The following is a 126,321-nucleotide window of genomic DNA, read 5'->3' on the forward strand; positions in this document are numbered from 1 at the left end:
TCACAGAGCATCCCCAGCGCCATTGTTCTCCCAGGAACTACTCACCTTGAATAGGTCACTTTCACACACACACACACACACACACACACACACACACACACAGAGGGGTGGGTCCATGTCCCTTTGAGTGGACTACCACTTCTTTCCTCTAGTCTCACTTACCTGTGGTTGTCGACATTTCCTCCCAGTGCACCAAGAAATCCCAAAGACAGGCCTGACAGTCTCCCATGGAGACCTTCTTGAAGAAGTTGCTCACAGCCCTGTCCTTCTCCCACTTCTCTCTCATCCGTCTCCCTCCAGAATGAACCACTGTCCAGTGTCCATTCTCCAAATCAAAGAGGAGGCACATTTGTCCACTGAAGCCAAACTGCCAGGATCCACTGATGTGTCCATCCTCTTCACATCGACATGTCATCCTGCCCTGCAAGGTGAGAGGGTCTGCCCCCCGCCGTGGCAAAGAGCTCAGCCTCTGGGCTTGACAGCTTCTTTTTCCCACCTGGGTCCACCTCCCCTGAGCCCAGCTAATCTGGCCCTGTTCTCTCTTCTAAGGCCTGCTCCTTCCACTGGACTACTAGGGAAGGACCAATATCCTCCATTTTATTTTTCCCCGAAAACAATGAATGAGTTTAAGCCCCCAGCCTGCTCCTTCTGCACCTGGACTTGCTAACTCACCTGTGACTGTGTGATTCTCCGACGTAACATCAGGCAGCTGCTCCCTGAGCAAGTCCGCATTGTCTCTGAGTGTTTCAGTCTGTGTTTCCCAGGCCTTTGTCGTTTTCACTTCCTCCCCCAATGGACTTGTGAATTGGATCTTAGCATGACCACAGTCACAGGAGAGAAAAACATTTCCGTCCACCTGCCTTTGAACCACACACCACGGTTGTTCAGGTCTGGGCTGAGAATCAATGGTAAAGTTATAGCAAAGAGAGTGAGCATCTGTGAAGGCAAAAGGCAGGTGAGGGCAGGGTTGGCAGAAAAAGGCCCATAGGCCTCCTCCCCTCAGTTATGTGAGAGCAGAGTGAAGGTGCAGGGCTGGCCTGGCAGAGCAAGCATGGTCCCTCCTGCTCCATCCCCAACACTCCATAGAGCCAGTGCCCCTCCCTTCCTTGTGAAGGAGAAGTCCCCTGCTGGACAGAAATTGCACACCCTGGATGTGTGCCCTTGCCCACCAGGTCAGTACCCAGGATCGGCCAACACACAGCCTTTCTGGATACATGCCAGATGGCTCTGCAGGAAAAGCCTAGATGGAAGAGGACTTTCAGAACCGAACCCAGTGTCCTGCCAGAGATGGAGAGCATGTGGGGGCTGCTTCTGAGGAGCATTTCATTTATAGAATGGAGCCCCTTTTCAGAATGCATCCCCAGAGAAGGAAGCCACGTTCCAGTGAGGAGTGCCCTTTCATCACCACAGTAAGCAGAGGTCCTTTCCTTCTTTCCCAATGAGCCGCATGACCGTGGACTCAGGTAAGTGAACCTGAAGGAGCAGAAATGACTCCCACATTCATGTTGGACCTAGCATGTTACTAGCATTATGCACAGGGACTGCAGTATCGTCATGGCCTCCCTGTTTCTGAAGTGAGGCTCGGGGCTCCAGGCAGTCAGTGGACAGCTGTGCCAGGCCCTGCTAACAGTGCTTATCCCTGGGCCCACAGATCCACACCACACTCATTTCACATGGCCTGGATTTCTGACATGAATGGACAATCTTTGTAGTTAGTAAAACACCATTGGATGAGGGCTACCATAGTAGGGATTTCCACATTCATACTTCTGACCTGACTCTGTATCTCACAGTAGTATCCGTTCATTTCAGTCACTTAGTCATGTCTGACTCTTTGCAACCCCATGGACCGCAGCACGCCAAGCCTCCCTGTCTATCACCAACTCCTAGAGTTTACACAAACTCATCTCCATTGAGTCGGTGATGCCATCCAACCATCTCATCCTCTGTTGCCCCCTTCTCCTCCTGCCTTCAACCTTTCCCAGCATCAGGGTCTTTTCCAAGCTGAACCAGTCCCAAAGAAATAGAAACCACTGTTTACTGTTATGCAAGCCATTTAGTTTGGGGCATAATTTGTTTTATAACAATATATAACTATTATAATTTCTCAACAAGACCTGGAACTGGGCCTCTTCTCCAGATTGAAGGCCCAGCACAACCCATCACAGCAAATGTTCATCAGGACAGCTGATGGGCTGGGCTATTTGGTAACCCCTTTCAGGTACGTGCCCATCTCAAACGGGTAGATGTCCATTTAGAGGGTTTGGCACAAAGTCATGATCATGTGGGATCTCTTAGTTGCAGGATGCTGCCTTCTTAGATGTTCAAGTAGGATCTGGTTCCCCAACCAGGGATTGAACCTGGGCCCCTGCATTGGGAATGCTGGACCTTTAGCAACTGGATCGCCAGGGAAGTCCAGAGAACTCTTCATTAACTAGACTTTCAGGGGCTATCCATTGATCCATTGTTTTCGTTGTTCCCCACACAATGAGATCCCATGGGGAACAAGACTCTGGAGAGGGGTTGTCTGTACTCTTAACTTGAAGCTGTCATCAATGACACAGCTCCTAGTAGCCTGGTGTTTGTGGATGACATCCCTTCTGACCAGGTAGCTAATCCCACAGGCAATGTCAACAGACCTGTGGACCAGGTCTTGTTGAGAAATTCCCTGTGGCCTCTACTAACTTGTGCTGCCATAAAAACAATTTAAGATTCTCCCAATTCATGAAAGGCAATCCACCATGGCCTTTCTCCTTCTATATACACATGGGTATCAGGAAGATTTCTGTAATGAAGCCTTCATAGCTTACAACTTTCAGTGAGCATCACTGCCACCTGAATTTCAGAAGCTTGATTTTTTTTTTTAACACAGAACAAGAAATTTTTATTATCTTGAATGCTGGTGCATAACCAAAAACAGGATTAATTAGAGGAGGAGACAGAGGGAAACTTCAAATACTGAGGTGGATTTCTGGGAAGATTTAAAACTTTTAAGGGTTGTTCATAATGTCTTTTTTCAGATGCAGGGCTTTCCTTTTACTGGACAATTTTCACTTAACATTTCTTACATTATGAAATTCAACCAGTCTTTTGCCTGTAAAGTTAAATGAAAAAAGAGAGCAAGAGATACAGAAAATTCCCTAGTATATACTGATGTTTGAAAGAGTTTGTATTCTTTGTACCTTCATGTACATTTTACAGTCTAAATTTGAAACTTTATTAAGGACGTCTTAACTTTTGCCTTTTAAAAATGTTCAAGGCAACTAATTTTGTTGAATTAAAGATTACAGTAGCTTTAAAAATGGTCAAGATAAACATACAAACAAAATCTCAGTTGTTCTTGGAAACACGTTTTAAGATATAGCACATGACACATACCTCTTTGGGGACTAGATTATCCTTTGAGATCCTGAGGAATACTGGGTGGAAGATTTATTTTACACCAAAATTTAGCCTTTGATAACCACAGCTTGGATAGATCACAAAGTTGAATCTTTAAAGTTTTCTTAATATGCTTTCAGTCCAAATAACTCAAAACTTATGTCCTAAGGTGGATAAATTGGTCATTTTTTCCTCATATAATTATCACCAGTGGGCTCTTGACTGGCAGTCTATCTTGGTCGTAACTTGCAAAGCCATTCTTTACAGTGAAACATGAAAGATTATCTTCCCCAATAAGAGGAAATTAATCTGAATAAACAACAAAGTCAAAGCCATAAGTGTCTCTGGACATTCTTGAAAACAGGTTTCGACAGTACTAAGATACTTTGCTTTAACAATTTTTCTCCTTTTTCACAACTGTGCAGTCACTACCTTTTTCTACTCTGTTTTTTTTTTTTTTTTTTTGAAGTTGAGTGGGGAGTGGAGTTGGAGGGAGGATCAAGCTTTTCATTGGCACAGAACTATTTGGAATGAACCCCAAAGACAGTGGAATGCTGGGTCTCTCCTCAAGCAGCTTCCTCCTCTCTTAACAGCATTCAACTACTCTCTATCAATGATCTCATCACAGCCGAGTTCTTCAGTCAGACGACTGACAACCATAAGTGAAAACTCTCTGATAAAAGCCAACTGATCAAGCAGGGCCTTCTCAGAATGCATCTGAAACCAGAGCTGCTTCTCTGGCTCTGGAGGTTCTCAGGAACATCCTGGTGGCTTCATCAAGGGCCGCTGATACTCTGTAGCCCTCAGCGCTGAGCGGCTCCTCTTGCAGAGAGTCATAGTCATCCTCCCAGTCATCGAATTCCTAGCCCTCGCCCTTGCTCTCTCTCTCGAATTCAGGGCCTGCGATATGGCCTGGCTGCTCCTCAGGGCTGGGGCGGGGCCATTGGCTGGGCCGCCTCCTCCTCCATGGGGCCTTCCTCCTCCAGCTGTGGCTGGGCACCGGCCGCGCGGGAGGGGTTCTGGGATAGCTCCGGGCTCCCGCCACCTACCTTGATATGCGGAAGGTGACTCTCACTAGGCATCACATCCATCTGCAGGTCATTGCTCTCTTCATAGAGCTCCGACACCTCGTTCATTTCAGACATAGTGTAAGCAGCTCAAGTTGTTCATTTTCCACCCAGAAGCTTGCTCTTTAACTGTTTCTCTTTATTTGGATATTTTTCATCTACTAAAACCTCATGAAAAATACACCCCAAAGTACATCTTTTAGAGTTATCCTCTCCCTGGATACGTGAACCGTGAACTTCCAGATGTTCAAGCTGGTTTTAGAAAAGGCAGAGGAGCCAGAGATCAAATTCCCAACATCAGCTGGATCATCAAAAAAGCAAGGGAGTTCCAGAAAAACATGTATTTCTGCTTTATTGACTATGCCAAAGCCTTTGACTGTGTGGATCACAATAAACTGTGGAAAATTCTGAAAGAGATGGGAATACCAGACCACCTGACCTGCCTCTTAAGAAACCTGTATGCAGGGCAGGAAACAACAGTTAGAACTGGACATGAAACAACAATCTTGTTCCAAATAGGAAAAGTCCGTCAAGGCTGTATATTGTCACCCTGCTTATTTAACTTGTATGCAGAGTACATCATGAGAAACGCTGGGCTGGAAGAAGCATAAGTTGGAATCAAGATTGCCAGGAGAAATATCAATCACCTCAGATATGCAGATGACACCACCCTTATGGCAGAAGTAAAGAGGAGCTAAAAAGCCTCTTGATGAAAGTGAAAAAGGAGAGCAAAAAAGTTGGCTTAAAGTTCAACATTCAGAAAATGAAGATCATGGCATCTGGTCTCATCACTTCATGGCAAATAGATGGGGAAACAGTGGAAACAGTGGCTGACTTTATTTTTCTGGGCTCCAAAATCACTGCAGATGGTGACTGCAGCCATGAAATTCAAAGACACTTACTCCTAAGGAAAGTTATGACCAACCTAGACAGCAAAAGCAGAGACATTACTTTGTCAGTAAAGGTCCATCTAGTCTAAGGCTATGGTTTTTCCAGTAGTCATGTATGGATGTGAGAGTTGGACTATAAAGAAAGCTGAGCGCTGAAGAATTGCTGCTTTTGAACTGTGGTGAAGACTCTTGAGAATCCTTTGGACTGCAAGGAGATCCAACCAGTCCATCCTAAAGGAGACGAGTCTTGGGTGTTCACTGGAAGGACTGATGTTGAAGCTGAAACTCCAATCCTTTGGCCACCTGATGCAAAGAGCTGACTCATTGGAAAAGACCCTGATGCTGGGAAAGAATGAAGGTGGGAGGAGTAGGGGATGACAGAGGATGAGATGGTTGGATGGTATCACTGACTCAATGGACATGGGTTTGTATGGACTCTAGGAATTGGTGATGGACAGGGAGGCCTGGCATGCTTGGGTTCATGGGGTCACAAAGAGTCGGACATGACTGAGCGACTGAACTGATAAAAACTGATCTCTCTGGATATCTCAATATCCTTCACCGTAGCTTTTGTCTCCAAAAAGTGACACTTTTCGACTCCCACTCCTCTATCCCAAGGGTAAAATAACTGGAGATGGGAGTTGCACTGTTGGGTGTGCTACCTCTCAGATACTGAGTCATCTGCATATGTCTGAGACAGCCCTTGGGAACTACTGGGCACCGATGCTGCCATCCAGTTCCATCATTTTCATACTATCAAGGTGAAAACAGCTAATATTTCAAAATATTACTGCAGAGTAAACACTTGCACTGATATAAAACAAACATGTAGAAGGGGTTGGAGCTGCGAACAGGATCATAAATAGTTCTGCTAGCGATTCTGTACAAAACTGAAGTCTTCTTCAAATTTTTTGTGGCACATTTTTTGTCATTTCAACATTAAGACTGTAAAGCATTTTGAAGACTACTGTCAAGTGGATCTGCATTGGAAGATTAGAAGATTCTTATAACCTCAGAATCTACTTTGCCAGAACAGGAAAACTCAGTCTGAAACACAGATACAATGCGTGGCCACTTCCCCCAAGTAGAAACGTTGAAGAGGGAATTCCCACAAAATTGTTTACTTGGAAACCTGCTTTATGTTCAAACTCTGCAAGCCAAGTGAAGGGCAGGGAATTTGTCTCGCTGAGTATTAACAGATTAAAGGATTAGTGTTAATCGCTCAGTCCTGTCTGACTCTGACCACATGGACTGTAGCCGGCCAGGCTCCTCTGTCTATGGGATTCTCAGGCAAGAAGACTGGGGTAGGTTGCCATTCCCTTCTCCAGGGGATCCTCCCAACTCAGGAATCGAACCTGGGCCTCCTGCATCGCAGGCAGATTCTTTACCAGGAATAAGGTCATTTCTCACATAATGACGTTATGCATCAAAACCCAAGAGGCAACACACCCGGTTTTCGCTCACGCAGAGGCTCGCGCTGACCTCCCTCCCCCTGCCCCTTCCCCCAACCACCTCCCCAGACCCCGGCTGCTGGTGGCAGGGCGTGGGGAGTTGGAGGGGCGGACGCGGTGCGGGGCGTCGCGGGGCTGGCGCGAGCGCAGCAGAGCCAGCAACAGCAGCACTGGCAGCAGAGGCAGCCCGCAGGATGAGCGGCCCCAGGAGAAGGCCGCGCAGATCCGTCCAGCTCGGGACCGCGCCTCCGCCGCCCAGGAGAATCTGGGCCGCGGGCAGTCGCCACCGCTGCCCTGAGCCTTTCAAAGACCCGTACATTGGCCGCGGCCCAGCTCCTCTTGTCCTAGCACGTGGCAGCCAGCCCCAGCCCTTCACAGACCTGAGCGCGGCTGCCACTTCCGCGCTCTCAAGCTCGGCCCTGCCTTCTCTGCAGCCCCGAGCATTCTGCAGGTGAAATTTATCACACAGCGCTGGTCTTTCAAGGACAGATCTGAAGGGTTTGTGTGAGCAGATGGGGTGGGGGGAGGGCGTGCTTTTCGAGGAGATATCTAGGTCTCTTTTCCTGGGGACGGCCACCTGTCCCAAACCCCCTGGCTCCAGGGCTCCCACTTGGCAAGGGCAGGCCGAGGTCTTGAGGGCAGCATTTCCTGCTGCTTTCTTGCCACCTTTTCTACCAACTTCTCCTCGGAAACTCCCGGCACCACTATTTCACCAAAGTCACCTCTTTTCTGGCCCAGAGGGTGGGTAACCAGCCCAGGGAAGCCCCCCACCTCAGGAGCAAAGGGGCCAGGGGAAGGGACAGAGGAGGGCGAGGGTCACACAGCACAAAGTTTCCCTAACCCCCTAGTATACTCCCATCCCCTTCCCGGGTTAAGTCATTCCCTCCACCCCCTCCACCCACAACCAAGAAGGTTCATCCCTGAACTCACTGACTGGCATCACGCTGAACAGGTAAAACAGAAGTAGAAACAAAAAGCAAAGATGGGGCTTGGAACCCCCCCATCTAGGCCATTGTCACCCCATCCCAATTCCACAGGAATGCGAGGTTGCCTGGTTGCCTGTCTGAAGTGGGGATTATCTGAGACCTAGCTGGCTCTGGTTGCTTTCTTTTCTGCCTGCTCCTTTCCAGCTGCATCCCTCTGGGGCCCACCCCTTGTGCTGGGTCAAACCAGCTTGGCCAGGCTCTTCCTAAAAGACCCGCTGGCTCCTGATTGCCAGTTGCTGTGCCCCAGCCCTTCCCTCCAGAATCATGGGCTCATAGCTAGAATCTTTGCAGTCAGATAGCATTCACTCAAGATACCTCCACAGTGCAACAGAACCAGAATTTCTAATTTCAGAAGGCAGAACGGCCACCACATATCATAACACAGAACACAAGCTATACACTTAGGCCCAGCCACCCTAATTGGTTGCCCCTTTAAATGAAAGGCTTCAGTCTTTCCGAAAACCTCCTACAGAGACCCAGAACTTCAGCTCCAAGTACTGAGTAAACTGAAATAGCTCAGGTCTTGAAATGTTGCAAAGGGAGGAAAGGAGGCCAGGTTGAAAGAAGAGGGGAAGGAGGGGGCACTAACGGGGGTCTTGTGGACATCACCTGCCACCAGGCATTGCAGGACTTTTCCCTTGGCTTCCAGGCAGGGAGGACTGGAACTCAGCCCTCCAGAAACCAGACAGCAGACCAGAATTCGAGTTCTCTGCTCATTGGAGATGATCAGGCTCCGACCCTCAGTTCAGGCTGAGGCCCTTCAACTAGACTCCTGTATTCGGGACCTGGACAGAAGAAAAAGTACACAAAAGGAGGGATTGAAAAGAAGAAAGGGGAAAAAGGTCAGTAAATTCTCTTGTTTCTTACCCAGTCGGGGCACTAGCCAGTTGTCTTTGTCAGGAGGAAAACAGGGACAAAAGAGTCCCTGTTTCTACCACTGGGACTGATTGGTCAGCAGACGAGCTGGTCCCTGAGTACCTGAGAGGTCAGCTGTATTGAAGAAATCCCACCAGAGTTGCCCTTTGTTGCAGGAAGGGGGAGCCCTTCCCAGGAACGAGAGTGGCCTCTTGTCTAACATTTGGAAATGAATTTTCCGAGCAGGTACAGGCACTGACAAAGCAACAGACTTCATTGGGAAAGGGCGCCCAGGTGGAGAGAAACAGCATAAGGGAACCCAGGAGAACTGCTCTGCCACGTGGCTCATGGTCTTGGATTTTATGGTGATGGGGTTATTTTCCAGGCCTCTGGAAATTGTCTCTGACCAGTCATCTTGCTTGATCCATCTTTGGTCTTAGGATCCTTTCTGGAGGTGCAGGCATCTCTCAGCCAAGATGGATTCCAGGGAGGATTCTGGCAAGCTGATAGGACATATGGACTGTCGTATCCTCTCCCCTTTGGACCTTCCCCCAATTCTTCTGGTTGATGGTATCTTGTAAGTGCTGCATTCCTCACCAGGACTTCTGGTTGTAAGCCAATTCATGCAAATGGTCTGTATCAGGCCAGGCTAGGGCCCGTGGTTTTGGTCAGTGGTTCCCATAACAGAGCCTTTGTGGAGGATTTTCCCCCCTCACGTTTGTCTCATTCAGTCAGTCTTTTGCGCTGCCTCTAGCCAAGATTTCAGCATCTCTGAATTCACTTCTTTGGGCTATCTATCCGGTGATGAAGAGTGAGCTCATCACCTGTTGGGACTGACAAGCCCTCTTGATTCTTTGAAAGTGGGTCCTTGTCTTTGGACATTATTTTTCACTCCAGGAGACTGCCAGTGACATCAACGTCTGTGACAGAGGGCTCCATCTCTGTTATCATGGGGGCCCTGGCCTTTGCTGGCTTCAGGGGTGACTGAGCCCTGAACTAGGAGGGGCATGTGGAGTCTTCAGCACGGGCAGTGCCCCATTCATGTCTTGTCACTGAGTGAGGCTGGGTTTCCTATTTATAGATGCAAGAAGGATTTTAAGGAAGTAGGCAGAACAATCAGGTTCTTGGAAGTATGCCCTGTTGCAGACACCCATTAAAATCACCTCCCAGTTGATTTCACTCCCATATGGGGTCTGCAATTTGTCCGGGTGCCAGGAGCATGCACGAGGTAGGGTTGGCCAGGGCTGTCCAGGTGTCAGGAGAGGCTTGTCTTCCCCCACCTGGCTGTCCTTACCAGGACTCTAACACTGTCCTTCTGTCTTTCTCCTGCTCTCCCAGTCACTTGCCTCTTCACCATCCTCCTCCACTGAGGCTACCAGGTCCCCCATGTTGCCTCTTTCCAAGGATTAAACCCAGGCCCTTGTTCCCCAGACCTATGCATGAGGCCCTGACACATCGATCACCTGAACCCACCAAGCTGTTGACCCACCCAAGCCTGCATGCTGTCCTTCTCCCAGCGCCCCTGTGTCCCCAAACCATACAGGCCCCCTCCTGAATAGAGATTCAAGTGAATCAGTGACGAGAAAGTGAAAGTTGCTCAGTCATGTCCGACTCTTTGTGACCCCATGGATTATACAGTCCATGGAATTCTCCAGGCCAGAATACTGGAGTGGGTAGCCTTTCCCTTCTCCAGGTGATGTTCCCAATCCAGGGATCAAACCTAGTTCACCTACATTGCAGGTGGATTCTTTACTAGCTGAGCCACAGGGGAAGCCCAAGAATACTGGAAGAGTAGTGCCTTTTCTTTATAATTGGTAATTTATAAAACCTGCTGTCCCATGGCCCTGCACCAGGGCAGAGACAGATCCTGTGTCCTGGTACAGGTTCTTCTGCCTCCCCACAGCAGCAGCACAGTAGAATTTATTGGCAATAGATGCCTTGCCCATCAGTTGATGAATGTGTAGAGTAGGAGGGCTGTGACTCCTATTGTTTGGTGAGAAAATGGCTCAGGTGTTAGGATTGGGCCCACACAGCTCAAACACCTAATGAGGGAAGCATAGGTCATATATCCAGTCACTCCTGCTGTGATGGAAAATGAGTGTCTCATAAGGAAGGCAGTAGAGTGTTTCCAGAAGCTGGCATGTCAGATGGTATGAAGGTATTCTGGAAATAGAACAAGTGAGATGAGAAACAAAAGATTCTGGAAAGAGGGAACAATAAGAAGTAAATCTCTAGAATCAAAATGATTCCATAGTTGAGTCATTTTGATTAGTGAATATTCCAAAGGCCTGTGATGTGAGGAAGAGATGTCAGAAGGTGGGAAGAGAAAAGGAGTATGACAGAGCATCCCCAGGTGCCAGGGTCCAGCCCCAGTGGATCCAGGGAATTCTAAGGGGAGACGGAGTCGACAATTGATTTAGAGAGAGATAGATAAAGAAAGAATGTTGTAGATATGAAAACAGAGGAGAGAAGAAAAGAGGCTGATGTTCCTTGGTTTATACAGAAAATCAATAAAGTCTCAAGACAAGAGACTTGCACTGTCTACGTAAGGCCACAAGTGCCCTCCCGGTCTCCCGAGGGAGTGAAGACGCAGGGCACCTTCCTGTTCAGGTCTTAGAAACCCAGGCAAATAAACAGACATGGCAGACCTCTGTCCAGATGGGAACTAGCCTGAAAGAGAGAGTAAGAGGGGGAGAGAGAAAATGATTGACACGGGGAGACCAAGCTGCTTTGGTGAGCGAGGCCCAATAACTTTATTTTCAAAAGGACTATTATACCTTTCCCACAAATTATGTTGTGTACATTATCTTCTGGCCTTGGAGGCCTGTGAAACATTTTAAGACCCTCTTTTGACAAAGCCTGCTTAACCAGAAAACTTATTTTCTCTTGAAGTGTTTTTTCTTTATATTTTTAATCTATGTCAGCCTCAGAAAGTATCAAACAAAGTTACATTTTCATGAAGCAAAGGTGCAGTAAGTTACAATCAAGAAAGAACCAATTAGCTCAAAAGTCTGATGCAGTTAGTTTCAAGGCTACTATTTTGTTTTTCTTACATTCTAACTATGTTAACAAATGTACTCCCAGGTGCACAGTGAATAAGAGATATGGGAACTTAGCAACAAGTATTGGCTCAACAGTGAAATCTTACAGCAGCACTACTCTTAATAACTTTTTAACTCTTTGAAAGGCTCTATGTTTTAGGCTTCCCATGCCTCTCACAGTTGGGGGCTGTAAACAATCACATGCATAGTTGTAAAAGTCCGGGTAAGGCAAGTTAGAGAGCCATCAGAGGGGTTTGAGCTGAAACACTCCTTTTATATGCAGGAGACTGTTAACTGGAGCTCTAAGTTAACTTTTTCCAGAGAAAGGTGGTCGGGGTTAGCCCCCCTGTAATGTCAGAAGAATAGGTGGAATGCATAATGCAGTAAGGCAGGCAGACTCTGGTTTTGGGGGTAGATGCTCAAGAAAATATAGCGAGGCTCCCTTAAGGCCCAGACTTGGCCTTTGCCTGTCAGGACCCCTTAACCTCTTGACCTTTGCCATGGGCGGGACTCCTCGTGCTGGCTCCCGGCACCCAGGGCAATTGTCCACCCAGGACCAAGTCATGGCACATGGACCACTTTCCCAAACACACAGACACACAGACACACACAGACACACACACACACACACACACACACACACACACACACACACAGAGTGGGATAGGTCTATCTCATTTCAAGAGAATTACCACTCCATCTTGAGCATCTCAATTACCTATTGTCTTTGGCATTTTATCCCAATGAACGAAAACTTGCTCAAGCCAGCCCTTACAGTCTCCATTTGGGATTCTCATGAGGAACTCAGTCACAGCTCTCTGATTGTCCAGTGTCTGCCTCCAAGATGAACCACTGTTCAATTTCTGTTCTCTGAGTCAAAAGAAGAGGATTTATCCTTGGAAGCCAAACTGCCAGAATCTGCTGGAGGATTCATTGCTTTGCCCTGACACATCACCCTCCCTGCAGGGTGGGAAGTCCTACCCCCAGCAGGTGAGGTCAGTGTCTGGTCTAGACAACCTGTCCCAATGCCCCATCACTCCTCTGCTTCTCTTCCAATCTCCTGGTCCTGCTCTATCCTCTCTGTTTCTGTGGGACCAACTTCCAGTCTGTATGCTGCTGCTGCTGCTGCTAAGTTGCTCCAGTCATGTCCAACTCTGTGTGACCCCATAGATGGCAGCCCACCAGGCTCTGCTGTCCCTGGGATTCTCCAGGCAAGAACACTGGAGTGGGTTGCCATTTCCTTCTCCAATGCATGAAAGTGAAAAGTGAAAGTGAAATCATTGAGTTCAGCGACCCCATGGACTATAGCCTACCAGGCTCCTCCGTCCATGGGATTTTCCAGGCAAGAGTACTGGAGTGAGGTGCCATTGCCTTTCCATCCAGTCTGTATGCAAACACATAATTCTGTAACCCTACTATGATTCTTCTGCCTCTGCCCTGGGCCTTCCCGCCAGTTGTGACAGTCTCCAGCTTCATGTCAAGCTGGTGTTTTTGTTTTTGTTTTGTTTTGTTTTTTTGAGTTCTCCTCCAGATTTTTCAGAGTCTCTGTCTGTCTTCCCAGGCCTTTCACCTTGATGTCCTGGAGGACCAAAGAATTTAACCTTCTCATTAAACAAAGATAGTAAACAAAAGTCTTATTGACCTGGCCTGGACCACACCCTATGGTTGTCCTAGTTTGGGCTCAAGATTGGTGGGGAAGTCATCGCAAAGAGAGCAAGAGTCTGTGACAGAGAAATGCAGGTGATGGTTGGGGTTGGGAGTGTTAGGTAGTTAGAATAGGAAACAGGAGTCCAGAATGGCGGTGGCTAAAAGACAAGGAAGGGAAAAGCCCGTGAAAAGAGAACAAAGGAAGGTCCGAGGACCAGAGTGAGGACCTCAGGTAGAACAAACAGCAGTCCTGGCTAGCCCAACTTACAAAGGGCTGGCCCAGGGGGGAGGAAAAAACATATAAAAAGAGGAGCCAAAGGATGGGGAGTCTCTCCAACACACCTGCCCACACTCCACACATGCGTGCTCCTTCTGTCTCTCTTCTCTTCGCGTCTTTGGGTCGGCATGCCCTCACTCCTTGAGCATGTATTTTCCTATTATTTTTTAAATAAAATTGAGCTGTAACACAGAGCTGTAACACTGATCTATCTAAGAGCTATAACATGGTCAGTTCGAGACCTGAGAGCTATAACACGGTCTGTCCAAGAGCTATGACATGCCGAGGGCTCTAACGTCTGTCGCTTCAAATTTTTGTTGAGACGAGACAGAACGGAGGAGAATACACTCGCCTGACATCTATGGCGTCGTGACTCGGGTTTAACCTGGCTGAAACAACCTCTGTGTGGTCCCACAAGGAGGAGACCAAGCACAGCAGGAACCGACTCAGCGAAAGCTCCCATGGTAGAAGCCAAACATGAAGAAAACCCAGTGCAGGGGAAGTGACAAGAAGCCCATCATGCTGGAAACTGGGACAGTAAGAAAGGAACTCAGCAGAAAGCTCATGCAGCTCAGTCTCAGATTCCAGAAGACCTCCGGTTAAGGTAGGAGGTCCTCGCTTCTACTGCTGGAGGGACATATGCCTAATGAAATCTTAATTCCTTTACAATCTCTCGTTTCTTGTTTCCTTGAACCCCCCAGGAACAGGCGGGTGGCAGTGGGTGCAATTGAGGGGGACTCTGGAGAGGTTGCTCCTCAGTATGCCCCAAAGGCACTATCTGCTGAGCCCCAGTAGCTGTTACCCAAGCCGGTGGGGGTTCTTCTGTCCTTAATCTTCTTTGTGCCAAGGAGCAGGCCATTGAAAACTGTGAGCACAGGTCAGGTATTTAGCAGATTTCCTGGCAGGCTATGAAGGGGATTTTCCCACGTTTTCCCCACTGCTTTTTCCTCCTGTCCTTCAGCTCTCTCTCCTGAGACTGGAGCCCAGCCAAAACCTATGAAGCTCAGGCTCTGATGTCTCATTGCAAAAATTCAGTGAGAGAAAAAGGGATAGGTAAGAGGTGGATTTGTTAGGATTCAGAGAGAAGCACACTCTACAGGGTGTGGGCTATTGCAGAGGGCTCTGGCCTTGGAATGTGGCCTGGCTAGGTTTTGTGAGCCAGATGAATGCTAATGAGTGGAAGGACCATCCCAACCTTGGGGAACCATCTTTTGACAGTGCCTCCAGTTCAGAGCTTCCCTGGTGGCTCAGATGGTAAAGCGTCTGCCTGCAATGCAGGAGACCCAGGTTCGATCCCTGGATAGGAAAGATCTCCTGGAGAAGGAAATGGCAACCCACTCCAGTACTCCTGCCTGGAGAATGCCATGGACGGAGGAGCCTGGTAGACTACAGTCCATGGGGTCACAAAGAGTCGGGCACGACTGAGTGGCTTCACTTGTCCAGTTCAGCTCACTGTAACTGAACTGAACTGGAGCTGTCCTGCCACCACTGGGTGTGTCATTTAACTTACAGATTGGGGATTAAGGTTTACTTGAATTTGACTTTTCATATTGGACCCGATTGATTTTAATTGGTTTACGTTATGCCCTTGGGCTATGTCACGCTTTCAAAAGTCGTGCCCTGCCCCCTTCCCTCCTGTTTCATGCTCTTTTCCTGAACCCTGTCCAGGCCCACAATGTTGCCTCTACAATCTTCTGGAGGGACAACCAGAAAATAGCTGGCCCTTGGGAGGGAAATACTGTATAATATCCAACCCCTCTAGATACTCAGGCCTTCATCTTCCATGTTTCCTACATGTGCAACACCAGCATCTCTCAGTGAACCCGCTAGGGCGGGCGACAGGCACACAATGCCTGCTAGAAGTCCATCTGTTGGCATCCCTTCAAAGATGACTGGGCTTCCAGGGATAATGTTTGACACTTTGGGAGTTAGCCCTGCAGGCTGTTTGGGCCCAAACCCTTACCAACCTTCTCCTAAAGTTACAAACATATCCCTGGATCAAATCTCCATTCCACTTTTATGGAACATCTGGTTTGTTGCCTCTTAACAAATTTGTTCTTATGCCAATTACTAACTCCTACAGTCAGGACCCTGCCCCTTGTAGGCAATGTTGCTCCACCCAGACTATTATTAACATACCTTAATGCCCCTAACAGGGCCAGATAACCCATTCCTTTGTCATTGCTTCTGTTATTACCTAAAGTGGGTCTATGACAACAAAATGTTTACCTGTGGATACACTCTAACCTACTCTTATGGAGGACTAGGGGAGGACATCAGTGACTTACAATCATTTAGAGCAGTAAGAGGATAAGGCTTATGACCATTTCACCAGGTTCCCAGTCTCAGGGCACAGGCTTGGATTGCTTTACATTACAGTTTCTATGGAGAAGGCAGTGGCAACCCACTCCAGTACTCTTGCCTGGAAAATTCCATGGATGGAGGAGCCTGGTAGGTTGCAGTCCATGGGGTCGCTAAGAGTCGGGCACAACTGAGCGATTTCACATTCACTTTTCATTTTCATGCATTGGAGAAGGAAATGGCAACCCATTCCAATATTCTTGCCTGGAGAATCCCAGGGATGGGGGAGCCTGGTGGGCTGCCGTCTATGGAGTCACACAGAGTCGGACATGACTGAAGCGACTTACCAGCAGCAGGGTTTCTATTCCCATCTGCAGTCAACAAACTGGCAATGAGGTAAAATTATAACCCCTTAATCCTACCCAGCACTGGTCATGCTGGAGATCTTAGGGATGCCCAACGCCAGCCCGGGGGTCCCAGGAGGTCAACCTGCCTTGACTTGCCTAGGAATCTGGTCGTCGAAAAGTTGTCATGCCTCAACCTGCTTGGGGATCTGCCAGTCCAGGGGTCCCAGGAGGTCGTCCCGCCTTGACCTGCTCAAGGACCCAATCCCCAGGAGACCATCACACCTCGACCTGCCCCTGGATTCAATCTCTAGGAGGCTGTCACTCCTCAGCCTGCCTAGGGATCTGCACCCTGACCCAGGGATACCTGGCTCTCGGGTTCCAACAGTACTAGGTAGGGTAAGCTTCAGAAAGACTCACCCCTAAGGAAGTCCACCCATGGAAACAGAAGGAAGCCTATTAACTTGTGGGGCTGTGCCCAGTCTCAACAATAACTCAGGAACCCAACGAGACCCCATTGCCTTTCTGGAAAGGTTAAAAAAGGCCCTCCAAAAGTTTACCAATATGGACTTAGACTCTTATGAAGGACAGGTGATTTTAAAGGACAAATTCCTGTCCCAATGGGCATCAGATATCAGAATAAAGTTGCAACAGCTACAGCAGCAGGACCCTGCTTCCTCTTTAGATGAGATGGTCCAGACGGCCACCAATATGTTTTATGACAGAGAACAGGAGAAGGAGGCCAAGGCCCAGGAGAGAGATAGAAGGAAAGAGACAAAGCATGCCCAGATGCTGGCCGCCCTCCAGGGAAGCCCTATGGCAAACCCCGAGTCCTGAAAGGACAAGGCAAATTCCTAATCTGTAGACAGGCAGGGCATTGGGCCAAAAAGTGTTCAAACCGTGACAAGTCCCTTAAAACGGCTTCCTTACAAATGCCATCAACTGGGACAGTGGGTAGCACTCTGCCCTTGCGACCCCAAAGCCTCAAGGTCAAGCCTTCCCTCAAGATGGTTCAACAGGACTGAAGCAGCCTGCTCCAGCCAGTCTGCTTGTCACAGATAACCATCAAGGGGCTGGAGCCAAGGGTGCAACTGGATGTGGCAGGTAGGTCCGAGAATTTCTTGGTTGACACGGGGGCTACCTACTCTGTCTTGATCTCCTACTCTGGAGCCTTCTCCCAAACCTGTACCATTTTGGGTGCTACAGGAAAAACAACTACTAAAAGATTCACCCGAGCACTTCTTTGTTGCTGGGATGAACAAATATATTCCCACCAGCTTCTGGTGTTCCCTGAGTGTCCTACTCCCTTATTGGGAAGAGATTTACTCACTAAACTGGGGACCACCCTGGTGATGGGAAGCTTTTCAGCCCCCAGAGCCCTACAGCTCCTGGTTACTACTGAAGAACCCACTACACCTTCAATAGAGAGGGACCAAAGACTATGGGAGGACAAAATTAACCCCCAGGTGTGGGACCAGGGGATTCCTGGACGAGCCCACCAAGCTGAACCAGTCATCATTGTCCTCCGAGATCCCACTCGGTTTCCCAACTGGAAACAATATCCCCTCAAAAGAGAGGCTCGGGAGGGACTACAGACTTTAATAAATAAATTCCTTGCTTGTTGGCTATTGGTCCCCACCAATTCACCATGTAACACCCCAATCCTCTCCATAAAGAAAAAGGACGGAACCAGGCAAATGGTTCCAGATCTCCGGATCATAAATGAAGCTGTAGCCCCCTCCATCCCACAGTACCCAATCCCTATGTAATCTTGGGAGAAATCCCACCCAGTGCCAAGTGGTGTACAGTCTTGGATCTCAAAGATGCATTTTTTTGCATACCACTGGCTAAAGAATCACAGTATGTTTTTGCCTTGGAGTGGGCGGCCCCAGGAGAAAAACACCAACAGATGACTTGGACAGTATTACCTCAGGGGTTCAGAGATAGCACCCACCTGTTTGGTCAGGCCCTTAGCCAGGATCTCCTAGATCTGGACCTGGGACCTAATGGGAAAATATTACAATATGTAGATGACCTACTAATCTGCTCTCCAGATGAAAAAAAAATGTCCAACAACATGCAATTCAGGTCCTAAACTTTTTGGCAGAGAGGGGATATAAAGTCTTGCGTGCTAAGGCACAGATGGTCGAGACAAAGGTCACTTACCTGGGAGTTCAGATTACACACGGGTCTAGGAGGCTGTCATCTGATCGGGTACAAGGAATCCTCCAGTTGCCCTTCCCCACAACTCTAAAACAATTGCAAGTTTTCCTGGGGCTAACTGGGTATTGTAGAATCTGGATACCCAAGTATGGTGTAATTGCCCAGCTTATATGAAAGCTTAAAGGGACAGGATGATTCAATCCCACTGATGTGGGGAACTCCTCAAAAGAAGGCAGACGCTACACTAAAACAGGCCTTAACTCAGGCACCAGCCTTGAGGTTGTCAGACCCAGGAAAAGCGTTCCAACTTTATGTCCATGAAAGAGAGGGACTAGCCTCTCTTTGAGTGTTCACTCAAAGGTTGGGATCTGAGCCCTGGCCTGGAGCTTATTTATCCAAGAGGATCTACCCCCTGCCTTTGAAATCTTGCAGCTATTACAATCCTGATCGAAGATGCTTTAAAACTCTCCTTTGGGGGCAAACTAACTATTTTTACCAGCCACCAAGTAAAACAACTCCTAAATGGGAGAGGCTGTTTATGGATGTCTGATCAAAGAATCCTCAGATATCAAGTAGTGCTGATGGAAAATCCAGGCCTCACTATATCCCCTTGTGAGGTTCTTAACCCAGCCACCCTCCTGCCTATCCCTGAGGGCTCTCTCCCCTTTCACTCTTGTCTAGAAACCTTGGCTCACTGAACAAAACCCCGAGAGGGATTGTCAGAAGATCCTCTGACCAATCCTGAGGAAATCTGGTACACTGATGGAAGCAGCTTTGTCTTGGATGGAAAAGAAGAGGCGGGTATGCAGTAGTCTCCAATTTTGAGACCATAGAGGCTAAGCCTCTGCCACCAGGTATGAGCTCAATTAGCTGAGCTCATAGCCCTGACTCAAGCTTTAGGGCTGGGAAAAGGAAAAAGAGTAGCCACTTATAATGACTCCAAGTATGCCTTTCTGGTGCTACATGCGCATGCTGCTATTTGGAAAGAAAGGGGCCACTTGACCACCCGAGGGTCCCCAATTAAATATGGTGATCAAATTCTTAGACTCTTGCAGGCAATCCATCTGCCCACTGAGGTTTCAGTCTCCCACTGTAAAGGACACCAAAAAGGGAGCACGGAAGTGGCACGAGGGAACCAAGCAGCTGATCAGGCAGCTAAGAGAGCAGCATTACAGAACAATGACCTAATAGGGGTTGCCACCCTAGTTCCACAGGCTAATTTGCCAGAAACTCCTTCACATACTGAAGGTGAAACTCTTAAAGCTAAGAGCGAGGGCTTTCAAGAAGATCCTATGGGGTGGTTCCAAAAGGAGGGACTCATTTTTCTGCCTGGGAACCTCCAATGGAAGTTGGTTAACTCCTTACATGCCACCACTCATTTAGGGGCAAAGGCCCTCCATAGATTACTAGAAAGGTCCTTCAGAGGAACAGGCCTCCAAACAACCATAAGGCAAGTTGCCAATTAAACAACCCCCAAGGAGCTCAAAGACCCCAGCTGGCCCAGCCCATCCAACAATGTGGGGCCTACCCAGGAGAGGGCTGGCAGATGGACTTCACCCAGATGCCACTTTCTCAAGGGTATAAATACCTATTAGTCATGTTAGATAGATTCACAGGATGGATCGAAGGCTTTCCCACCTGGACTGAGAAGGCTGAGGAGGTGATAAAAAAAAACTGCTCCATGAAATCATTCCAGGATTTGGTCTGCCCTGATCATTACAAAGTGACAATGGGACATCATTTACTTCTAAGGTCACCCAAGGGGTCTCTAAAGCATTGGGCATTACTTATCTCCATTGTGCCTGGAGGCCTCAGTCTTCAGGAAAAGTAGAAAGAGCCAACCAATTCTTAAAATCAGCGACAAAAAAGATAACCCAGGAGACCTCCCTGGGATGGAAGGAGGCTTTACCAATCGCTCTCCTTTGCACCCATATCACCCCTGAGGAACAGGTTGGTCTTAGTCCTTATGAGATGCTATATGGGAGACCTTTTGTTTATGTCAATGACCTCTTCCTAGATCCAGAGGCTCAGACCCCTCAGTCTTATACCATGGCTATTGGGCAATTCCAACAGGATACACACTTGTGAGGTGTGAACCAGGACCCAAAAGATTCTAAGGAGTCACCACTATCTGCTCCAGGGACTCAAGTCCTAATTAAAGTCTGGAAACATGGGTCCCCAAAGGCTCAACTCCAGCCCACATGGAAGGGCCCCTACCCTGTAATGCTTTCTACCCCCACAGCAGTCAAGGTACCAGGACATGACTCCTGGGTTCACTACTCACGAGTCAAGCTGTGAATGAAAACAGAAGAATACACTCAACACACCTGTGAGCCCCTGGGACGATCTCAGACACCTATTCAGGACTACAGAGGAGTGCCATTCTAATGAGCACCCCCAAAATCTGGTTTCTGGGGATAAGATTTCTCAGCTCAGCTTTTAAGAGCCAACACATCTTGGCAGGGGTTGTACTCCAAAACAGACAGGAGATAGGTCTTCTGATCCCTGAACAGGGAGGGACTTGAGCCATCCTGGCGACGGAATTTGGAATTGGCTAATGCCCCTACTAGTCCTTGTTATGCCATATTGATGCTGCTTATGATTGTTCCATGTATTATCAATTGTCTAACCTGTGTTGTCTCTGCCACCAGGTCAATAAGCTACAACATGCAGTGCCCAGTTCAACAAAGATATATAAAACTACAGCCGACCATGAAAAATCTCACTCACCCTTACATGGACACCACCATAAGGACTCTGAGGCCTGAGACTAACAAGAGGGGGAGGCCCAATACCCCTCGCCGTCCCAGTTCAGCAGGAAGAAGCCAGAAAGACCTTGACACCCCTATTCCCAAAGAATTGGGCCTCCCATCTCTTGAGGGAGGAGTGTTAGGTAGTTAGAATAGGAAACAGGAGTCCAAAATGGCGGTGGCTAAAAGACAAGGAAGGGAAAAGCCCGTGAAAAGAGAACAAAGGAAGGTCCAAGGACCAGAGTGAGGACCTCAGGCAGAACAGCACTCCTGGCTAGTCCAACTTACACAGGGCAGGCCCAGGGGGGAGGAAAAAACATATAAAAAAGGGAGCCAAAGGGCCGGGGTGCTCTCTCTTCCCCACACGTGTTCGCTCATTCCCTCTCTCTCTCTTCTCTTCGCTTCTTTGGGTCAGCATGCCCTCACGCCTCCAGGATGTATTTTCCTGCTATTTTTTAAATATAATGGAGCTGTAACACGGAGCTGTAACACTGATCTAAGAGCTATTACACGGTCTGTTCAAACCTGAGAGCTATAACACGGTCTGTTCGAGAGCTATGACAAGCTGAGGGCTCTAATGTCCATCACTTCTAATTTTTGTTGAGAGGAGACAGAACTGAGGAGAATACACTCGCCTGTCAGGAGGAAGGACCCACAGGCATCCCTTCCTGATCCCTGTGACAGCAAGTGCATCCCTCTGCAGGGCTGCGCTTGGCAGAGCAAGGACTGTCCCTGCCCAGCCCTGTCATCACCAGTCAAAAGAGTGTCCTTTGCTGGCTTGAGGAGGGAGAGGAAGATGCGGGGAGATGGAAAGCATGTGGAGGCCACTCCTGAGGAAGTGGGATCACAGAGGGGGTGAGGAGGACAGAATCCAAAGCTGGATACCATAGGAAATCAAGAAACCTGGCAACCCAGGCGTGCCCATCGTGATCTGCGCTCCTCAACCCAGTACTCATTAGGTCAGGTGGGCTCAGTGATCATCAGATACACCCTCTCCTCACACCTTCGGCTTCACAAATCATCTCTCGTGGCCCCTTAGACCAGGAAGGCACTGCATAGCACACCCACGCTCCTAGCACATCCACTGTGCCCTGAAACCATAGCCAGGGCTCTTCAAAGGCAGGCTGAGGAACCCCTCAGCAGGTTCACTAGAGGTGAGGCACCCATTTCTGGGGCCCCATATACCCTAAATCTGAGGATGGTAAGCTAGGACAGAGACACTCCTGTCCCCCGCATTGATTTGCCTGTTGTCTTCAGCTGCTTTTGCTCTACAAAGGTGGGGCTGGGCCCCTGAGACAGAGACTGGATACCAAAGGGCCTGCCTGGAAAAGTTTGCAGAGTCCCGCTTCAATCAAGTACCACCGTGATGTTTGTGTCCCCAGCAGGTAACTATACGCATCTGGGACCAGAGGGTAGAAGTGGGGTGCCCATCCTCACCCTCACGGCCCAAGCCCCACTTTGGGAAACTGTACTTCCATTCCTCCTACTTCAGGAACTGAGGGCTTCGCTGGGGTTTGTCCTCAGGCAAAAGGGTAACGTGCCAGTGTTTGGGGGAAGTGAGCGTTAACTCGCTTTGGTTAGTGGTTTTCCTCTGGCAAGTTCAAGGGTAAAAGCAGAAGTGTCATGAATGTATCAAATGAGGGGGAGGGGTGTGTTTGTGTGTGTGTCTGTGCGAGTACATGCATTCACTTGCTCACTGGCTTTTTAAAGCATTTCAGGTCTTCTCACAGTTCTGCAGGGAACCACAGGGAGGAACTGCCTTGTCCTGCCCTGTCCAACTCAGGGGCTCCCGCTTTCTGAGGGGGTGGGGTGGCCTGCGGGCAGCAGCATTTCCTGCCACGCCCTTTTCTCTGTAGGCTACCTCTGCTCCATACTGTACTTTTAGGGGGCCAGTTTTTTAAATTTTATCTGGCCTTGCCTTGACTGGAGGATGTCAACAAGCCCCAGGAGAATTTACAAGGAGGAAGAGCCTACAGAGAGAAATGAGGCAGGGGTGAGGAAACCACCAGCAAGAAACTTCTGGGGCACCGCCTCCTAGTCCTGGGTCTTAATGGCTTCCCAGTCCAGAAACTCTAAGGAAATGGCTTCTATTAGTGATCTAGTGAGGTGTGAAGCTGATTCCTCTCAGGGCCCAGGCCAAGGGCCCAGCTGGTCCACACTTTGATTTCAGGCTGGGGAGAATCAGAGCAGCGAAACTCAGGGAGTCACCTCGGACTTCTGTCCTGCAGACAAGAAGTGTGTGAAAATAGTGGGTTTGATTTGAGCAGTTGAGTCTGTGTTATGGCAGAAATAGAAAACTAATACACACACCCTTCCCACTTAAAGGAAACTTTGTCTGGATATAAAACTGTAGGCCTAAAACACTTTTCAAGACTTTGGTGATAGAGCTCCTAGGGGCTTCCCAGGTGGCTCAGTGGTAAAAACAATCCGCCTGCCAATGCAGGAGACCTGGGTCCCATTCCTGCCTTGGGAAGATCCTCTGGAGAAGGAAACAGCACCCCACTCCAGTATTCTTGCCTTGAGAATTCCATGGACAGAGGAGCCTGGCAGACTGCAGTCTGTGGGGTCACAAAGAGTTGGACACAACTGAAGCAACTTAGCATGCATGCACACACAGGCAGTCATTTAGTCCTAGTGGAGGTGGGGGAATGTTTCAAAAAAGTTTTTAAACAACAGATCAATAGACGTGCTCATAGGTGGGACAAGTTCATTGTTTTTCTTTTCTTCCACGATTATTAGTCTTCTCTCTTTCCATCTTTAATGTAAACCAGTTACTGAGACATAATTTACAGACAGTTATAATTGAGATATAATTTATAGAAAGTTATTGAGATATAGTTTATAGAGTACCTTCCTTTTGAATAAAGCAGCTTAAAGTCCTTTATCTTTGGGAGTATATTAGAAACATGTAGGCATTTGGCAACATTATAAGACATGTTCCCAGGCTATGGAAGTAAGAGCAGATGAATGATATTACTTCAACCATGAATCATCATCAGTTCAGTTCACTTTAGTCACTCAGTCATGTCTGACTCTTTGCAACCCCATGGACTGCAGCAACCCAGGCTTCCTTGTCCTTCACCATCTCCTGGAGCTTGCTCACATGCATGTCCATTGAGTCAGTGATGTCATCCAACCATCTTGTCCCCTGTCATCCCCTTCTCCTGCCTTCAATCTTTCCCAGCATCTTTCCCAGGTCTTCTCCAATGAGTCATCTCTTCACATCATGTGGCCAAAGTATTGGAGCTTCAACTTCAGCATTAGTCCTTTCAATGAATATTCAGGACTGATTTCCTTTAGGACTGACTGGTTTGATTTCCTTACTGTCCAAGGGACTCTCGAGTCTTGCCCAACACCACCACTCAAAAACATCAATTCTTCAGTGCTCAGCCTTCTTATGGTCCAACTCTCACATCCATACATGACTACTGAAAAAACCATAGCTTTGACTATAGGGACTTTTGTTGGGAAAGTGATGTCTCTGCTTTTTAATATGCTGTCTAGGTTTATCATAGCTTTTCTTCCAAGGAGCAAGCATCTTTTAATTTCATGGCTGCAGTCACTGTTCACAATCATTTTGGAAGGCTTTAAAAACAAAACAAACAAAAAAGGGAGCTTCCATTTCTCCCTTCCAAAATGTAAGTCTTTCGCCTGGGTTCTCAGGAACCATCTGATCCATCTGTGGTCCCCCAGAGTGAGGGGAAAAAGCAGCATTTTTAAAACCGAAGCAGTAAAACAAGGAGATTTCTGGTTCTGTCTTTACATAGAAATGAATTTGTAACTGAGCTGGATTTAATTGGGTTAAGGGAAAGTAAGCACTATATAAATAAACTCTCAGAAATATCAATAAAGCTCACCAGAACACATTTCTGACACCAGGGACGACCCTGAGTCAGAATGATTGGCCAGAGATGACCCAGAAACTAACTCCATCACCAGAGACCCTGAGACTACAAGCCATATGGCAGAGCAGTTCTCCTGGGTTCCCTTACCCTGCTGCTCTCCGCCCTGTAGCCCCTTCCCAAAAAAGCCTCTTGCCTTGTCAGCATGTGTGTCTCCTGGAACCATTAATTTCCCAATGGTTACACAAAAGCCCACTCTCAGACCCTGCAAGGAGTCCCCCTTTCTGTAACAGATGGCGACTCTGGTGGGATTTCCTCACTGCGACTGATGCCCTGACCATTCAGGTACTTAGGGACAAGCTTGTCCACTGACTGACCCGACCCAGTGGCCCGAACAAGAATTTTCTTTTGTTCCTTGTCTCCTCCCAACTCAGATGACTGGCTTGAGTGCCCCAGATCTGATAAGGAACAAGAGACTTAAGACTGATAAGGGACAAAGTGAGAAACAAGAGCCTTAAGTTCAGTGGCTCGGTCGTGTCCGACTCTTTGCGACCCCATGGACTGCAAGCCCATGACCAACTCCCGGATTTTACTCAAACTCATGTCCATCGAGTCGGTGATGCCTTCCAATCATCTCATCCTCTGTCGTCCCCTTCTCCTACCGACTTCAATCCTTGCCAGCATCAGGGTCTTTTCCAATGAGTCAGTTCTTCGCATCAGGTGGCCAAAGTATTGGCATTTCAGCTTCAGCAACAAGAACTAGGCGGTCTCCTATCACCATTGAGAGTTAGCACACCGCGTAAGCAAGTGGGCGGGCGAGTACACAGGGAAGCCTGGATAGAGAGGGAGTGAGCTGTTAGGATGCCCCGCCCAGCCCCCGGAGCGGGGGTTCCTAGTGGTTACTGCTAGGAAACCGGGGCGGGGAGGGGGGGGTGCAGCTGTGGGCTAGCGGGAGAGGATCGCCGGTTCTGGCTTGGCAGCCTCGCACTCCTAAAAAATTGGGATCCAGGTGGCAAAGGGAGAGATGGGTGGCTCCAAGACCAGTGTCGTTTTGCTTTCGATGGTCTTGTTCAGCGGAACGTCCAGCGGTGAGTTCGGGCATGACCCTGCGCAGGCCGTGGCGGTGGAACGCGAGGAGGTTGCCTGGGTTATGAGCCGGGAAGGAGATGGGGGCGGTCTCCTGGGGTTTCGCGAAACTTTTTACAGGGTGGCGCCGCCGCCCCTACCTCTTTCCCCTCCCTGGCCCATTTAGTCCTCAGAGGCTCCTCCCGGCTTCTTGCCTGCTCTCCGGGCCAGAACAAGGGTGACCTGGATGAAGTAGTAATGCTGGGAATTTGGGAAGTGACGCTGGGAGAAGAGGGGGCCGGGACACGGCCGGAAATAGGGTTGAAACCCTCCAAGGGTCCAGACCGCCCCTTAGAAGTGGGAGCCGTGGAGCCGGGCCGTTTGGGACCAGTCGGCCATCCCGTGGAGAAGAGACCCAGACCCGCCCCGAAAAGCACACCCTCCCGCCCCGACCTGCGCAACAGAGACCCTTCTGGTCCCTCCATCTCCCGGCCCTTGAAGGACTAGTGCTCTTTCCCGGCTGTAAGTTATAAATGCAGAGCGGACCCGAGTGCCCAGGAGGCGGCGGCGGCTCACTCCAGGCCTAACGGTTCTTGAGTGCTCCTGTGGGAGCGGTAGCTGCTGACTACATCCGCGGTGGGGATGCGTCACGGCTCCACCCCCAGCCCCAGGGCTCCACCCTCGGCCACCGGGCTCCGCGGCAGGGCTCCACCCCTGACCCCGGGCTCCACCCCCAGCCCCCGGGCCTCACCCACGACCCGGGGCGGTGGGAGCCTCTTCCTGACAGGGACCAGGTGCCTGGGCCTATTGGTCTAGATGCAGAACTTTTTTAGTAGAGAAGTGGCCTTGTTGGGCACAATTCTATCCTTTAACCCAGCGAAACAGATGTCCTGCCTTTCACTTCGCCTGCAGAGTCCAAGTTGAATATAAGCAGGTTTCCAAGTAGACAATTTCTTGGACCTGCCCCGGGTCAGCATTTCTGCTTGGTGGGGGTGGGGCGTGCGAGGGGCACGGGGTAGGGGGACTTCCACGCACTATATTGGCTCTAGCTTTCCTTTTCTGCAAAGTAGATGATGAGGTTATGAGACTAGATGCAGCTCAACTTGACAGTAAATTCTTCAAAAACTTACCTTCTTCAGAAATTTGAAAGGAAGGAAAATGTGCTACAAAAAACTTTGGTCTTAGACAAAGCCACTAGCAGAACTATCTACGATCCTGTTCATGCAGCTCCAGCTACTTCTACCCGTGTGTTTTATATCAGCGCAGGGGTTTGCTGTGCAGTTATATTTCTTGTAGTAATAATATTAGCTGCTTTGCACCTTCAAAACATGACAAGAATTGAACTCGAAGAGAGCATCAGTGTCCAGTAGTTCCCAAAGGCGGTCTCAGCCATGTCCCAGATGACTCAGTATCTGAGAGGAGACACACCCAACAGTGGTACTTCCATCCCGTTATCCTACCTTGTGGCTGGGTAGAGGAGTGTTTTGAGAAGTGCCACTCTTTTGGAGGCCAGAGCAAAGGTGAAGGATATCGAAATGTCCAAGGAGAGGATAACTCTATCCACGGAGAGGATGTACTTCAAGAAGGTAGTTTAGGGCGTATTTTCCATGGGATTTATGTAGATGAAAAAGATCCAAATAAAGAACAGCAATCGATTGTAAAAACAGAGATTAAGCTTCTGAAATTCAGGTGACAATGATTCTCACTGAACATTGTAAGCTATGAGATCTTCGTCACAGAAATCTTCCTCCTATTTCCCTTGTGTGTATAGAAGATAGAGAAAACCCCTGGTGATATTGCCTTACATGAATTGGGAGAATCGAAAATAGTTTTCACAGCATTGCAAATTGTGTGTCCGTGTGTGTATTAGCCAGTCAGTCCTGTCCAACTCTTGCCACCCCATGGCCTGTAGTCCGCCAAGCTCTTCTGTCTGAGGAATTCTTCAGGCAAGAATAATGGAATGGGTGGCCATTCCCTTCTCCAGGTGATCTTTCCGACCCAGGGATCAAACTCTGGTCTCCTGAATTGCAGGCAGATTCTTTACTGTCTGAGCCACCAGGGGAGCCTGCAGCACAAATTAGTAGAAGCCAATAATCCGCAGGCAATTTCTCAACAGGACCTGGTCCACAAGGTCAGATTGCCCGTGGAATGGATTACCTGGTCAGAAGAGAAGTCCTCCACAAAGACCCGGCTGCTAGGAGCTCTGCCATTGATGACAGCCTCAAGTTAAGAGTGCAGATAGCCCCTCTCCAGAATCTTGTACCCATGGACTCTCACTGTGTGGGGGACAATGAAAACGTGGGATCGATGAATGGCTCATAAATGTCTGGTTAAGAATGAGGACTCCAGACTTCCCTGGTGATCCAGTCGCTAAGACGCCACACTCCCAATGAAGGGGCCCGGTTCGATCCTTGGTCGTGGAACTGGATCCCGCATGCTACAACTAAGAAGTCAGCATGTTGCAACTAAGAGTCTTCATGCTGCAAAAAGATCCCAAGCGCCACAACTAAGACCCAATACAACCAATGTGTGTGTGTATATACATATATATATATATAAAATAATTTTTTTTAGTTCTCCAGTGCTAGTGATGTGTGGGCCTTCAGAGTGGTAGTGTAGGAGTTCATAGCTCTGGGTCAAATACCCTACACGGATGTCGACTCTTTAGAGATATGAAAGAAGGTTATCAAATACTCCCGCCTATCAACTGTCCTGATGAACCATTGGTGTGATGGCTTGTGCTGGGCCTCAGATTCGGAGGAGAAGCCCAGTTCCAGCAGCTGGCCCAGTGTCTCACAGGGTTCCGTGCAGCCCTGGGGGCCTGTGTCTGACTGTCTTCTCACAGTCCCCCAACATCAGGGGGAAGGTGCCTGCTGAGGCCCACTTGGAGCCAGGCAGTCACATATATCACCCAGCACCACAGAAGCACATTGTCTTCCAGAACACTGTGCCTTAGGAAAGCCATAGTATCTGAACTTTCTAAGACAGACTTAATAATGTGGAATATTTTCTAGATATCACTTTCATTAGGTTGAACTGAAAATGTTTGTATAAATGTTTTGACCAAGAAATTTTTAAAGTGTTATAAAATAAATAATTTTTAAAATTGTTCCAACACAAATACTTAGACTAGCTTAGTGCCAAGTGCTTTTTAGTTTTTACTTCATCCAAGTAATGTAGTTGATTCACCCTTGAATGTGCCGGGCTTAGTTGCTCAGTTGTGTCCAACTATTTGCAACCCCGTGGACTATACAGTGCGTGAAATTCTCCAGGGTTGAATACTGAATGGGTAGCCTTTCCCTTCTCTAGGGGATCTTCCCAACCCAGGGATTGAACCTAGGTCTTCCACATTGCAGGTGGATTCTTTACGTTCTAAGGCACCAGGGAAGCTCACGAATACTGGAGTGGGTAGCCTCTCCCTTTTCCAGGGGATCTTTCTGACCCAGGAATTGAGCTGGGGTCTCCTGCATTGCATGTGGATTCATTACCTGCTGAGCCACCAGGGAAACCCTTAAGTTTCTTTCTTTCTTTCTTTCTTTTTTTTTTTTTAATATTTATCACTAGTCTTGGGAATTATTTGTCTATAAGATGAAATACTTTGTCTTAGGAAAAGAAAAATGAAAAAATGCTCTAGCCTTGTACAGGAAAAAGCAGTGTTGGAGGAAGAAAACTTAAAAGCTAGAAGGAAAAAAAGAGAAAAATACAATAGAAACAGAAACTACTCTTTCATGGAAAGTTGCCTTTTTAAATTTTTTTTTAGTACAGAGGAGTTCTGCCTTTTTACTTTGGTGAAAGTAGGAGAGGAATTTACTGAAACATCTTAAATTTGGCAGATCCTAGCATTTCTCAGTGCCAGAAGTGGATTTGGGTCAGGTCAATAGTAAATAATCCCTTTTACTGAACCTAGAACAGTCCTATCAGAGAAGGCAATGGCACCCCACTCCAGTACTCTTGCCTGGAAAATCCCATGGATGGAGGAGGCTGGTAGGCTGCAGTCCATGGGATCACAAAGAGTCGGACACGACTAAGTGACTTCACTTTCACTTTTCACTAGCATGCATTGGACAAGGAAATGGCAACCCACTCCAGTGTTCTTGCCTGGAGAATCCCAGGGATGGGGGAGCCTGGTGGGCTGCTGTCTGTGGGGTCGCACAGAGTCGGACACGACTGAAGCGACTCAGCAGCAGCAGCAGCAGCAGAACAGTCCCATGCACAGAATGGGTGCCTGCGTTGCGCTGTGTAGGAAAAAAAGTAAACAGATTTTGTGCTTATCTTCAAGGCTGGCTTAAGTATAAAATGGATTTTTTAAAACACTTGAAAAAATTAAAGAATTCAAATTTTTTTTAATTACATATGCGTCATGAGGAAGGCGCTCAATGCTATCCACTGATCAGCGCCTCTCTGGAGTTAAAGCTCCTCCCAGACAGCTCAGACTGTTACTAGTTGAAGCTGGTTATGACCCAGATCCTACCACCTATGAAGGTAACAAGTGGTTGAAAAGGACAAGTTAGTTTGCTCAGGAGCCCCGGGAAAATAGTGACCTAATGTCCTCAGACTGCCTCCAAGTTTCCAGGTTAGAAAAGGGGCAGAGGTGGCTGCTGCAGGGCGCATCAGCGTCTTGAGCACAGTCAGGTTGGTTGGCACAAGGCGAACGTTTGAGCACCACCAAGCTTATGGTTTCAACCAGTCTGGGTGGTCTGCGTGCTTGCAGTTTTTATGTGCTGGGGGTCTGCTTCCTGTAGAAACAACTTGAGGCTTGTGTCAGCTCTTTGTTATCTTTCAGGGAACTGGGAATTTCATGACACTGCTCTGTGGCTGGTCCACAGTCTACATTGTTACCAGTTTCCCAGCCAAAGGAGTATTCCTTTCTCCTCTTCACATGTTCTAATCCTTAACTCTTAAACCACCATTTTGAGACTCACAGGAGGCCTGGCTGACTAAAACTTTTCTACAAACAAGAGGCAGAGAGAGACCACAGGGGACGGGTCTTTCCCACTAAGGCACCCTAGAGCTCTTTTGGTTACAAGACCATTTATTACCCATTTTTCCATGGTCCCAAGAAGCCCAGGGCCTCCAACAGCTTCCTGTCTCTTGAAGAGAGTCTAGACATGCCCTCTCTCAACTGGCATCTTATCCCTTTGTCTGATAACTCACGCAGCACAACCCCCTGACCTGGCCCCCAGGACCTAACTTAGGAGGGACGGCAACAGGGTTTCCCAGAGTGTGACACAGGGCTCGAGGGTGAGGCTGGGCATCCCCACTTCTACCCTTTGCTCCCACATTCATAGTGTCTAGGAATTGGGACAGCAGCAGCCTATAATGGTTATTGATTAAGGTGGGAGTTGACAGATTTTCTTTCTCCGGAAGAATGTAAATCTCAAGGCATCTTTAGGCAATTTGGTATCTTTATCTGCTGCAAAAGAGGCTTCCATGTTTGTGGGGCACCAGAAGCCAAATATAATGTGTAAATCAACTGAGAACCAGACTTGTCCACTGTCCTGGCTTCTGACCCCAGTAATGAGTGACCCATCCCATAGAGAATCATCCAAGAGCTGCCTCCGTTGTCTGTTTATGAATCAGAAACTTACGCTGTCCTGCCTTGTCGCTTCTGGTGGTGGGACTGTGATAGGAGTGTGGGTCTGGCTGTTTTGGGCTAATGCACCCCCTCTGCTGTAGACTGGCTTGCTTGGTTCAAGGAGCCATAGGGGACACTGCATGAAGCCACATGTGTGTGCAGGGACAGTGGCCCTGTATCAACTCTGGTGTCAGGCCTAGGTCCCCTGCTGGTACATCTGATTTGTTCCCTGTGGCCCTGGTTATGCCAAGCCACATAATCACTTCTATCCTATGACGGCTGGCCTATCTGAACTAATGGTTAGGGGTTGGTGAACCCAGATCATGATGGGCAACTCTGACATTCCATGACTAGAGGCCTCATCTCTGCCAGGACCCAGGACCATACCAGGAGCCACACTGAATGGTATGGGCTTTCTCACTGCAAGTGGTGTGTCCTTTCTTCAGGACACTAGGAGTCTGTGTTGTGAGCCTCCAAGTAAAATGCCACATACAGCATGTAGCTCCTTTCCAAACACAGATAGCTATGATGTCACCAGTTCTGTTAGGTCACCTGCCCAAGAAGCAGGTCCAGCCACACTCATCATTCATCAATTGTGATTGCTTTTGTGCCAGAACAGCAGTTGCAGCAGAGACCTAGGGTCTGTGAAGCCTTAAATGTTTCATATGTACCACTAGAGGAAACCTAGGACCTCAGTGGTAATTCAGTGGAGATGAGATAGGGACCACAGCTCTGCAGGCCTAGGGAGACTGCAGGTTGGTACTCATTTCCATAATTTCCTCCAGGAGATGATGTTGTTTACATATACTATCAGGGGATGGGGAGTCAGGGTCAGAAGAATGAATGTGGAATTCACGACTATGGTACCCTCACCCATGGTAGTTTACTAACAACACAGACTGTCCATTCATGTCAGAAGTCCAGGACATGTGCAATGGACACTGAGTGGATCTGTGGACCCAGAGATAAGCGCTGTTAGCAGGACCTGGGACTGGTGTCTATTAATTGCCTGGTCCTCGGAACATCACTTCACAGCACGGGTGCCATGATCATGGTACCGTTCCTATGCATGGCGTTAGCAACACACTGGGTCCCATATGAATGTGGGAGTAGTTCTAGCTCACTTCAGTCACTCAGTGGTGTCCGACCCTTTGCAACCCCATGGACTGCAGCCCGCCAAGCTTCCCTGTCCATCACCAACTCCCAGAGCTTACTCAAACTCATGTGCATCATGTCAGTGATGCCATCCAGCCATCTCATCCTCTGTCGTCCGCTTCTCCTCTGGCCTTCAATCCTTCCCAGCATCAGGGTCTTTTCCAGTGAGTCAGTTCTTCGCCTCAGGTGGCCAAAGCATTGGACTGACTTATCCCAGTAAATAACCATGTGGCTCATCGGGGGAGAATGGAAGGACTTCTGCACTTGCTGTGGTGATGAAAGGGCCCTCCTCACTGGGACATGGCTTCTTTCTCTGGTGATGCCTTCTGAGAAGTAGCTCAGTCCTGGGAATTTTGGTAGGGATGTTTGGGAGGGATGGCTGCTTTCAGCCTGCTGATCATCCAGTCTTGTGTTTGTCTCTCCTTGGTTTCTGTCAGTAAAGCAATTTGCATCCAGGTTCACTGGCCATCTCTCTGTCTCTAGGATCACCCTGTGCTCTGAGCCAGCATTGTGCTCTTGGCAGTAAGGCCCTGGCTGGCACTGGGCCTCTCTAATGACTTTTAGCTTCCCTGATAGCTCAGTTGGTAAAGAATCCGCCTGCAATGCACTAGACCTGGGTTCGATCCCTGAATTGGGAAGATCCTCTGGAGAGGGGAAAGGCTACTCACCAAAGTATTCTGGCCTGGAGAATTCAATGGATTGTATAGTCCATGGGGGTCACAAGAGTCAGACACGACTAGCGACTTTCACTAATCACTTTGACCATTGTACTAACTTTGCTCCTGACATACAACACTCCACCTGCAATCTGATTTTTCCCCATTTTCCACCCTGTTCCTGCCTGAAGCCGATGGGAACACGGTCTCCTTCCACTATCCCTGATTTCCACAAAAGTCAACCGTGAGCTGTTGCAGATGCTTCTCATCCACGCTTTCCTCTCTGGCTCCATAGGCTCCATCAGGCTTTCCCATGGCGCCTGGTGGCCTGGACACTTTCCTGCCCTTTCATTCCGTGTCTGCCCTGGCAGATTCACTTCTCTGAGCCTTGGATCTCCTCCTCTACCACCTGCCTCGGAAGTTCTGGACTTTCTCTTTCACGCCATGTGGGCCAGGTCTTTCTCCAGGCTTCTGAGACCCATCCTAGTGGGAGATCAGCAGTGTCTCCCCAGCCTTGCTAAGTCCTGTGACCCGTAATTATTAACTCTTCCTTCTCCTACTTGGGGTTCTGTGTTCACCCGTCACCTCTTTGCCCTTCTCCCTGTGATCCTGCTTCCTCAGGAGCATCCCCACAGGCTCCCCGTCTCTCACAGAACACGGGGTTAGATTCTGACAGTCCTCTGTCATCTAGACTTTTCCTGCAGAGCAGCCTGACACGTCTCTGCAAAGGTTATGATGCTGGGAATGGACCTGGTGGACAAGGGGACACACCCAAGATGTGTGATGTTTGCCAGGCAGGGGACTCCTTCTCCACAAGAAGGAGTGTATGGTGTGTGTTGTGGGATGTCATTGCTCTGTCAGCCCACCCTGCACTTTAATCCGCTCTCACATAACTGGGGGAAGGGGCTTCACAGTTTTTTTTTCCCCAACCTCACCCTCACTGTGTTTTGCCTTCACAGATGCTCATTCTCTTTCCTATAATTTCACCATTGATCCTCAGCCCAGAGATGATCAGCCATGGTGTGAGGTTCAAGGAGAAGTTGATCAAAAGGTCTTTCTCTCCTGTGACTGTGGTACAGCTAAGATCAAGTACATGAGTCCATTGGGAGAGGAAGTGAAAAGTATGAGCGCCTGGGAAGCACAGACTGTCACACTCAGAGACACTGGAGACTTGCTCCAGGGGCAGATGCATGATGTTACACCGGAGAAACACACAGACAAGGGTGAGTTAGAAAATCCAAATGCAGGAGGAGTAGACTGGGGGCTTAGCTGCATCCACTGTTTTTGGGTTAAAAAAAAAAAAAAAAAAAAGGATATTGTCCTTCCCTAGTAGTCCAGTGGAAAGAGCAGCTGTTGCAGGAGAGACCAGGGCCAGAATATCTGGGCCCAGGGGAGGTGGACCCAGGTGGGTAAGAATCTGTCAAGCCCAGAGGCTGAGCTCTTTCTTTCCTTCAGTGGGATCAGGCCCTCTGACCCTGCAGGCCAGGATGACATGCTGGCGTGAAGACAATGGACACACCAATGCATCCTGGGAGTTTGGCTTCAATGGACAACTGTGCCTCCTCTTTGATTCAGAGAATGGACCCTGGACAGTGGTTCATCCTGGAGGGAGACAGATGAAAGAGAAATGGGAGAATGACAGGGCTGTGACCGACTTCTTCAAGAAGGTCTCCATGGGAGACTGTCAGGCCTGGCTTCAGACTTTCTTGGTGCGCTGGGAGAAAATGTTGAAGACCTCGGGTAAGTGAGAAGAGTAGGAGAAAGTGGTCGTCCTCTCATGGTGACATGGACCCATTCCCATGTGGTGTGTGTGTGTGTGTGTGTGTGTGTGTGTGTGTTTGAGAATGTGATCCGTCAGAGGTGAGTTGTTCCTGGGAGAGCAATGGCCCGGGGATGCTCTGTCATCCTCCTTCCTCTTCCACTCCTGACGTCTCTCCTCACAGCACAGGCCTTTGGATGACTGAACATGGATTTTTCCTGACCCCAAACCTGTAGACATCTTTTTGATTTCTGGGATTTATTTTTCACTGTACCCTCTTTCCAGAATCTTCTTTCAAATGTCACCAATACTACTTCGGGAAGTCTGTCAATACCGTCTCTGCTTCAGCTCCTGAGGACTGCATCCTCAGGTCACCGTCTCTGATGTCACAGCAGGACTGAGTGGCTGTGTTGGAAACCTGCTCCCCCATTAGCTGTCAGAGCCCTGTGAGGATTGGGCTCCTCCCTTCCCCCCATCTCACCTGGGGATCTATCACAGGGGCCTCCATGGGATGGGTGCCAGCTGTCTGCACAGTAGGGGTACTGAGTCAGGGGGGCGAGGAGGCATCTGCTGAGTTTGGGGTGTATACAAGGGCTTCACTCTTACTCTCCTTGCAGCATCACTGACCATGGGACCCTCTACAGTGCAGCCCAAGGCCCTAACCATCAAGCACATCACCTGGATCCTCCAGGTAGTCCTCACCAGTTTCACCATAACTGTCTTCCTGGGCTGAGTCCTTTCCAGAACAAGTACTTGCCGAGAGCCAGCGTGAGGAATCCCACCCGTGAAGACGTCATGAGGGAGGAAGCTGACATACGCAAGGACGTGATCAGACTTCAGGAGTTCCCCCTGGCATTTCCTGAGCATGTACCCCCCAAACCAAAAATCTGCCGGCCTTTGTACTCTGCTTTTCCACTCTTCTGATAGTCTCTGGAAAAAAGTCAACTCAGGGCTTTAGTCTTCTACATTTGAAAGGGATGTTTCAGTTAAACCCCCTCTGATAGCTCTCTAGCTTGCCTAACAGGTTCCCCAGACCTCTTACAGCTTGTGAATTGCTTACAGCCCCCCAACCACGAGAGGCACAAAGCTTAAAAGCACCTTATAGATACAGAGCCTTTTCTAAAGAGTTAAAACTTATATTGGTAGAGGGTTTTCACTGTTGACTCAATGATTGCTGCCTGGCCTCCATATTCTTTATCTTTTAGGCACCTGGGAGGATGTTAATCAATGTAAACAGGATATGGAAAAAGATATATAGTAGTTTTGATGTTAGCAACACTAGTCTTTTGAGTTAATTGCTTCTCTTTTGTTGTAAATCACTGTACTCCCTTTACTTGTTATAAGTTGCTGTATCTTTGCTATGTAAGAATGTAACTTTATTTAGTGCTTTCTGAGAGTGGCACCAGACACTGGGAGGATCAACACAAATAAGTCTTCTGGTTGACAAACCCTTATCAGAAAAAAAAGCTATAAAATGTTAATTGGCCCTTTCTGGCCAGAAGATGATATAAATCACCTAAGACTTGTGTATACAATTAGGTATGCAGAGAGAAAAGCCTGGTTTTGATAAGAGTCGGGACTGCTAACACTGCATAATTTTGTATTACCCATTGATTTCTATGTACAAAAAAAGGTATAAAAGGCCTTTCTAGACAATAGGGGCTGGAGCCAGTCGCTGGACTGGTTTCCCCTGTCTCTCTCCCTCTCTTTTTCCTTTTCCTCTTTACTTTAATTTCAGGCTGAATTCCCATCTGGGGCGTGGAGGCTCCCCAAGTTTACTTACTTGCCCTGGCTGTTAAGACCCGCGCTAAAGGGAGCCTAAGGCAAGGCACCCTTAGATATTCAAGCGAGCGCCAGTGGCCCAACGTAGATGGTGCAAGTTCCTTGTCTGGAATTTTATTGGTCTTCCACGTAATCCAAGTTATTCAGCCCTCTTTCTCCACTTAATTTTCCTACTATACTATTGTTTCTTAAACTAATCTTATATTAATAAACAAATAAGTCTTTCCTCGCCAATGCCGTCCATGCTTCAAATTCCCTGGATCCACTGGGGCTGGACCCCAGCAGGTACTGAGGGCAGAATTTAGAGGGAAGACAGGGGCATGGGGCCTGACGTGAAGACAGGGAGGGAAATCCCAGCCAACCCCTGCCCCTCAATGAACCTCCTTATCCTGCAAATGAGCAGGTGAACAAGGCCTCATATAACCGAGAGCAAGAACTCAGACACACTCAGGCCTCAGTACTGAAAGGTCCTCACTGTCAGACGACAGTGGGAAGTGGGGGGCAGCTGGGGGCCTGTTGGAAGTTAAAAGGGTGTAGCCAAGTCCCTTGACTGAGCACAAACTGCTGGCTGGCAGGGCCCCCGATAGGTGGTGTGAGAATAGCAGGCACTCAGACGAGGGCAGGACTAGGGGAGCTGAGAGCAGCATGGAGGCTCCTCGTGATGTGTCAGTGGGGAGGGGACCCACCCAGGGGCCAAGATGAGAGGGGCCGGGCTCACATCCCAGGAGGAAGGGATGGCAAGGCCTTCGCAGTCCCAACTCCAAAGGCCCGTTCTCATAGGAAGTGACCTGGGTCAAGCAGGCAAGGCAGGAGCCCCACAGCAGAGACTGTGGGAAGGGCTGAGGCCAGGCCTGTGCTCCTGGAGAAGCAGCAGGTCTGACACAGCCTGTGGCCTGCACGTCCCCAGCCTCCTGGGGACCCAGAGCCCCATCACTGAGTGGCCCTGCCTTGAGCAGAGGTGCCTGGGGGTGGTGGGCCTGAGCTGGGGTGGAAGTGCCCAGCTGGGGGGACCAGGAAGAGATGGGGGCAGGGACCCTGGTCGTGAGAGCTGTGTGTGATGCTCAGAGGCTGGAGGGGCGTGAAGGAAGGAGGTTTGCCTGCAGTCCCCCAAGGCTCTCAGGAAGCAAGGCCGCTCCTCTGGGGACCTGCTCCCTGGTCCTTCAGACCCATTTGGGGAGGATCCACCTGAGTAAAGGGAGCAGATTGATTCCTCACTGGCTCCAGTCCTGAGCCTGAGCAGGGGGTGTCAGGGCCTGGGGTGACTCTGTGATGCAGGAAGGAAGGAGGTGGTGACAAGAAGCTGCTGGGCCTGGGGTGGGGGTGGGGGTGGAGGACACAGGAGCCCCTCAGTGAGGACGGGACTGGGGGTCTGGGGAGGGGCAGCCCCAGGAAAGTGAGAGGAGTTCCTCAGCCTCCTGGACCAAGGCCTCTTTCTTTTCTGCAGGAGACAGTGCTCCCAGGAAGCCTGACAGGGGCTCTGTCAGCCTGAGGACTCAGTCTCTGCTTGGCCGCCGTTGTTCTCCTGCGTTCACTTTAGAGCCAGGAGATGAGACCCAGGAATTCGGAGCCTGCCTTCCTGTTATGATGACAAGGTGGCTGCACTGTCTCGAGTCTCTTGTCACATCTGGTGAACAGCCTCCTGAGTCTCTCTTTTTTCCCAGCCTATTTTGCCTCTTTTCTTGGTGCTAAGTGATGGAATCCCTGCATTGAAATGTTCAACTACCTGAACAGGAAATCTCCACAAATAGGACACTTTCTGTCTTCTTCTAGTCTGTGAAAAATCAGACTCTTCTCTGTATGGCAATCTCATTGTTGCAAATGATGATAATGGGAGAAAATACCATCTGCTATTACAGGACTCAGGGATTCTTTGTATGTTCAAAGAAACAACTTTAGAGTATTTTCAACAAAATGAAATATTGTGCCTGAATGTCTCTTTTAGTCACTTTATTTCCTAATATGAATATTTAAGTCAGTATCTCGCTATTGTAAAATACATAAATACTCCAAGTTTCTCTTTCTAATCAAGGAGGGAACTCAGGACATTTCACTCTTTCTCCATCTTATGGGATTAAATAGAAATGATGATTTGGCTACATTTATTGTGGAAGCAGAGAATAAAAAGAATGCTCTCAAAGTAACACACAGTCTAGCTGTCAATCCCAATCCTGATACCTGGATCCAAAGATCTTGGAACTTGTGCAATGAGATTGTTTTTTATTTCATCGAGATCTGCACCCTCTGTAGTGACTCTCCTGTGCTCCTCTATGCCTCCCCCTCTCGAAGGAGAAGCCAGACTTCACAGCACCAACTATGTCTGTTTGAAAAGTAGATTTATTTCCCCATTGACAGAGGATCATAGTCAGAATAGATAATGAATTACTACAAATAAATAAGATAAATTGTAACTTTTTGACCACTGAGCTGTTCATATATGGTGAATTGTTGTTCAGTCGCTAAGTCATGTCCAACTCTGTGACCCCATGGACTATAGCACGCCAGGATTCCCTGTCTCTCACTACCTCCGGAGTTTGCTCAAACTCATGTCCATTGAGTCGCTAATGCCATCCAACTATCTCATCCTCTGTTGCCCTATTCTCCTGCCCTCAATCTTTGCCAGCATCAGGGTCTTTTCCAACGACTTGGCTCTTCACATCAGGAAGGCAAAGTATTTTAGTTTCATCTTTAGCATCAGGTTTCCAATGAATATTCAGGATTGATTTCCTTTAGGATTGCCTGATTTGATCTCCTTACAGTCCAAGGGACTCTCAAGAGTCTTATCTAGCACCAAAATTCAAAAGCATCATTTATTCAGGGCTCAATCTTCTTTACGGTCCGACTCTCACATATGTGCATAACTACTGGAAAATCCATAGCTCTGACGGGATAGACCTTTACAGCAAAATAATGTCTTTGCATTGCACATTCTACTCTGCATCTTTCTTTTTTCTTCTCAAACCAATTTTACCACTTGCCTTGATGGTCAGTTTTGCTTTCTTATCATGCATGTGTTCAGTGGAGGAGCACTTTTGATTTTCCTTAAGTACTTTTCCTTTGTGTTCACAACTTGACCAACTTTTGATGTGAAAGGCCTGGCTTCTGCCCTGTCTTGGCTTTTGAAATGTCTTTTTCAAAAGCTTAACTATTTCTACCCTTGGATTTAAAGAGAAAGACGTTTGATTCTTCCTCTCACTTGGACATGTAGAGGCCACTGTTAGGTTATTTTTTTCTTCTCTTAAGCTTTTCTTCCAAGGAGCAAGCATCTTTTCATTTCTTAATTAAAATTAATTTTCATTTAATGGCTTCAGTCGCCTTCCACGGTGATTTTGGAGCCCTAGAAAATAAAATCTGCCTCTGTTTCCACCTTTTCCTCATATTATTGCCATGAAGTGATGGACTCAGATGCCAAAATCTTAGTTTTCAGAATGTTCAGTTTTAAGTTAGAGTTTTCACTCCTCCTTCACCTCCCCCAGGAGGCTCTTTAGTCCCTCTTCGGTTTTTGCCATTTGGGTGGTATCATCTGAACATCTGAAGTTGTTGTTATTTCTCCCAGAAATCTTGAATCTAGCTTGGGCTTCATCTAGCCCAGCGTTTCAGATGATGTACTTGGCACAGAAGTTAAGTAAGCAGAGTGACAACATACAGCCTTGACATACTCCTTTCCTAAGTTGAACCACTCCACTGTTCCATGTCCGGTTCTGGCTATTGCTACCTGTGCTGCATACAGACTTCTCAGGAGACAGGTAAAGGTGGTCCGGTGCTGGAAGCCAGTGTGAGGAATCCCGCCCGTGACAAGGTCATGAGGAAGGAAGCTGACATACGCAAGGCGTGCTCAGACTTCAGGGGCCCCTCTGGAAATTCCTAAGCATGTACCCCAACAAAAATCTGCCGGTTTTTGTGCTCTGCTTTTCCACTCTTCTGACATTTTCTGGAAAAAGTCAATTCAGGGCTTTAGTCTTCCGCATTTGAAAGAGTGCTTCAATCCAAAAACCCCTCCGATGGCTTTCTAGCCTGCCTGCAGGACTCCTACAGCTGCGCATGTGATTGTTTGACGCCTCCTGACTGCAGGAGGAGGCACAGGAAGCTTAAAACATCCTAGGAATGTAGGGGCTTCTGAAGAGTCAAAATCTTTAGAATAGGACTGATTAAAAGTTTCATTTGTTGAGTCAATGCTTGCTGCCAAATTTTCATATCCTTTATTTTTAGATACAGTTGGTATATAGAAAAACAAGTAGTAGACCTGGTATTAGCAACATTAGATCTTTGAGTTAAGTACCTTCTTTGTTATAACCCACTGCACCTTTGTTCTATAGAGATGTAACTTTAATGCTTTAAGGAGATGCAGATTAAAGAAAAACACTTCAGGGGAAACAAAATTAACATTCATTAAGGAAGAGAGCCAAAAAGTGTTAACAAGCCTCTTGGCCAGAAGATACTGTAAATCACCTGAGACCTTTTGTATACAAAATGATGTATAGAAAGAGTCTGGGCTGCGAACGCTACATAATTTTGTGTTACCCATTGATCTCCATATTTTATCAAAAATATAAAAGGCCTTCTGAACAATAAAGGATGGGACCAGTTTCTCGGACTAGTCTCTCGGCCTGGTTTCTTGGGAATCTGGCTCCCTCCGTGTCTCTCTCTCTCTCTTTTTCTCTCCCTTTCCTTCCCTCTGCTCTTTACTTTAATTTCAGGCTGAATTTCCATCTAGGGTGCGGAGGCTCGCCAGGTCTACTTATTTGCCCTGGCTGTTAAGACCTGCGCGAAAGGGAGCTTAAGGCAAGGCACCCTTAGATATTCAAGCGGGCGCAGGTGGCCCAACGTAGATGGTGCAAATTCCTTGTCTGGAATTTTATTGGTCTTCCGCGTAAACCAAGCTATTCAGCCCTCTTACTCGACTTAATCTTCCTACTACGCTATAGTTTCTTAATCTAATCTTATATCAATCAATAAACAAGTCTTTCCACGCCAATGTCGTCCACCCTTTGAATTCCCTGGATCCACCGGGGCTGGACCCCGGCAGTCCGGTACTCCCATCTCTTTAAGAATTTTCCAGTTTGTTGTGATCCATGCAGTCAAAGGCTCTAGCATAGTAAATGTAGCAGAAGTAGATGTTTTTCTGGATTCCCTTACTTCTTCTCTGATCCACCAGATGTTAGCAATTTGATCTCTGCTTCCTCTGCCTTTTCTAAATCCATCATGTATATTGCAAGTTCTCCATTCACCTACTGCTGAGGCCTCAGTTCAGTTCAGTCATTGAGTCGTATGCGACTCTTTGCAACCCCATGAATCGCAGCATGTCAGGCCTCCCTGTCCATCACCATCTCCCGGAGTTCACTCAAACTCACGTCCATCGAGTCGATGATGCCATGCACCCATCTCATCCTCTGTGGTCCCCTTTTCCTCCTACCCCAATCCCTCCCAGCATCAGAGTCTTTTCCAGTGAGTCAACTCTTCGCATGAGGTGGCCAAAGTACTAGAGTTTCAGCTTTAGCATCATTCCTTCCAAGGAACACCCAGGACTCATCTCCTTTAGAATGGACTGGTTGGATCCCCTTGCAGTCCAAAGATTTCTCAAGAGTCTTCTCCAAAACCACAGTTCAAAAGCATCATTTCTTCAGCGCTCAGCTTTCTTCACAGTGCAACTCTCACATCCATACATGACCACTGGAAAAACCATAGCCTTGACTAGCCGGACCTTTTTCGGCAAAGTAATATCTCTGCTTTTGAATATGCTATCTAGATTGGTCATAACTTTTCTTCCAAGGAGTAAGCATCTTTTAATTTTCACGGCTGCAGTCACCATCTGCAATGATTTTGGAGCCCCCCAAAATAAAGTCTGACACTGTTTCCGCTGTTTCCCTACCTATTTGCCATGAAGTGATGGGACCGGATGACATGATCTTCGTTTTCTGAATGTTGAGCTTTAAGCCAACTTTTTCACTCTCCTCTTTCACTTTCATCAAGAGGCTTTTTAGTTCCTCTTCACTTTCTGCCGTAAGGGTGGTGTCATCTGCATATCTGAGATTATCAATATTTCTTCCGGCAATCTTGATTCCAGCTTGTGCTTCTTCCAGCCCAGCATTTCTTATGATGTACTCTGCATATAAGTTAAATTAGCAGGGTGAGGCCTGGCTTGAAGGATTTTGAGCATGACCATGCTAGCATGTGAAATGTGTACGATGGTATGAGAGTTTCCAACATTCTTTGGTATTGGAATGAAAAACAACATTTTCCAGTCCTATGACCATTGCAGAGTTTTCCAGATATGCTGACATATTGAGTGCAGCATTTAACAGCATCATTGTTTAGGATTTTGAAAATTGCTCAGCTGGAATTCCATCACCTCCACTAGCTATGTTCTTAGTAATTCTTCCTAAGGCCCACTTGACTTCACACTCCAAGATACCTGGCTCTAAAGGAGTGACCACACCATCGTGGTTATCCAGGTCGTTTAGACTTGTTTTGTACACTTCTTCTGTCTGATTTGTCACCCCTTTTTCATCTCTCTGCTTCTGGTAGGTCCTTTCTATTTGTCCTTTATTGTGCCCATCTTGGCATGAAATGTTCCCTTGGTATTTCAAATTTTCTTGAACATATCTCTAGGTTTTCCTTCCTGCCTCCCCCCCGCCCCATTTGCACTGATCATCTAGGAAGCCTTTTTACCTCTCCTTGCTACTCTTGGGAATTCTGCATTCAGATGGATAGATCTTTCCTTCTCTCCTTTGCCTTTCATGTCTCTTCATTTCTCAGATATTTGTAAGGCCTCCTCAGAAATCATATTTCTGCTGTAAAATGTCATGAACCTCCATGCATAGTTCCTCAGGAATTCTGTGTACCACATGTATTCCCTTCAATCTATTTGTCACTTCCACTGCATAATATAAGGGAGTTGATTTAGGTCATAGCTGAATGGCCTAGTGGTTTTTCCTACTTTCTTCAATTTAAGTCTGAATTTTGCAATAAGGACCTCATGATCTAAGCCACAGTCAGCTCCCAGTCTTGCCTTTGCTGACTGTATAGAGGTTCTCCACCTTTGGCTACAAGGAATATAATCTGTCTGATTTCAGTATTGACTATCTGGTAATGTCCATGTGTAGAGTCTTCTCTTGTTTTGTTGGAAGAGTGTTTTTGCTATGACTACTGTGTACTCTAGACAAAACTCAAAATAGCCTTTTCCTGCCTTCATTTTTTACTCCAAAGCCAAACTTGCCTGTTACTCCAGGAATCTCTTGGCTTCCTACTTTTTCATTTCAATCCCCTATAATAAAAAGGACATCTCTTTTGGGGTTAGAAGGTCATGTAAGTCTTCACAGAAGCATAAACCTATGAAAAGATTGAACATATCTTGAATAATCAACCTGACAAAAAATAGCCGGGATATCCTAATATATTCATATAACTGACAGCCTTTAAAATAAATCTGGATCAAGTGGTACAGGAAACGCAATAACAGGAGTTCTCATACATTGTTTGTAGGAGTAAAACTGAATCCTGTCTTGAGATGTATATTTCACTGTATCTCAACAGCAGATCGTTTGTCCATCTTACTATACAACCAACCCAATGTTAGTTCCAGATGGAAAATGTATACCAAAAGCCATGGAGATATAGCAAAACCTCAGAGATAGTCCAGGCTGTGTTCCAGACCAGGGCAGTAAATTGAAGATCATAATAAAGTGAATCACACAAATTTTTCATTTCCCACTTTGTATATAGGTTAATTGACACTGTCCAACATCTGTTAAGTGTGCAATAGCTTTACAACTAAATAAGCAATATACAGAATTTCATTAACAATACTTTGTTTCTAAAACAAAGTAGTTTGAGCATCATCTCTGTCTTCACAAGTCAAAATATTTTTCCTGGTGGAGAATCTTGTCTCAGTGTCTATGTCTGCTGACTGATCAGGACGGTGGCTACTGAAGGTTGGGGTGGGTAGGACAATATCTGAAGAGAAGACAACAATGAAGTTTGCCACATCTTTGACTCTTCCTTTCACAGATTTCTCTGGAGCATGCAGTGCCCTTTAACAGTGGTTTTACCCACAGTAGAAGTTCTTTGAAAATTGAAGTTCATCCTCTGCAGTCTGTCGCTGCTTTTTTCAACTAAGTTTATGTTATATTCTAAATCCTATGTTGTCATTTCCATAAACTTCATAGCTTCTTCACCAAGAGCAGTTTCTGTCTCAAGAAACCACTTTCTTTGCTCATGCATAAGAATGAACTCTCATTCATTTCAGCTTTATGATGCAGCTGCAGCAATTCAGCCACGTCTTCAGGCTCCACTTCTAACTCTAGCTTCCTTGTTATTTGCACCACATCTGCACTTAGTTTCTCCAGTGAATTGTTGAACACCTCAAAGTCATCTGTGAAGGCAGAAATCTACTTCTCCCATACTCACATTAATGTTGAATATTTCAACCTATTCCCATGATTCACATTTTCAGTGGAATCTATAATCACGAATCCAATGTAAAGGGACTTCCCTGGTGGCCCAGTGGTGAAGAATCTACCTTCCAATGCAAGGAATGATGGCTTGATACTGTTCAGAGACCTAAGATCCCACATGTCGCCGAACAACTAAGCCCACGTGTCGCAACTACTGAGCCGAGGCAACACCACTAGAGAATCTGTGTGCTGCAATGAAGGATCCTGCATGACCCAACAAAGACCCCGCATGCCTCAATTAAGACAAATGCAACCAAAAACATTAATTAGCAAATGTTTTTTAAAAGACTATATCGTTTTTTTTTTAAAAACGAATTCAGTGCAGAAATTTTTCAGTTGACTTTGCCCAGATCCAACAGAGGAATCTACGCAGCTATAACCTATAATGTGCTTCCTAAATACAATGAGCTGAACATCATAATTATTCCACGATCCATGTGCTTCGGAATGAATTTTGTGTTGGCCGCTGTGAAAATAACACGAATCTCATTGTACTTCTCCATCACATTCTTGGATGCTTTGTCAATCAGCAGTAATATTTAGAAAGGAATCTTTCTTTCTGAGCATTGGTCTCAACATTGGACTTAAAACACTTGGCGCCAAAGTAAACATAGCTGTAAACAGGTATGCTGTCATCCAGGCTTCATTGTTTCATCCAAGGACAACAGGCAGAACAGATTCTAAAGGGCTTTAGAATTTTCCAAATGGTAATGGACCATTGACTTCCAGTAATCTGCTGCATTAGTCCTTATCAAGAGAATCAGCCTGTTCTTGGAATCTTTAAAGCCAGGCATTGACTACTCCTCTCCAGGTATCAAAGTCCTGGCAAGCATCTTCTTTCAATAGATGGATATTTTGTCTACACTGGAAATCTCTGGTTCAGTGGAGCCACCTTCATAGATTGCCTTAGCTAGATCTTTTGGAAAACTTGCACCAGCTTCTACATCAGGTCTAGTTACTACACTCTGCACTTCATGTTATGGAGATGGCTTCTTTCCTTAACTCCATAATCTACCCCCTGCTGGCTTCAAATTTTTCTTCTGCAGCTTTTTCACCTCTCTCAGCCTTCCTAGAAATGGAGAGTTAGGACTTTGATCTCAATTAGGCTTTGGCTTAAGAAAATGTTGTGGCTGGTTGGATCTTCTATCCAAACCCATAAAACTTTCTTCATATCAGCAATAAGGATGTTGTGCATTCTCAGAAAGAGACTCACAGACTTACTTAGAGAACAAACTTCTAGTTGCTGGGGGTGGGATGGGGGAAAGAGATCATTAGGGAGTGTGGAAAGGTCATGTACACCCTGCTCTATTTAAAATGGATAACCGTCAAGGGCCTAAGTATGGCACATGGTGTGTCTGTGTGTGTGTGCTCTCTTTCTGTGTGTGTCCAACTCTTTCTGTCCTCATGGACTGTAGCCTGCCAGCTCCTCTGTCCATGGAATTTTCCAACCAAGAATACTGGAGTGGGTTGCTCTTTCCTTCTCCAGGGGAACTTCCCAGCCCAAAGAATGGACCCACAACTCTGCTCAATGTTATGTGACTGCCCTGTGAGGATGGGAGTGTAGGGAGAATGGATAGATATATGTGTACGGGTGAGTCCCTTAGCTGTTCACCTGAAACGACCCAAAAACAGTTTGTAAATCAGCTATACCCAATACAAAATAAAAAGTTTTAAAAGAATAGGTTGTTTTTTAGTTGGAGTTCAGTTCAGTTCAGTTGCTCAGTCATGTCCAACACATTGCGACCCCATGAACCGCAGCATGCCAGGCCTCCCTGTCCAGCACCACCTCTCGGAGTTCACTCAGACTCATGCCCATCGAGTCAGTGATGCCATCCAGCCATCTCATCCTCTGTCATCCCCTTCTCCTCCTGCCCCAAATCCTTCCCAGCATCAGAGTCTTTTCCAATGAGTCAACTCTTCACATGAGGTGGCCAAAGTACTAGAGTTTCAGCTTTAGCATCATTCCTTCCAAAGAAATCCCAGGGTTGATCTCCTTTAGAATGGACTGGTTGGATCCCCTTGCAGTCCAAGGGACTCTCAAGAGTCTTCTCCAACACCACAGTTCAAAAACATCAATTCTTTGGTGCCCAGCTTTATTCACAGTCCAACTCTCACATCCGTACACAACCACTGGAAAAACCATAGTCTTGACTAGATGGACCTTTGTTGGCAAAGTAATGTCTTTGCTTTTCAATATGCTATCTAGATTGGTCATAACTTTTCTTCCAAGGAGTAAGCGTCTTTGAAATTCATGGCTGCAATCACCATCTCCAGTGATTTTGAAGCCAAAAATAATAAAGTCTGACACTGTTTCCACTGTTTCCCCACCTATTTCCCATGAAGTGACAGGACCAGATGCCATGATTTTCGTTTTCTGAACGTTGAGCTTTAACCAACTTTTTCACTCTCCTCTTTGACTTTCATCAAGAGGCTTTTTAGTTCCTCTTCACTTTCTGCCATAAGGGTAGTGTTATTTGCATATCTGAGATTATTGATATTTCTCTCGGCAATTTTGATTCCAGCTTGTGCTTCTTCCAGCCCAAGATTTCTCATGATGTACTCTGCATATAAGGTAAATAAGCAGAATGAGGCCTGGCTTGAAGGATTTTGAGCATGACCATGTTAGCATATGAAATGTGTACGATGGTATGAGAGTTTGAACATTCTTCAGTATTGGAATGAAAATTACATTTTCCAGTCCAATGACCATTGCAGAGTTTTCCAGATATGCTGACATATTGAGTGCAGCATTTAACAGCATCATCGTTTAGGATTTTAAATTGCTCAGCTGCAATTCCATCACCTCCACTAGCTATGTTCTTAGTAATTCTTCCTAAGGCCCACTTGACTTCACACTCCAAGATGCCTGGCTCTAGATGAGTGACCACACCATCGTGGTTTTCCAGGTCGTTTAGATCTTTTTTGTACTCTTCTTCTGTCTGATTTGTCACCCCTTTTTCATCTCTTCGGCTTCTGTTAGGTCCTTTCTATTTGTCCTTTATTGTGCCCATCTTGGCATGAAATGTTCTCTTGGTATGTCAAATTTTCTTGAACAGATCTCTAGGCTTTCCCTTTCTTTTGTTTCCCTCCATTTGCACTGATCATCTAGGAAGCCTTTCTTACCTCTCCTTGCTGTTCCTGGGATTTCTGCATTCAGATGGAGAGATCTTTCCTTTTCTCCTTTGCCTTTCACATCTCTTCTTTTCTCAGCTATTTGTAAGGCCTCCTCAGAAATGATTTTTCTTCTTGCATTTCTTTTTCTTGGGGATGGTTTTGGTCAGCACCTGCTGTAAAATGTCATGAACCTCCGTCCATAGTTCTTCAGGAACTCTGTGTACCACATATAATCCCTTAAATCTATTTGTCACTTCCACTGCATAATATAAGGGAGTTGATTTAGGTCATAGCTGAATGGCCTAGTGGTTTTTCCTACTTTCTTCAATTTAAGTCTAAATTTTGCAATAAGGACCTCATGATCTAAGCCACAGTCAGCTCCCGGTCTTGCCTTTGCTGACTGTATAGAGGTTCTCCACCTTTGGCTACAAGGAATATAATCTGTCTGATTTCAGTATTGACCATCTGGTAATGTCCATGTGTAGAGTCTTCTCTTGTTTTGTTGGAAGAGTGTTTTTGCTATGACTACTGTGCACTCTTGACAAAACTCAAAATAGCCTTCTCCTGCCTCATTTCGTACTCCAAGGCCAAACTTGCCTGTTACTCCAGGAATCTCTTGACTTCCTACTTTTTCATTCTAATCCCCTATGCTGAAAAGGATATCTTTTTTGGTGTTAGTTCTAGAAGGTCATGTAGGTCTTCACAGAACTGTAAACCTATGAAAAGATTGAACAAATCTCAAATAATCAACCTGACAAAAAATTGCTGGGATATCCTCATATATTCATATAACTGACAGCCTTTAAAATAAATCTGGATCAAGTGGTATAGGAAACGAAATAACTGGAGTTTTCTTACATTTTTTGGAGGAGTAAAACTGAATCCTGTCTTTAGATGTATATTTCAGTGTATCTCAACAGTAGATCATTTGTTCATCCTACTACACAACCAACCCAATGTTAGTTCCAGAGGGAAAATGTGTACCAAAAGCCATGTAGATACAGCAAAACCTCAGAGATAGTCCAGGCTGTGTTCCAGACCAGGGCACTAAACTGAAGATCATAATAAAGTGAATCACACAAATTTTTCATTTCCCACATTGCATATAGTTTTGTTGACACTGTCTGAAGTCTGTGAAGTGTGCAATAACTGTATGACTAAATAAATAATACACAAAGCTTAATTAACAGCACTGTGTTTCTAAAATAGAGAAGTCTGAGCATCATCTGTGTCTTCGCGAGTCAAAATCTTTATGCTGGTGGAGGGTCTTGTCTCAGTCTCTATATCTGCTGACTGATCAGGATGGTGGTTGCTGAAGGTTGGGGAGGGTAGGGCAATTTCTGAAAAGAAGATGACAATGAAGTTTGCCACATTGTATGACTCTTCCTTTCACAGATTTCTCTGGAGCATGCAGTGCCCTTTAACAGTGGTTTTACCCACAGTAGAACTTCTTTCAAAATTGGAGTTCATCCTCTGCAGTCTGCTGCTGCTTTTTTCAACTAAGGGTACGTTATGTTCTAAATCCTTTGTTGTCATTTCAATAATCTTCATAGCTTCTTCACCAACAGCAGTTTCTGCTTCAAGAAACCGCTTTCTTTGCTCATGAATAAAAATGAACCTTTATTCTTTTCAGCTTTACGATACAGTTGCAGCAATTCAGCCACATCTTCAGGCTCCACTTCTAACTCTAGCTGCCTTGTTATTTCCACTACATCTGCACTTACTTTCTCTAATGAATTCTTGAACCCCCAAAGTCATCTGTGAAGGTAGAAATCTACTCCCATACTCGCATTAATGCTGATATTTCAAACTAGTCCCATGATTCACTGTTTTCAGTGGAATCTATAAGCATGAATCAATCCACTGTAAAGGGACTTCCCTGGTGGCCCAGTGGTGAAGAATCCACCGTCCAATGCAAGGAATGATGGCTTGATACCTGTTCAAAGAACTACCTGTTCCGAGACCTAAGATCCTACACGTCGCTGAACAACTAAGCCCACGTGTCGCAACTACTGAGCCCAGGCAACACCACTACAGAGTCTGTGTGTTGTGATGAAGGATCCTGCATGACCCAACAAAGACCCCACATGCCTCAATTAAGACCAATGCAACCAAAAAAAATTAGCAAAAATTTTTAAAAGACTATATATATATATATTTTTTTTATGAATTCAGTGCAGAAATTTTTCAGTTGACTCTGTCTAGATCCAACAGAGGAATAACTATCTATGCAGCTATAGCCTATAATGTACTTCCTAAATACAATGAGTTGAACATCATAATTACTCCACGATCCATGTGCTTCAGAATCGATGTTGTGTTGGCAGCCATGAAAATAACATAAATCTCATTGTTCTAGCAGCCCTCAGGCTGCAGCCATTATTTAAGGGGCTAGAAAAATTCTCATTGAGATATCTGACCAACAGTTATTTGGGGCAAGAATTAGGCCAAGAGGCCTGACCATCTTGGCTCAACCCCACTCTGCGGATCCCAGAGCTTTTTATATAAAACTAGATAAAATGGACAGGGAACAAAAGAAAAAAAAATCCAATATGCTTCCCCTGTGGCTCAGTGGCAAAGAATCCGCCTGTAATGCAGGTGACATAGGTTTGAACGCTGGGTCAGGATGATCCTCTGGAGAAGGAAATGGCAACCCACTCCAGTATTCTTGCCTGGGAAATCCATGGGCAGAGGAGCCTGGTGGTCTACCGTCCATGGAGTCACAAAAAGTCGGATGCAACTGAGCTACTGAACAACAGCAATAACGATAGAAAATAAAGTTAAAAGGTATACAAGTTAATGGAATTTAGATAAAAGTATATAAAATTGGCCTATTTAAATGGATTTGTAGAAAATGGTTAAATCTCTTGTTTAATTATACTATGAGATAGACATGTTTCCCTGGAGAATATTTCTCCTGCGTGGTGTTATAAGATAAGAGATATAGATTGCCACCCAGGAGATAATAACTAAACGTACTAACCAATAATGTTACCTGAGCCACACAAGAAAGGAAAAAAAAAAAAAAAAAACAACTGAGAGCTAACATAGTAGGACTAATAAAAATAGTGATTTACTTTGGGTGTAATTTGTAAACTCAAAAGAATCTTTGCTAAATACTTTATATAAACCTTTGAAGGCATGGTAAGTTAAACTCTAAAGTTCTAAAACAGACAATTAGTAAAATAAATTTCAGTTTTGTTAAAGATCTTATCACTGATTTTAATATCTTTAGGTGACAGAACTGTTCTTTAGAAAACTGTAAAAGCAACTGGCTTTCTCTTAGAAATCTCTTACAAACCAAAGTGTAAATACAAGCCCCAAGGATTGAGACTGAGCCTAATTAGCTCCATCAGACAAGACTGGAAACCAAGGGGAAAAGTGGCAGCTTTAAAATTAAAAGCCCTGGGAATGTTCTGTTAACCAAACTGCACAGATAGCAAAGCCTTTGTCATCTGAGCAAACAATGTTAATGTATTTCAGCTGTTCTTTGTAAACTAATAACGTTATATTGTAATACCCGATTCATGGTTAAGCTTTTAAGTGAAGCTATGAGATCTCTGGTTTTGCCTGTATATTTCATTTAGAGACTGTGGCTAAAGTAACTTTCAGGTTCACATGAACTGGCAAATATTCAATAATAAGTTGATATCTAGTATTAATGTTTGTTTGTTTATCTAATTGATATAGACATCTCAAGAGTCATCAAAATTATGTAACTCCTTATTGTACCTAGATTTAATACATAAGACCTTACTAGACATGTTATAAGAAAAATAACTTGATATTATGAAATCTGAAAGTAAATGTAAATGAGATAAAAACATTGGGATAAACTCTTTAAAATAATTAAATTTTAGAAATGTCTACCTAAAATAATCTTTCTAGATATTTGATAACTGAGTCTGAGCAAGCTCCAGGAGTTGGTGATGGACAGGAAAGCCTGGCATGCTGCAGTCCAGGGGGTCACAAAGAGTCGGACATGACTGAGCAACTGAAATGACTGACTGACTGAAAGTCCTAGAACTGTGCTAATTTGAGTGATCAAAGTTTATTAAATAAAATACACTGAAACATCAATTACTAAATTAAAAAACTAAAGGTATTTAGAAATATTAAAAAATGTTGCTATCACATCGATATGTTCTCTATAAGAGAACAAAAGTTTTAAAACCTTATCACTGGTGTTTAAGATAACCAGTCTATAAAATGCCAGTGTAAAAGACAGTTCATTGCTTAATTCTTAGCTTTTATTAAAAACTAAGGTTCTAAGTGTTGAAGATTCTAATTTAGCATGTCAGTAAATCTATAAGGAATAATACAGTAACATTTCAGTATATAGTAAGAAGTAAAATATATGTTTTCAGTTAAAAAAGATATGAGAAATGAGATTATATTTTATGCAGGAAAAAAATTAGCTGGGTGAGCATATTTAGATGGAAAAATGAGAGACAGGATGAATACAGAAAGTGATGAGATTATGCAAAGGAAGCATGAGGAGGAAAAATTTTACACATAGTTGGGATGAATAACACTTAAGTGCTAAGTGAAGTTGCTCAGTCGTGTCCGACTCTTTGCAACCCCATGGACTGTAGCCTACCAGGCTTTTCTGTCTATGGGATTTTCCAGGCAAGAATATTGGAGTGGGTTGCCATTTCCTTCTCCAGGAGATCTTCCCAACCCAGGGACTGAACCCGGGTCTCCCGCATTGAAGGCAGATGCTTTACCGTCTGAGCCTTGAAGCTAACTAAATGGATTTTGTTAAGTAAGCTAATGCAAGACTGGAATTTGATTTCTCTTTCTGTTAAAAGTGCTCCTGTTTGAAAACAAATTGCATGAGTTTCTGTGCCCTTAGGCGAGCCATATTTACTGTTTTTATGACTTTGGTGAAGTGAATAAGTACTGTTTCAGTGACCTATGATCGTGTTGTGTTTTAAAACTTTTTTTAATATTTCTAACAAACTTCCCAAATAGTAAAATCTAACTAAAACTCCTTTAGCCTCCAGCTGACTCAGAGATGCTTCAAAAAAAATCTCTGAGACATCTCAGAGAGAAATACTAAATTAAGTTTATTTTTAATTTAAAAACATTGTCATGTTATTGAAGGGAAACTTTAGGTTGTAATGTATAGATAAATGTCATTGATATAGATATCCCAAAATTTATCCCTAACATCTGATATGTCCTGATATAATGTTATCAGTCATAATTCTAGTTAATATCCTAAAAGGTTACATGTTACAGAAATATCCAAGTTTCCTGCTAATTACACTGTATTCAAAGTTTTAACTATACTATTTTAAATTTGTCCTTCATAGAGTATTATAATTTTATATGGCTTGTACAAAATAAAGATTTTCAAAAAGACTCATAAAAAGAACCTGTTTAAACAAATGTAAGTTTCCGATAGCCTTTAGCTAATGCCACTAAACTGGATAATAAATGATACACTATAATAGAAAACTTGACTAATTCCTGCAGATCAATAGGAGTTAAGTACATAAGACTAAATAGATAAATATAATTTATCACTTGGATTTTACAAAACATACTAACTTGAATCTGTCTTCCAGTAAACCTTTTTCTCTGATACTGTCCCAAGTTGATATATTAAGCCTTTGTAAACAAAGATGAAACATTTAACTTTTTCTCTCTATCTGATACTGGCAAAATTTGGATTCTCCAGCTGGCTCTTCTATGGATTTGATGGTTTATTACAACTGGATTACAACTAGTGATACTAATCTTTGTCTTAATTTATTTTTCATTTCCAAATTGTTTATGCCCCTGTCTCTACTACACTATGACTCTGTCAATGTTGCTATTAACAGCTGCTGCTGCCAAGTCACTTCAGTCGTGTCCGACTCTGTGTGACCCCACAGACGGCAGCCCACCAGGCTCCCCCGTCCCTGAGATTCTCCAGGCAAGAACACTGGAGTGGGTTGCCATTTCCTTCTCCAATGCATGAAAGTGAAAAGTGAAAGTGAAGTCTCTCAGTTGTATCCGACCCTCAGTGACCCCATAGACTGCAGCCTTCCAGGCTCCTCCATCCATGGGATTTTCCAGGCGAGAGTACTGGAGTGGGGTGCCATTGCCTTCTCTGGCTATTAACAGCTACATTACTTATATTCTATTTTATAAAATTGTTTTCTCTTAGAGTGTATAACAAGGCTTCCAACAAACGTAACCGTGACTTAAAACAATTAATCAAATATTTACTTCTGTATGTGATCTATAATTATAATAGTGTGACTCTAGGTGTGGGAAAAGAAAAGAAGGGAACTATCTCCTGGATCACAATAGGTTAAAAGACAGAGGACCCAGGAAATCTTTCATTGTTTATCAATGGGTCTAATCCAGAAACTAACACCTGGAGCGGTATATCAATGAAAAATTCACCTGACCTGGGATGAGCCTCCCAGCACTGTGGGACCAAAATTGGTCATGAAATGTCTCCCAAATATCAGTCGAATTTCTGACCAAGGGAAATAACTGGAAAACAGAATATTTCCTGTTATGTCAGTAAAGGATGTCACAGTCATCAGTGATTCCAGCCCTCCAGAGCACTCAGGAGGGAAAAGAACACCTGTGTGATATGGCAGGAATCAGGCTGCAGCCACTTGCTACGGAGAGCCCTGAGGAACTCAGAAGGTGAAAACACAGACAAGAGGCCTCAGAGAGCTGAGATGCATATGAAAGGAATGATTCCAGTGAGCCCAGACTCTTGCATCTTCCCATATATAGGAAAGCACTAAATTCCCTAACTTGAGATATCTGGTTTTCTTTAATTCACAAAAATACTTTTGATGCTCAGACTACCTGCCCTGTGTTGCAAACTTCTACATCACCTGAGTCCTCCCCGCTGCCTTCTTGAAAGAGTTCTCTCAAGGCTACTTGAGATGCTACCTCTGGGATTTATGTCTTAAAAATATCCACCAAATAAAACACAGCTCTCAACTTTTAGGTTGTGACTATTTTTGAAGTCAACAATGGCGAAATGATTTTCAAGTCATGGGCAAAGAAGAGTGTTTTCAGCAAAAGGTGCTGGGGCAACTGGAGAGTCACATGCAAAAGAATGAGACTGACCCACCCCCTTACACCATATACAAAATTAACTCAAATTGGATCATAGACATACATTGAAGAGATAAAACTATGAAAGTCTTAGAAGAAAAGATGAGTGAATCTTTGCCTTTGCATTTGACAAAACTCTTCTTAAATACAATACTAGCCACAAAAGACAATAGAAAAAAAAAGACTTTTTCAAAATTAAAAGAAAATTCCTTTTTAAAGAATACCATGAAGAAAGTGAAAAAATGAGAGAAGATATTTGCAAGTCATGTGTCTGGTAGGGCTTCCAGGTGGCTCATTGGTAAATAATCCGCCTGCCAACGCAGGAGACACAAGTTCAATCCTGGATTAGGAAGATTCGCTGGAGGAGGACATAGCAACTCACTCCAGTATTCTTGCCTGGCAAATCCCATGGATAGGGGAGCCTGACGGTCTACAGTCCATAGGGTCGCAAAGAAGCAAACACAAGAATGAGCACACATGTATCTGGTAAGTGACTGACATCAGAATACATAAAGAACTCACACTCCATAATGGGGGTGCTCTCTGGACAAGCTCCCAGGGAGGACCCATGGCAGATGATCTAAAAAGTGCTTAGGAACCACAACGGATGAAAGGACACGCTGTCACATCTTACATCATTCTAGCCTCAAAATAACTTTACCATGAAAAACTAACTTTTGTGTTTTTGTTATAAACAAGTGGACTAGCACATTTCATTTAAGTCATAAACAAGTAGTACAACTTCATTTAAGTCAAAAGCAAGTGGATTTGAAATCAGATCAAACCAATACACAACAGACATTCTGTGTGGGAGGCAGTGTGAAGTGAGGGGTGCTGGGGAAGACCATGTTCCTCAGACCCTGGAGGTTCAAGGTGAACGTGGAACCACTGTGGGGGAGGAGCAGAGAGGGACTGTCCCTAGGAGTGGGGTGGTGCCCTGCACCCTCTAACTTGTCCCAGACTTGATCACAGACCACCTAGAAAGGCGGTGGGAGTGACAGAACAGTCGGAAGAATAAACAGCCTGCTGCCATGTATTTTATTTAGCTCATCTATTTATTTCAGTTCAGTTTAGTCACTCAGTCGTGTCCGACTCTTTGCGACCCCATGAACCGCAGCACGCCAGGCCTCCCTGTCCATCACCAACTCCCAGAGTCCACCCAAACCATGTCCATTGAGTCGGTGATGTTATCCAACCATCTCATCCTCTGTCGTCCCCTTTTCTCCTGCCCTCAATCTTTCCCAGCATCAGGGTCTTTTCAAATGAGCCAGCTCTTCATATCAGGTGGCCAAAATATTGGAGTTTCAGCTTCAACATCAGTCCTACCAATGAATACCCAGAACTGAACTCCTTTAGGGTGGACTGGTTGGATTCCCTTGCTATCCAAGGGACTTTCAAGACTCTTCTCCAACACCACAGTTCAAAAGCATCAATTCTTTGGCACTCAGCTTTCTTCATAGTCCAACTCTCACATCCATACATGATCACAGGAAAAACCATAGCCTTGACTAGACGGACATTTGCTGGCAAAGTCATGTCTCTGCTTTTCAATATGCTATCGAGGTTGGGTCATAACTTTTCTTCCAAGGAATAAGCGTCTTTTAATTTCATGGCTCCAGTCACCATCTGCAGTGATTTTGGAGCCCAGAAAAATAAAGTCTGACACTGTTTCCCCATCTATTTCCCATGAAGTGATAGGACCAAATGCCATGATCTTCGTTTTCTGAATGTCGAGCCAACTTTTTCACTCTCCTCTTTCACTTTCATCAGGAGGCTCTTTAGTTCCTCTTCACTTTCTGCCGTAAGGGTAGTGTTATCTGCATATCTGAGGTTATTGATATTTCTCCTGGCAATCTTGATTCCAGCTTGTGCTTCCTTCCAGCCCAGCGTTTCTCATCATGTACTCTGCATGTAAGTTAAATGAGCAGGGTGACAATATACAGCCTTGGTGTACTCCTTTTCCTAGTTGGAACCAGTCTGTTGTTTCGTGTCCAGTTCTAACTGAGCTGCCCTTATAAAGAATGCCATCCATGAAGGACTGACTTGGGGCAGCTGGTCAGGTGGCCAGGAAACACAGGATAGGCTGATAGAGAAGAGAGGGGCGGAGCCTGAGCGCCTGGAAACTCGCCCGGGCAGGACCGAGAAGTCGCCCGTGGCTCCTTGGCCGGCCCCCGTCCCAGGTCCTGGATCCCCGAAGTCACCGCGGCGGCGCCCAACTGACAACCGGAAAGAGCCTGGTCATCACCCCCAGCCCTGGGCACTTCCTTACAGAGACTCACTCACCGGCCGGGCGGGCCTCCCGGCGCGCCGTCCCCCGAGCGCAGCACCTCGGCCCGGGGCCCCTCTTCCGCGCCCGCCCGGGGTCCCCGCTCCAGCGACGCCTCTCCGAAGCCGCCGGCCGAGCTTCCCCCGAGCCGGGGCCACGGGGCGTCGGGCTGAGATTCGAAAGAGCGATTCAAACTGAAAACCCCAAAACGAAACCCCGAGGAGAGTTTCGGAACTTCCCTTGTCGCTGTGAACTCAGTCTCAACCTGCGCTGAAGAGACCTTGGCTGGACCGTGCAGGCGAGGGCCGCGCCCCGCCGATCGCAGGAGCCGGGTGCGGAGAAGGAGTGGGCGGTGAGGACAATCCAGGACGGGCCCCAGCAAATGTTCTGTCTTCTCTCGCCACCCCGAAGCCACCAGCCCGGAGACCGCGGGGTTGAGCCACCTGCGCGGCGGATGTGGTGCTGGAGACGGGTAGCGCAGGGGAGGGAGCTGGGAAAGGCGGGAGGGGGCCGCTGCTGCTGCTTGACTCGGGAAGATCTGTCAATGTTTTGCCTTGAGCTTGCTTCTCCGGGTCCTTAGGAGGACTTCGCCACTTCCGGATGAGCAAACGATAATAAATTCCCGGCTGTTCTGGAGCTCGGCTCCAACAGGACTATTGGACCCTGTTGTACACCCTCCTCCGATATGGCAGACCTGGTGGGGTCGGCCGCTGCTAGTTTGATTAACAGAAGGGAATGATAACCCACTCCAGTATTCTTGCCTGGAGAATCCCATGAACAGAGTAGCCTGGCAGGCTATACAGTCCATGGGGTCGCTAAGAGTCCGACACGACTGAGTGACTAACGTAGGGAATCGTAATCATCACAGAGAAAGTTTGAGAGGTTAGGATGGGAAGTGGATGTAGGAGAAAAGAAGGGATAACTGAGCAGGAGATGGCAGCGGCAGTGGCAGTGGGGTGTAGGTAACTGAGGAAGTGAGTTCAAAGATCAGAGCAGGAAGTGGTTCAGGGAATGAGCAGAAGAGCCAACAAAACGTGGGCTTTGCTTGCTCACACCAGGAAGGGGCTTTTTTGGAGGGAGGATAGTTATTCAAAGTGAATTTGGCTTTGTAATGTCATGACTATTTTTTTTAAATGAGTAATTACATTTGAAACTTAAGAAATGCTTCCTGGGTATAAGTGTTATTTTTCTTGTTTTTCAACAGGGCTTCCTCAGTCTGGGACTGAAGACTTTGGGCGGTGCCAGGAGACAGAGGTATAGACACAGCCCAGGCTACCTTTCCTAAAGCTGCAGGGAGAAATGTCAGTGGCTCACACCGCAGGTCATCTTTTGCTGACACTGCTGCTGACAGAAGCCGGGAAGACTCTGGGCAGTGAGTGTCCTGGATCTGGGGCTCTGGTGGGGAAGAGGGGGACATGAGAAAATGGGGAGGGAAGGGACTCCACCCTGGTGGGTGCCTGTCCACCTGCTCTTAGGACAGGGTGTGGTTTAGCTGGACTGGCTGCCAGGAGGGGACACCCTGCCTTCCGGGACCCCACCCAAGGCATGGTGCCTGGGCCTGTGTTCCTGTAGCAGTGTTCCCTCTCCTGGCAAGCCCCACCTCCTACTCCAGTAAGACTTTCCTGATGACCAGGGACCCATCGTGAATGCGGCATGTGCCCTATGGCATCCTTCTCCCCATTCTGTTGAAAGTCTTGTCTGTTCAGATAGATTTTAAGTCTCTAGAAACCAGACACTGTCTTCTGTTTTTGCTGCCTCACAAGCTGGCATGTGCATGCTTAGTCACTTGCTGCTGCTGCTGCTGCTAAGTCGCTTCAGTCCTGTCTGACTCTGCGACCCCATAGACAGCAGCCCATCAGGCCCCCCCATCCCTGGGATTCTGTAGGCAAGAATACTGGAGTGGGTTGCCATTTCCTTCTCCAATGCATGAAAGTAAAAAGTCAAAGTGAAGTCGCTTAGTCGTGTCCAACTCTTCGCGACCCCATGGACTGTAGCCTACCAGGCTCCTCCGTCCATGGGTGTGTCCAACTCTTTGCCAGCCTACAGACTCTGTAGGCTCCTCTGTCCATTCTCCAGGCAAGAATACTGGAGTGGATTGCCATTTCCTTCTCCAGGGATCAAACTTGGGTCTCCTGCATTGCAGGCAGATTATTTACTTCCTGAGCCACCGTATATCAGATAAATCTTCCTGCTAATAGTATATGGACGGAAAAGATCCATGGTGGCATCAAAGTGTTTAACTAAAGCTCAGACAGTTAAAGGAGAGGGAGGACTGAAGATGCAGCAGAGGAGAGGGTCTGGGATAGAGACCCCTCCCTCTGCAACCAGCCCCTGGAGGAGGAAACTCCCAGACACACCTGTGGTTTTCTCTCACAGATGCCCATTCTCTGTGCCTTGACCTCACTATCAAATCTCAGTCCAAATCTGGCCAGCCCTGGTGTCAAGTCCAGGGCTCTGTGGACGCAAAGCCTTTCCTTCAGTATGACAGTGACAGCAACAAGGTCAAACCTTTGGGTTTGCTGGGAAAGGAGGTAAACGACATGAAAGTGTGGACTGAATTGAACCAAACACTGGCAGAAGCAGGAAAAGAGCTCAAGATGGTCCTGCCTGTCATCAAACTGGACAAAAAGGAGATGAGGGGTAAGTATGGGAAGGGGGTGGGGAGCTGGAGACAGCAAGAGAAAGAGTGCACACAAGGAGAGGATTCCTGTGAAAGGACTGAACATGATCCAGCTTTAGAGACCCGGTGGACCTGATGGGTAAGAGGGGGAGGTCATGGTCGGAAGATCACAGGCCCCTAGATGTGCAGACACATTTGAGTGACTGGGGAGGAGGGACTGTGGAGAGTCCAGAAAGATTCATTGTGTGTGGGGGGTACAGGTCCTCCCACCCTGCAGGTCAAAATGTGCTGTCAGCGTGAAGCTGAGCAATGCTCTGGTGCATCCTTGCACTTCAGCCTCAATGGACGGACAGCTCTCCTCCTTGACACCATGAGCATAACCTGGACAGTCATCGATCCTGGAGCCACAGGCATCAAGGAGGAGTGGGAGAACAACCAGGAACTGGCAGAGTATTTCAGGAAGATCTCAACAGGAGACTGCAGTTATTGGCTTAGGGAATTCCTGAAACACTGGGAGAACATGCTGCTCCCAGAGCCCACAGGTAACTGAGCGGGGTGTGAGGGAGGTGGTATCTCTCTTCAAAGGTCTAGAGCCTTCATGAGTGGATGTGAGCACATATGTGTGTGTAATTGAAAATATGATGGATGGATGGAGTGACTGATCTCTTGGTGGACTTCCTGTCTGGAGAGTCAGTGATGGGCATAGCACAGAACTTGCCAGCATCCTCCTGTCCCAGCTCACCTCCCTCAGCACAGGAGCCCCCTTCCCCATTAACCAATGACCCAGACCCCAGGTACTGCACGATGGTCCCCAAATCTATATATGCATTCTGTTTGCAGGCCTTCTCTCCCTCCTGACATATTGGCCCTTTAACCAGCTCCAGTGTCATTTAATGAAGCCCTTATCCCTTCCCAGACAGAATTAAGTGCCCCCAATTGTGTCCTCCTCAAAAAGGACTCCTCACAGTAAACAAGTCCACCTGAAAGACAATCAGATGGACACTTGCTGTCTCAGTGACTCAGATGGTAAAGAATCTGCCTGCAAGGCAGGAGACCCGGGTTTGATCCCTGGGTTGGGAAGATCCCCTGGAGTAGGAAATGGTAACCCACTCCAGTATTCTTGCCCAGACAATCCCATGGACAGAGGAGCCTGGTTGGCTACAGTCCATGAGCTCTCAAAAGAGTTGGACATGACTGAGCCACTAACACAACTCAGGAGAAATATTAGTTCCATGAAGACAGAGCACAAGCCCATTAATCTTTCCATACCCAGACCTGAAGCGTGCCTTCAAATGAGTCAGTAACTATATGGGGAACGTGCTAAGGACAGCAGGTGCTGAGGAAGGTGTATTCTTAAATTTGACAAGGCTTTTGCTTTTTCATTTTAGAACCACTAATAATGGCCCCAGATATCAGCCAGTCGGCATCCATCTGATTGGTTGCTTGCATTATCCTATTGATCATCACCCAGTTAGTTCTAATTGCTTCATCGTCATGAATCTTATGAAGAAATCAGGGACCATAGCAGGTGAGAAGCCAGCCGGCCTCTGGCTCCTAGGCAGGCATGTTGTGATCAGGACTTGGGAGAGGTGAGCCTCGGGTCTCACCAAGCCGCTGTCCACTGGACCCATCTTTACCAAGATGATGTTCTGTCTTTGTCTTGGGCCCCCACACTTCCCTGTAGGGTTGGGAACAACCCTGTTGTTGGGGTAGAAGAGGCTGGTGCGGGCAGCAGGACAGTGCAGTGGGGGTGGGGATGAAGACAAGTGTCTTCTCCTTTGGGGGCCCCAGGTACGAGATGTCGACGGGGTGGGGTAGGGTGTTGTCCTGAGATCTTACTCAGGCTTTCCCAGCCCTTTGATGAAAAAAACCTTTTGTTCTCTGATGATAGCATTATCTAGCTGAACATTTCCCCCAGTGTTCTAACAGCTATTCCATCATTTGGATGTTTCTCCCTGGACTATGAGAAGGTACAATGTTAACCCAACTCTGCGTGGCAAACACTGACCCTTGATGACAGTCTGGCTGTTGATCTCATATACTACCTTCTACTCAGAGTGGGGTTTAACAAGAAGGTAAAGAAGCTTATGCTTAAGAATTCCTTCACTTTCCACGACTGTTGATGGGCCCTTAAGATGTATTGACTTGGTCATTTGGAGGATTTGCAAAAGTCAAATATTTGCCCACAATCAGTTAAGACTTCCAATTCTATTCTTTCCATCAGACTTCCCTTCATGTGGGGTGGAATTGGGATGGGGGCAGGGTTGGCATTTTTTTAATTCTGTTAAGAAGACAATGCATTAGGGATATACTTCTGTGATTTAATGAGACATAATTTATGTGTTCACACTCACTTTCATGTATAGTTAAGTTAACACATGCTTTTATGGGCTGAATGTTCTTAATTCATGTGATAAAATCCTCACCTCCAGAAAGACTTGTTGAAACCACTTAGTCGGCGGTGTGCGGTTATAGTCTGTGTTGTGATACAATAGGAAGTATACGTTTGGTCAGAGTCCTGGTTCCTGGAGCAGAGTTTCTAAAACCCACATTTTGGTAGCATATTTGGTGTTCTGAGTATAGAAAAACAGCTTTTCTTTAGAGACCTAGCAGATTAATACATATGCAGAAACCACAGTCAAGTGCTAACTGCCTAGATGTCATGACACAAAAGTATGAGGCTACCAGTTGAATTATCATGTAGATTAATATGCATATTAACATACTAACATGTTAATGCATAAAAATGTATCCAGGACAGAAGAAAGGATAAAGTGTGATATAGCCAGAAATGGAACACTATAATGCAATCAATAAAGAATGAATTACTGCAGTAAAAACATAGATGCCTCATAAAAAGGATTTGAGAGGCAAGTGCTGGACACAAAAGGATACGCTGTGGTACTCCTCTATTTGTTGTGTTATATGATTGTGCAGTTTAACTGAATTATCTTTTTAAGATGTATTTATTTTTGGTTGTGCTGGGTCTTCACTGCTGTGTGTGGCCTTTCTCTACTTGCTGCTCTCTAGTTACGGTGCAAGAGGCGCTCACTGTGATGACTCTTCTTGTAGCAGCGTGCAGGCTGTAGGCTGTGGGCTTCAGAAGTTGGGCACACAGGCTCAGCAGTTGAGGCTCCCAGGCTCCAGAGCACAGCCGCAGTATTTGTGGCCCATGAGCTTAGCTGTTTCACAGCATGTGGGATCTTCCCGCACAGGGATTGAACTCGTGTCTCCTGCATTGGCAGGCAGATTCATTACCAATGAACCACCAGGGAAGCCCCTAATCGAATTATTAAAAAGACATTCTAAGCTTGCTTCTAAATCACGTCTCAATAATTTATGGATGAAGATTAGATGTTCCATGACTTGCAACCAGGAAATTATGCATACTGGAAAAGATATTATTTAAAGGACTACCCACAACCTGGATGGACACTTATCAGGTGCTCTAAACCAGCTCATGCACAACAAAACTGTAGAGAATTAGCTCTTGGATGAATATTTTCCACTTAGAAAGGGCGACTGCACTGAACTGGCTAACAGAACACTGCTGACGTCAGAAACACCTAAAAACAATGCTCAAACACAGAGGATGTTTGAGCTCATACATTCATACCAGGATGAGAAGAAGACAACATCGGAAAAAATTTTAACCTTTCAGTTTTCACTAATGTCTAGACAAACTTGAAGTTTTCTCCTGTCAGGAATATATTCAGTGATGCAGAGAATTCAATTATACACTGTACCTTTTTTGCCCAATGAGAATCACATGAATGTTTATTGAAACTCCTTTATTTTAGGGGCCCAAATGTGGTGAAGTCCTACCATTAGGTGAAGGAGACCTCACCTGGAAATAGGGTGTGTGCAGATGTAATCCAACCAAGGTGAGGTCAGCGTAGATTAGGTTGGGCTCTAATCCAAAGACTAGTGCCTTTACCAGGAGGCACGCCTTTAAAGAAATGTAGGCACGCAAAGAAGAGATGTACCGGGAGCCAGCGTGAGGAATCCTGTCCATGGCAAAGGTCGTGAGAAAGGAAGCCAGACATACGCAAAGGCGTGATCTGGCTTCAGGGCTTCCCTCTGGATTTTCCTGAATGTCTACCCCCCAAAACCAGAGTCTGCCTGCCTTATTGTACTGTGCCTTCCACTCTTCTGACATATCAGGGGGCCATCACCGATCTACTTCCTCTAAAAGGAGTTAACTTAGGGATCCAGTTAACAGTCTCCTGCATATAAAAAGAATGTCTTGGTTTAAACCCCTTTGATGGCTTTCTGACTTACCTGACCGGTCTGCCCGGACTTTTAAAACTTTTGATTGTTTACGGCCCCCAACCGCGAGAGGCACAAAGCTTACAGCATCTACAGATACAGAGCCTTTTCTAAAGAGCTAAAAATTATATTGGTGACGGGTTTCACTGTTGAGTCAATGACTGCTGCCAGGCCTCCATATTCTTTATCTTTTAGGCACCTGAAGGATATTAATCCATGTAATTGGGATATAGAAAAAGGAATATAGTAGTTTTGATGTTAGCAACACTAGACTTTTGAGTTAATTACTTTTCTCCTTGTTATAAATCACTGTACTTCTTTCATTGTTATAAACTGTTGTGTACCTTGCTATGTAAGAATGTAACTTTATTTAGTGCTTTCTGAGAGTGGCACCAGACTTTGGGAAGAACAACACTATTAAGGCAAGTAAGTCTTCTGGTTGACAAACCCTTATCAGAAAAGGGCCGTAAAATGTTAATTGGCCTTCTGGCCAGAAGATGATGTAAATCACCTAAGACTTGTGTATACAACTAGGTATGCAGAGAGAAAGCCTGGTCTCCATCAGAGTCAGGGCTGCTGACGCTGCATAATTTTGTATTATCCATTGATCTCTATGTACAATCAAAAGTATAAAAGGCCCTTCCGGACAATAGAGGAGGGGCCAGTCACTGGAAAGACTGGTTTCCCCCGTGTCTTCTTTACTCTATTTTCTGGCTGAATTCCCATCTGGGGCGTGAAGGCTCGCCATGTCTACTTACTTGCCCTGGCTTCTAAGATCCACGAGAGAGGGAGCCCAAGGCGGGGCACCCTCCGCTATTCAAACAGGCGCCTGTGGCCTAACGTAGATGGTGCAAACCTCTTGTCCTTAGGTTTTATTAGTTCTCCGCGTAAACCAAGTTATTCAGCCTCTTTTCTCCATTAAATTTTCCTACTATACTATTTCTTCCTAATCTCTTTTTATATTTCTAAATAAATAAGTTTTTCCTCGCCTACTTTGTCCCTGCATCGAATTACCCTGGATCCACTGGGGCTAGACCCTGGAAGAGATGGATATAGGAAAACAAGACACACAAGTGTCATGGAAGGACAGAAGTAGACACTGGAGCTACGCAATGCCAAGTGTTTCTGGCAACCACCAGTGCTCTGCATAGTACCTCAGTTGTGTCTGACTCTTTGCGACCCCATGGACTGCAGCCCACCGGGTTCCTCTGTCCATGGGGATTGTCCAAGCAAGAATACTGAAGTGGGTTGCCATTTCCTTCTCCATGCAACCACCAGTAGTCAGGAAGAGAAAAGATGGAGCCTCCCTTAGAGCCTTCAGAGAGGGCCCTACTGACAGCTTGATTTCAGACTTCTAACCCTCACAATCTGGAAAGAATAAATTTTGGTTGTTTCAAGCCATAGAGTTTGTGGTCATTTTTATGAAGACTTCACTGTCCCAACCAGCTTGAGGGGGCTTATGTTGCATTCCCAGCACAAAGGGAACTGGTGAGCAAGAAGGAAGGCAGGAGAGCAGTTTTAGAAAAGAGCCAAGAAACAGACCCAGGGATGTCTAGAAATGTGACACCTAGTAGACGAGGAAAGAAATACCAGTGAAGGGTACACTGATCAACACATGACAGCGGGAGTACGGGCTAATCCTGTAACTAAAGAGGATTTCTATTCAGCAAGACACACAAACATTCATTTTAGGTTGATTAATGCATGAAGGTGACTGTTCGTGGGGGCTTGGGGCTGTATGCCAGTTGGAGCATGTTTGCTGAATAGTTTCAGATATGGGGCTGGGGCATTAAAAAGAGATGGCACATTTCCAGGTAGGACCCAAGCAGAGACCTAAAATTCCTGCTTGGCCCTGGGGCAGAGTCCTGGCAGCCAGCCTCTTCCCAAAACAACGCTGAGCTGTGTGTGGCTTTGCGGCAGCTGCAAGGCCCAGTATCTTGGGGAGAACTCGTCAGTGTGACTGTGTGTGTGTGTGAGAGAGAGAGAGAGAGAGAGAGGGTATACGTGAGAGGAGGAGGGCAGAAGAGAGGAGTGCTGTTAGTTGCTTGATCCTGTCTGCCTCTTTGCGACCCTGTACCTTGTAGCTTGTTTAACTTATATGCAGAGTACATCATGAGAAACGCTGGACTGGAAGAAACACAAGCTGGAATCAAGATTGCCGGGAGAAATATCAATAACCTCAGATACACAGATGACACCACCCTTTTGGCAGAAAGAGAAGAGGAACTAGAGAGCCTCTCGATGAAAGTAAAAGAGGAGAGTGAAAAAGTTGGCTTAAAGCTCAACATTCAGAAAATGAAGATCATGGCATCCAGTCCCATCACTCTATGGGAAATAGACGGAGAAACAGTGGAGTGTCAGACTTTATTTTTGGGGGCTCCAAAATCACTGCAGATGGTGATTGCAACCATGAAATTAAAAGACACTTACTCCTTGGAAGAAAAGTTATGACCAACCTAGATAGCATATTCAAAAGCAGAGACATTACTTTGCCGACTAAGGTCTGTCTAGTCAAGACTATGGTTTTTCCAAGGTCATGTATGGATGTGAGAGTTGGACTGTGAAGAAGGCTGAGCACTGAAGACTTGATGCTTTTGAACTGTGGTGTTGGAGAAGACTCTTGATAGTCCCTTGGACTGCAAGGAGATCCAACCAGTCCATTCTAAAGGAGATCAGCCCTGGGATTTCTTTGAAAGGAATGATGGTAAAGCTGAAACTCCAGTACTTTGGCCACCTCATGCAAAGAGTTGACTCATTGGAAAAGACTCTGATGCTGGGAGGGATTGGGGGCAGGAGGAGAAGGGGACGACAGAGGATGAGATGGCTGGATGGCATCACTGACTTGATGGGCGTGAGTCTGAGTGAACTCCAGGAGTTGGTGATGGACAGGGTGGCCTGGCATGCTGCGATCATGGGGTCGCAAAGAGTCGCACACGACTGAGCGACTGAACTGAACTGAGCGACTGAACTGAACTGAGCGACTAAACTGAACTGAAGTCTTGGGAACAGCAAGGAGAGATAAGAAAGATAAGAGAGATAACAAAGCCTTCCTCAGTGATCATTGCAAAGAAACAGAGGAAAACAATAGAATGGGAAAGACTAGAGATCTTGTCAAGAAAATTAGAGATACCCAGGGAACATTTCATGCAAAGATGGGCTCAATAAGGGACAGAAATGCTATGGACCTACCAGAAGCAGAAGAGATTAAGAAGAGGTGGCAACAATACACAGAAGAGCTATACAAGAAAGATCTTCATGACCCAAATAACCACAACAGCAGCAGCAGCATAATAAATGGGCTTTCTCAGTGGCTCAGATTGTAAAGAATCTGCCTGCCAATACAGGAGACACAGCAGACGCGGGTTCAGTCCCTGAGTTGGAGAGGTCCCCTGGAGAAGGAAATAGCAACCCACTTCAGTATTCTTGCCTTCAGAATCCCATGGACAGAGGAGCCTGGCAGGCTACAGTCCACAGGGTCCCAAAGAGTTGGACCTGACTGAGTGACTAACACTTTCACTTTAAACATAATAAATTATTAAGGGAAACAGTCATGAATAAAACTTCACCTTATTGAAAATAGGCTGAGGTGATTTCTCCAGACACAGAATCACTGAGTTCTGTAATAGCAGATAGTATTTTTCTTGCAATATCATTTGTAAGAACGAGGTCACGAGGCTGAGTCTAATTATCCACAAACTAGAATCAGATGATAAATGTCCTGTTTGTGGAGATTTCTTCAAGTACTTGAACATTTCAGTGTGGAAATACCATCACTTAGCACCAGGAGAAAGTGGCGAAATAAATTGTTCCTGTTTTTTTTTTTTTTAAGATGCTGTGTAGGATTTCGTCAAGTGTGATAAAGCCCATGAGATGATTCATCTACTGTGTCGTCATAACCAGAAAACACTGAGGATTCATGGGGTCTGATCTCCTGGATTTGAAGTGAAGAGCAGGAGAAAGGCAGAGAGAGCACCTGTCAGGCTTCCTGGGAGCACTGTCTCCTGCAGAAAAGAGACAGGTGTTGGTCCAGGGGGCTGAGGAACTCCTGTCACTTTCCTGCGGTGGCCCCTCCCAAGCCCCCCTCCAGCCCAGCCCTCACTGAGGGGTTCCTATGTCCGCCACCCCCACCCCCACCCCAGGCCCAGCAGCTTCTTGTCACCTCCTCCTTCCTTCCTGCATCACAGTCACCCCAGGCCCTGACACCCCCTGCTCAGGCTCAGGACTGGAGCCAGTGAGGAATTAATCCCTTTACTCAGGTCCGGAACCTCCCCGAGGGGGGCCTAAAGGACCAGGGAGCAGGTCCCTAGAGAAGGGCCCTTGCTTCCTGACAGCCTTGGGGGGCTGCAGGCATACCTCCTTCCTAGGCTCTCCTCTAGCCTCGGAGCCAGCAGCACACACAGTTCTCAGGACCAGGGTCCCTGCCCCCATCTCCTCCTGGTCCCCCAGGCTGGGCGCCTCCACCCCAGCTCAGGCCCACCCATCCTGTCACCTCTGCTCGAGACAGGGCCGCTCAGTGATGGGGCTCTGGGTCCCCAGAGGAGGCTGCTGATGTGCAGGCTGAGTCACAACTGCAGCTGCTCCAGGAGCACAGACCTGGCCTCAGCCCTTCTCCTGTGGGGCTCCTGCCTTGTGTGCTTGACCCATACCACTTCCTGTGAGAACAGGCCTTTGGAGGAGGGTCTGCAAAGGCCTTGCCACCCCTTCCTCCTGGGATGAGAGCCCGGCCCCTCTCATCTTGGCCCCTGGGTGGGTCCCCTCCCCGCTGACACAGCACGTGGAGCCCCCATGCTGCTCTCAGCCCCAGTGAGTCCTGCCCTCCCCCTAAGTGCCTGCTGTTCTCACATCACCTACCCTGGGCCTTACCAGCCAGCAGTCTGTGCTCAGTCAGGGGACTTCGATAAACCCTCTTAACTTCCAACAGGCCCTCAGCTGCCCCACTTCCCACTGTCATCTGACAGGACCTTTCAGAACTGAGGCCTGAGCTTGTCTGACTTCTTGCTCTCAGGTTATATGAGGCCTTGTTCACCTGCTCATTTACAGGATGAGGAGGTTCAGTGAGGGGCAGGGCTTGGCTGGGATTTCCCTCCCTGTCCTCACACCAGGCCCCGTGCCCCTGCCTTCCCTCTGAATTCTGCCCTCAGTACCTCTTCTTCTAATGGATACAAGCGATTATGATGCCTATTATGACAAAACTGGTGACGAGCACAGGGAGGATCCAGGTGATCTGCTTGATGGCTGTGGCCGTGGACTTCACTGTATGGGGGCCCATGGTCGGTGATGCTGCAAAGAGAGTAAGAGTGAAGCCCTTGTCCAGACCCCAAACTCGGCAGATGCCTCCTCACCCCCCTGACTCAGTACCACGACTGTGCAGACAGCTTGCACCCATCACACGGAGGCCCCTGTGATAGATCCCCAGGCGAGATGGGGGGAAGGGAGGAGCCCAGTCCTCACGGGGCTCTGACAACTAACGGGGAGCAAGGTTTCCAACACAGCCACTCAGTCCCGCTGTGACATCAGAGACGGTGACCTCCTCAGGAGCTGACAGCAGAGGCGGTATTGACAGATTTCCAGAAGAAGGACTGGTGACATGAAAGAAGATTCTGGAAAGAGGGTACAGGGAGAAATAAATCCCAGAAATCAAAAAGATGTCTACAGGATTTGGATCAGCAAAAATCCATGTTCAGTCTTCCAAAGGCCTGTGCTGTTAGGAGAGACGTCAGGAGTGGAAGAGGAAGGAGGATGACAGAGCATCCCTGGGCCATTGCTCTCCCAGGAACAGCTCACCTCTGACAGATCACATTCTAACACAAACACACACACACACACACACACACACACACACACACACACACAGGAGTGGGTCCATGTCACCATGAGAGGACGACCACTTTCTCCTACTCTTCTCACTTACCCGAGGTCTTCAGCATTTTCTCCCAGCACACCAAGAAAGCCTGAAGCCAGGCCCGACAGCCTCCCATGGAGACCATCCTGAAGAAGTCGGTCACAGCCCTGTCATTCTCCCATTTCTCTTTCATCTGTCTCCCTCCAGGATGAACCATTGTGCAGTGTCCATTCTCCGAATCAAAGACGAGGCACAGCTGTCCATTGAAGCCAAACTCCCAGGATGCATTGGTGAGTCCATTGTCTTCACGCCAGCATGTCATCCTGGCCTGCAGGGGCAGAGGGCCTGATCCCACGGAAGGATAGAAAGAGCTCAGCCTCTGGGCTTGACAAATTCTTACCCACCTGGGTCCACCTCTCCTGGGCCCAGATAATCTGGCCCTGGTCTCTCCTGCAACAGCTGCTCTTTCCACTGGACTACTAGGGAAGGACAGTATTCAATTTTTTTCTTTTTTTACCCGAAAACAGTGGATGCAGCTAAGCCCCGAGTCTACTGCTCCAACATTTGGATTTTCTAACTCACCCTTGTCTGTGTGTTTCTCCGGTGTAACGTCAGGCACCTGCTCCTGTAGCAAGTCTCCAGTGTCTCTGAGTGTGACAGTCTGTGTTTCCCAGGTGCTCATATTTTTCACTTTCTCTCCCAATGGACTCATGTACATGATCTGAGCTGTACCACAGTCGTAGGAGAGAAAGACGTTTTGATCAACTTCTCCTTGAACCTCACACCATGGCTGATCATCTCTGGGCTGAGGATCAATGGTGAAATTATAGGAAAGAGAATGAGCATCTGTGAAGGCAAAACACAGTGAGGGTGAGGTTGGGGAATAAAAGACCATGAAGCCCCTTCCCCCAGTTTTGTGAGAGTGGATTAAAGTGCAGGGCAGGCTGACAGAGCAATGACATCCCACAACACACACCATACACTCCTTCTTATGGAGAAGGAGGAGTCCCCTGCCTGGCAAATTTCACACATCCTGGGTGTGTCCCCTTGTCCACCAGGTCTGTTCCCAGCATCATAACCTTTGCAGAGACGTGCCAGGCTGCTATGCAAGAAAAGTCTAGATGACAGAGCACTGTCAGAATCTAACCCCGGGTCCTGTGAGAGATGGGGAGCCTGTGGGGATGCTCCTGAGGAAGCAGGATCACAGGGAGAAGGGCAAGAGGCGACGAGTGAGCACAGAACCCAAGTCGGAGAAGGAAGAGTTAATAAATACGGGTCACAGGACTTAGCAAGGCTGGGGAGACACTGCTGATCTCCCACTAGGATGGGTCTCAGAAGCCTGGAGAAAGGCCTGGCCCACATGGCATGAAAGAGAAAGTCCAGAACTTCCGAGGCAGGTGGTAGAGGAGGGCATCCAAGGCTCAGAGGAGTGAATGTGCCAGGGCAGACACGGAATGAAAGGACAGGAAAGTGTCCAGGCCACCAGGCGCCATGGGAAAGCCTGATGGAGTATATGGAGCCCGAGAGGAAAGCATGGATGAGAAGCATCTCCAACAGCTCAAGGCTGACTTTTGTGGAAATCAGGGATAGTGGTAGGAGACCATGTTCCCGTGGGCTTCCAGCAGGAACAGGATGGATAATGGGGAAAAATCAGATTCCAGGTGGAGTGTTGTATGTCAGGAGCAAAGTTGGTACAATGGTCAACGTGATTAGTGAAAGTCACTAGTTGTGTCTGACTCTTGTGACCCCCATGGACTATACAGTCCATGGAATTCTCTAGGCCAGATTACTGTGATGGGTGGCCTTTCCCTTCTCCAGAGGATCTTCCCAATTCAGGGATCGAACCCAGGTCTCTGCATTGCAGGCAGGTTCTTTACCAGCTGAGCCACAAGGGAAGCCCAAGAATACTGGAGTGGGTAGCCTATCCCTTCTCCAGCGGATCTTCCCGACCCAGGAATCGAACTGGGGTCTCCTGTGTTGCAGGTGGATTCTTTACCAAAGAGCTATCAGGAAAGCTGAAAGTGATTAGAGAGTCCCAATGCCAGCCAGGGCCTGACTGCCGAGAGCACAATGCTGGCTCAGAGCACAGGGTGATCTAGAGGCAGAGAGATGGTCAGTGAACCTGGATGCAAACTGCTTGATTGAGAGACAGAAACCAAGGAGAGACAAACACAAGACTGGATGATCAGCAGGCTGAAAGCAGCCATCCCTCCCAAACATCCCTACCAAAATTCCCAGGACTGAGCTACTTCTCAGAAGGCATCACCAGAGAAAGAAGTCCCATCCCAGTGAGGAGGGCCCTTTCATCACCACAGCAAGTGCAGAAGTCCTTCCATTCTCTCCCAATGAGCCACATGGTGATTTACTGGGGTAAGTCAGTCCAATGCTTTGGCCACCTGATGTGAAGAACTGACTCATTGCAAAGGACTGTGATACTGGGAAGGATTGAAGGCCAGAGGAGAAGCGGACGACAGAGGATGAGATGGCTGGATGGCATCACCGACACGATGCACGTGAGTTTGAGTAAGCTCTGGGAGTTGGTGATGGACAGGGAAGCCTGGCAGGCTGCAGTCCATGGGGCCGCAAAGAGTCAGACACCACTGAGTGACTGAACTGAACTGGAACTGCAGAAGGAGAAACTACCCCCACATTCATATGGGACCCAGTGTGTTGCTAACACCACGCACAGGACTGTAGCATGATCATGGCCCCCGTGCTGTGAAGTGATGCTCCGAGGGCCAGGCAATTAATAGACACCTGTCCCAGGTTCTGCTAACAGTGGTTATCTCTAGGTCCACAGATCCACTCAGTGTCCATTGCACATGTCCTGGACTTCTGACATGAATGGACAGTCTGTGTTGTTAGTAAACTACCATGGGTGAGGGTACCATAGTCGTGAATTCCACATTCATTCTTCTGACCCTCACTCCCCATCCCCTGATAGTACATGTAAACAACATCATCTCCTGGAGGAAATCATGGAAACGAGTACCAACCTACAGTCTCCCTAGGCCTGCAGAGCTGTGGTCCCTATCTTATCTCCACTGAATTACCACTGAGGTCCTAGGTTCCCTCTAATGGTACATATGACACATTTCAGGCTTCACAGACCCTAGGTCTCTGCTGCAACTGCTGTCCTGGCACAAAAGCAGTCACAATGATGAATGATGAGTGTGGCTGGACCTGCTTCTTGGGCAGATGACCCAACAGAACCAGTGACGTCGTAGCTATCTGTGTTCAGAAGGGTGCTACGTGCTGTATGTGGCATTTTACTTGGAGGCTCACAACACAGACTCCTAGTGTCCTGAAGAAAGGACACACCACTTGCAGTGAGAAAGCCCATACCATTCAGTGTGGCTCCTGGTATGGTCCTGGGGCCTGGCAGAGATGAGGCCTCTGGTCATGGAATGTCAGAGTTGCCCAGCATGATCTGGGTTCACCAACCCCTAACCATTAGTTCAGATAGGCCAGCCGTCATAGGATAGAAGTGATTATGTGGCTTGGCATAACCAGGGCCACAGGGAACAAATCAGATGTACCAGCAGGGGACCTAGGCCTGACACCAGAGTTGATTCAGGGCCACTATCCCCTGATCACATCTGTGACTTCATGCAGTGTCCCCTCCGGCTCCTTGAATCAAGGAAGCCAGTCTACAGCAGAGGGGGTGCATTAGCCCATAACAGCCAGACCCACACTCCTATCACAGTCCCACCACCATAAGCTTCAAGGCAGGACAGGGTTTGTTTCTGGTTCATAAACAGACAACTGAGGCAGCTCTTGGATGATTCTCTAGGGAATGGGTCACTCATTACTGGGGTCAGAAACCGGGACAGTGGACAAGTCTGGTTCTCAGTTGATTTATACATTATATTTGGCTCCTGCTGCTCCCCAAATGCAGAAGCTCCTTTTGCACCCAGATACAGATACCAAATTGCCTAAAGAGACCTTGAGATTTACTTTCTTCTGTAGAAGAAAAATCTGTCAACTCCTACCTTAATCAATAACCATTATAGGCTGCTGCTGTCCCAATTCCTAGACACTATGACTGTGGGAGCAAAGGGTAGGCGTGGATATGCCCAGCCTCACCCTCGAGCCCTGTGTCACACTCTGGGAAACCCTGTTCCCGTCCCTCCTAAGTTAGGTCCTAGGGGCCAGGTCAGAGGGGTTTGCTGGGTGAGTTATCAGACAAAGGGATAAGATGCCAGTTGACAGAGGGCATGTTTAGACTCTCTTCAAGAGACAGACAGCTGTTGGAAGCCCTGAGCTTCTTGGGATCATGGAAAAATGGGTAATAAATGGTCTTGTAACCAAAAGGGCCCTAGGGTGCCTTAGAGGGAAAGACCCGCCCCCATGGTATCTGTCTGCGTTTTGTTTGTAGAAAAGTTTTAGTCAGCCAGGCCTCCTGTGAGTCTCAAAATGGTGGTTTAAGAGTTAAGGATTAGAACATGTGAAGTTGGAGAAAGGAATACTCCTTAGGCTGGGAAACTGGTAACAATTTAGACTGTGGGCAGCCACATTACAGTGTCATGAAATTCCCAGTTCCCTGAAAGATAACAAAGAGCTGACACAAGCCTCAAGTTGTTTCTACAGGAAGCAGACCCCCAGCACATAAAAACTGCTGGCTGCAAGCACACAGACCCCCAGATTGGTTGAAAGCATAAGCTTGGTGGTGCTCAAATATTCGCCTTGTGCCAACCACCCTGACTGTGCTCAAGACACTGATGCGCCCTGCAGCAGCCACCTCTGCCCCCTTTCTAACCTGGAAACTTGGAGACGGTCTGAGGACTTTAGGCCACTATTTTCCCGGGGCTCCTGAGCAAACCAACTTGTCCTTTTCAACCACTTGTTACCTTCATAGGTGGTAGGATCTGAGTCATAACCAGCTTCAACTAGTAACAGCCTGAGCTGTCTGGGAGGAGCTTTGACTCCAGGGAGGCGCTGATCAGTGGCTAGGTATTCAGTGCCTTCCTCATGATGCATGTGTAATTAAAAAATAAATAAATTGAATTCTTTAATTTTTCAAGTGTTTTAAAAAATTCATTTTCTACTTAAGCCAGCCTTGAAGATAAGCACAAAATCTGTTTACTTTTTTTTTTTTTTTTTCCTACGCAACACAACTCGGGCACCCATTCTGTGCATAGTACTGTTCTAAGTGCAGCAAAAGGGATTTTTGACAATTGACCTGACCCAAACCCACATCTGGCACTGAGAAATGCTAGGATCTGCCAAATTTAAGATGTTTCAGTAAATTCCTCTCCTACTTTCACCAAAGTAAGAAGGCAGAACTCCTCTGTATTAAAAAAAATTTTAAAAGGCAACTTTCCATGAAAGAGTAGTTTGTTTCTATTGTATTTTTTTCTTTTTTTTTCCTTCTAGCTTTTAAGTTTTCTTCCTCCAACACTGCTTTTTCTTGTACAAGGCGAGAGCATTTTTTCATTTTTCTTTTCCTAAGACAAAGTATTTCATCTTATAAACAAATAATTCCCAGGACTAGTGATAAATATTTTTTAAAAATGAAAGAAAGAAAGACAAGAAAGAAACAAGGGTTTCCCTGGTGGCTCAGCAGGTAATGAATCCACCTGCAATGCAGGAGACCCCAGCTCAATTCCTGGGTCAGAAAGATCCCCTGGAAAAGGGAGAGGCTACCCACTCCAGTATTCTTGAGCTTCCCTGGTGCCATCTAGCTTCTTTCCTAGATGGTAAAGAATCCACCTTCAATGTGGGAGACCTGGGTTCAATCCCTGGGTTGGGAAGATCCCCTAGAGATAGGAAAGGCTATCCACTCCAGTACTCAACCCTGGAGAATTCCACGGACTGTATAAGGCCATGGGGTTGCAAAGAGTCAGACAGGAGTGAGCAACTACTCATGGCAGATTCAAGGATGAATCATCTACGTGGCCGTGAATGACACACCACAGCTCTCCATTACTGGGCTGAGGATCAACAGTGAAGTTGTAGCAAAGAGAGTGAGCTCCTGTGAAGGAAAACGCAGGTGAGGACAGGTTTTGGAGAAGACCCATTACCTCCTCCCCCAATTTATGTGAGAGCAGAGGAAAGCTGCAGGGCTGGGTTGGTAGAGCAGGAAGGCCCCTCTGCTCCCAACACCACCTACAGGCTGAGCAAGTGGAGAAACCACACAACATTATCTCTACTCTGCTCATAAGGCCCACACAGAACCGAAAGCTACAGAAAGGAGAATTCACAACTGGGGTCACAGGACTTAGCAAGGCCAGGGAGATGCTGCTGATCTACCACTTTGATGGGTCTTGGGATCCTGGAGAAGGCCTGGCCCACATGGCATGAAAGAGAAAATCCAGAACTTCCGAGGCAGGTGGTAGAGGAGGGGATCAAAGGCTCAGAGAAGTGAATGTGCCAGGGTGGGCACGGTATGAAAGGGCAGGAATTTGTGCAGTCCCCCAGGTTCTATGGAGCCCGAGAGGAAAGAACGGATGAGAAGCATCTCCAACAGCTCCAGGGTGACTTTTGCTGAGGGTCAGGGATGGTGGTGGGATTGGTGTTCCTGTGCGCTTCCAGTAGGAGTGAGGATGGAGAAGGCGGAAGAGCTGATGCCAGGGGGAGTGCCCTATGTCAGAAACAAAGCAGATGCAGCGGCCAAGGGGACCAGAGAGCCCCACTGTAGCCAGGCCTCACTGCAGAGAGTACCACGCTGTCTCCTAGCACAGGGCGATCCTAGAGGCAGACAGATGAGCAGTGAGCCTGCTAAAAACTACACAATTGAAAGGAAAAATTATATAAAAAACAGAGACAAACACAAGGCTGGGTGTTCAGGAACCTGAATGCAGACATCCCAACAAAATGTCCAGGTCCTTTGTGCAGCATCCAGCACTGAGTCAGGTCTTATATTCAGAATCCATTCCTAGAGACAGAGATGCCAGGCATCAGCAAGGAGGGCCCTCTTATCACCACAGCAAGTGCAGAAGTCCTTCTGGCCTTGGAAGCCACACGGTCATTAACTGGGGTAAGTGCACACTTGGCAGAATGCCACCCCCACATTTATGAGGTCCAAGGGTGGGACTGTCATCATGTCCAGCAGTCTGAAACATCGTCATGGCCCGCCTGTTATTACTGTGGTGCCTGAGGTCTGTGTAAGGAATACACATCTGTCCCACGTCCTGCCCACAGCAGTGTCACCCATCCACCGGTCCTCATAGTGCTCATTTCACATCCACTGCATTTGCATATGAATGAAAAATCTTCACAGTTAGTAAGTTACCAGGTGGTGAGGGCCACCATAGAAGCGATTTCCAAGTTCACACTTCTGACACTGACCTTTATCCCCCCATAGTACATGTAAGCAATATCATATTCTGGAGAAAATAACAGAGAGGAGTACCAACCTACAACCCTCCAGGGCTGCAGAAGTGTCGACCCTATCCGATCTCCATTTAATTCCCAGTGTGTCCATAAATTTCTATAATTGTACATATGACATATTCAGGCTCTGCAGATCATGGTTTTCTGTTACAACTGCTGTCCTAGCACAAAAGCAGTCACAGATGAGTGTTGAATGATGACCTGCTTCTTGGGCAGATGACCCAGCAGAACCTGTGACGTCAGAGGTATCTGTGGTCAGAAAGGTGCTATGTGCATTTTACGTGGAGGTTCACAACACAGACCCTTTATGTCCTGAAGCAAGGCCATGTGATTTGCAGTGGGGAATACGACACCATTTAAATGTGGCTCCTGGTATGGTCCTGGGGGCTGGTGGAGGTGAGGCCTCTGGTCATGAAATGTCAAAATTGTCTATCATGATCTGGGCTCATCAAACCCTAATCGTTAGTTCAGATAGACCAGCCATCAGAGGATTAAAGTGATATTGTGGTTTGGCATAAGAAGGGCCAGAAGCAACAAATAAGAGAGAGCAGCAGGTGGCCTAGGCCTGACATCAGAATTGTTGTAGGACCACTATTCCTCCGGGCCGGCCCCCGTGGCTCAGCAGTAAGGAATCCACTTGCAATGTCGGAGGTGGAGTAGATGTGGGATCTATCCCTGAGTGAGAGAATATCCCGTGAAGGAGAGCATGGCAACCCACTCCAGTGTTCTTGCCTGGAGAATCTCTTGGACAGAGGACCCTCGTGGGCTATAGTCCATAGGATCATAAAGAGTTGGACATGACTGAAGCGACTTAGCATGCACACACCACTCTGCTCATGCCTGAGGCTTCATGCAGTGTCCCCTATATCTCCATGGACCAAGGAAACCACTCTAGAGCAGAGGGGGTCAGGGGACATTAGCCCATATCTGCTGGACCCACACTCCTTTCACATTCACACCACCAAGAACCTACAAGGTAGGATAGAGCAAGTTTTTGGTTCACCAACAGGCAGCTAAGGCATTCCTTGCACTAGTCCCTAGGGGATAAGTCATCTGTTACTGTTTTGTGACCCAGGGAAGTCACATGGTTCTTTAGGTTTTTTCAGGTCGTCTTTTCCTGCTCTTGTAGCACAAACGTGGAGATGTATAATGCACACAGACACCAAATGGCCTGTCGAGACAAACATTTACTCTCTATCTTTTGAAGAAAAGGTTCTCCAACTCCTGTCTTAAATAATAGCTATTCTAGGCCACTGTCTCCATAGTCTCAGGGAATATGAATGTGGGACCGAAGGGTAGAAGTGGGGGTGCCCATCCTCACCCTCGTGCCCTGTGTCACACACTTTGGGAAACTCTTCTCCCATCTCTCCTGCTTTATGTCCTGGGGGCTAGGCTGGGAGGTTTCTGCTGGGGTGAATTCTCAGGCAAGAAGATAGGATGCCAGTTGAAAGAGGGCAGGTTTAGGATCCCTTCACAGATGGGAAGTGGTTGGAGGCTCTGAGGTTCTTGAGATGGGGAGGAATTCGGGAAAAAAATAGTGTTGTAACCAAGCAGGACTCTAAGGAAGCTTCCTAGGACATACTCCACCCATCTCCCCGCCCCGCCCTCCTGCACTGGGCCCCCCACTTCCCGCCCAAATGGCGGACTCCACCTAGACCCTTGCCCATCTCCCGCCGCCTCTCCTGCGGCCAAGGCAACTGGTCAGACTCCACCCAGCCTTCCCCTGAACCCCCGTGGGTTCGGTCCCTCGGAAGCGGCCGCCACCTTTCCTGCACCCGCTTCAGTGACTCCGAATCCTGACGGGGGAGCCCGGGGGGCTACAGCAGCATTTCGTGACGCCGACCTACCTCTCACGTCTCCCTGCCTTCCCTCCCTTCCTGCTGGGATTCCTTTTTCACCCAGATCTTGTCTTTTCCCTGCAGGGGGACGGCAACCAGCCGCGAGAGGAGGCGGGGAGCAGGAGCCCAGCGGGAAAGGAGCGCGCGGAGCTTTAAAGCAGGGAGGCGGCCCAGCCTCGTGTTCCCCGAACCGCCTCGGACACCGCGTCCCTCTCGGGTCTTATGGCCCCATGTCCTCTCCTGGCAGATTATCCCCGAACTCACCGCCTCGCGCTGTGCAGAACCGGGGAGCCACGAGGAGCACCAGAGCCGCGAAACCAAGACGCGCTCCGGGGCCAGCCTTCCAGCCCATCACCAGCTGGAGACTGGTTGGATCCGACTTCGCGGGGAGCTATTTATAGCCCGCCCAGCTTTTCAGTCGGTTCTCCGCCCCAGTCTCCTCCCCTCGTCACTGACGCCGGGCAGTAGCCGCCCCCTCGTGACTCACTCCTGTCCCTTCCAGTCCCTCCCCGTTTCTTTTCTCCTCCGAGTCCTTCTCGCCCCTGAACCTTCCTCCCCATTCCCGCCTGCTGTCTTCCTGCGGTGGTGGTTTACTGGCTCAGTCGTGTCCGACTCTTGCGACCCCGAGGGCTGTAGCCCGCCGGGCTCCTCTGACCATGGGGATTCTCCAGGCGAGAGGACTTCAGTGGGTCGCCATGCCCTCCTCCTTGGGATTTTCCTGACCCTGGGATCGAAGCCGGATCTCCTACGTTGTAGGCAGAGTCTTTACTGACTGAGCTTCGAGGAAAGCCCTACTTTTCTTTAAAAGACTCGATTCCCCCTGCACCCGCCCCCCCCCCCACTCAAAAAAAAACACCACCCCCACCGGAAAACTCTGCGGATCTGTGGAAAGGGCCTGGAGAGAGCCCTTAACTGCAGTGTCATCAGCAATATATTTTCTAGTAGTTTCTGTCCCAGCGTAGTCCTAGACATTTCGTGGGCCAAAGTAACTGCTCATTAGAAAGGGTTTGAGGACTGAGTCCGGAACCCGATTTACAGGATCCGCGTGGAGACGGGGAGCCTGTGCTCCCCCGGGCGCCCCCTGGCGGTCGCCCTGGCTGCTAGTTCTACTCTGGTGCCTTTGGGCATGCTAAGTTGCCTCAGCCATGTCTGACTCCTAGTGCCCCATGGACTTTAGCCCACCAGTCTCCTCTGTCCATGGGGATTCTCTAGGCAAGAATACAGGAGCGGACTGCAATGCTCTCCTCCAGGGGATCTACACTGTGGCCTGTGTGATCCATTTTCTTACCCCCCGTAATTTACTTCTATGCAGTGTCCAAGCAGCATTGAGCATCTCAGGTTTACATCTCAGGGCTATCCACTGATGAAGAGTGAGATCATCCATCACTCATTGGGGCTGACAAGACCTCCTGATTCTTGGGAAGGGGGTCTACCAATGACATTGAGAGGTCAACATCTGTGACAAAGGGATCCACCTCTCCGTTATCATGGGGCTCTTGGCCTCTGCTTCAGGGGTGACTGAGCCCTGAGCTCGGAAGGTCGTGCTGACACCTCAGCACGGGCAGTGCTCCATTTCATGTCTTGTCACTGAGTGAGGCTGTGTTCCCTATTTATAGATGTGGAAATAGATGCGAGCAGAGTTTTACCGAAGTAGCAAGAGCAATCAGGTGGAGTTTCATGTTGTTGGAAGTATGCTAGTTGTCAACACTCATTAAAATCACCTCCCAGTTGATTCCACTCCCATCTGGGGTCTAGACTGTGTCCAGGTGCCAGGAGCATGCACGGGTGGGGATGGCCAGGCCTGTCCGGAGAGCCCCGTCTTCCCCCACCTGGCTGTCCTGACCAGGACTCTAATGCTGTCTTTCTGCCTTTCTCCTGCTCTCCCACTCACTTGCCTCTTTGCCAGCCTCCTCCACTGGGGCTACGTGGTCCCCGTATTGCCTCTTGCCAGAGATTAAACCCAGGCCCCTGTCCCCAGGCCTATGCACGGGAATCTTCCCCTGACACATCAGTCACCTGAACCCACCAAGTTGCTGCCTCACCCAAGCCTGAGTCCTGTCCTCCTCCCAGCCCCCATGTGTCTCTTGTTCCCAGATTGTTACACACCAGGCTCTTGGCCTCCTTCATCAATAGAAATCAACCAGAGGCCAGACAATAGAAATAAATCAAATTTCTTAATCAAAAGAAATTGACGCAAGGTTTTATTGGGGCTCCTGCTGCAGCTGAGGGGAGAGAGGACAAATGACAGTTTCGTTGCTTGCTCACTCCCCGAGGTGGTGGGGCGAGCTTGTTCCTTCTATGGGGTGAGGGAAGGGGTGCTCCCAGGGGTCAGCCAGAGGGGTGGCTAGGTGACTGGCTGAACCCTCAAGTGTTGTTGTATGCTGGGGGCACATGAGGCATCCTGCTTTTGCTCTAGGCTCTTCAAAAGTGTTGGCAGTTGGGTTTTTCATCTCTTTGTATCTTTTTCCCAGAATAGCTTCAACTACTCCACCTAAAAAACACTCCATTTTTTAAAACCTTTTTATTTTATGTTGGGTATAGCTGATCTACAAACAGTGTTGGGATAGTTTCAGGTGAACAGGTTAGGGACTCATGCATACACACACACACACACACACACACACACACACACATATATATCCATTTTCCCTACACTCCCATCCTGACAGGGCAGTCACATAACATTGAGCAGAGTTGTAAGTTCGTTCTTTGGGCTGGGAAGATTCCCTAGAGATGGAAAGAGCAACCCACTCCAGTATTCTTGGTTGGAAAATTCCATGGACAGAAGAGCTGGCAGGCTACAGTCCATGAGGACAGAAAGAGTTGGACACACACAGAAAGAGAGCACACACACACACAGACACACCATGTGCCATACTTAGGCCCTTGACGGCTATCCATTTTAAATAAAGCAGGGTGTACATGACCTTTCCACACTCCCTAACTATCTCTTTCCCTCATCCCTCCTCCAGCAACTAGAAGTATGTTCTCTAAGTAAGTCTGTGAGTCTCTTTCTGAGAATGAAAAACATCCTTATTGCTGATATGAAGAAAGTTTTATGGGTTTGGCTTGAAGATCCAACCAGCCACAATATTTTCTTAAGCCAAAGCCTAATCGAGATCAAAGCCCTAACTCTCTTCATTTCTATGAAGGCTGAGAGAGGTGAAAAAGCTGCAGAGGAAAAATCTGAAGATAGCAGGGGGTGGATTATGGAACCTATTAAGGAATGTGGAACCTATTGAACTACCTCCAACTGAAAGACTTCGGCAAAGGTCAGAAGAAGGGAGCAGATGCCAGTCCGTATGTCCTACTGTGTGTGTGTGTGTGTGTGTGTGTGTGTGTGTGTGTGTGTGTGTGCATGTATGTGTGCGCTGTAGCTTCAGTTGTTTCCACCTCTGCGTGACCCCATGGACGGCAGCCTGCCATACTCCTCTGTCCATGGGATTCTCCAGGCAACAATACTAGAGGGGGTTGCAGTGTCTCTTTCTGTCTCCTGCATTGGCAGGCAGGTTCTTTACCTCTGTGTCGTACCAACCTCCCAGAATCCTTCTCTCTGGAATCCATCTTGGCTGAGCAATGCAAGCACTGCCAGGAAGGACCCTGAGTCAGAATGAGTGGTCAGAGACAACCTGGAAACTAATCCCATCACCGTAAAGGCCAAGACTGTGAGCCAAGTGGCAGAGCAGTTCTCCTGGGTCCCCTTATCCTGCTGTTCTCCACCCGGGCACCTCTTCCCAGTGAGTTCTCTTACTTTGTCAGCACCTGTGTCTCCTTGGAACATTTGTGCCTGAGTGTTAGACAAGAGCCCAGTCTTGGGCCATGGAAGGGTGTCCCTGTTCATGCAATGATAATACCTTGAAAGAGGCTTTTTGTTATTCCATCTGGCACAGGGAAGCGGTGAATCAAGGATTCAAAAACCAAAGCCAAGCAGAGGCTGTGTTAGACACTCTCTTTCATTCACAGTTAAACTGACTCACTGAGGGAGGAAAGAAATAGTTGAAATGTGATAGGAAGCTTTCTCAGTTATTTATTAATATCATTTCTCTTTTTAAAATTTAGAAACAGTCTACTCCCCTTCGCTCCTCTACCCCTACCCCATGGCCTAGACTATCTAGGATAACTTTTATTAAAGGGATTTACAGTTTTTTTCATGAAGACTAGATATTGTTCAGTAGCCAAGAAAAAACAGTAGGTGATATGTGTCTAGGATCTCCTTTGATGAGATGCAAAGTAATTGTTAGATAGCTCTTAGCGGCCCTTCCTAACATCAATGTGAGGCCAGAGTGTGGAACAATGCTGATCTTGCTAGGAAGGATGATAAAAATTTGAGGGTTAAAAGGGAAGCTTTTGAAAGGTTAGCAAAATAGTCAATCATTTTTTTCTTTTTTAAAAGGAGCCAATCAATTAGCGAGTGTTAGCATCCTAGTGATTGGAGAAGAAAATGGCAACCCACGCCAGTGTTCTTGCCTGGAGAATCCCAAGGATGGGGGAGCCTGGTGGGTTGCCGTCTGTGGAGTCGCACAGAGTCGGATACGACTGAAGCAACTTAGCAGCAGCAGCAGCAGCAGCAGCAGCATCCTAGTGAGTACAAAGTATAGTTCTAGGCTTCAGGAGATAAAGGGAAAGAATATTAAGAAAGGAAGAAATAAAGATGAGAAGGAAGAGGAAGGACAGAAGGAAGGAGAAACGGAAGAAGGAAGAGAGGAGGGAGGGGAGGGAAAGAGGAAGGGGGAGAAATCCTGGTAGCATACAAATGACTGAAATCCCTATCCACTCATCACTCTGTCCCTCATTGAAAATAATTCTAAAGAAATCCTTCATAATCCTTATAAATTCTGCTGTGATAGTATAGATTTTATGTATTTTCTTGACCTGTTATCAACAAACATAAATGAAAAACAGAAAACAGATGTAGTTATTAATAGCCTTTACTCTTCAAAGATCACATGGGTTCTCTGGAACTTTGTGTATTAGTTAAACAACCCAGGCTGCCTTGAAAACCCTGCTAACTAAATGTTTAGAAAGTCTTTCAATATGTTTTTTAATGTTCTCCTTAACATATATGATTCTTGCCTTTTGTAGTCATTTTCAGTATTGACCCAGATTATATCCCAGGGAATCTGACTGAGGAGGGTAAACCACAAAACATCTCCTACGTAAGACAGAAGACAATTTGAAATTCGACATTTATTTTGTGTTCTCTTTCCCCTAGGACAAAAAGTCAATATTTTTCTATTTATGTTCCTTTCCTAGAAAACCTTTTCTCTAAGCCTCAGTTTTAAAAACCTATTTAAGTCCATTTAAGGGGATCTAAAAATTAGATTAATTAGGAGACTAATCATTCAGTCTCATGAAACTTGAGTTTTATCAAGAGGGACCCATGTATCTGTTTGCTCAAGACAGTTTCAGTCGATCTCTGTGGTCCTGGTGTAATTATTATTTCCACTTCACAAACATGTTTCAATGTAGATCATACACCTATCTGTTTGTAAAAGTTAATTATTTATAGCAGACACACCAGTGTGCAATTGGTTTTAAGTTAATAATGACATTATTAGTGTAAACAACATCCATCCTTTAGTAGGCTTCCGTTACATGTGGCTCCACCTCCAATGCAGGAGACACGGGTGGGGAAGATTCCCTGGAGAAGAGAAAGACAACCCACTCCAGTATTCTTCCTGAAGAATCCCCATGGACAGAGGAGCCTGGCGGGCTACAGTCCATGGAGTCACAAAGAGTCAGACATGACTGAGCGACTAACACTTTCACACATGGTATTTTAAGATAGTTTAGCTCAATTTTCCACATCTGATGAATGGAAATCAATCCATAGATTTATGAATTTCAAGTCTCCTTGAACATTGCCATACTCTGTATCATATTTTATATTCTGACTTCAAATTTAACGTATTACATTAAATAATCATGAAACTCAGCAACATATAATGGACTATCTAAAAAAAGTGTCTTCTTACATTTAAGAATGTGTTATAGAATACTATTCAGTTAAATGGATGTGGAATATCCTGGTAGAAAGCAGAAAATATGTAACTTTAAATTCAGAAACCTCTTGGGAATTCCCTAGTGGTCTGGCGGTTAGGGCTTGGCACATTCACTGCCGTGGCCTGGGTCTAATCCCTGGTCAGGCAGCTAAGATCCTGAAAGCCGCAGGGTCAGCCAAAGCACAAAGCAAAACAAACAGATCCTCTTGGTCATGGCCAGTCATCTCTCTTACTCATTTCCTTCATAAATGAGGAAACCATATGAGCTTTTCCATAAGAACATGAGCTTTTCCTTATGCTTCGTCAATTTAAAGTGCTGAGAACAATACTGGACACACACTAGATGCTAAAATAAGGTTAGCTATTAATTTTATCATAATTAAGGTGGCAGCATAATTCTTCTTAAGATGGAGAACCTCATTTATTTTTGTTTTTTGGAGACCTGAATGGGTGATTTGGATGTGAAAGGACAGGTCCTAGAAACTGGTCTTAAAGTATAAGCGAGGATTGACTATTGTACCATGGAAGATGAGAGAAGGGGTGAGAATTCTGCAGATGGTGAAGAGAGGGGAGGAGAGGGCTCAAGAAGGGGTTGGGATAGGCACTCAGTGGAAAGCCTGACCAATGAGAGTTGAGTTAACTTTGAGGGCATTCGTGAATGTCTCACGAATATATATTTATATATATTATAGTATATATAAATATATATTATTATATATTATATAATAATATAGGATGATTATATATAATATATTATAGTGTATATAATTATATATTATATAAATATAAAATTATAAACATATTTATATTTTAATATTATAAAATATATAATATAATTATATAATATATACAAGATATTTGTATAGATAATATTTATATATATAATTATTTATAAATAATTATAAATAACCACTATAAGACAGTTGCAGTTTGAGAGCAAATAGCTCCTCTCTTGCAGGCTTTGTTGCTAGATGGTGGCTTTATAGTTTTAGGTCTATGTGCTATCACTGTTACAACTTGGCTGGGGAATTGTCCACAATTTCCTCTTTTTTCTTTCCTTAGTTCTTCTGACCAGAGATGGAATCCCCACCTCCTGCAGTGGAAGTGCAGAGTCTTAACCACTGGACTGCCAGGGAAGCCCCACACATTCTCCTCTTTAGTCAGCCTTAAATGCCTAATTTTGTTACTTCTTTATAAACACCTTCAGTAAATTTAATACTGAATCATAAGCATTATTTTTACTTGGCATTCATACACACAATTCATAATCTACAGAATAAAGCTTTTCATATCAACTATGAAAATCTAGGTGATCATAGAGACAGATTTGCAATTGCTTGAACAAATATATCCATGAGTGCCAGTTAACAGTCAGCATCCACCTCAAGGGAACTCTCATAGAGGTCTGATCAGTGGCTTGTTCATGCACCTTTTCTGATCAATCTTGAAAGTAAAAGCAAAAGTGTTAGTCGCTCAGTTGTGTACGATTCTGCAACCCCATGGTCTGTCCATGGAATTCTCCAGACAAGAATGTGGGAGTGGGTTGTCCTTCCCTTCTCCAGGGGATGTTGCTGACCCAGGGATTGAATGTGGGTCTCCTGCACTGCAGGCAGATTCTTTATTGTCTGAGCTACCAGGGAAGCCCTCTTTAAGGCTTAAGATTTATCAGTCTTAAATAAATTAAGATTTATCAGTCTTAATTCTCAGAAATTTCAGTAAAAATGCATTAATTTTGCAGCTGACACAATGCACAGAGGAATAATAAACATTGGGTTGGCAAAATGTTCATTTGAGTTTTTCATCAGGTTTAACATCTTATAGAAAAACCCAAACACAAAAAATTTTTTTTAAACTTTAAGTTTTGTATTTGGATATATAGCCAGTTAACAATGCGCTGGTTTCAGGTGAACAGTGAAGGGACTCAGCCATACATGAACAAACTTTTTTGCCAAGCCCAATATAATGGATGATACTCAAAGTTCAAAAATTATTTCTGTTGTAGCGGAAAACTACACTTAAGTATAAAAAGGATAAACATATGGCCTTGCAGTCAGGTTCAATAAGTCAATTACACAAACACAGAATGGGGGAGACCTCAAGATGGCAATTTGTGTGGAAAGATGAAGCAGGCTTTGGGTGTTCCTTCTAATGGAAAGCTCAACATGAACCTACCCTGGAGGAGGAAATGGCAACCCACTCCAGCATTTGCTTGGAAAACCCCATGGACAGAGGAGCCTGGCGGGTAACAGTCTGTGGTGTCACAAAGAGTTGGACATGACTCAGCATGCATATTTGTAGTTTTTGATGGAAAGCTCAACATGAACCTATAGTGAGAAGCAGATACTAAAATGGTTTATGTAAATGAATCTTCATTAATAGAAATGAGACAATGTCTGGATCACAGGAGGTAATAGTCTGTCAGGAAGAACCACAGTTTAAGTATGGGTTTCAACTAGGGGGTTCAGATCTTAAGAAGGGCGTGGATCAACCTGAGAAAATCTAAAAAAAGGCTGGATGGTGGACAGTCTAAGAGCCAATTCATATGAGGAACATGAGTTCTGAGAAGACCATTTTCAGTGGTGACATTCATTAAAAAAAAAAAAAAAAACTTTAATTGCTGCTACGTGGAATAAAAAGATGTGTTCAGTGCTTTTCCAAAGGGAAGACCCAACATAGATGCACAGAAGTAACAGGGAGGCACATCCTACTGGCCCAGTAATGAGAGCTGATTCAAGATGTCACAGGACATGATGCGAACTAGTGAGCTTTCATCTCTGGAAATACCAGGCAGGTTGCATGACCACTAGAAGGGAGGTGAAAGCAGAGTCTCTTGTATGGATAGGAGACTAGGTAAGATGCTGCTCGAAGGTCTGGTCCAGTTCTAAGACTGTATAGTCTTTGGATAAATCAACGTGCTTAAATCAGTCTTAAGGGACTAGCTGATTACTGTTCTTGTTTTCATCCCAAGAGAAGAGAAATCAGTATTTCCTCACAGTGGGAAGAGCCTGTGAAGATGAAGGAAGGAGAAGACAGCCACCTGCAAGCCAAGGAGAGAGGCCTTAGAAGATGGCAGACCTGCTGACACCTTGACCTTGGACTTCCAGCCTCCAGGACTTGAGAAATGCATTGTTTAAGCCATCCAGCCTGTGATACTCTGCTATGATAGCCCTGGCAAACCAGCCCAGATTTTTCTCCACCTTCTCTGACTGGAGTGATTTGGATGAAGTTTATCTGCCTAAGCCAGGAAATACTCTTATCTACAAAGAGGCCCAGCAGGGATAATAAAAAGCCACTTTCCTAAGGACTGAATACTCTGTTGATACAGCAATTCAACGTCTGGGTATTTATCTGAAGGAAACAAAAACGCTAACTTGAAAAGACATATAGGACTTCCCTGGTGGTCCAGTGGTTAAGAATCTGCCTGCCATGCAGGGGACATGGGTTCAATCCTCGGTTCAGGAAGATTCCATGTGCCATGTGGCCACAAACTGAGCCCACACCGCAGCTACTGAAGCCAAGCCGAGTACTCTAGAGCTTGTGCTCCACAACAAGAGAAGCCCCTGCAATGAGCACCCTTGCACTGAAACTAGAGAGTAGCCCCTGCTCACCACAACTAAAGAAAGCCCGCGCACAGCAAGGAAGATCCAGAGTAGCCAAAAAGAAAATAAATAAAATTTTAAAAAGATATATGCACTCCATGTTCACTGTTGTGTTATTACAATAGCCAAGATATGGAAACAGCCTAAACGTCCATCAACTGTTAAAAGCAAAATGAAAATATGGTATACAAAAAGAAGGAAGTCTTGCCATTTGCAACAACATGGATGGTCCTTGAGGTCATTATGGCAAGTGAAATAAACCAGACAGAAAAATGAAATATTGTATGATCTCACACTTACATGGAATGTAAAACAAACAAATGAACAAAAAACCCCAAACCAAGCTCAGAGATATAGTGAACAGACTGGTGGTTGCCAGAGGCAGGGGGCAGGGCTAGGTGAAAGGAGTCAAAAGGTACAAATTTCCAGTCATAAAATAAAAAAGCCATGGGATGTAATGTACAGCATGGTGATTTTAGTCAATAACACTGTCTCTTATTTGAAAGTTGCTAACAAAGGTCTGTCTAGTCAAGGCTATGGTTTTTCCAGTAGTCATGTATGGATATGAGAGTCGGACTGTGAAGAAAGCTGAGCGCCGAAGAATTGATGCTTTTGAACTGTGGTGTTGGAGAAGACTCTTGAGAGGCCCTTGGACTGCAAGGAGAGCCAACCAGTCTATTCTGAAGGAGATCAGCCCTGGGATTTCTTTGGAAGGAATGATGCTAAAGCTGAAACTCCAGTACTTTGGCCACCTCATGCAAAGAGTTGACTCATTGGAAAAGGCTCTGATGCTGGGAGGGATTGGGGGCAGGAGGAGAAGGGGACGACAGAGGATGGGATGGCTGGATGGCATCATGGACTCGATGGACGTGAGTTTGAGTGAACTCTGGGAGTTGGTGATGGACAGGGAGGCCTGGTGTGCTGCTATTCATGGGGTCGCAAAGAGTCAGACATGACTGAGTGACTGAACTGAACTGAACTGAAAGAGTTGGACATGGCTGAGCAACTGAACTGAACTGAACTGAAGATTCAGAGTAAATCATAACAGTTGTTACCATAAGAAAAAAAAAATTGTAACTTTGTGTGGTGACAGATGTCAACTAGACTTACTGTGATGATCATTGCACAATATATATGTATATCAAATCATGATGTCCTACATCTGAAACTGATATAATGTTGCATGTCAGTTACATCTTAATTGAGTGTAGGTAGGCACTGGACAAGAGGCTCATTCCCATCGGATGTAATTCCAGCCCAGATAAACCTTATGAAAATGAGTGAGGAGCACTTGATAGGAGGCCTTGATGTCAAACTCCCCTCACTTAATTAACTCAACTAACTCAGGCAGGCCTAATGCTAAGTGAGAAGCTTGCTTTCTGGATCATGTAAAGAGTAAGTTCATTTTGTGGTTATTTTCCTCTCTATGTGCTTTAGTATTTTTCATATTTTCTACTTGGGCTCTGAACTGAAACAAAGAAGAAAGGAAAATATATAATGCTTTTAACATTTCTTAAATGTTTTAAAAACATTTTTTAATCCGAGTCAACAAAACAAAGCATGAGTCTTCCCCTTTGAAGCTTTTATGTGCTCTGGAGAAGTTGAGAAAAAAGCAAGAATGAAGGTAAACTTTAAAACACATGGCCAGGGTCCTCCCTGGTGGTCCAGGGCTGAGGACTCCATGCACTCACTGCCAAGGGCCTGGGTTCTATCCCTGGTTGGGAAGCTAAGATCCCACAAGCTGAACGGTGTGGCCAAAAAAATAAAATAAGAACAAAACACGTGGTCAGGATCACTGTTTACTCAGAAGAAAAGTAAATTGATATAATAAGACACTTTTTCAACAACCATTTTTATGCTTTCTCCATTTTACACTTCTGCCAATTTACAGACATTCGGGGAACGTAAGTAGAAAGATCATTTTGCTGAAACATTAGTTTTCTTTACAATTACAACATGAATTACCTTCATGTCCACTGTCGGGTCACCTTGCAGCAGTGTCCACTCATACTGGACGATGGCGTGGTCATCTGTGCTTTCTCGGCCGTCCAGAATCACGCCATCTGTGGGCAGATGCAAAACCACATCCTGCCCAGCCTTGCTGAGTGGAGGCTCATCCTTTTCTGTGAAAGAAAATAAATAATTCATAGGAGAAATGATTCCCTATTTTTTCTCATTTATTATGAGAGGTATTTTTGCCAAGAGGATGTATAGCAATTGAAAGTTATTTTCTTATTTTCGTTGCAATAAATTAAATCTGGAAAGTTAAGGCAAGTTCTTGGATTCACATAAAATTCACATAGAGATTCTGGGAATCCAATTTTCATCTAGGAAAACAGAAGAGGTTCACAGCTTCTTACTAGTTTTTATAAGGGAAGCTGACACAGAATTTGAGATATCCTAAAATATTAATAGCAAACAAGTGTGTATTGATATTTAGCTTTTCTCCTTCATGGTAATTCTCACTGTGTCCACTAAATATTAAACATGATGGACAGCTGCTCCAGGGATGGTTGATAGAAGCCATCAGATACAGAACACATTCTTAAGAGCAGAATTGTGGCTATTTTACTTGATTTAAGCATCTTATTAGGAAACTTTTGCAAATGCACATATATTTTGATGAAGCTTAGTAATTTCTTTTTTGATGTGGACCATTGTTAAAGTCTTCATTGAATTTATTACAGTATTTCTTCCGTTTCATGTTTTGGTTTTTTAGCCATGAGGCATGTGGGACTTAGATCCCCCACCAAGGATCAAACCTGCACACCGCCCCCCCACCTCCCAAGCACTGGAAGGTGAAGTCCTAACCACTGGGCCACCAGGGAAGTCCCCAAAACTTAGTAATTTAGCTTGGAAGAAACAACTCTGCAGGCTTTTGTAATACATCCTTCCTGGCATCCACTATTCCACTATCTCCTTCCTCCTCTAGCACCAAAACTTGATCTGAATTTTGGGCTGGACTTCCTTAACTTATTTTGAATGATGTTGCTAAGACAGTGCTCTCTTTCTGCACAGCTGAAGTTGCCCCCCAAGCAAAGTTCTAAGGGCCAATCCAGATACCCACTGCCTTGAAGAGGAAAAGTTAAAGTTTTACATAACCTCCTTGTCCTGCCTCTGTAACTCAGCTTGCCCCTTGCAAAGTCTAGATCACGTAGGTCACATAGTCTCAGAAAATGGGGACTTGCAATACTAGGAACTGGAGCTTATCTCGCTCACCCTTGTTCTGCTCTTTGCAATCACTCAGCCCCTGCAAACCTGCTTAATCATGCCTGTCCAGGTCAGGCATCCCCCTCCCCATTTTGACCACTGTTCCCCCACATGAGAAATCCCTTAGTTTAAACCAGCCTATTAATAGCTAGTGTTGCCCACTACAGTCTGTCTATAAAAACTCTGTAATCCCTTTGTTCAGGGTTCAGAGCTTAGAGTGTTAACTCCTCTGGGTCCGCTGGTGTAATAAACCTGACTTCTCCAGCTCTCCAAGTATGGTGCTTGGTTTCTCAAGTACTGGTTTCTGCAACAGCCTGACATTTGAAGCTAGCAGTAATCCTATTATTTTCTCAGACTGCAAGGAGATCAAACCAGTAAACCCGAAAGGAAATCAACCTTGAATGTTCATTGGAAGGACTGATGGAGAAGCTGAAGCTCCAATACTTTGGCCACCTGATGCAAAGAGCTGACTCACTGACAAAGACCCTGATGCTAGGAAAGGTTGAGGGCGGGAGGAGAAGGGGACAGCAGAGGATGAGATGGTTAGATAGTTACACTGACTCAATGGACATTAGTTTGAGCAAACTCCAGGAGATAGTGGAGGACATCCCACCATCGCACGCATGGATGGCGTGTGGCAAACCATGGGATCACAAAGAGCTGAACACGACTCAGCGACTAACACAAGGAATCAGCACACTTGCTGTTGCCGAAGGGTACATATTCCTATTGAGAAAATGAGTCCCATTTTTACAGTCATTTAAAACAATGAGGACTAGTAATCAAATTATGCCACATAAGCAACCCCTGCCTTAGAAGACAATTGGTCTGGTTTTTACCCCTTGAGCAAAGAGCCAGTGCATGATGACTTTATTCTGCTTCTCCCAGGGAAGCAGAGAGATGACAACTGCTTTACTAATAGGCCCTCTTTTAGTTCTACAGAGAACTTTCCTTTGCTTCTGGAAGGTTCATCACTTTCCACACAATGGTTTACTACATTACAATTCTGGAATCTTTTGTGCCTTGCTGCAAAGCTTGTGGGATCTTAGTTCCCCAACCGGGATTGAACACTCGCCCATTGTGGAAGTGGAAGAAGAGCGGAATCCTAACCGCCGGACTGCCAGGGAAGTCCTAGGCCCTCAAAGATTTAATCAAAAATATTTAAGATGGAAAAATCAGATAAGCTCGGAAATACTGCACATATTATAAACCTAATCCTGGCCCCCCTGGAAGAAAAAAAAAATCACTGTAGTCATTCACTTTTCTTTAGGGAAACTTAAAGATATGGTTTATGAACACAATAAAATCTTCATATCCTCTAAATTGGTCCTTGTATCAGAAATAATAGAACTGTATTTCCTCCTCAGTTTAAATCCAGGCAAATTACACTGTATAATGTATTTAAAAATAAGTCAGAGCTGGGACTTCCCTGGTGGTCCGGTGGTTAAAAAATCCACTTGCCATGGAAGGGGACACTGGTTCGATCCCTAGTCTGGAAAGTAAGATCCCACAAGCAGTGGGGCAACTAAGCTCATACACCACAACTACTGAGCCCTAGAGCCTGAGAGCCCGAGCTCTGCAACAAGAGAAGCCGCCACAATGAGAGGCCCATGCACTGAAACCAGAGAAAGCCTGCATGCAGCAGTGAAGAACTGATATGACCATAAATAAACACACAAGTAAATAAAATCTTAAAAATAAAACAACCCAGGGCGATTTGGCTTAGGCGACTTAAGCCAGAAACAGGTCTTAAAAATAAACAAATGACAACAAAAAGAGGAAAGGAGTGTGCTGTCATTCAAGAAAAATTTTGACATAATGAAGAACAAGCTTAAATGTCACTTTGAGTTTTTGTTATAGAAATGTAATAAGCCAACGTGAAGTACTCTGGAAACACTGATTTCTTTTGATGATTAAGCATATTTGGTATGATCCACAGAGATGAAATAAAACTCACATCCATCTTGATGGAGCATATCAAGGCGGCACTTTACGCAGAGAGGTATATTAACTACTCTGATTTTCTATATGTTGCTCTGAACAACGCCTTATTGACAAGAAAGAGGAATCTGGGTCTTATTGCGTGGGCACCAATAGTTAAGGCTGAGGATATGGAAGTGGGGCCAGCCAGACTAAGAGAAGAGGCCTAGATATTAAAGGTCAAAACCATCTTGATTTTTCTGTTTGTTTGCTTTTGTGACCTTTTTTCTTCATAGTGCATTTTTCTTAATTGCAACATGTCAGGAAAAAGTTATTTACAACCACAATATGATTGTCTTCATTTTTGGTGTGTATTGTTGGTCTTTCCCCATCTGAGCTGCCAATAATAGCAATTAATGTTGGTGATGCTGGTGTTTAGCTAGTTGGTCGTGTCCAACTCTTTACCACCCCGTGGACCATAGCCCGTCAGCCTCCTCTGTCCACGGGATTTCCCAGGCAGGGAATACTGGAGTGGGCAGCCATTCCATTCTCCAGAGTACCTTCCCCACCTAGGGATTGAACCCGGGTCTTCTGCATTGCAGGCAGATTCTTTACCACTGAGTTACCAGGGAAACCCAATAATAAGTAACAACTACTGTTTATTGGGTGATTTCTTTGTACCAGGCATCACATGAAGCATTTTTGAGCCATAAATTCACCCAATTTTCACAAGTTTCTGAGGAAACTAGGTCAGATTGGCGAACTTAGTTGCCTAAGACCACACAAGTGATAAATTTGTCAGTTGAGATGTCAGCTCAGGTTTGCCTAACTGAAAGCCTCCACGTAACCCACTACATTTTGGGAGCACTCACATGTATTCTAGTTACAGTAAATATAAAGTTACATCCTGAATTTAACCTAACCTATTGATGTATTCTTACTTATTGATATTTATTCATATATCCTACCATTACTTGTGTCACTGTATAAACTTCACAGTTGTCACTTTAAGTCCCTAGCCTCTACCACTGGACATTAGTTTGTTACCAATTTTCTTCATCATCATACATAATGCCACAATAATTTTTTTGCTCATACTTTTCTTTAGCATGGATCGTTTTCCTTAAAACATATCTCAGGAGAATGAATATTTTAATGTTCTCTGATATCTTTCTTAATTGATTTCCAAAAGGGACATTTCAATGTACACTTTCAGTGACCATGTATGATTAGAAGTTCTCCACATGCACACCACTGTAACTCTTCAGTAAACGTATTATTGCCAGTGTAATAACAGCGCATGTGTGTGTGCTAAGTCGCTTTAGTTGTGTCCGACTCTGTGACCCTCTGGACTTGTACTCTGCCAGGCTCCTCTGTCCATGGGATCCTCCAGGCAAGAATCCTGGAGTGGGTTGCCATGCCCCCCGCCAGGGGATCCTCCTGACCCAGGGACTGAAAGAGTCTCTAAGGTCTCCTGCATTGGCAGGCGGGTTCTTTACCACTAGTGCCACCTGGGAACAGTAAGCTGGTATTATCTGCATTTCTCTGATTACTTCTAGGGTTGAACATTTTTCCATGTTTATCAATTAAATATCCTCTTCTGGAAACTGTTCGTATCCTTTGCCTACTTCTTTTTGTTTTTCCTACTAATTCACATAACCAGATCTCCTGCATTGCAGACGGATTCTTTATCAGCTGAGCTACCAGAGAAGCCCCTGATTCATATAAGCTTACTATTAATATAATAAATACACTGGTCTCATACCTTCCCAGACTTCGATTTGCAATTTCTTTTGTTTCTTGACATAATGAAGTTTTTCAAAACATGTGTATACTACATCCTTTCTCTTCGTGATCTCTTTAATCGATTAGAAAGTTATCTTCCCCCCAGATGTGTAATAGTGGATTTATTTTCTTCAAATCTTCTATGTATGGAGTAACCTATGGCCTAATTTTTTTTTAATTATTCAATTCTTTAACCCATTTGGAATTTCTGGGTGATCAGAGTTGCAGGTCTCAATGTATTCCCACTGGTTACCTCAATAGTATTACATAATTATTTGCAACTCTTTTGTGATATTTAGTTGTAACACAAAAGGGAGAGGTTGAAAATGTGAGAAGCATGCAATAGGTCAGGCACTCATGGAGGGATGAGCTTTGAACCTTCCCAGGTCAGTTCTTTCCTTTGCTCTTGGAGTAGATGAGAGAGAGGCCTGGGGTGGCTATGCATGGGTTTACAGAGGGGATGGCAGAGTGCTGTCCAACACTGACTTTCCCTAATACAGATGCAAGCCTGACTTCTCAGATTACCCAGCATTTGCCCAGAGATCCTGGTTTTCAGGCTGAATATCCAGTGGAAAGAGCATAAGGGTGCTGGCCCTTGAGCTCTTGGAGACTGTATTCTCCAGGTCCTTTGATGTCCTAACCACTCCACTCCCTCCTTCCTGCTGCTCCTCACTTTCATCAGAAAACATAGACCCCCCCAGGTCCTCCAGTCAGCCACACAATACAGCCAAGCTCCCATAGTGACATCAGGTACGTGGGAACCGCCTTTCTAATTCACAAAGCATGTCCACCCTTGATCCTCATGATAGCCCAGCTGGAAGGCAAGGCCAGCACTCAAGTCCTAAGAGGATGAGCAGGGAACCTCATGGAGAAGAGCCGGCTCTCAAATTCAGGACTCAGGACCGCAAGCCCCCTGCCCTGCCCTTTGCACACAACTGCAGGCAGATTGCGTCAGTTCAGCACACCTCTCTCTCCAGCATACTCCACTCCTTCCCACCTCTTCCCATCATCCCAGGTAGCTGCTTAGTCAGTCTCACCCTGGAAACTCTACTGAGGGCATCTCTGCTTCCAGGTGTCCTGATGCTGTTGGAGAAAGCATTCAAGTTGCCCCGGAATACAGCTCCACAACTCATAGAGCACAGCTCACGACTCATATAACACAGCTCACAGCTCACATAACACAACTAACAACTCACACAGCACAGCTCACAACTTACAATGCACAGCTCCACAAAGCAGGTGCTATGAGACCTTTGGGCAGGTTACTTTCTCTCACCAAGCCTTCCAGTACCCTGGGGATTATGAGAGAACCTAGATTTGGAAAGGACAGATTTGTGAGGACAGAGTGAGTTCACGTGTCTAAGGAGCTTATAGCAGTACCACTTATCAAACTCAATAAATGTCCACAAAGAACAGGGCTGATAGGGTCTGCTATAACAACAAACAGGGCTGATGGGGTCCGCTAAAAATGTGTACCATGCAATCCCACCTGGCCCCGTGCCCTTTTTTCATGGTCCTTGTATTCACCTCAAATGGACCCTAAAACATTTTCTGTAAAATTCTAAACCATTTTTATGCGCCTTTAGCCTTAAACTACTTGTGCTCACAGCTTCAGAAAAACTAAGGAACCACTTAGTCTCAGAAGCACAGGGAACTTCAGGAGGTTAAGGATCTAGGTAGGAAAAACACAAGACACTCGGGTAGAGTGACCTTTGCCCTCTCTGCAGACAGAATGAGGGCATTTGGGCCAAGCAGCACCCTTCCATGTGTCCATATTCCTGGGATCCAAAGAACTTGTGAGCAGGGCGGCTCTTTTCCTGAATAAGGACCAAGCCCAGTGGTCATCTGGGTGTACCCTTGAGCATCTCCAAAGTGAATTATTAGACAAACTCCCCCCCCACCTCCCCGCCCGTCAAAAAAAGGGAGTAGAAGAAAAATGATCCAGAAACCTCTACAATAAACTAAAGTCCCTTCCCCCACCCCCCATGGTGGATATATTCTTTCCTTGTTTCCACTTTTCTTTCTGTTTCCACTGGCTTATAAGAAAGCTCCATTTGGCAATGCTGGTTTCCTCCAGTTGTGCAGTGAGAAGGGAAAGGGATTTTGTTTCATTGGTGCTGGGATTTATTTTTGAGTCCCTGCTTGGGCAGAGGAAAGATGTGTGTCTAACAGCCATGGGTAGGCTGAGGGATGCATGTGAAAGTGCCTCCTGCCTCCACTTCAGGGAGAAAACTTTGGGGTCCTTTGCAGTGTGTGCCTCAGGGTCTAGAAATCTCGGGTGACCTTGGATGTTTATTCCACTGGAGGTGGGAAGGGAGATGGGCCATTGTGGACACAGATTTCCAGACCATTCTCTTTGGACCTAAAGGTCATGGAGACTCCAGATTTCCAAAGTGGCTGAGGCTGCGCCCCTCTAGTCTTGTTATGGTTTCACTCTTGCGTCATCATAAACCAAACAGCAACAGAGTGCAATCAAACACACTCAGCTGATCACAAGCAGGCCCAATCAAGGTTTTAGTTCCTGAGATCTTATCTCCAACTGCCACTTTTTTTTTTTTTTTTTTTTGCCTCCTGTTTGGGTCTTAATTCTCATTCTGATCATCCCCAGAATAAAAACCATCAAACGAAAAGCATCCTTTTTAGCTCCTCTTCAAAAGAGAGGTGCTTTAAACTTCATTTTCAATTAATCAAGTTCCTTTTCTCCCCACTCGTTAAAAAAGAGAACCATAGTTCATAGGAAATAGTTAGACCCACTTCAAAATAACCTTACCTATTCCCTTCTGAATTTTGTCTGATGAAAGCAACTTCAGGTGGAATCATGGATCCTGAGAGCCAACCTAAGAAATAAGGGTGTGCTATGAGCAATCTGGCATCTAATCAGATTTTGCTCTTGTAATTACTTGACACAGCCCATATCTTGTAAGAATCTGAGACTAAAATAGACTTTCCGCCCTGAACTTCTCTCTTCCATTAAATCGAATTTCTGTGAATCCTTTCGGATCAGTATTCCTCCCTAAGCTTAGAAAAATTCCAGAAGCAGTCCACCGTGTCCGCTTCCACCCAATCTACTGGGGGTTTCTCAAAAACCATCCCTAGGACTGAGACATCAAAGCCAGATGTTTTATTTCTGACTTGACTGAGGAGTGCCCAGCGGTCCTGCCTAGGCAGGTCTCCCAGACGCAGCCACCAGCAGGTGCAAGGACAGCGACAGCAGGGCCCAAGCGACCAGGCCCGGGCCTCCGGTGGCGTGCGAGGCCCGGGCGAGGGCCTGGGCACCGGCTTCCAGGCCTTCCTGCTCGCCCTCAGGGCGCGGCTGAGGCTGTAGCTGCTGTAACCTCGGTGCAGCGCAAACTTGGAGACGCTGCGGCCGCGCCAGGTGCAGTTGAACAGAGAGCAGCCGAGCGCGGCGGCTGGGGGCGCGGGCCGCCGGGGCAGCTCCACCACGGCCACGGAGCAGTGTGGCTCGAGGCAGCAAGCCTGCAGGCACTGCCGCCAGTCCCTCACGGCCGCCGGCGCGCTCAAGAAGCTGGCGCCGGCCGCGATCGAGTCCTTGGTGCGGATGATGGCGTCGGGCCTGGCCCTGTAGCCGCCGCCCCGGGCCCGGGCAGCCTTCCTGGGGTCGCCGCCGCGCGCAGCTCGAGTTCCAGCTCCTCCTGCGGCCTTTCCTGCTGCAGCTGTCGGCGGAACTCCTCCAGCAGCTGCTCCACCCCCGAGAGCTGCGCATGCAGCTCGGACAGCGGCGCGGAGGGCGAGCCGGCCGCGCGACCACCGGGCAGCCACAAGCACAGCAGCAACAGGCCGGGCAGTGCCCAACGCGGCGGCGGGCGCCTGCGCCCCGAGCCCGCGCCCTCCCGGGCGGCGGAGGCCATGGCGGGCGGCGGCGGAGGAAGTGAGGCGACGCTGGCCGTCAGAGTGCGAGGGAGACGGAAGACGGGAGAGCGCCGGCCCCGGGGTTCTACGGCGCGATCGCGGCGGGCGCTAGGCCCCGGGGACCTCAAAGCGCGGCCTCCCCGGGGCCCCGCTGCGTCCCCGAGGCCGCAGGCGCGCGGTCGCCGGCGGAGAATCGTAGCGGCTGGAGGCATAGCCGGCCCGCCGCCTTGGCACCACTCCTCGTCCCCTTCCTGGAAGCCCGGGCGAGACGGCGACTCTCTGCCAGGAGCCGGGGACAGATCAGGCGAGAAGGAGGTGCGTCTACCGGATCAGCACCCGGAGGTGAACAGCGGCCGCGGGAAGTGGGGCATGTCAAGCCCCGCCCAGCACCGCCCCTCCGGGCCCGCACCCCGCAAGCTCGGGCCCGCCCATATTCGCTTTTGTTTGTTTTTTTTTGTGGTGTGTGTGTGTGGGCAGGGAAGGTAGCTGTCAGATATGCAGATGACACCACCCTTATGGCAGAAAGTGAAGAACTAAAACGCCTCTTGATGAAAGTGAAAGAAGAGTGTGAAAAAGTTGGTTTAAAGCTCAACATTCAGAAAACTAAGATTATGGCATCCGGTCCTATCACTTCATGGGAAATAGATGGGGAAACAGTGGAAACAATGGCTGACTTTATCTTTCTGGACTCCAAAATCACTGCAGATGGTGATTGCAGCCATGAAATTCAAAGACGCTTACTCCTTCGAAGGAAAGTTATGACCAACCTAGACAGCATATTCAAAAGCAAAGATATTACGTTGCCAACAGAAGTCCGTCTAGTCAAGGCTATGGTTTTTCCAGTGATCATGTATGGATGTGAGAGTTGGACTATAAAGAAAGCTGAGCACCGAAAAATTGATGCTTTTGAACTGCGGTGTTGGAGAAGACTCTTGAGAGTCCCTTGGACTTCAAGGAGATCCAACCAGTCCACCCTAAAGGAGATCAGTTGGGTGTTCATTGAAAGGACTGATGTTGAAGCTGAAACTCCAATCCTTTGGCCACCTGATAGGAAGAGCTGACTCACTGGAAAAGACTCTGATGCTGGGAGGGATTGGGGGCAGAAGGAAAAGGGGACGACAGAGGATGAGATGGCTGGATGGCATCACTGACTCAATGGACATGGGTTTGGGTGGACTCCAGGAGTTAGTGATGGACAGGGAGGCCTGGCATGCTTCGGTTCCTGAGGTCACAAAGAATCAGACTCGACTGAGTGACTGAACTGAACTGAAGGCAGCTGTGGGAAGAAGGCGCTGCCCCAGAGGGGCCTAGCGCCTCCCCCACCGGCCTTCACTTCTGGGTGGGCGTTCTGGTTCAAGCAAGCTGGGCTTATTATTATTTTTTTTTAATTAAAAAAATCTTTTTGTCAGTTAATAATTTATTGCCTTTTGACTCCAGGTGCACTCTTCAGTACACCCTTGGAGATAAACAAAGGAATTCTTTTAAATCATTAGTTTTTTTTTTTTCTAGTAGCAGGGAGAAGACATGATTTTATTTTATGTTTTACCTTTTTTTTTCTTGAAGTATAATTGCTTTACAATATTGCGTTAGTTTCTGATACACAGCAAAGTGAATCAGCTGTATGTCAGTATGTGGAAACAACCTGTGTCCACTGACAGATGAATTTGAAGATGTGGTACATATATATAAGGGAATATTGTTTAGCCATTTAAAGGAACAAAACTGGATCATTTTTGAGATGTGGATGGACCTAGAGTCTGTCAGACAGACTGAAGTAAGTCTAAAAGAGAAGTAAGTGAAGCCAGTGTTCACTTTCTTACTTTATAAGGCTTTGTATTGACTGAATTTTTTGCTATGACTTGTAACAAAGGAAATCAGTCCTGAATAGTCATTGGAAGGACTGATGCTGAAGCTGAAACTCCAATACTTTGGCTACCTGAATCAAAGAACTGACTCATTTGAAAAGATTCTAATGCTGGGCAAGACTGAAGGCAGGAGGAAAAGGGGACAACAGAGGATGAGATGGTTGGATGGCATCACCAACTCAATGCACATGAGTTTGAGTAGACTCTGGGAGTTGGTGATGGACAGGGAGGCCTGGCGTGCTGCAGTCCTTGGGGTTGCAAAGAGCTGGACATGACTGAGTGATCGAACTATGATAAAGGAAGTAATTTATTTATCAGTTATAAATATATTTATAAATTATAATTTGTAAAATAAATAAACTCATTTCCATTATTTTGGAAATAAGATAGCTTTGATTTGAAAGCCTAAACATCAAAACCTTATGAATGGACAGAAGAAATTTTATGTGAGGATACAAATGTCAGGACTGTGATCTGAATAGATGGAGATGTTTCTCTGTTTTATAAGATCATTAAAGGTAAAAGTCCAGCAAATTGAGAGTTGCACATTATCCATCAGTTTATTGAAAGTTGGAACGAGGTTGTCATTCTAGTGACTGTCTTAAATGCTTTACAGGCAATAAACAAGTGAAACTAGTGCATGTAAAATCTTTACAAGGGCACCTGGCACATGGAAGATGCTCAATAAATAATAATTATTATTATTTCTTGTTCTACCTTTTAAGTTTACAGGAAAAAACCAGGTCCCAGAGAAATAAGGGAGCTTCCCCAAGATTAGAAGATGTGCAACTAGCTGAAGCCTGAATCCCCTACAACCTGCCGGCCCAGCAGTCATGTTATTAAGGTCATCCCCATCCTTACCCCCTTCACAGCGTCTGCTCTGTCCACCTGCCTGGAGCCCCAGCTCCCAGGTGACCCACCTCGTCCAGTGCTGATGGAACCATAATGAATTCCTGGCCTGAGCCCAGCAATCAACACTGTCTCCCAAGGACAGAAAATCTAGGAACAATGGAATCAGTGAGGGAAGTGAAGCTGGGAGGCCAGTTGGGCGAGTGGGGCGTGTGTGTGTGCACATAGTCCTGTGTGGGGTGATGGAGCAGAGAAGCTGCTCAGCTGAGGGGGTGCAGGGGGCACCTGTAGAGCATGGGGGACACACAGTCCTGAGAGAGTGAAGGCAGGGGCTGCCTGACAACTTTCTCATCCCAGCAGCTTCCTTGGGCACCTCCCTGGCCTCCTCCTTGGATTCTCTGCACAGACTTGTATATATCGTCACTTAGTGATGGGATTTGTCATGGTAAAATCTCTGTGGATTGGACTTCCCTGGTGGTCCAATGGTTAAGAATCCACCTGCCATTGCAGGGGACATGGGTTCAGTTCCTGGTCCGGGAAGATCCCACTTGCCACAGAGCAGCTAAGGCCATTCGCCACAACTACTGAAGCCTGAGCACAGTAGAAATGGTGCTCTGCAACAAGAGAAGCCGCCAACATGAGAAGCCCAAATCAGAGAGTAGCCCCCACTCACTGCACATAGAGAAAGCTCACACACATCGGTGAAGACCCAGCGCAGCCAGGAAAAAAAAAAAAATCAGAGTCTCTGAGTTGCAAACAACAGAAGCCTACTTCACAGTGGCCTGCGGGAAAGCACCAGGGAGCTTTGGCATGTGAGATATGTCACTTATGGGCAGGGCAGGAAGCATCGCCAGGGCCAGAAAGAGGGCCGGGATCCAAGGGCGGAGACCCTCAGCCCAGGGCAGTTGGTCCCCAGAGGCTACTTTCCTTCCAGGCCAGGTGGTCTTGCATCTCCACCCCTCTGAACACAGAATTCCTGTTTCTCTCAATGTCTGATGTTTTCTTCCCTCCATGTACAAAGCCTGCAGTTACCGCAACTTAACTTCCCGCAATGCACAGAAACTGAGCCCATGGACTGTGGGTCAGGAGAAACTGTTAGGGTCCAGCTGGGTCCTGGGTGCCCAGGTGCCGTTACTGAGGTGCAGAGGTCTTGAGGTACAAGCATGAATTTAGAAAGATGGTAATGATGACCCTATATGCGAGGCAGCAAAAGAGACACAGATGTAAAGGACAGACTTTTGGACTCTGTGGGCGAAGGTGAGGGTGGGATGATTTGAGAGAGTAGCATTGAAACATGTATATTATCATATGTGAAATAGATCGCCAGTCCAGGTTTGATGCATGAGATAGGGTGCTCAGGGCTGGTACACTGGGATGACCCTGAGGGATGGGATGGGGAGGGAGGTGGGAGGGAGGGTCAGGATGGGGAACACATGTACACCCATGGCTGATTCAGGTCAATATATGGCAAAAAAAAAAACACCACAATATTGTAAAGTAATTAGCCTCCAATTAAAAATAAATAAATAATAAAATAATAAAATAAAAAATCCAAATTAAAAAGAAATTCCTTAAAAAAATTTCATTTTATTTATTTATTTATGGCTACACTGGATCGTTACTGTTGTGTGCCAGCTTTCTTTAGTTGTGAGAAGCAGTGGCTACCGTCTAGCTGTGTGCTGGCTTCTCACTGTGGTGATTTATCTTGTTGCAGAGCATGGGATCTAGGAGACAGGGCTTCAGTAGTTGTGGCATACAGGTTTAGTTGCCCCACTGCATGTGGGATCTTCCTGGACCAGGGATCAAACCTCTGTCCCCTGCATTGGCAGGCGGATTTTAACCACTGCGCCACCAGAGAAGTCCTCCATCCTATCATTTAATGATTCTTCTGTCCCGGTGGTTAAAACTGTGGTATTAATCTTTCTCTTATTTTCAGTGTCAAAAGTACTCAATGAGTAAACTTAGCAAAATCTTTCAGTTTTTTGTAATGTATTTTCCAACTTGAAAGTGCTCAAAGAATAATAGGAAAATAGCTAGATTTTATGTGTATTTCATGCCTTGACTAAAAGTACCATTTTGGTTTTTCACTGATGCTATTAGACTGATAATTGCTTTCAATAAGATTTAACCTGTTTTCTTAATTGATATTACATTTGTAATGCAGCATTTTAAAAAATTCCAATAAATTGAATGGGATCTTCTAAGGTAAGTATAAGAATTCTGTTTATTTTCAAAGGTGGTGAGAATGGTATGATTTTGTCCTAGCACCTTGAACTACACAAGGCCCAGAATGTACTTTATGGTTAAAGATTTGCCATACGTTATCATGAGGGGATGCTAAGGAATTCAGTTTAAGGTGATGAAATCACTATCTGGTTCTCATTTTCTGTCCCAGAACAAATTCATAAATCCCCTCATAAGCATGCTCTGTTTAATAAATGCATGCAACTAGTATTTAGCATGGAAATAATACAGGTTGAACTGTGTAGATTTACTTTCTAAGGCAAGGTAAGAAATTAGAATATATGTTGAAAGATGGAAAGTATATTATTTTCAGGTCAAATAAGTTGAATATAGGAAAGATTTGTTCTCTAGTTTTGTGCTTTTACAGCTTACTGAAGGATGTAAACATATTTATCTATATGCCTATATATTTAACAAATAGCAAAATGTGTGTAACCTATGTGTATGCTGTTTGCTGCTAAGGTTTCAAATGATAGGCTACTTACTTCCCTCAACAGTCAAAACTACTTGAGTGTGAATTTGTCACCAACTTATTCTTTTTTTGAGTAAATAATTTATTAATTTATTAAATCTGAGTCTAGCTAAAAAGTATATATATATATATTTCCAGAGTTTCCAGCTGACCTAGTAGTTAGGATCCCAGGCTTTCCCTGCCATGGCTTGGGTTCAAACCGTGGTTAGGTAACTGAGATCCCACAAACCACAAGGCGCAACGAAAAAAAGAAAAAAAAATTTCCTTGTCTTCTTTATGCGGAGCTCAGAGTTTGCATTTAAAATATAAGCTACTACATATGCACACTACTATATATAAAATAGATAAACAACAAGGACTTACTATATAGCACAGGGAACTATGCCTGATATTTTGTAATAATCTATATGGTATATATGTGTATGTATAATATATAACTGAATCACTTTGCTGTATACCTGAAACCAACAAAAGATTATAAATCAACCATACTTCAGTAACATTTTTAAATTAAAAATAGAATAAAATATAAGCTACTATTAGCACAAACAGTGCATCGTGTTACCATGTGCATATTTAGTGTTTGTAAATATGATGTTTATAATAAAGTATTTTGAGTCCATCAAGAAGAAAAAGGGCCGAGGTGAATAAAGAAAAAAAATGCTTAAGAAAGGGAAGTCAGCATTTCTGCAAAGGGAGAGATTTGGGGTTCTCTAATCAAAAGGGAGTAGAGGGCTTCTCTCTGGAGGATCCTGGAGAGTTTAAAAATAACTGAAGCTTCTTCAGTCAATGAGGAGAGCTGATATTTGTTGAGCATCTCTTGGGCACCGAGTGAAACCAAAAGTCGTGTCCGACTCTTTGCAACCCCGTGGACTATACAGTCCATGGAATTCTCCAGGCCAGAATACTGGAGTGGGTAGTCTTTCCCTTCTCCTGGATCTTGGCAACCCAGGGATTGAACCCAGGTCTCCTGCATTGCAGGCGAATTCTTCACCAGCTGAGCCACAAGGGAAGCCTGAGAATACTGGAGTGGGTAGCCTATCTCTTCTCCAGTGGATCTTCCTGACCCAGGAATTGAACCGGGATCTCCTGCATTGCAGGCAGATTCTCTACCAACTGAGCTATCAGGGGAGCCTGCTCTTGGACACCCAAGGCTTGGCAAATGTGACCTCACTTTTTCCTCACTCCTTGGTGAGAGGGGTCCTGCTTCTCTCCCTGAGCGACTGAGGAAGAAACTGAGGTGAAGTGAGGCTGCCCACTCACCCAGCTCACCAGTCGGAAAGGAGTCATGAGGGGAGGGGTGGGCAGCTCTGGCTGTGGCTTGAGTTTTGTTTCACCTCCATGCTCTGCGCCTCTGTAAGACAACATGACACTTAGGACAGTAGGAAGTGGAGTCACCGCTGCAGATGAGTGTGGAGGAGCGTCCGCAGAGAAAGAGTGAAGTTGGGGGTAGTTCAGGGAGAAATCTGTCTGCACACCCCGGAAGCTGTGGGTGAGCCCAGCGGAGCAGCTATGACAGCCCAGTGGCAGCCTGGCTGATGGCGCCCTCTGTCACAGGCTTGGGGTGTGCACTTCCTCTTGGTCCAGGGTGAGGGTGAGGGAGAGAGCAGTGACTGCAGGCAAAACCCTCAGCTATTGGGGCACACGTGGCTCATACCAGGCCACATGTTGCTTCCTGTTGTCTTGAAGCTGAGGCAATCCACACAGTGACCCATACCGCCTTACTTGATGTCTCCTGTTGGCATCGGTCAAAGCTGAGGCAACAAGGATCTGACCAAGATTAGCTCAGTCCCCAGGCTCTCCTGATCCCTGACCACACCCACCACTCCTTATAAGGAGCTCAGCAGAGCTGAGAGACACCTAAATTAACACCCTTACTGTGAGAACACAGGCCAGAGTCTGAACCCAGAGGAAGTGCAGCTCTCATTCACTTTCCCCAATGGGATGGCCTGCGTAGAGCCCGCCTCCCTGATCAGAGAGCCCAGAGCAAAAGGCTCCAGCAGCTTTATGGACCCTGAGGTGGGGGTAGGGGAAGAACTCAGTGTAAAGAGACCTGGGCCTGAGTCCGAGTGGGGACAGGGGTCTTCAAGCTTTCTCCATTCTCTTCTTGTATGGAGGCCTTAGCAGAGGTACCACAAGAGAACCTTGGCCCAGGGCCTCAGAAAACAAGACTAGGAAGGAAGGAAGTGTGAGGAGTGTGAACATCTCTCAGGTCCGGGCCCTGAGAGAGACTGCAGTGCCCAGCCATCAGCAGTCTGGGGTGAGGAGGGCAGCTCTCCACGTGAGGCTGGCCAGAAAGGTCACACAGGTTTTCAGCCCAGAGTTGGACTCTTCACCTCTCTGTGGAGAGGGTTGCTTCTTTTGTTTTCCCATCACCTTTCTGTTCACTGGCTTGTACCATCTCTTCCATTCCATCAAGAGTTAATTCCAGTCCCTGCCGAAAGTTCTGGGGAGTTCTGGTAAAGTGTCAGCACACAAGCTTCTACCCTTTCTCAGGCTCTGGAGAGCAGGGCGACCTATTGGGCAACCCACACCAGGATGAGGGGTCTTCCAGCTTTAGGCAATGTCCCAGGTCCACGTTTTCAGATCCTCGTTGTTGGCACTTAGAGCTGCCCCCATCCTTCCCTACCCTACCAGCCCAGTGGCAAATGCCCACGTCATCATTGCCTGGGTGTGGCCTCTCTCTGCGGCTGCTCCTGCTGTAAACCAGTTGACTCAGAGCAGAAATCAGGTGCAGGAAGGGTTAGGGTTGAGGCCTGCTGCCAGGAAATTAGGACCAATGATAAGCCAGAATTGTGCACCCTTAACTGTTTTGTGTGTGTGATAAAATACACATAGCAGAATCTACCATCTTAGCTAATTTTTTAAGTTAATGAATTAATTTATTTTTGGCTATACTGGGTCTTGGTTACTGCACACCGCTTTCTCTAGATGTGGTGAACATTTGTTGCAGTGCGCGGGCTACAGGCTTCTCATTGAAGTGGCTTCTTTTGTTGTGGAAAACAGGCTCTAGGCACACATGCTTCAGTAGTTGCCGTGTAAGGGCTTTAAAGCATGCCAGCTTCAGCAGTTGTGGCATGCAGCCTCAATAGTTGTGGTGCATGGGCTTAGTTCCTCCACAGCACATGGAATCTTCCTGGACCGGGGACAGAACCCATGTCCCCTGCATTTGCAGGTGGATTCTTATCCACTGTACCAACAGGGAAATCCCATCTTCGCAATTAAATATTTTTAAGTGTACAGTCCAGTGAATTAAATACATTCACATTGTTGTGTATTCATCACCACTATCTTCCTCCATAGACCTTATCACTGCAAAACTGTAACTCAGTACCATTCAACCATTAACTCCCCATTTCACCTTCTCCTTGACCCATGAAAACCACCATTCTACTTTCTGTCCTATTTTGTCTACTCTAAGAATCTTGTATATGTGGAAAAATATAATATTTGTCTTTTTGTGACTGTCTTATTTCACTTAGCAGAATGCCTCAGTTCAGTTCAGTCTCTCAGTCATGTCCAACTCTTTGCGACCCCATGAACCACAGCACGCCAGGCCTCCCTGTCCATCACCAACTCCTGGAGTCCACCCAAACCCATGTCCATTGAGTCAGTGATGCCATCTAACCATCTAATCCTCTGTTGTCCTCTTCTCCTGCCCTCAATCTTTCCCAACATCAGGGTCTTTTCAAATGAGTCAGCTCTTCACATCAGGTAGCCAAAGTATTGGAGTTTCAGCTTCAACATCAGTCCTTCCAATGAATACCCAGGACTGATCTCCTTTAGGGTGGGCTTGTTGGATCTCCTTGCATTCCAAGGGACTCTCAAGAGTCTTCTCCAACACCACAGTTCAAAAGCATCAATTCTTCCGTGCTCAGCTTTCTTTATAGTCCCACTCTCACATCCATATATGACTACTGGAAAAGCTTTCTTTATGGCCGAACTCTTACATCCATACATGACTACTGGAAAAGCCATAGCTTTGACTAGATGGACCTTCGTTGGCAAAGTAATGTCTCTCCATTTTAGTATGCTGTCTAGGTTGGTTATAGCTTTTCTTCCAAGGAACAAGAGTCTTTTAACTTCATGGCTGCAATCACCATCTGCAGTGATTTTGGAGCCCTAAAAGATAAAGTCTGACACTGTTTCCACTGTTTCCCCATCTATTTCCCAAGAAGTGATGGGACCAGATGCCATGATCTTGGTTTTCTGAATGCTTAGTTTTAAGACAGCTTTTTCACTCTCATCTTTCACTTTCATCAAGAGGCTTTTTAGTTCTTCTTCACTTTCTGCCATAAGGGTGGTGTCATCTGCATATCTGAGGTTATTGTTATTTTTCCTGGTAATCTTGATTCCAGTTTGTGGTTCACTGAACCCAGCATTTTGCATGATGTACTCTGCAATAAGTTAAATAAGCAGGGTGACAATATACATCCTTGACGTTCTCCTTTCCCAATTTGGAACCAGTCTGTGTTCCATGTCTGGTTCTAACTGTTTCCTCTGACCTACATACAGATTTCTCAGGAGGCAGGTCAAGTGGTCTGGTATTCCCATCTGTTTAAAAATTTTCCACAGTTTATTGTGATTCACACAGTCAAAGGCTTTCGCATAGTCAATGAAGCAGAAGTGATGTTTTTCTGGAATTCTCTTCATTTTTCTATGATCTAGCAGATGTTGGCAATTTAATCTCTGGTTCCTCTGCCTTTTCTAAATCCAGTTTGAACATCTGGGAGTTCACAGTTCACATACCATTGAAGCCTGGCTTGGAGAATTTTTAGCATTACTTTGCTGCTGCTGCTGCTGCTGCTAAGTCGCTTCAGTCGTGTCCGACTCTGTCTGATCCCATAGATGGCAGCCCACCAGGCTCCCCCATCCCTGGGATTCTCCAGGCAAGAACATTGGAGTGGGTCGCCGTTTCCTTCTCCAGTGAATGCTAGCGTGTGAAATAAGTGCAACTGTGTGACAGTTTGAACATTCTTTAGCATTGCTTTTCCTTGGGATTGGAATGAAAATTGACCTTTTCCAGTCCTGTGGCCATGGCTGAGTTTTCCAAATTTGCTGGCATATTGAGTTCAATACCTTGACAACTCCAATAATTTGGCCACCTGATGCAAAGAGCTGACTCATTGGAAAAGACCCTGATGCTGGGAAAGATTGAAGGCAGGACGAGAAGGGGATGACAGAGGATGAGATGGTTGAATGGCATCACTGACTCAATGGACATGAGTTTGAGTAAACTCCGGGAGTTGGTGATGGAGGCCTGGCATGCTGTGGTCCATGGGGTTGCAAAGAGTTGGACACGACTGCGTGACTGAACTGAACTGAACTGAACTGACTTTGACAACATCATCTTTTAGATTTGAAATAGCTCATCTGGAATTCTGTCACCTCCACTAGCTTTGTTTGTAAGCGATGCTTCCTAAGGACCACTTGACTTCACATTCCAGGATGTCTGGCTCTAGGTGAGTGATCATACCATCATGGTTATCTGGGTCATGAAGATCTTTTTTTTATTGTTCTTCTGTGTGTTCTTGCCACCTCTTCTTAATATCTCTGCTTCTGTTAGGTCCATACCATTTCTGTACTTTATTGTGCCCATCTTTACATGAAATATTTCCTTGGTATCTCTAATTTTCTTGAAGAGATATCTGGTCTTTCCCATTCTATTGTTTTCCTCTATTTCTTCACATTGATCAGTTATGAAGGCTTTCTTATCGCTCTTTGCTATTTTTTGGAACTCTGCATTCAGGTGGATATATCTTTTCTTTTCTTCTTTGCCTTTCATTTCTTTTCTCACCTTTTTGTAAGGCCTCCTCAGACAAGTATTTTGCCTTTTTGGATTTCTTCTTCTTGGGGATGGATTTGATCCCTGCCTCCTATACAATGTCATGAACTTTCGTCCATAGTTCTTCAGGCACTCTGTCTATCAGACCTAATCCCTTGTATCTATTTGTCACTTCCACTGTATGATCATAAGGGATTTAAGTCATACTTGAATGGTCTAATGGTTTTCCCTACTTTCTTCAGTTTCAGTCTGAATTTTGCAGTAAGAATTTCATGATCTGAGCCATGATCACCTCCTGGTGTTGTTTTTGCTGACTGTATAGAGCTTCTCCATTTTCAGCTGCAAAGAATATAATCAATCTGATTTTGGTGTCGACCATCTGGTGATGTCCATGTGTAGAGTTGTCTCTTGTGTATGTTAATTATTAAGTCCTGTCTAACTCTTTTGCAACTGCGTGGACTGTAGTCTGCCAGGCTCCTCTGTCCATGGGATTTTCCAGGCAAGAATACTGGAGCAGGTTGCCATTTCTCTCTTCAGGGGATCTTCCCAACCCAGGGCTTGAACTGGTATCTCCTGCACTGGCAGATGGGTCCTTTACCACTGAGTCACCTGGGAAGCTCCAAGGTAGAAAGGTACAAAATTCTAAAAGAAGCAAAATTCTAGAGAATACAGTCACTGCTCATATTAAAGATAGAATAATATAGCTATCTATAAAAATCCTGACTCTGCATTTATAGAGTAATTTGGGGATAAATCCATGATTTGCTGCTGGAAACTCAAATGCTTAGCAGTTTGCTCTATTACATTATAGCTTTCTCCAGCAGTCTCTAAAGTGACTTCCAAATCACTGACAGGACAGTTTTGCTGGCCCTGGATCTGGGGCGGCAGGAATTCCTCAATATGTTTGTTGAACTGATTGTTCCAAGTCTGGCTCTTCCAGGCTTGGGGATACCAGCTCTGACTCTTTCTGGGGTGGTTGCTTCAAGACCAACTGTTCCAGCTCTGGCTGCTCCCAAGTGGGATATCCTAGGTCCGTTCACTCTGTATAGGCAGGTTTCCAGAAGAGGTCACCAAGCAGTCCTGTGCCAGAAACAGAAACCCAGGAATTCTGTGGCCCTGAGTCACAGAGTCACTTTTACTCGGTCAGTTGTTTTTCTGTTTCTGGAACCAGGGCTTCACCTGTTTGTAGCTAAGTTTCAGGATATTGGAAAGTTCTTGCATCTGCTGGAGGCTGATTCCTGCCTCTGAAGTCTGTCGTTGAGCACAGACACCTGGGTCTGATTGAACATGGTTCTGATCTTCTGTTTCCTACCTGGGACCTTCTCTTCCTTCTTTGCTGCACTTTTCTTGGCAGGTATGGGCAACAGTTTTACTCTGGGGCTTGTGGAAGAATCAGGACTGTCCAGTCTCCTTGTCAAGGGTCTCAGCAGATGACCCTTGCAAGGACACCTGGTTTCCTTCAGGCCTAGAAATTTCAGACATTGGTGAAGAGTCCCTGGAATTGGATGCTTTGGGGCCAAGCAGGCTGGGTCCACACTTATGTTGTGGAGTTGATGCAGAGAGAGAAAAAACCTGTGAGCTAGATGGTAGGAATAGTTCAGGCTTAAGAACCTAGGTAGAAGAGCTTAGAGAAAGGTGAAGACCTCCAGGTGTAAAAGAATTAAGAAGATGGAATGAATGGAATCAACTGTCAGATAACAGGAGCCAACCAGCCCAATCTAGAGAAAGGAAAAAAAAAGTCTTGATTCTTATATGAGGTCATACTCTCCAGCAGGCAGGGGTCCCTCCCTTGCATGCCTTCCTGTCTTCACTTAGAGTACCTGCTGCCGTCCTAATAATGACTGTGACCAAATTGAAATCAGGTGAGAGAGGCTTGCTGAAATGACCCAGTGGAGTTTATGACTCCACCATAAAGTGGATGGTGGAGGTGTGTGATATTGTTGAAAAAGAAATAGAATATAAAAATCCTCGTCTGTATTCTGAGCAGATGTTGTTCCCAGATGCTGTTGTCTTCAGTTTAATAAAAATATTTTGTTGTTGTTTAGCCACTAAGTGGTGTCTGACTCTTTGTGACCCCAAGGACTACAGTCCACCAGGTTCCTCTGTCCACGGGATTCCCCAGCAAGAATACTGCAGTGGGTTGACATTTCCTTCTCCAGGGGATCTTCCCGACCCAGGGATCGAACCAGTGTCTCATACACCTGTCTCCTGCATAGTAGGTGGATTCTTTACTGCCAAACCACCAATAAAAATACTGTTGTTGTTAAGTCACTCAGTCATGACTGACTCTTTGTGACCCCATGGACTGCAGCCAGGCCTCCCTGTCCCTCACCATCTCCTGAAGTTTGCCCAAGTTCATGTCCATTGCATCGATGGTGCCATCCAGCCATGTCATCCTCTGATGCCTTCTTCTGTTTCTGCCCTCCATCTTTCCCAGCATCAGGTATTAATAAAAATATTAGTTCTTTGCAAATGTACTGCTCCTCCACCAGAAGTAGCCAGTATTTTCTGACTAGAAACTGAGGGAGAGAAGCAGTTCAGCCCCTGGGCCTGGGGGAGGCATCAGTAGGTAAAGGCAGGTGACCCCGCTGGCACCTGTCCCCAGGCAGCTATTCTTGGGTGGCATTTCCAAGCTAAAAGAAAATAAAGATTGACAGGAAATGACAGAGGGTGTCAGTTTCTTCCCTGTCCCTGCCCTTTTTTGGTTCCCTTACAACCTCCCTCCCCTTCCCCCATCCTCACTGGGGTCTCCATTTAACCCGTGATGTGCTGTAGACACATCCACATGGATGGCTGAGGACTTCCCCAGGGAACATGCTGATGCCAGTACAGTAGCCCTAACACATATTGGGGAGGGGGTCAGCCGTGTGAAGAGGAGAGTGCCAAGTGACTCAAGAGACAGAAAGCACATGATCCTGAGTCCCGCAGTTAACCACTGAGCTGAAAAAACAAAAACTGTCTGGTGGGAAGTAAACATGATATAATCAGTTGTAGGGTGGCCTCTTGTCAAGATAAAGTCCTTGTATGGGCCCTGGGAGGATGCCAGGAGTAGAAGACTCTGGAAGTAAAGAATTCCTGGAGTCAATGCTGTGGGTGGGGTGGAGTGTTTCCCAGGAACTTGGCTCAGGCTCCTGAGCCCTGTTTCCCCTGAAACTGCTTCTGCTGCTGCTAGAAAGAGTTCAGGACACATGTGGCCGTGAGTATCTAAGGGTGGGGCTGGTGGGGGGCAGTGGGTCTCTCTGTGCATGTTCCTTGCTTCCTGCCTGAGCTGCTGGACAGACCTGGGGGAGAGCTGGGAAAATCTGGGATGGGGGTTGGTAAGAGGAAAGACAGGAAGGGGAGGAGGAAGGTGAAGGGAGAAGAAAGGACAAGGGAGCGATTAGGGGACAGTGAGGGGGACCCAGCCTGGAGAGGGGCACAGCAGAGTGCTCCTGGTAGAGGGTTCGCTCCCTGCCCCTCCCCGCTGTCCCCCCTTCCTTCTGCGTCATTTCCACCTCCCATCTTTGCCCCACACTGCCCATCCCTTGCCACAAACCCCTCTCGACCTCCCCACCTCCGTTCAGTGTCTCACACTCTTCTCTTCTCACACAAAAAACCACTCCGTTGGTGTCCCCACTCCCACCTGTTGCACCCCCAGGAGTCCCTCCCTGTGAGCTTTGTAGGCAGGAAGGGACTGAAGGGAAGACAACTGCTCAGAGGCTCCAGGCTGATTGGAAACTGAAGGAGGGAATGCAGCTCAGCCCCTGGGCCTGGGGGAGGCGTCAGCAGGTGAAGGCTGGTGACCCCAGCTGACACCTGTCCCCAGGCAGCTATTCTTGTGTGGCATTTCCAAGCTAAAAGAAAAAAGATTAAAAGGAAGTGACCTGGGGGTGTCAGTTTCTTTACTATCCCTGCCCATTTTGGTTCCCTTACAACTTCAGTTCCAGATCCAGGCCAGGAATAAGCCCGTTAATTTATTCCAAAGTCCAGGCCAAGGAAAGGCGAGTCATAGGAAGTCAGTTGTTATGGCAACCGCTCCAACAGCAGCTATCACCCGCCTTGGCCCCATACTCCCCATCCATGTTTCTTCTCCCAGCCCCCACCCTCACAGACACCAGCCCCCTCATGCTGCACACTGCCCTCCGTCACCCACACTCCACCCTGACTCTCCAGCTCCACACACTCACACACCCCTTATACACTCCGTGCTTCTCACTTATACTCCTTCCACCCTTGTGCACAGAAGCCCTCGAGAAATTTTCCAGGCAGGTCTCCTCACACCCTCTCCCCGCTTTGCACACCCCCACCCCCACCACACACTCTCCTTCACACACAAGTGCCTGCTTGCCTGCCCTCCACACTCTCCACTCTCTCCCAAGACACGCTGGGCTCCCCTCCCACAGGGACCCTGGCTTCCTCACACTGTCTGCACACACTGCTTGACACAAATTCCACACAGAAGGCTCCCATCTACGTCCACTGCCATCCAGAAAATTCCCCCTCACAGGCATTTCCCTTCACTGTCTCTCTCCTCTCTGGGGCCCCCAGAGCACCCACCTCCGGGCCCTCTGCATACACATGCTGTCCACTCCCCTTCTGTCCCAGGCTCAGCTGTCCACAGTCACACACACACACACACACACACCATCAAACACCCGACGTCCTGACATACTAATGAGTTGTAGTTGCTCCCCTCACACCCAACACACTCTCCCCAGTGGTCCCTCACTCTCCTCACACTTACCTTCCTCATCACAAATAAGTTTGTCACTACCACACACACTCCTCTCTTCTGCCCTTCTCCTCTCAGGCACAACCCCCTTTCTATCTCACACACACACACACACACACACTCATACTCTGATGAGTCCTCCCCCAAGACAGGGGGCCCTGCAGCAGTCTCAGAGCCCACACACAGCTCGGGGTGGTTCTGGGGAGAGGCTGGCTGCCAGGACTCTGTCCCAGGGCTGAGCCAGGAATTTTAGGTGTCTACCAGTCAGTCCTAAACTAAATCAACCCTGGATATTCATTGGAAGGACTGACGCTGAAGCTGAAGCTCCAATACTTTGGCCACCTGATACAAAGAACTGACTCATTGCAAAAGACCCTGATGCTGGGAAAGATTGAGGGTGGGTCAACAGAGGATGAGATGGCTGGATGGCATCACTGACTCAATGGATATGAGTCTGAGCAAACTCCAGAAGATGGCGGAGGACAGGGAAGGCTGGCGTGCTGCAGTCCATGGGGTCACAAAGAGTCGGACATGACTTAGTGACCCAACAACAACCTGGATCCTACCCAAAACGGTGCTTTCTCTGTTTTACTGCTCCAGCCCCACGCCTAAAGGAACTCACCAAATGCACTCCTTCTAGCGTACAGCCCTGAGACCCCAGGAATAGTCATATTCATGTATTAATCAACCTAAAATTATTTTTTGTATATTGTGCCAAATAGAAATTCCTTCTTATTTACATCATTAACCAGTTATCCCTTTCCTGTGTACTGATCAGCACACCCTTCACTGCTATTTCTTGCCACACCTACTAGATGTCAAGTTTCTAGACATCCCTGGGTCAATTTCTTTGCTCTTTTCTAAAACTGGTCTCCTGTCTGCATTATAACTCACCAACTACCGTTTGGTGTTGGGATTGCAGCTCAAGAAGATACCGGCTGGGTTGGAAGTGAAGTCCTATCATAAAAATTACCAGACTCAACAGCTTAAAACAATCAAAAGTTATTCTTTTGCAGCTGTGGAAGATAGAAGTCTAAAATAATTTGTGTCCTTGATTACAGGAGTTTTAATAAAAACATGTGATTCTCATCAGAAAAGAAAAATGTACAGCATCTTCATAATTGAGTTAACTGATATTATTCCAGACAGGAGAAAACTTCCAATTTGTCTAGATATTAGTGAAAACTGAGATATTAATTTTTTGTTAAAATGTGACACCCCTACAGTTTAGTGCACAAATCTCAACAAATGGTCAGTCAGTCAGTTCAGTTGCTCTTTGAGACCCCATGACTCTTTGAGACCCCATTGACGGCAGCACACCAGGCCTCCCTGTCCATTACCAACTCCCGGGGTTCACCCAAACTCATGTCCATTGAGTTGGTGATGCCATCCAACCATCTCATCCTCTGGCATCCCCTTTTCCTCCTGCCTTCAATCTTTCCCAGCATCAGGGTCTTTTCTAATGAGTCAGCTCTTCGCATCAGGTGGCCAAAGGACTGGAGTTTCAGCTTCAACATCAGTCTTTCCACTGAATACCCAGGACTGATCTCCTTTAGGATGGACTGGTTGGATCTCCTTGTAGTCCAAGGGAATCTCAAGAGTCTTCTCCAACACCACAGTTCAGAAGCATCAATTCTTTAGCGCTCACCTTTCTTTGTAGTCCAGCTCTCACATCTATACATGACCACTGGGAAAACCATAGCCTTGACTAGACGGACTTTGTTGACAAAGTAATGTCTCTGCTTTTTAATATGCTGTCTCGGTTGGTCATAACTTTCCTTCCAAGGAGTAAGCGTCTTTAATTTCATGGCTGCAATCACCATCTGCAGTGATTTTGGAGCCCAGGAAAAAAAAAAAATTCAGCCACTATTTCCATTGTTTCCCCATCTATTTGCCATGAAGTGATGGGACCAGATGCCATGATCTTCATTTTCAGAATCTTGAGCTTTAAGCCAACTTTATCACTCTCCTTTTTTACTCTCAAGAGGCTCTTTAGTTCTTCTTCACTTTCTGCCATAAGGGTGGTGTCATCTGCATATCTGAGGTTATTGAGATTTCTCCCAGAGATCTTGATTCCAGCTTGTGCTTCTTCCAGTCCAGCTTTTCTCATGATGTACTCTGCATAGAAGTTAAATAAGCAGGGTGACGATATACAGCCTTGATGCCCTCCTTTTCCTATTTGGAACCAGTCTGATGTTCCATGTGCAATTCTAACTGTTGCTTCCTGACCTGCATATAGGTTTCTCAGGAGGCAGGTCAGGTGGTCTGGTATTCCCATCTCTTTCAGAACTTTCCACAGTTTCTTGTGATCCACACCGTCAAAGGCTTTGGCATAGTCAATAAAGCAGAAATAGATGCTTTTCTGGAATTCTCTTGCTTTTTCCATGGTGCAACGGATGTTGGCAATTTGATCTCTGGTTCCTCTGCCTTTTCTAAAACCAGCTTGAACATCTGGAAGTTCACGGCTTACGTATTTCTGAAGCCTGGCTTGGAGAATTTTAAGCATCACTTTACTAGCATGTGAGATGAGTGCAATTGTGCAGTAGTTTGAGCATTCTATGGCATTGCCTTTCTTTGGGATTGGAATGAAAACTGACCTTTTCCAGTCCTGTGGCCACTGCTGAGTTTTCCAAATTTGATGGCATATCCAGTGCAGCACTTTCACAGCATCATCTTAGAGGATTTGAAAAAAGCTCAACTGGAATTCCATCACCTCCACTAGCTTTGTTCATAGTGATGCTTCCTAAGGCCCCACTTGACATCACATTCCAGGATGTCTGGCTCTAGGTGAGTGATCACACCATTGTGATTATCTTGGTCATGAAGATCTTTTTTGTACAGTTCTTCTGTGTATTTTTGCCACTTCTTCTTAATATCTTCTGCTTCTGTTAGGTCCATACCATTTCTGTCCTTTATCAAGCCCGTCTTTGCGTGAAATGTTCCCTTGGTATCTCTAATTTTCTTGAAGAGATCTCCAGTCTTTCCCATTCTATTGTTTTCCACTATTTCTTTGCATTGATCACTGAAGAAGGCTTTCTTATCTCTTCTTGCTGTTCCTCAAAACTCTGCATTCAAATGGGTATATCTTTCCTTTTCTCCTTTGCTTTTCGCTTCTCTTCTTCTCACAGCTATTTGTAAGGCCGCCTCAGACAGCCATTTTGCTTTTTGGCATTTCTTTTTCTTGGGGATAGTCTTGATTCTTGTCTCCGGTACAAAGTCACGAACCTCCGACCATAGTTCATCAGGCACTCTATTTATCAGATCTAGTCCCTTAGATCTATTTCTCACTTCCACTGTATAATCATAAGGGATTTGATTTAGGTCATACCTGAATGGTCTAGTGGTTTTCCCTACTTTCTTCAGTTTAAGTCTGAATTTGGCAATAAGGAGTTCATGATCTGAGCCACAGTCATCTCCTGGTCTTGTTTTTGCTGACTGTATAGAGCTTCTCCATCTTTGGCTGCAAAGAATATAATCAATCTGATTTCAGTGTCGACCATCTGGTGATGTCCATGTATAGAGTCTTCTCTTGTGTTGTTGGAAGAGGGTGTTTGTATGACCAGTGCATTCTCTTGGTAGAACTCTACTAGCCTTTGCCCTGCTTCATTCTGTACTCTAAGGCCAATTTGCCTGATACTCCAGGTGTTTCTTGGTTTCCTACTTTTGCATTCCAGTCCCCTATAATGAAAAGGACATCTTTTTTCGATGATCATTCTAAAAGGTCTTGTAGGTCTTCATAGAACTGTTCAGCTTCTTCAGTGTTCCTGGTCGAGACATAGACTTGGATTACCATGATATTGAATGGTTTGCCTTGGAAACGAATAGAGATCATTCTGTCATTTTTGAGACTGCATCCAAGTACTGCATTTTGGACTCTTTTGTTGACTGTGATGGCTACTCCATTTCTTCTAAGGGATTCCTGCCCACAGTAGTAGATATAATGGTCATCTGAGTTAAATTCACTCATTCCAGTCCATTTTAGTTTGCTGATTCCAAGAATGAGAGATGTTCACTCTTGTCATCTCCTGTTTGACCTCTTCCAACTTGCCTTGATTCATGGACTTGACATTCCAGGTTCCTATGCAATATTGCTCTTTACAGCATCGGACCTTGCTTCTATCACCAGCCGCATCCACAACTGGGTGTTGTTTTTGCTTTGCCCCCATCCCTTCATTCTTTCTGGAGTTATTTCTCCACTGATCTCCAGTAGCTTGTTGGGCACCTACGGACCTGGGGAGTTCATTTCAGTGTCCTGTCTTTTTGCCTTTTCCTACTGTTCATGGGGTTCTCAAGGCAAGAATACTGAAGTGGCTTGCCATACCCTTCTGCAGTGGACCACATTCTGTCAGACCTCTCCACTATGACCCGCCCATCGTGGGTGGCCCCACACGGCATGGCTTGGTTTCACTGAGTTAGACAAGGCTGTGGTCTTTGAGACCATATTGGCTAGCTGTCTGTGATTGTGGTTTCCGTCTGTCTGCCATTTCACACCCTCTTTCAGTGCCTACTGTCTCACTTGGGTTTCTCTTACCTTGGAAGTGGGGTATCTCTTCACAGCTGCTCCAGGAAAACACAGCTGCTGCTCCTTACCTTGGACGTGGGGTACCACCTCTTGGCTACTTAATCAATAGAAATTGATAAGAGGCCAGATGAGAAATTCAGGCTAGGTTTTATTGGTGTTCCTGAAACTAGGGTCTGGCTGCTTCCCGCTCAAAAGCCATTAAAGAGGTCATGTTGATGGAAAGGAAAGTTTGCCTTTTTTTGGATGCCAGCAATGGTGAAGGGGAAGGGGGTAGGGGATTTCCATGGTGGCTCAGTGGTAAAGAATCTGACTAGAATCCACCCATTAATGCAGGAGGTGTGGGTTCAATCCCTGCCTCAGAAAGATTCCTTGCAGAAGGAAATAGCAATGTACCCCAGTATTCTTGCCTGGAAAATCCCATGGACAGAGGAGTCTGGCAAGCTACAGTCCATGGGGTCACAAAGAGTCACGCGCTTAGCAACTAAACAACAAATGGAGGTGAGGGCATCTCCATCTGTCCAAAGCTGACTCCACCCAACTGACAATCAGTGGGCAAGAACTTTTATAGACAGAGGGAGGGGGCTGCATGCAGAAACAGCACAGTCAGCTCTGACAGTCATCTCCAGATTGGTCATGGATGGTCTGACCAGAGTCATCTTGATTGTTTCAAGTTCTATTAATCTTTGGTTCCATGGTTGGTTTGTTCTCATCTCCTTGAGGACAATTCTTGGAATTGTGGCAGCTTATATCATGGCTACAGTCTGGTCATCATGTAGCTAATTTCTTCCAACTGGTGGGAATTTATGTAACTATAAGACAGCTCACAGGATAGAGCTCAGAATATTATCAACAGCCCTTGAGAAGGACCTCAGAGTCCTTGACAACGCTTAACGACTACATTATTCTTATTTGGTCTCCGTTGACTATTTTCCTTAGTTTCTTCATTTTCTCACTTCTCTGATTAAGCTTAGTGTGTGGTTAAAGCTTTTCTAGGACAAAAGGCAGGCTGAGGACATGGTGGGGCAAGGACCGTAGGGTCCCGCTCTGTTTCATTGGAATTCTTGCTACAGTTGGAGGGAAGGGAAACAAGTTCCCTTGCTCTATCCCAAGGGGAACAAGCTGGTCCCTTATGTGGGGTGAGGGTGGGGTGGATCCGTGGGTGAGGCACAAGGCGTGGCTTACGTGGTCTGCCCACCCCTTTGGTGGTGCTGTGTGTCGGCTTACACTCACTACCTTGCTTTTGCCCCCAACACCTCAGTAGTGGGAGCTGGGGCTTGATCATTTTGTATCTTGTTGCTCATAATTTGTCCCAACTGTGCATGCATGCAGCACTTTTTCTCCCTTTATAGTGTCTTTGCATTTTGATGCTTGATGAGACCTTTGTCCAGGTCCCAGCCTGTATCAGGTGTGACAGAAGCAAGAGGAGAAGAGGGAATTCTGGCTTGCACTCCCAGGTCATAAACTTTCCCATGGTCTATACTCAATACCCAGAAAATGAGTTCTTAAAATAACTGAATCCCCTTCCACCTGATTTCATCAATCTAGTTAATTGGAAGAACTGCTGTATGGAGTTAATTTCGCAGTGTGCAGTGAATTAACTTCTCATCCAGACATCTAAAACTGGTTCTGGCTACGTGCCATCCTTGTCGGGTGAATTGAGGAAATAGCCCCTGAACTCAATTACTGTGCTCCATGGTTCAGAGGAAGAGTATGGTTGACACAGAGAGAGATCCTGGCCACACTGTGTGAGGAGATGGTCAACAGGGGCAGCTGCTGTCTCTGTGCCTGCCAAGTTCCCATTTCTCAGCAAGAGTCCAATAAATATTTATTGACTGACTACATGTTCAGTTACTGCTTGTTTTATAGTGTTAATGAATATGTTATCAGTCCAGGATCATTAATAGATGGTAAAATTATGGGCTGAAATATTGTCAGGGAACAGGATATTCCTGTTTTATAATAGAAGAATATTACAATATTCCTATTATTATTACTGTTTTATAATAGAAGAATATTCCTCTATTCTAACACAGAAATGAAGTTTCAACCCACATGTTTTTTTTTTTTGTCTGTGCAAATATCAGAATCAAACTCACCTTTTATTTTTATCATCATCATCATCGTGATCACTTGCTAGTCTGTATCTTATTGACATTCTGGAGACTTTGGTTTGACCTCCTTTATCCTCACTATTGAGGACTTTTTCTTCCTTATGTGAGTTGCTGTGTGGTTTCCACTGGCTTTTTTTGAGAAGTGTGACCAGGGTAACCTTAATATTTCTTTTAGCTGGACTAAACTTGAGATGAAGCTTGAGCCCATTCCCAGCTCTAGACATCTAACTTCCCTTTTCTTAGAACATTTTATTTAAAAATCTTGTTGTCACTTTTTCTCTTACCAGTTTTACAACTCAGGACTGTTTCCTCAAAGCCCTAGGAGCCATTTCTTTCTTTCTTTCTCTTAAGGTGACTTATTAAGGCTATTTATTACTTAAATATGCTAGCACACTCTATGACCAAGCCCACCCAGATGAAAGGAAGAATGAGAAACTAAGACAAGCTATACACCTAGTGGGAAAGGAATCAGTGAAGGATTCCAGTGATTTGCCAGTCTATGTGACATGAGCTTTCCTACTGTGTATTATCTGATAATGTGTAACTTCCCTTGCTGCTGTTTAGTCCCTAAGTCATGTCCAACTCTTTGAGACCTCATGGACAATAGCCAGCTAGGCTCCTATGTCCAAGGGATTTCCCAGGGAAGAATACTGGAGTGGCATCTGTTTACAGATTTTTGTTTTTGGTTGCCCTGGTCCTATGTTTCTGCGTGCAGGCTTTCTCCTGCTGCAGCTGGCAGGGGCTCCTCTCTAGTGGCGGTGCTTGGGCTTCTCACTGAGGTGGCTTCTCTTGCTGTAGAGCACTGACCTGAGGCATGTGGGCTTCACTAGTCACGGTATTGGGTTCGGCAGTTATGGCCTGTAGGCTCTACAGTGTGGGCCTTAGGAGCCATCTCTTTGAATCTGAAGTATTAAAGGAGGTAGTGCTGGCATCTCCCAGTCTCTGTAGGAGGGTAGGAGCCTATATTTGGCTCCCAAGTAGCTCAGCTGGTAAAGAATCCACCTGCAAGGCAGGAGACCCTGGTTCGGTTCCTGGGTTGGGAAGATCCCTTGGAGGAGGGCCTGGCAACTCACTCCAGTATTCTTGCCTGGAGAATCCCTGTGGACAGAGGAGCCTGGAGGGCTATAGTACGTGGAGTCACAAAGAGTCAGACAGGACTGAGCAGCTAGGCACAGCACAGCACAGGAGCCTATACTAGTCAGTTGGTCCTGCCATATAAAGGACCACAGACTGGATGGCTTACACAACAAACGCAGGTTTTTCTACAGTTCTGTAGGGAGAAAGTCCAAGATCATGGTGCTGGAGTGTTTGTATCTTCATAAGATCAATGTATCTTATTTTTTGATGCATTTCAAACTTGAAGACAATACAAAATTTGCCTCAAACACTTCATCATGTAGTTCAGTAACTAATGGTCTTTTCTGCCTTTGAATCTGTACTCTGTTTCCCCATGTCACCTTGAACTTCAAATTTAATGAATACTGCTGCATTTTGTTTAATGGACTGTATTAATTTTTTAGTTTTAATATTTAAAGGTTAAGGTTTAAAATTTACTTTCCCCAGATAGAAATTAAGATGCATCATTTTTATTTTCTGGCTGTGCCATGAGGCATGTAGGGTCTTGTTCCTTAACCAGGGATTGAAACCCCACCCTAGCAGTCTAAGCATGGAGTCTTTACCACTGGACCACCAGGGAAGCCCCCCAATCCACCATTTTAATATATATATATATATGTTTTTATATATATTTATAATATAGATATTATAAATATATTTTATATTTACCTTTTATCTCAGTAAGAGATAAATGATCCGCTAAAGGGAGCCTCCCCAACTGCATAAATAGTACAAATTGAAGAGCTCCGGTCCATGGATGGAAATGAAGAAAGAACATAAGATAAAAATAGACATCAGGAATCAAGGACAGCCTTTCATTACCGTCCCTTTTGGTTGTTGTTGTTAGTGTTAGTCCTGTTCGAATGATCATCTCCAATACATTTTAGGGGATATATCAACCAGGCTCCCCTCTAATTCTCAGGAAAACGATAGGGACCTCAGCTCCAGAATTCTCCCAGAGGACTCATGAACGTGATGTTAGCAAGATCACAGTCATAGGAGAGAAAAACCTTTCTGTCCACCTGGCCTTGAACCTCACACTATGGCTGTCCAGGTCTGGGCTGAGGACTGATGGTGTGAAATTATAGGAAAGAGAGTGAGCATGTGTGAAGGCAAAACAGTGAGGGTGAGGTTGGGAGAAAAAGACCCATAGGCCTCCTCCCCCAGTTATGTGGAGAGCGGGAGTAGGGCTGCAGGGCTGGGCTGACAGAGCAGGACGGCCCCACCTGCCCCACCCCCCGAGCCCAGCAAGAGTGCCCCGCCCAGACTCAGGCGCAAAGCCTCCAAGCGGAAACCTGGGCGGGGCCTGTCGCGGAGGGACCGCCCAGGCAGTCACCTCTAGGCGGCGGAGGTCCACACCGCAGCTGCCGGCTAGCGGAAGAGGATCGCAGGTTCTGACTTGGCAGCCTCGCACTCTTGTAAAACTGGGATCCAGGTGGCAAAGGGAGAGATGGGTGACTCCAAGAGCAGTCTTGGCTTCCTCGTTTTGCTTCTGATTGTCTTGTTCAGCGGACGTCCAGCGGTGAGTTCCGGATGAACCTGCGGGGGAACGCGAGGAGGTTGGATGGGTTCTGACCCGAAAAGGGGATGGGGGAGGTGTCGCGGGGTTCGCGAAACTTCTTGCATGTGTCGCCGCCGCCGCCTCCTCTTTCCCTTCCCTCGGCCCTTTTCTCCTCGGAAGCTCCTCCCGGCTTCTTGCCGGCTCTCCGGGCCAGAACAGGGCGCCTTGGGTGAAGTAGTGATGCCGGGAGTTTGGGAGGTGACGCTGGGAGAAGAGGGTGGCCGGGACGCGGCAGGAAATGCGGTGAAACCCCCCAAGGGTCCAGCCCGCCCCTAGAAAGTGGGAGCCCTGGAGACGGGTGGTTGGGACCAGTCGGACTTCCCGGGGAGAAGGGACCCAGATCCACCCCACAAAGCACACCGTCCAGCCCCGACTTGTGCAACAGAGACCCTTCTGGTCCCTCCATCTCCGGCCCTTGAAGGACCAGCGCTCTTTCCCGGCGGTAAGTTTTAAACGCAGAGCGGACCCGGGTGCCCAGGAGGCGGGCGGCGGCGCACTCCCGGCTGAAACGTGCTTGAGTTGCTCTTGTCTGAGCTGCCGCTGCTGGTTCCACCCCGGTCCCCGGGCTCCAAGGCGCGGCTCCGTCCGTGTTCCCTGGGCTCCCCCCGGCCCCAGGCTCCAGCCCAGGACCCCGAGGCTCTGCTGCGCGGCTCCCCTGGTGATCCCCGGGCTCCGCGGCGCAGTTCCTTCCCGTTCCTGGGCTCCCCTGCGCGGCTCCACCCCGGATCCCGGGGCGGTGCAAGCCTCTACCTGTTGCAGGGACGACGTGCGCTGGCCCATTGGTCTAGATGCAGAACTTTTTTTTGTTAGAGAATTGATCTGTTGGGCACCACGTCTATCCCTGCTAACATGTGTGGAAATCAGGGATAGTGGTAGGGACCGTTCTCCTGTGGCTTCGGGAATA

The 126,321-nt window shown here is 46.4% G+C and overlaps 4 protein-coding genes, 1 non-coding gene and 4 pseudogenes across 6 annotated transcripts; 4 read left to right on the forward strand and 5 right to left on the reverse strand.

Annotated features, from left to right (window-relative positions):
- LOC108636775 (NKG2D ligand 1-like) lies at window positions 85-1,000 on the reverse strand (the record flags this gene model as incomplete). Its single annotated transcript, XM_018053519.1, has 2 exons — window positions 85-438; window positions 673-1,000. Coding segments are annotated over 2 exons (612 nt in total), but the record flags the coding sequence as incomplete, so codon positions are not given.
- On the reverse strand, window positions 2,391-6,741 carry LOC108636776 (annotated as a pseudogene).
- On the reverse strand, window positions 3,888-4,531 carry LOC108636745 (annotated as a pseudogene).
- On the forward strand, window positions 14,832-14,903 carry TRNAC-GCA. The gene has a single exon. It is a non-coding gene; the product is annotated as a tRNA-Cys (tRNA).
- Window positions 25,892-36,063, forward strand: LOC102177708 (NKG2D ligand 1). Of its 2 annotated transcripts, none has more exons than XM_018053345.1 (4): window positions 25,892-26,083; window positions 34,406-34,669; window positions 34,902-35,186; window positions 35,823-36,063. In XM_018053345.1, the coding sequence occupies exons 1-4, from the start codon at window positions 26,020-26,022 to the stop codon at window positions 35,936-35,938; spliced, it is 729 nt and encodes a 242-aa protein (XP_017908834.1). In that variant the 5' UTR covers window positions 25,892-26,019; the 3' UTR covers window positions 35,939-36,063. The 2 variants fall into 2 exon arrangements, with proteins under 2 accessions (XP_017908834.1, XP_005701585.2); XM_005701528.2 differs by having other exon boundaries at window positions 34,911-35,186.
- LOC108636762 lies at window positions 26,096-28,382 on the forward strand (annotated as a pseudogene).
- Window positions 57,679-64,897, forward strand: RAET1E (retinoic acid early transcript 1E). The gene is made up of 6 exons (XM_018053349.1): window positions 57,679-58,243; window positions 59,096-59,263; window positions 60,268-60,531; window positions 60,772-61,053; window positions 61,900-62,039; window positions 62,403-64,897. The coding sequence occupies exons 2-5, from the start codon at window positions 59,191-59,193 to the stop codon at window positions 61,944-61,946; spliced, it is 666 nt and encodes a 221-aa protein (XP_017908838.1). The 5' UTR covers window positions 57,679-58,243; window positions 59,096-59,190; the 3' UTR covers window positions 61,947-62,039; window positions 62,403-64,897.
- On the reverse strand, window positions 68,271-80,158 carry LOC102185264 (NKG2D ligand 3-like). The gene is made up of 5 exons (XM_018053341.1): window positions 80,060-80,158; window positions 71,205-71,468; window positions 70,692-70,967; window positions 69,925-70,060; window positions 68,271-68,781 (listed from the first exon to the last, which is right to left on the reverse strand). Exons 1-4 carry the CDS (start codon window positions 80,145-80,147, stop codon window positions 69,933-69,935), a joined length of 756 nt encoding a protein of 251 aa, XP_017908830.1. The 5' UTR covers window positions 80,148-80,158; the 3' UTR covers window positions 68,271-68,781; window positions 69,925-69,932.
- Window positions 99,415-100,364, reverse strand: LOC108636741 (annotated as a pseudogene).

This window comes from Capra hircus, chromosome 9 (genome assembly GCF_001704415.2).
Source record: "Capra hircus breed San Clemente chromosome 9, ASM170441v1, whole genome shotgun sequence".
In the NCBI taxonomy this organism is placed as follows: Eukaryota; Metazoa; Chordata; class Mammalia; order Artiodactyla; family Bovidae; genus Capra; species Capra hircus.

Coding starts and splice junctions, on each gene's coding strand:
- LOC102177708 (XM_018053345.1), top strand. CDS start 26,020: ATGGGTGGCTCCAAGACCAGTGTCGTTTTGCTTTCGATGGTCTTGTTC. Junction 26,084..34,405: donor GTTCAGCGGAACGTCCAGCG/GTGAGTTCGGGC, acceptor TTGCCTTCACAG/ATGCTCATTCTCTTTCCTAT. Junction 35,187..35,822: donor GAAAATGTTGAAGACCTCGG/GTAAGTGAGAAG, acceptor CTCTCCTTGCAG/CATCACTGACCATGGGACCC.
- RAET1E (XM_018053349.1), top strand. CDS start 59,191: ATGTCAGTGGCTCACACCGCAGGTCATCTTTTGCTGACACTGCTGCTG. Junction 59,264..60,267: donor AGCCGGGAAGACTCTGGGCA/GTGAGTGTCCTG, acceptor TTTCTCTCACAG/ATGCCCATTCTCTGTGCCTT. Junction 61,054..61,899: donor GCTGCTCCCAGAGCCCACAG/GTAACTGAGCGG, acceptor TTTTCATTTTAG/AACCACTAATAATGGCCCCA.
- LOC102185264 (XM_018053341.1), bottom strand. CDS start 80,147: ATGGGCTGGAAGGCTGGCCCCGGAGCGCGTCTTGGTTTCGCGGCTCTG. Junction 71,469..80,059: donor GTTCTGCACAGCGCGAGGCG/GTGAGTTCGGGG, acceptor TTGCCTTCACAG/ATGCTCATTCTCTTTCCTAT. Junction 70,061..70,691: donor GAAAATGCTGAAGACCTCGG/GTAAGTGAGAAG, acceptor CTCTCTTTGCAG/CATCACCGACCATGGGCCCC.